The 144,179-nt window shown below is 36.3% G+C and overlaps 8 protein-coding genes and 1 non-coding gene across 15 annotated transcripts; 7 read left to right on the top strand and 2 right to left on the bottom strand.

Moving 5' to 3' along the window:
* Nucleotides 1–45,391: 45,391 nt before the first annotated feature.
* Nucleotides 45,392–49,908, top strand: penkb (proenkephalin b). Its single transcript, XM_066719964.1, has 3 exons — nt 45,392–45,641; nt 46,153–46,296; nt 48,680–49,908. Exons 2-3 carry the CDS (start codon nt 46,156–46,158, stop codon nt 49,307–49,309), a joined length of 771 nt encoding a protein of 256 aa, XP_066576061.1. The 5' UTR covers nt 45,392–45,641; nt 46,153–46,155; the 3' UTR covers nt 49,310–49,908.
* A 3,625-nt stretch (nt 49,909–53,533) lies between these two features.
* sdr16c5b (short chain dehydrogenase/reductase family 16C, member 5b) lies at nt 53,534–70,965 on the top strand. Of its 5 annotated transcripts, none has more exons than XM_066719929.1 (8): nt 53,536–53,924; nt 54,663–54,752; nt 54,964–55,302; nt 56,553–56,684; nt 59,773–59,872; nt 60,578–60,722; nt 62,460–62,585; nt 69,307–70,965. In XM_066719929.1, exons 3-8 carry the CDS (start codon nt 54,982–54,984, stop codon nt 69,398–69,400), a joined length of 918 nt encoding a protein of 305 aa, XP_066576026.1. In that variant the 5' UTR covers nt 53,536–53,924; nt 54,663–54,752; nt 54,964–54,981; the 3' UTR covers nt 69,401–70,965. The 5 variants fall into 5 exon arrangements, with proteins under 5 accessions (XP_066576053.1, XP_066576026.1, XP_066576044.1 ...); XM_066719947.1 differs by lacking the exon at nt 53,536–53,924 and adding an exon at nt 54,304–54,570; XM_066719956.1 differs by lacking the exon at nt 54,663–54,752 and having other exon boundaries at nt 53,534–53,924.
* A 6,910-nt stretch (nt 70,966–77,875) lies between these two features.
* On the bottom strand, nt 77,876–81,224 carry chchd7 (coiled-coil-helix-coiled-coil-helix domain containing 7). 2 transcript variants are annotated; one of them, XM_066719897.1, is made up of 4 exons: nt 81,120–81,224; nt 78,948–79,010; nt 78,689–78,787; nt 77,876–78,247 (listed from the first exon to the last, which is right to left on the bottom strand). In XM_066719897.1, exons 2-4 carry the CDS (start codon nt 78,999–79,001, stop codon nt 78,143–78,145), a joined length of 258 nt encoding a protein of 85 aa, XP_066575994.1. In that variant the 5' UTR covers nt 79,002–79,010; nt 81,120–81,224; the 3' UTR covers nt 77,876–78,142. The 2 variants fall into 2 exon arrangements, with proteins under 2 accessions (XP_066575994.1, XP_066576004.1); XM_066719907.1 differs by lacking the exon at nt 81,120–81,224 and adding an exon at nt 80,752–81,090.
* A 303-nt stretch (nt 81,225–81,527) lies between these two features.
* plag1 (pleiomorphic adenoma gene 1) lies at nt 81,528–94,958 on the top strand. 2 transcript variants are annotated; one of them, XM_066719877.1, is made up of 4 exons: nt 81,528–81,667; nt 88,824–88,921; nt 90,191–90,555; nt 91,171–94,958. In XM_066719877.1, the coding sequence occupies exons 3-4, from the start codon at nt 90,308–90,310 to the stop codon at nt 92,438–92,440; spliced, it is 1,518 nt and encodes a 505-aa protein (XP_066575974.1). In that variant the 5' UTR covers nt 81,528–81,667; nt 88,824–88,921; nt 90,191–90,307; the 3' UTR covers nt 92,441–94,958. The 2 variants fall into 2 exon arrangements, with proteins under 2 accessions (XP_066575974.1, XP_066575981.1); XM_066719884.1 differs by having other exon boundaries at nt 88,824–88,939.
* Nucleotides 94,959–103,019: 8,061 nt separating this feature from the next.
* Nucleotides 103,020–104,719, top strand: mos (v-mos Moloney murine sarcoma viral oncogene homolog). Its single transcript, XM_066719855.1, has one exon. The coding sequence runs from the start codon at nt 103,079–103,081 to the stop codon at nt 104,096–104,098; it is 1,020 nt and encodes a 339-aa protein (XP_066575952.1). The 5' UTR covers nt 103,020–103,078; the 3' UTR covers nt 104,099–104,719.
* Nucleotides 104,720–104,889: 170 nt separating this feature from the next.
* rps20 (ribosomal protein S20) lies at nt 104,890–106,964 on the top strand. Its single transcript, XM_066719865.1, has 4 exons — nt 104,890–105,047; nt 105,593–105,692; nt 106,003–106,076; nt 106,751–106,964. Exons 1-4 carry the CDS (start codon nt 105,045–105,047, stop codon nt 106,931–106,933), a joined length of 360 nt encoding a protein of 119 aa, XP_066575962.1. The 5' UTR covers nt 104,890–105,044; the 3' UTR covers nt 106,934–106,964.
* On the top strand, nt 105,866–105,931 carry LOC136713428 (small nucleolar RNA U54). The gene has a single exon (XR_010804954.1). It is a non-coding gene; the product is annotated as a small nucleolar RNA U54 (small nucleolar RNA).
* Nucleotides 106,965–108,202: 1,238 nt separating the features above from the next.
* On the top strand, nt 108,203–115,161 carry LOC136766412 (kinesin-like protein KIF20A). Its single transcript, XM_066719853.1, has 18 exons — nt 108,203–108,564; nt 108,901–108,996; nt 109,074–109,193; nt 109,336–109,474; nt 109,850–110,034; nt 110,198–110,309; nt 110,409–110,588; nt 110,833–110,944; nt 111,189–111,251; nt 111,343–111,489; nt 111,939–112,104; nt 112,288–112,473; nt 112,720–112,859; nt 113,256–113,421; nt 113,712–113,826; nt 114,043–114,113; nt 114,216–114,335; nt 114,826–115,161. The coding sequence occupies exons 1-18, from the start codon at nt 108,424–108,426 to the stop codon at nt 115,069–115,071; spliced, it is 2,505 nt and encodes an 834-aa protein (XP_066575950.1). The 5' UTR covers nt 108,203–108,423; the 3' UTR covers nt 115,072–115,161.
* Nucleotides 115,162–115,938: 777 nt separating this feature from the next.
* On the bottom strand, nt 115,939–143,976 carry lyn (LYN proto-oncogene, Src family tyrosine kinase). Its single transcript, XM_066719854.1, has 13 exons — nt 143,793–143,976; nt 134,207–134,343; nt 132,803–132,860; nt 132,601–132,706; nt 131,152–131,250; nt 130,889–130,992; nt 129,351–129,500; nt 127,893–128,045; nt 124,583–124,765; nt 122,821–122,897; nt 120,278–120,431; nt 119,537–119,668; nt 115,939–117,320 (listed from the first exon to the last, which is right to left on the bottom strand). Exons 2-13 carry the CDS (start codon nt 134,336–134,338, stop codon nt 117,118–117,120), a joined length of 1,551 nt encoding a protein of 516 aa, XP_066575951.1. The 5' UTR covers nt 134,339–134,343; nt 143,793–143,976; the 3' UTR covers nt 115,939–117,117.
* Between the last annotated feature and the right edge of the window lie 203 nt (nt 143,977–144,179).

Below are 144,179 nucleotides of genomic sequence, written 5' to 3'. Positions count from 1 at the left end.
AATAAGACTGACACCCGATGGGTGATATCAAATATGAGTGATAACTGAGGGCTGAACTGAGGGCACTTGCTATGCCTGAAAAGATAACCGACACCACTTTAAGACTGCTGTCTCAGAATTCGAATGGCAATTCAATGTATTCTCCTGTTGCTAGGACAGCTGTAACAGTAGGGATGGTGTGTGTTCTGCCTAGATAGATACGCTTAGGTTGCCTGCATATAATTCAAACTTTTGTCCTGTAATGTGTGTGAATGTAATTGTATTATTATGTTTCCACAAGCATTAGGATGTATAGAAGAACAGACTGACATTTAGTTACACAACAATGTGATTTCAAGTCAATATAAATAACCATGTTACATATTACATGTTTATGTGTAATCTGACAATCAAATCGTAATTTGATATCTGTTTACAATGAAAGCTGAATCTGTGTACTATTACACATGCATATTAGGTATTTTTCCATCAATTAACAATTTGCAACAATTATTGAAACACATATTTCAATATATTTATTGTTTTCAAGCAGGCTGTTGTTTCTAATTTAAAATAACACATATTCTACTTAATTTATTTAACAGTCTACCAACAAGGGATTATGACAGGCCAAGTTTGTGTAGCAATGTTCTACATTGGAGTTTTATTTGTGATGTTAAATAATTAGTTTCAAACAACGAGTTTGTAGCTTTCAGAGACAGTACCAAATGTAACATTGTTTTGATTAGAAAGCTTATTTGTCTGTTAGGTCTCAGACAAAATTAAAGCAAATGATTACTTGCTCCATTTCATTACAATTTGTCAAGAATATATCAGAATGGTTACACTGATGTATCAGATTTGTAAGATGTATATTGTAAAATGCATATATGTAAACCATTATCTCTATTACCATCAGTCACAATAAATAATGTATTCATTATTCAAACTATATAGATACATCACAAATGTTTGTATGGACCTATGAAGCCTTTGATTTTAAATTACAAACAAAGTAATGGCAATTCTTGAGAGAAAAGAGTGAATAGTTTGACTTAAATGCTCACTTTGCTCTTCAATTCCCTCAGCCTATAAAATACTGGTACACTCTTTATAAATAAGTACTATTGTATAATTGAAAAAGTGTTAACTTCCCTGGTAATTAAAGATTTAAAGACAAGGCTTAGTGATGCTTCTAGCTGAAGAAGCAGACCACTTTATTCAATCACTGATACTTGAGTATGAATTCTATGACTCTGAAGGCATTGACCTATTGAAGTTCTGTCTTATTGATGAATAGAAATTGAGAGATACCTTTGAGAATGAAAAACAATAAAACTCCTGTCTCATTACTAATCTGTATCTTTAAAATTACTCAAAAGAAATGTTCTGAGATAAAAAATAGAATTAGAAGGAAAATAAAACTAATCAAAATATTTAGTTATATATGTATTGATTTATTTTACTTTACTGAAGTGTGACCAATCAAACCAAAAAGGGTACAGTTGAAAATAAATAAATGCTTTTTGTTGTTGTTCCTTTAAGAACTGTTTTCAGAGATAAGGAAACAATTGAGATGGTTAATTGTTTTCCTATATACCTCTCTTTAATGATGGAATGATACAATATGAAAGAAATAGAAAGAAAGTAAATATATAATTATACAGAAACTATGTTTGACGTAAAAATTAATAGTCCCACGCCATCTGAAGTATTAGTATTTTAGCAATGTTTTCTTTTCAGAAAGAGCATAGAGTTTCATATATCTATTCACAATAACTTTTACTTTTTATGTTATATAAAAACCATCAAAGGGTATAATGAGGATAGTTAAAGTTATAAGTGAATGTCTGTAGGAAGCTATTAAAGAATACGGTGTGTTGTGTCATAGTACTTTATACTATAATATATAGGGTTTGAACACAAATCAAAGGGATTTCAAAATGGTACTGCAATTTTTGAAATGACAACAGATGATGAAGGACAACATTCAACGCAACTTTTTCATCAAAACATCTCTCTCAATCAGTCCTGTTATTTCAGAACACTAGGCAAGCAATACATAAGCTTTCACAAGCTTTGATGAAACCCTTTAATTACGGATATTTTATACAGCATTACTGTAAACAATGTTGGTAATGCATTGTTGGATGCCAAGGGTCTTTCCCACTGGACCTTACCTGTCTGGCTTTTTTAACCTTGCTGAAATGGGTTTTGGAAAAATCCATTTCATGTCATTTTTTCTAAATCTGTACTGCCAGTCTTTGAGGATGGCATAATAAAAACCTTCAAAAAACACAAACAGACCTAAACACACACACTCACACACACAGTGTTGTAGTCAAAAGTATTAATACCTTTCAGTTAAAACAACAATATTTGGAGATTTATTTATGGAATCAAGTTTATTGACCTCTATTGATTGGCAGTTAAAAGTTTACACACCTCCTGTCTTAACTCAGTTCAATCATAAGTATTTTCTTCTGGCTAAACATCCATGAAATGACAAATCATGCTTGATATTGATTGTTGAAATTGATGTATTTATTTACATAGAAACAATATTTACATTACTCTATTGGGAAATGCTTATATTTGTACACAATTACATGTTCAAATATATGATTTTAAATGTGTCTGTGTGAACTGTATTTTTATTGTATTCACTCTTTGCAACAATAATACATCAGCAGGTCATACAAAGAGCCGTAAGAGTATTATACTTAATATTCTTCCATTCTGGTTTACAGGACTAGAGACTTTACATAAAAGGCATGCTCTGATCTACTTTCGAGTTTTTCAGCATTGTTAATGATCTCATTATCAGTGTCTTTGATATACACATTTTGGCGCCTACACTCTGGTCTGAAAAATTAAACATTACATACAAAAAAAAAATCTGTTGAAGCTGAACCTGTGATTTGACAAGAACAATTGAAGGTTGTTAAAAATCTCATTATAAAATGTCTTCTTATTGTACTTATTATTAGAATTATATTTCTTGTAGCTCAGTGTAACTATGAACCACGGACTACTGCTAGTATTGTTTCAGATTAAGGTCTTTTCAAACCTTCATGGTGGAAAATTACCATGTTTGATTTAAAGCATATATACCAAATATTGCTTAAATCCCTATCCCTATCAATACAGTAAAACATATAAACATAAAATCATTCATTTTAATATGGATAATTATATTCCAGATATTTTCCATTTTTTGAATTGTGTACTTGCACAATCTCCTCTGTTGTTGGAAAGGGGAAAATAATAACTGTCTTCACTTTTTCCCGCAGCCGTGGACACAGCAACACTTCATGTTGTCTATAGAAATTATAATTATTATCAAGGAGTAAGGATGTGGAATAAAAATCACTAACACTCAGTTGACTCGAGTTGCCATAGGGAAGACAAATCCAGTGATTTTGTTGCTTTTCCGTTATCCAGCAAGTTATGACACAACAACATCCTGAAAAACTGAAGGAACATACATGCTGGCTTTTGGCATCTCCTATTATTATTATTATTATTACATTTTCAAGTTTTTAAAGTTGCTGATATGATTGATCTGGAAGAGTAGTATACATCTTACTTACTTACCATAATTGTTGGTTACTGTGTGTGCTTCCCTTTATCTTTGGTAATATCATTTAATGGCTTTACATTTTTACAAATTTGATGTTGTGTAATTGTCATTGCAGTTCTCATTACTGGTACAACATCTACATTTCATGAAAGTCACTAAGTAATAAGATTTTTTTAACCAGTGTTGCATTAACGGCATTTACCACATAACTGTTAATACGGAAAGTCTGGGGTTTGGACCTCCTCACTTGAAGCTTTAATTTAGTCCACTATATCTGGAAAATCTAGGGGGCAGCTGTGAGTATTTGAAGTTCTTTGCAATTCAAAATGAAGCCATATTTCATGTGTACTTAGGGCTGCCTGCTTTTGATGTTCACTGCTCCCTCTCTCTGCCTTAAAATATTTAATTAGAATTGTTAATTGCCAATCTACATAACTTTTTAATTAAATCCCATTATCTGATGGTGATAAAATTGACTCAAATATTTGTTCTCACTTAGCATTAATTAAAGCAAGGGGGTAGAAGGATGCAATCCCTAGTATTTGCTGCTTGTTTGAATAAAATACCAATATTCTGTCTGGAAATACCAGTTATTAAACATAGCAAATACAAAGTGTGAATATATATATATATAGGTTTAACGGAGCATATTCATTATGTGTACTTAATTACAATGGCATGTTACGACAACATCGCTGACCTAGTGTAATGAATGTATAATGTGCATTTTGTCTGGTCAGCACTAGAGATTTTAACAAATGCAGTATAAATAATCTTTGACTGCTTACAGAGGATATTATAATTATTTCCAATGCAATTAAAATGAAACTGTACTCCTTTTCCATACATTGTCAGAGGGCATACACAGTATGAGACCTATGAGTCATTTACTTGCCCACATAATAATTTATGAAATGGAAGAAGTCATCATTAAATAATTACAACTGACAACCATTAGCTTCTTATATCCAGAAATATCAATGGATTTGCCTCCAATCAATTTTACTTTTTAAGCAAAGAACAAATGACAAATGGAAGGAATGTATTGAATTATTGCATATTCTGAAATACATATAAGGTGGGAGGCCTCCCTATTTCTGGAGATGAAATGTCTGGAAAAGATGCTCAATCTGATTTTCTTATTGCTAAAATAGTCTAGAATGAGGTTTATAATGAAATTATAAAACATTTAGAAATCTAAGACATGTATCCAAAATATTGAACACAATAATAAAAAAGTTGCAGAATTCTAACATCAAAGATGAAAATAGAAATTAAAACAATTCAAGTGTGAGTTATTCCTGCATTCAAGAAAGAAAATGATAAGGCTTGCCAATTTTATTGCTAAAAAACGAAATATGAGGAACACTGGTGACAGAAACCAGGGCCGGCCCAACATACAAGTGGACTAGGTGGTCACCTAGGGCCCCAGAATATCAAAGGGCCCCTAAAATATGACAAATAAATAAGTTCCAACTGAGCGCTTTTGCACTACGCACAATATTCCGACTCCGGAGTAACTGATGTGGTACGAGCATCCCTAAAAACTTGAACTAGTGGCAGAGGGGGCAGGTGTGGCACAGATTACAGCAGTGTTGCTGAAGCGAGAGAGCTTGAGGCAGGGATGGCATATTTTAAAAGAGCATATCCGTCGCATACCAGAAAAGAGGACGAGAAGAAAAGAGGACGAGAAGGCGCAAGGTAGGGATATGTTACAGATGTTATTCATTATTTATTTCACCTCACCTGTTGTGTCAAGTGCTTGTGTGTGACCTCAATCCATGAAACAAGCTAGCTAGTATTATGGAACACAATTTCAATCAGAATCATTCATTAGCTTTGAAATCAACATAACATACCATGCAGGCAGATAACTAGCCAACCAAATGTTAAGAAGCAATGGCAAAATGAATGACCTGCTGACTAGTTCTAAATGCTGCTGCAATGTTGTAATTGGTAACTGATGCATTAAATGTTTGCAAAATGTAACAGAAAATATGTGATGCTCCACCACAAAATCAGTAGTAAATTGTAAATACCATATTCCAAATATGGAAAAAGTAGTGAAAAGGGTCTATATAATTGACTTGAGTTTTCGGATACTAAAACATCTTAACTTTCAATTTCAGTTTTAAAAGTTATCAAATATAATGTGTAAGCAAGGCTGTGCACAGACATTTTGGGGGGCAGGGGCTCAAGCAAAAAAAAGGGGCACCCTACACCTCTGGGGGGGCACTGACGGGAGTCACAGGGGAAAAGTACAGGGGCTCAAGCCCCCCCTGCGGTCTAACTGTGCATGTGCCTGTGTGTAAGTGCTATAAACTGGACATTTTTGAGTAGTACTTATTTTACATGGATTCTCTCGTAAAAAGACGTAAAGTTCAGTCACTTAAGTATAATCGTTGTATGTCAAGCCGGTGCTTAAAGCCCTGATGTTAGTATCAAAACAAAGCTCAGGCTGTCCTCTGTGACACATGGTGTCATTTCAAATCACCTGCTCAAGCAGACCAAACAGAAGGCATTTCATTGAGGTATACGACCACAGAGAAGTAGGGGTCAATCCCAATTACACAAGTAAATGGTGTTAAAATAACAAAAGCACCACCCATTTTCACAAGTAAACCCACAGTTTATGTGCAAATGCTACTGTCTGAGATAATCATATATATCCTGAAATGTCCACATTTTAAAAGTGCAAGATAACTGGTCCGTTTATTGTGTGTTTCAGTGTAAAGTACATAGCTGATGGACGTTTCATGGTTAATGGAAATGTGGAATGCTTTTGTTTCCTATTATCATTATTCTCTCTTTATTGTTGTGTGTCTGTTGTGTTCAGTACTGTACATAGTATTGTAATCCTAACTTTATAAAAACACTTCTATTCACGGCTTGCTGTTCCATCAGTGAAGGCACAAGACACTCCTTTGCCCTTTGCATGTCTGTGGGTAAACAGCAACTGTTCCCATGTAAATTAACTAAGACCATGTAAACCCGAGAGTGAGAGGGGCATTTCATATGTGACTGGAGCATAGTAGAGGTCAAAACACACGTCAGGGATATGTATGCTAAATTTCATGTAAATATGATGGATATAAATGTAAATTGCTAAGGAGTTTATGAAGAGAATGTCAACGGAAGTTTAACAGCGATTTTCTGTGTTTTGTAATTTCATAACTTTGTGATGAATTAACATATTTTAACAAATTATATATAAAGCAATAATCCAGCTTGATGAAGTAATAATCTTATTTGATGATGTGACTGGTTTTGTCGTGGAGGGTCACATCACTTTGATACCTAGCCTACTGCCAGTTGCCATCAAATGACTACAACAGTAGTTTGCCAGTTCTCAGCTAATGATTTTTGATAGTGTTAGTATTTTCAGTACTGAGTATTTTTGGTGTAGGTGTTTTTTACCTAAATTGTTTATTAGTTATTGCAGTTATTTCAATGTGCACTATTTATATATGTATTTATTACTAAATCTATTTCTTCAACATATACAGTGTATGTTAATGTCAAATGTTTGTGAATGCTTTTCGTTTTATCTAAAAAAAATCTCCATACAGATGGGCACCACTAATATGTTTTGCAGCCAGGTGGGGGGCCACACAATAAAATCTTGCCTATAGTCCCTAAAAGGCTGGGCTGGCCTTGACTGAAAACATTGACTGTAGATTTTTTGTCTTAACTAAAAGAAATGCAACATCTAAACTCTTGCTTTTGAATCTATTGAGCAACTCCTTTAAAGCAATACGCAGTAGAATAAGTAAAGTTCAAGGACATCATTCAGGTTGTATTTGACAAATTGGAACAAACTGATCCCTAAGTTAAGAAAATCTAAATGAAATGTGCAGAACAACAGGGTATTTGAAAAGATCAAATAGCTGGGGTGTTGAAGGGAGCATTGATTGAGTGCTGAGACAAACTCTTTTTTTCTAGAACTGTGGCAGCAAGATAATAGTGTAACAATCTATAAAGAGATGAATGCATAATAATGGACTTATTGCACAAGAAGAAATGTAAAAAAAAAAAATACTGTTTGCACATGACATGCTACACTTTATAAAAGGTTCCCATAACACCTTGATAATCTTAGTCTTAGTAATGAACAAGTATCACATGGACTAACACTAATAAATCACGTATGTCTGATTGTATCTGTTGAACAGTATGTAAAGGAGGGAGGGATATTTTTAACAATCTGCTTGAATAGGTTTCTGAACAAGCAGAGTGACTGAGCAGCTAGACTCCCCTACATTTCATTGACAGCATGGCTGGAGTGCTAGTTGCCGGGTGTGGTCTGATTGGCTGATCGACCAGCATGAGAATGCAATTGAATGTCAGGTTCTCATAGGTTGTATATTTAAGCTAATCCAGCACCTAGGGGAACACCTTCAGTCTTTGCAGACCCTTTGTGAAATCACATGGTGCCTGTGTAGTGAGACTAGCCAAAGTTGGAAAACTGAAACTGACTGAATTTATCATCTCTCAGGTGAAAGGTCTGTGCATTTGGCACAACATCATTAAAGCAATAGCAGATCATTAGCTGACAAAGAAAAGCATGTAGGCAACCACACACAACGATACGTTGCATATGCAACCATGGTTATCTGAGAAAAGAAGCACTGCCCAAGGAGGAGGGGTTTTCAGTGCGCATTGCTGGAACGTATGAAAGACTTTTGTCTATCAAAGCTGCCATTGGCCCTTGTGCCCGTCACTCAAACAGGACCCTTCCGCTTCCTGTTTGTATAAAAGCAAAGCCTAGTAATAGCAGCCTCCTGCTCTACTAGCAGGGCTAGGAGTGGGGCCAATACCAAGACCACACCATATAAGCACAGGGTGCAGTCTCGCACCCTGTGCTCAACATATAGCGGGGTAACCAGACTGGATAGCCACTGCTGGATAATTCAATGAAATAATAGAACTATATACACAGTGGGGGAACAAGAACCAACTCAAGTGCCTTCCCTGGACACAGACTGCTGGCAAAGGAACTATATACATAACGAGGCACAACGTGCCCTCGCTAACAACGGGAGCAGTCGTCCACGCTCAACTGTCTATTCCAATGAACTATATACACTGCGGGGTGCAGGAGCCAGCTCATTCACCACACGCAGGACACAGGAGCAAGTTACACACTGCCGACCAGCAGCTAGTGGCAACAGACGCTCTTCTGATGTCAATAAATTAACTGTATACACAGCAGGGCACAAGAGTAAACTCAAAGCCTCCCACTGAATACAGCAGCAGCGGCCCTCAGCACAGCTAACATAGCTAGGGCGAGGGCCACAGGCCTGCTGACAAAGGAGCTATGTAAAAACACATGCACTTCCGCCTACAGAATGGACTATATTCAAGTCACACTCTGGTAGGAAGGAGAAACAGTTCTGCGTTGCTTTTCCCAAGCATGCTCAACAGGGGCAGACAGGGATAGAGCAGGTTCAGAGCCAAACGATAGAAAGGCCAGGGCTAGAAAGGCCAGGAGCCAGTGCCTGATAGGCTTCTGAGGCTCAACTGAAGCCAACACTGGATTCCCAATAGAAGGAACCGGGCCCATCATGTCAAGCCTGTAGAACCAAATAAAGGTGTGCAGCGAGACCCAACTTGCAGCCACACAGATGTCTGCCAGTGGGGTGCCTTGAAAAAGGGCCCACAACGTGGCTACACCTTGAGTCGAGTGGGCCACCAGGTGTTCAGGCACCAGGGCTCCAGCCGACTCATAGGCCGTGGTAATGGTGTCCACAATCCAGTGCGAGAGGTGCTGCTTTGAAAGTGCCTGGCCCCGCGTCCGTGCTCCGTAGGACACAAACAATTGGTCCGAGCGCCGAATGTCCTTAGTGCGCTCCAAATAGCACCTGAGAGCTCACATCGGGCACAACAGGTGTAGCCTACTCTCCTCCTCCAGAGAGAAGAGAGGAGGATGAAAAGCCATCAACTCAATAGGCCTGTTGACAACACTTTCAGGAAGAACGCAGGATTAGGTCGAAGTGTAACCGTGGAACCATCTCCCGCAAAACAGACACATGCAGGGTGAACGGACAGGGCGTGTAACTCACTCACACATTTTGCCGATGTGATTGCAAACAAAAAACGCTGTTTTCAGGCCCAGAGCTGGAGCAGGCCTGGGTTGGGATGCCACAGTGTGCCCTGCACCTGAGACAGCAAGTCTGCCCGCAGGGGAAGCTGCCAAGGCTCTCCGACCAAGAAGGAAACCAGGTCCGCAAACCACAGTCTGTGGGGGTAACGAGGCTCTACCAGCAGAACTGTCACTTGTTCCTGCCTGATCCTGAATCACTGGAAGAAGAAGGAACGAGGGAATGCGTAGACAGTGCGGCCACGTGTGGGCTAGCGCATCAATCCCCAGGGTCCCTGACTGATCCCGAACAGAGAACCATAGGGGACAATGTGTGGACTCCGCCAAAGCAAAGAGGTCCACCTCTGCCCTGCCATAGCAGCTCCAAAGCTGAGGTCTGCCGCCGTGTTGGAGATGCCCGGGAGGTGGGCTGCTCTGATGGAGCGCAGCTGAGGCTGCGTCCATAGAAGCAGACAACGCACTAGCCGATATAGTGTGTGCGACCGGAGACCTCCCTGCCTGTTGATATAGGCAACCACCGCTGTGTTGTCTTTCTGCACTAAAACATGACTGCCCCGAAGGGCCAGCATGAAGTGACGGAGACCGAGTAGCACAGCTTGTAATTCCATCCAGGCCGTTGATATGGAGGGCCCTGACGGGCGACGTCCAACTGCCCCAGACTCCCTGTCTATTGCAGACAGCTCCCCAACCCTGCTTGTTGTCAAAACCACTCGGTGGCAGATTGGCCCCAAGGGCACACAGAGGGTTAAATTCGAAAGCCTCTGCCAACAATGGAGCGCCTTCCAGCATGCTGGAGTGACTGTCACTTGATGTGGTCTGTCGCGGCGCGAATGCATCCCATGGGACTCGAACCACCACTGCAGAGGCCTTAAATGAAGGAGGCCGAGGGGGAGGGTTTGGGACGCAGCCGCTAGAAGGCCCAGCAGCCTCTGGCAAAGGGACACCCTGATGCGGGCTCTCAACCGGAAAAGGGAGAGACACGTGTTTATGGAGGCAACTCTCTCTGGCACCATCGTGGACAGCATGCTGAGTTGGCAGAAGACAGCTCTTCTCTCTGTTGACCCAAAGGCCCAACTCAGAGAGGCGGTTGGGGATCAGGCTCATTTGGCTCTGAACCTGCTCCCTGGAGTTCGAACAGACTAGCCATTCATCAAGATAATTAAGGACACAGTGTTGGCCCCCTTGCGTTGCCAGGGGATCTGCGTGCATTTGGAGAAGGTGCGAGGACCTAGACAGGCCGAATGGGAGAACAGCGAACCTGAATGTGAAGCGGAGAAACTTCCTGTGCACCTGCACAATGGAAATGTGAAATTAGGCATCTTTCAAATCCACCAGCCTGATAGCCTGAGACATGGCGTGCAGAGTGAACATCTTGAAACGCATCACCTTGAGGTGGCGATTCAGGTACCTCAGATCCAAATGGGGTGGAAACTGCCATCTTTCTTGGGCACAAGAATACAATACAATCCCTCGTGCTGCCCCACAGGGGGCAGTTCGTGGATCGTGCGTTTCTCCAACAGAGCGGTGATTTCGATACAAAGCTCCACACTGCATCTGGTCCCTCGATCGCTTCCACACCACGCCTCTGAAGGGGGGTGGACGGGTCTGGAACTGTAGGGAGTAGCCAACTGTTATAATTTGGAGCACTCAGGAGTCCTGGGTGTGGCAGTGCCAATTGGAGAGTTGCTGGGGGGTGTATGGGTGGGCCAGAGGCTGCTGGAATGCTCCAGGGCCACAGCGTGGGATGTGGGGGTCCACTGCCCGTCCTCTTGCCTCTTGCGGTTCCTGGCGTTTGGCCTGGCTCTATCGCGTCAGGCTTGGGTAGGCGCCTGCCTGCCGGTGAGTCACTGGCGCAAGTCAGCAGGAGGGCGAGGCGGCTGCTACCTGAGGTTGGCCTTCTAGGCCCTGCAGGTTGTCTGCAGGCCTGGCCCAGAGGTGCTGCTTGGGGGTACACTCAGGCAAGCTGTAGCGACTGCTCTCTCTCCTGGAGGGAGAGTGCCAGCATGCCCTCCACGGACGGTCCAAATGTGAACCTGGGTAAGATGGGGTCATCCATCAGCCAGGTCCTGTCTGCATGCTACCACAATGGCTGCCGGGGAGCAGCCATTTACATGTGCCCCATGGTGCATGACCGTCACTAGGAGGTCTGCCACCACAATCAACTCCACAGTAGGTTGTGGGACAACTGAGGGCCTCACATCCAGGGCCTCCACCAGCTGGACGATGTAGAGGGCCAACAGGGACTCCGTATTGCGGAGGCGGGCCGCCTGGGATCCAGCTTAATATGCTTGGTGGAGCATCACCTCTGTCACCCTGCACTACCTATTAGGACAGGACAGGTCCCTTGGCATTGCAGAGAGGGAGGGCAAGGACACCAATGCCAAGATGGTGGAATTCACCTTGGGGAAGCACTGCCCAAGGGTTGCAAGATTGCGCGGGAGTTCAAGCTGCCGGCAAAAAGAGGAAGTCTTTGTGCAGATGTCACCTTTTATACAAACAGGAAGTGGAAGGGTCCTGTTTGAGTGACGGGCACAAGGGCCAATGGCAGCTTTGATAGACAAATGTCTTCGATACATTCCAGTGATGCACGCTGAAACCCCTCCCCCTTGGTGGCAGTGGTGTACTTTAGGAATCTGAAATAAGTGTCTGAACACTAACTTTTATATTCTAACTTATCACACATTATGTAATTCTTTAAAAACATCAATTAGGAATAGCTGAAATAAAGAGACTGATGGGGAGAAATCATTAAATACACAGGAGAAGACATGGGCCATTCATTTTAATTTAATATTCAATGAGAATCTCTTAGGATTGACTACCACCCAGATTAATTCCTGAATTAAATTAAACCAACAGGTAAATTAAGGGATTTTATCAGTGCATAATAAACCAACTGTAAATGATTAATGTATCAGCTGTTCCAACAATATGCTGTCTTTTGTAAGTGTTCAGATATATATTAAATTAAATCCAAAATGTCGCAACTTTTGGGAGCATGTTGTGTGGTGTCCTCATATGTCTGCTCAGCTGCTATCACTAACTCAGACTGATCTCAATGTCATTGGTTCCTGTATTTGTGAAAGGTCTTGAACTAAAATATTTGAGTATAAACTTGTACTGCTGAGCACAGCATACACATTATCTCTCATTTGACACCAAGTACCAATGAGAAACGTCTCTCAATGCCATGCACATGAAGTCATTCCACCAATTTCCACACTGCTGTAGCAGTAAAAGTAGAAATCAATTAATATCTCTAATGTTACCACAATATGTGTGGTTACCATGTTACCACAAAATTAAATGAGTGACTATAATAAAAGAAAGATTTCACATACTAATCTTAGAATACCTTATGGTATTTTAGATACCAATTTACAAGACCATCTGGGTGTGCAAACCTGCCAATAGTATGTTAAAGCTAGACTAAATGTTTTTCTAGTGCTAACTCTTAAAAATATTCAATATCCAATGAATTAGTGAGTTTGTCTATTTGACACACTTTCAACTATATTTGACATGTAGTTGTGTCCCTATGATACAGATAATACAAATACAATTTAATTTCCATACAAAACATGGGGTGTTATTTTATAGTCATCTTTATAGGCAATATATAGAAAATTATTCCAAAGTGATTAATTATTTGAATTATTTTGAATATATTTGAAGGTCATGAACATGATTCAGCTGTCAAAATGCAAACGTTTGGCTCTAGTAACTATGATTTAGCAGTAATGTTCTGGATAAAATATGTTTTCAGCTAAACTAAAATGTAAATTGCATTAATTCAGTAACCCCTCCCCCAAAGAATTATAGACTTTATAGAGAAAAGTAAAAAAATATAACAATAATGAAAACCAAAAAGATTCAACGATTTTAATATTCTCCATAACAAATCTTAACATTCTGTATCTGGTTCTGCCACTGTTTGCTTCTGCTACAGCAATGTAAAATCATGGTGTAACTGTGGTAACTTGCAGATATTACTATAATATAGCCATTTTGTATCCACTTCATATTGTTTGTTAGTTTACCAAAAATAATTGCTGGTTCAAGAGTCCTGTAATCACTGCATTTTATTTACTTGGATGTATTTCTTCATTAAATTAAGAAATAAGCAAAGGAAGATTGATACATAAAATAAGAGGATTAGGTTTCCATCCCACATCCAAATGGAAAATACAAAATATAATAAGATAAAAGAACAGGGCTGTTTTACATCTCCCACTCAGTTCAAATGGTGTGACATTCACCCAAGTTGTGTGTTTTATATGGTTCAGTTTAAAAGTTTAAAAGCAACATGTTATGTCAGTCTGTCTACTTTCTAGTTGTATGCCAGCATTGAACAACAGAAAACAAGAAGTTATATATTTGATCTTAAGAGAATGGGAATTTATCTTTATTAATGTAAATTGTTAGTGTTACACTTGAGTTCCAAGACACTGATCTGAAAAATCTAATTTTTCAGCACTCCAGCAGTTACAATTGTGTTAGATGCTTTGGTATATTAGTAGCTGATAAATCTCATACATTTCCAGCAGCTGTAATATATAGCCTAAGGAAATAATTTGAAATGGTCTTGGTATCTCCAGTACCCAAACAGTATTTTAAAAGTTGAAAAAGTCCACCCACAACCAGCTGAAATACGAATCTAACAAGTGTTATTTGTTCCAATATATTTTTATTCCTTTCTGTGCTTCTTTGTCTTTCTGTCTTTTTCTCTTATCCATGTAGGTTTCTGTAAATGTTAAGCAATAATGTTCTTTTGTATATTGTAGTTGTGCTTAGAATAGTTTACTCTCTTGTGAATGTATTTTTTATATAAACATCTCAAAATATAAAGTGAACTGTCGATTCAATTTTTGCAACTCAGTGTGGAGTTTTGTGTTAAGAGTTTTGAAAATAGCTCCAATGGTTTCCTAAACTTGATTGCAGCAACTTAAAAAATGTAATTGTACATTTTATACAACTCTTCTACTTTAATTGTATTATATTCATTCATTCATTATAGTATCCATTTGACATGAGGCAGTTCTATAAAACAGAACTGGTTGACTAATTGGAGTCCCTGTTACTCTTTTATCAAATTAAAATTATAAAAAGAAAGATAATGAAACTCAGTACTGCTTAGTTATTATGCTGTGCCCACATGATACTTAAAAACAGAAATATCTTTCATCAATCTATTTTGGAAAGATTTAAGCACCACTGAAAAAAGTGCATAGTGTCATTTTGTACCTTTAACAAATACACCCCAAATATCTAACAAGATTAATTATTAAATTGTTGATAGATTTAGAAGTCCAAAAAAATCACAAATCTTTAACTCTATAAATGTGTCAAGTAATCAATACATAAAAAGTAATTAGATATTTATCATTTGAAACAAACTGAACGGGGTCACACATCACTACATGGACACGCTGAACATTTTTTTTCCTTATCCAATTACCAGTCCACTGAAGTATCCTCACGGAGTTGCCAGTAGTCAATTACTTTCCTGGAAATCACTAAATCAATTATTTGTTTTCTTTTAGTGTTTAATCTTCTTGTGACAAATAACAGTTTAATTGCCACCTGCTGGGCTGAAAAGTACTAAGCTGCCTTTTCCTGTCCCTATTATGTTTCCACATAATTACAAGTTAAAGAAGTAAGGAAATTGTAGCCCTAGATAAATGCACTACTTACCAGTCAGTACATATTACCTAGTCTTATCTACTGCTATTTATTACCAATGTATGTATGTCTATTGCCTCATTCCATTAGTCTACCTCATTATATCATGTCATGCTTTGTAACAAATAAAAGAACACAGTATAGCACAAATGTAGCAGTGACCCTTTTTCCAATGATGTGTATCACAATGACACAAAGAGACATAAAAATAATACTTAAAAAACATTACTTTCAGACTGGTAGTCAAAAATATTAACAATATCAAAATTCAGTTTCAAGATGATAAATAAATACATACATACATAGATACAGTTAGGTCCATAAATATTTGGACGGTGACACAATTGTCATAATTTTGGCTCTGTATGCCACCACAATGGATTTGAAAGGAAACAATCAAGATGTGTTTTAAGTGTAGACTTTCATCTTTAATTTGAGGGTAGTTACATTCAAATTGGGTGAATGGTGTAGGAACTACACCCATTTTATATGTGGTCCCCCCAATTTTAGGGGCTCAAAAGTATTTGGACAAACTAACATAATCATGAATTAAATTGTGAGTTTCAATACTTGGTTGCAGATCCTTTGCAGTCAATGACTGCCTGAAGTCTGGAACCCACAGACATCACCAGATGCTGGGTTTCTTCCCTGGTGATGCTCTGCCAGGCCTGCACTGCAGCTGTCTTTAGTTCCTGCTTGTTCTTGGAGAGTTTTGCTTTCAGTTTCGACAAACCAATCAGAGAGATAGCAAAAATATTAGGTGTGGCCAAATCAACTATTTGTACATTCTTAAAAAGAAAGAACACACTGGTGAGCTCAGGAACACCAAAAGTCCCGGAAGACCACGGAAAACAACTGTGGTGGATGACAGAAGAATTCTATCCCTGTAGAAGAAAAACCCCTTCACAACAGTTGACTAGATCAAGAATCAAGATATCAGTAAAGTTAAGACTATTGATAGAACAAAAGGAAAACAAAAAATAAATCCAAAAGCAAGATTAATGTTGGGGCACCAGCACTCAGCCAGCTCCCTCAACAGCTCATCAAAATGTCTCTTTAAATGCAAATAACAAAACAAAACCTATAAACCTTATGTGCAAAATAAATACAAATAATATACTTGCCAAACAAAGAAATACATTGTGCCCCCCTCCCCTTAGGAACAGTATACTGATCAGCCACAACATTATGACCACGTGCCTAATATTGTGTAGGTCCCCCATTTTGCAGCCAAAACAGCCTTGACCCATCAAGGCATGGACTCCACTAGACCTCTGAAGGTGTGCTGTGGTATTTGGCACCAAGACGTTAGCAGCAGATCCTTTAAGTCCTGTAAGTTGCGAGGTGGGGCCTCCATGGATCAGACTTGTTTGTCCAGCACATCCCACAGATGCTCGATTGGATTTGGAGGCCAAGTCAATACCTTGAACTCGTGATTCATCAGACCAGGCCACCTTCTTCCATTGCTCCGTGGTCCAGTTGTGATGCTCATGTGCCCATTGTAGGTGCTTTCGGCAGTGGACAGGGGTCAGCATGGGCACCCTGACTGGTCTGTGGCTACGCAGCCCCATACGCAACAAACTGCGTACACTGTGTGTTCTGACACCTTTCTATCAGAACCAGCATTCACTTTTTCAGCAATTTGAGCTACAGTAGCTCGTCTGTTGGATGGGACCACACAGGCCAGCCTTCGCTCCCCACGTGCATCAATGAGCCTTGGCCACCCATGACCCTGTTGCCGGTTCACCGCTTTTCCTTCCTCGGACCACTTTTGATAGGTACTGACCACTGCAGACCGGGAACACCCCACAAGAGCTGCAGTTTTGGAGATGCTCTGACCCAGTCGTCTAGCCATCACAATTTGGCCCTTGTCAAAGTCGCTCAGATCCTTACGCTTGCCCATTTTTCCTGCTTCTTACACATCAACTTTGAGGACAAAATGTTAATTTGATGCCTAATATATCCCACCTACTGACAGGTGCCATGATAACGAGATTATCAGTGTTATTCACTTCACCTGTCAGTGGTCATAATGTTATGGCTGATCGGTGTATGGTAGGGGAAGAGCATAAAACCCCTAAGAAAGATGACCTCTGTAATGGCCTCATTGCCATTACAAACTATGGCTGTTCACATCCCCATACCAACAAACCCACAGATAAGTAGTAGTAATACTGTCACATCACACTTCCCCAGTTCACTGCCAGAGGTCGCTATCTCCAGAGTTTTAAACAGCCTTCCTGACATTCCATTCCTCTCATTGGTCCGGCTCTTCATCCACTGACAACTGCCCTCCTCTGATCCACCTGTATAAAACCCTTTGTTTTCCAAACCTATTGTGAAGTCTAATTTGTCCTTAGCAGCGTTTCTGAGCATTTACCATTGTTATAGATCTCCTGTGCTTCTGACTCTCGCTTCTGTTTTTGTACCTTTGCCTTTTGGAAATCCCTCTGACACTCTGGTAGCCTGATCATTTGACCTCCTGCTCATGACCCCGACAACACTTCTAGCCTTGTCCCTTCAACTCACTGTTCACTGGTTCATAGAACACAAAACTGTTCTTGTCCCGTCTCCTGTGCTCCACTACACAGCCCTGACAGAAGACTTCGCCAACAGATGGATCCAGCAGAGATCTCCTTTCTTCATAAGGCGTTGTCTGCCCAGGCGTGACCTGCTTGGAAGACACCAGTCTACACTACAGCAGATTCAGACCTCCCTTAATCAGACCTTGCAGAGGATCCCCCTGAGCTCACCTCTAGCACCTGCAGTCCCAGCGGTTGGTTCTCCAGCAGCAGAAGCACATCTGTTCTGTCTCACCATGCCAGAAAAATATGACCGCTCCCCTGAGAATTGCAAGGACTTTTTGTTGCAGTGTACTTTATATTTTGCACATCAGCCCTCTGCTTTCCCTGATGATGCTGCAAAGATCGCCTTTAAAATAATCCTGCTGACCGGTAGGGCACTCCAATGGGCTTCAGCTGTCTGGAACCAGCAGGGCATGATCACCCGTTCCCCAGAATCCTTCCTTGCCCACCTCAAAGATGTGTTCCATCACCCAGCAGAGGGAAGGGATCCTGGGGAGCAACTTCTCGCCTTAAGACAGGGTTCATCATCGGCAGCTGACTATGCACTCACATTCCGTACACTGGCTGCTAACAGTGAGTGGGGTGAGTGTGCTTTGCTCACTGTCTTCAGACAGGGACTTCAATCTGACCTGCAGTCTGAAGTGGCATGCCGTGATGCTGCCCTTGGCTTGGAGGAGCTTATTCAATTAGCTATCCATCTAGATCACCTCCTGAAGACGAGAGAGAAACCTCCTACCCCGGCCTTCCCACATCAGCATGCCAATTCCTTACAAGTGCCCAGATCTGCGCAACTTGGTTGCACACTTTTGACTCCGGAGGAAAGACGGAGAAGGCTACAACAGCGACTCTGCCTATACTGCGGCCAAGTGGGTCACTTCCGAAACATCTGTTCTATCCGCCCTGGCTCTCCCCAAGAGATCAATCAGCATCCAAGACACTGTCCACTTTTAACCCAGTCACAGAGTCTAATCAACGCCCAGGTCACGTGGAATAAGAAACATGTCTTTGAATTTGTATTATTGGACTCGGGGTGGGCAGGGAATGTTGTCAATTCAGCGCTGGTAGAACAACTCAAAATTTCTCTTGTCTCCTGCATTCCCTCCCTCCAAATCAAGGCCATAAACAATCAGCCCATAGGTTCAGGTCACATATCTCAGAGGACTGTCCCCATCCATTTGCTGATTGGTGCTCTCCACAATGAAGACCTTTCTCTCTTTGTCAGATATCATCCTGGGGCTCCCCTGGCTTACTTACCAAAACCCTACCATCTCCTGGAGGGACAGAGAAATAATTTCCTTGGGAAGTCACTGCTTCTCACACTGTCTTTCTTACCCTTGTCAAGCCACTCATATAGAAAGCCCTCTCCTTTCCAAGTCTCCTGAATTCCCTGCCAAATACACGGACCTGGCAGCAGTCTTCAGCAAGTCACAAGCATCTCGACTACTTCCACATCGTCCCTGGGACTGCGCTAATGACTTGCTACCAGGAACCTCTCCCCCTCGAGGATGCATCTACCCCTGTCCATTCCAGAGTCACAGGCCATGGAGGATTATGTAAAGCCCTGGATCTTGGAATAATACATCCCTCCACTTCTCCAGCTGCAGCTAGTTTCTTCTTTGTATCTAAGAAGGATGGAGGGCTCCGACCATGTATTGATTTCCGAGGGCTTAATGAACTTACTATCAAGTATTGCTATCCATTACCTTTAATACATGCGGCGCTGGAACAACTCTGAGGAGATCACTTTTTCACAAAGCTCGATTTCTGCAGTGCATATAATTTGATTAGGATAAGAGAAGGGGACGAGTGAAAGATGGCTTTTATTACAAGTAATAGCCACTATGAATACCTTGTAATGCCATTTGGATTTGTTAATGCCCCATCTGTCTTCCAAGCTTTTGTTAATGAAGTGCTGAGGAAATTTTTACATCGGTTTGTCATCATCTACATCGACAATATTCTAATCTACTCTTCTACTTTCTCTGATCACATTTCTTATGTCAGGCAGTTTCCTCCAGTGTCTGTTACAGAACAGGCTAAACGTGAAGGCAGATAAATGCGAATTCCACTAACAATGCATTGGTTTCCTGGAGTACATCGTCGATTCTGATGTAGAACATGTGGACCAGGACAAGGTAAAAGCCATTACTGATTGGTCTCAACCACAAACAGTAAAGGATTTACAATGCTTTCTTGGCTTCGCTAACTTTTACAGGCGCTTCATCCACAACTTTAGTTCAGTGGCCTCGCCCCTCACCTCACTTCTAAAGGCATCTGCTCGCACCCTTGCCTGGTCTTCTGCAGCTACGGACGCTTTTCTCCACCTCAAATCCTTATTTACCACAGCTCCTATCTTAAAACATCCTGATCCCTCTCTTCCTTTCATTGATGCATCAGAAACTGGAGTGGGCGCCGTCCTTTCTCAAAGACATGGTCAACCTCCTAAGCTCCACACATGTGTCTTCTTTTCTAATAAGCTTTCATCGGCAGAACGCAACTATGATATTGGAAATCGTGACCTTCTGGCCATTAAGTTGGCAATTGAAGAATGGTGACACTGGTTGGAGGGTTCAAAGCATCCATTTCTTGTTCTCACTGATCACAAGAACCTGGAGTACATCTGCAGGGCTAAGAGGCTAAATCCCCGTCAGGCGAGATGGGCACTGTTTTTTACCTGTTTCCTGTTCACTATAACCTATTGTCCAGGATCCAAAAACAGATGCCCCAAGTCCAATGGTTACACCACCATTTTTGTTGCAATAGACCGCTTCTCCAAAGCATGTAGTCTGATACCCTTGAATGGACTACCAACTGTTCTGCATGTCTTCTGTGTTTATGGCTTACCGGAGGATATAGTTTCAGACCGAGGTCCCCAATTTACCTCACATGTCTGGTCAGCCTTTCTGAAGTCCATATTAACATCAGCCTCACTTCCGGGTATCACCCTCAATCTAATGGGCAAACCAAATGTTTAAACCTGGAAATCAGCAGGTTCTTACGTTCCTATTGCAGCACCTGACTGGAGTCAGTACCTGCTGTGGGCAGAATATGCCCAAAACTCCCTAATACACTCTTCCACTGGCTTAACACCATTCCAGTGTGTGCTCAGATATCAACCTCCCCTGTTTCCTGGGACAGAAGACAGTTCTGACATTCCAGCTGTCAATGAATGGTACTGGCACAGTGATGAAGTCTGGCAGGCAGCCCATGTACATCTCCAAAGAGCTATACACCGCCAGAAAGCTCAAGCGGATCAACACCAGCGACCAGCCCCCCAGAACCAACCCAGGCAGGAAGTTTGGCTATCCACCAGGGATATCCATCTCCGTCTGCCATCTAAAAAGCTCTGTCCCCAGTTCATTGGACCCTTTAAGATCCTCCGTCAAGTTAATTCCATCTCCTATCACCTCCAATTGCCTCCACATTTTAGAATTTCTCTCACATTCCATGTCTCCCTCTTGAAACCAGTTCTGGTTGATCCCTCTCAGTCCACTAGTCCTCCTGTCAGTACATCTCCCAATCATCCTCCCTTGGAATTGGATGATGGCCTGGCTTATGCTGTTAGTTCACTGCTACGCTCACGACGCTACAAGGGTTGTCTTCAATATCTCGTCAACTGAGAGGGTTATGGCCCCGGAAGAACGCTCCTGGGTCCCGGGCTTGGATAGTCTGGATTCGACCCTCATCTCAGACTTCCACAGGGAACATTCAGAGGCTCCTGCTCCCAGACCCTGTGGGAGGCCTCACCATAGTGGGTCCCGGGCTTCAGGTGCCATCCAAAGGGAGGGGGGATTCAGTAATACTGTCACCTCACCCTTCCCCAGTTCGCTGCCAGAGGTCGCTATCTCCAGAGCTTTAAACAGCCATCCTGACATTCCATTCACCTCCACCATGTGCAACTGTTCCAGCATTCCCTGTCCCTCATTGGTCTGGCTCTTCATCCACTGACAACCACCCTCTTCTGATCCACTTATATAAACCCCTTTGTTTCCCAAACCTATTGTGAAGTCTTGTTTGTCCTTAGCAGACCACGCTTCTAGCCTTGTCCCTTCTACTCTGTTCATTGGTTCATAGAACACAAAACTGTTCCTGTCCTGTCTCCTGTGCTCCGCACTTGGATCCTGTACACCCCTGCCTAACCCTGCTACACAGCCCTGACAGTAGTGATGGGTAGTGATGGGCAGAACGAGGCTTTTCAAAACACTGAGGCTGCGTCCAAAACCACATACTAGTCTACTAAATAGTATGCCAAAAGAAGTATGCCACCATTAGTAGTACGTCCAAATACACAGTGTGAATATAATAGTATGCAAAATATACCCACATTTGAAACATTTGAGTCGAGGCTTTATGAAACACTCAAAACATTTAATCAACAGTGACATCTGTTGGCAGCCGCAGTGAAAGCAGCTATTGATAATCTTGGAAGTCCGTTCTTCTATTTCAAGTAGATTTCTGTGGTCAAGCAGTAATATGGTGTTCCTGCTATCAGGATGACATAATATCGAATCCAGGTTTTTGCTTATCAATATTTTGCCAGAAGTGTGCTTCATTGAATGATTTAGGACAATAAACAGAATGTAAAAATTAACACATTTTCTTCCAATATAGTTTCATACAAGGATGGAGATTTGGAGTTATTTAAAATAATCAGAATTTAGTTGATTTCAATGATACTACTCGGAATCAAACTCTAAGGCCAAAAATGTAAACAAAAGTCTTTGTAAAGTGTGATTTGATAAGTACACGTTTGAGAAAGAGGTTTCATATTGTTGGTTCAAATAACAGTGCAATTGGAAATGATGGAAATGAAATTGGTAACATCACTACAGGTAAGTATCTTCCCCCTTATAACCCTGAGTGCTGCTATACATTTAAGATAGGACATAACATTCAAATCTATTTGTGCGTTGGTTTACCTATTTTAATAAAGTTCATAATAGCACTCAAAACATTACAAGAATCACTGTTTTAAACAAAGGGATGGGCCTAGCTTCATCACGTGAAGATTTTAACCTGGCTAGTAAATAAGGATAATAAATCATCAGTAAACTAAACATCTATTATGTTTTTTAATCTCTTGTAAAAGTCTAAATGACTGAATAATACTGAGCCAACATGATCTGGCTTCCTGGAAAGTCTTATAAAAGTTTATAAAACGATTTAAACCACAGTATAATACAGAAAATGTATGTCAGTTGGGTACGAAAATATAAAAATGGCATTATCCATCTTTACAGAGTGTATGGTTCCCTTACTATTTGGGAACAAAGGCCAAAGTAGGTAAAGAGTACAGGTATTTGTGATGACAGTAAGACAATTCTGTGTTTTTCATTAGGCGTAAAGCCATAGTCATTGGATATTTAGTACACTATAGTACTGTGAGAGCAAGGTGAAGTGAAAAAATACAAAAAACAAGTTAGAAACCATAGCAAGCAACTTGAATGCATAATATAAGCATCAGTAAATCCTGGGAGAAGGAATAGCCATTCACAAAATTTACCATGACAAATTTTCATCTGGGAAAGGATAACTGGTAGTTATAGACACTGAAGTGGCAGAAAGATGGAAACAATTAAAGGGAAAGATAGGATGATCCTTTCCAAACTGGAACTCAGTTGACCATAAGAACATAATAAAGTTTACAAGCGAGAGGAGGCCATTTGACCCATTGTACTCGTTTGGTGTCCATTAATAACTAAGTGATCCAAGGATCCTATCCAGTCTATTTTTGAATGTTCCCAAATTTTCAGCTTCAACCACATCGCTGGGGAGTTTGTTCCAGATTGTGATGACTCTCTGTGTGAAGAAGTGTCTCCTGTTTTCTGTCTCGAATGCCTTGAAGCCCAATTTCCATTTGTGTCCCTGGGTCCGTGTGTTCCTGCTGATCTGGAAAAGCTCCTCTGGTTTGATTTGGTCGATGCCTTTCATGATTTTGAAGACTTGGATCAAGTCCCCAAGTAGTCTCCTCTGTTCCAGGGTGAAAAGGTTCAGTTCCCTCAGTCTCTCAGTAGGACATTCCCTTCAGACCTGGAATAAGTCTGGTTGCTCTCTTCTGAACTGGCTCTAGCATCTGGCATCTAGATCTGTACCTCCCATAGTGTAATTATTGTGGACATTTTTGTTACCTGCCAGTAATACCTTGCACTTGTCCACATTGAATTTCATCTCCAAGGTGTCGGCCCACAACTGAATATTATCTAAGTCCCTTTGAATAATCTGTGCTACCAAGATTGTATCTGCTGAGCCACCTATTTTAGTATCATCTGCAAATTTGACAAGTTTGCTCAGTATGCCAGAGTCCAGATTAATATAATTAATGAATATAGATCAGAAACAGCAAAGGCCCTAATACTGATCCCTGTGGAACTCCACTAACAACCTCACTCCAGTTAGAAGCAACTCCTCTAATCGACACCCTCTGTTTCCTATACATCAACCAGTTCATAATCCATCTACGTATTACCACTTATTAAATTGTACATCTCTATCAAAGTCAAAAGTAAAGAAACATATTTGAGAAGCTGTCATGATGAACAGAGATGTGGCATTGTTGAGACAAGGAAACCACTAAAATCACTGAAATGTACAGTGCTAGAAAGAGTTATGGAGACGTGTTGTGGACAAAGTAATCAATATTTGTTTTTTCAGTGCCAAGAGCAAGTAGACTGTTAATAGAAAACAGGCAAATTGCCATAAATAAATAAAAACCTTTTCTGTCCCAATCGTGAATAAATGTTTCTACAAATCAGTACCGTTATGATTCTTCCATTCTTGGTTGTATGTCAATAGCATTGAGGTGAGGTGACCTACTGTACATAATCTTGACCTTCTGTGCAGATTGCTAACCTCATGGTGAGGAGACAAGGATTTTTTTTGTAATGCTGTATTTTCAATCACAATAACATAACATAATGTTTGATGTTGTTTAAACATAAGACAATTACTTTTATGAATTAATTTCAATTTAAAAAGTAACCAAAGTGCTGATAAGAATGCATATATATCCAAAGACTTAGCCTGGGATCAAATCAAAACTTAGAATGTGGTTCGTGGTAATTTTTATTATTTGTCATTTTTTTCTTGCAGCAATTCCTTGTCATCAATAATGATAGGAAATTATATTCAAAGGACAAATATAACTTAATGGCATTTGTTTCGTTTTTTGTCTTTAGGTTGGTGCCTGTGATTTGCAAAAGCACATACACTTTGAAGTATTACATTAGTTGTTGTTTAAGATAAAAAGTTCAGACTGCACAGTTTACTTTAAAGTGCAAGTTCGCGGTGCAGTCTGATAGATTAAAGGAGACGTTTCTGCAAAGTACTAATTTCTAACTGTCAGTTGACCAAAAAAATATTTTCTTTGTAGACTCTAAGTACCTCTGTGCTCGATGAATTGTTTTCAATTTAATATAAAGGATAGCAATGTCTTCTCAAATCACAGGTTTTAAGGCAAAGAAGTGAAAATGACTGCCTTGGGCATTTACTTATTTATTGCAATTTAAGTCAATCAAGGTGAATTGAAAAATAAGACAACACTGCAGTTCACTTCTGGCTGACTAATACACAGCTGAAGGAAAGATGAACCTGAGATGGCACTGGATTGATTCTTATTCCATTTAAATTGTATTACCGTCATTAAATTATCACACCAGTTCCTTTCAACCAGAACAGTTTAAAAGCTTCTCACATATTACTGACCAGCAGTATAAAGCTAAAGTCTGAAAAGCTTTGTTTTATTCTGTTCATAACCTCAGGCAAAATGATTTGCATCCATGTGGTCATGTTCATCTTGTTAACATTTGTGAAAGCTTGATAAAAACGACATGTACCTTGTCACATCAAATAGTAACAAAATCTTACTAATTGTATTATGTGTTAATTGTTTTCTCCATATTTATTTATGCGAGCTCCCCGAGGATATAACTTTTGGACTTAACACTACAATTCCTCTGAATTAGTACCACAAGAAAATGTGTTTGTTTGTGTCTTATATCATGTAAATGCATAAAACTGCAATATCTGTAGCAGATCAGTTATTACATATTAAAATGTATATTCTGCACACATGGCTGCATAATTTTTGAAAACTTGTGTATATATATATATATATATATATATATATATATATATATATATATATATATATCAAAAATCTTTAGTATTAATTTCAAATTAAAATAAAATGAAATGTGTTTTTCCGTCATTTTAAAGTGCAGTATAAAGCAAGAGTACGAGTCAGGCATGTTGTTAGTGTACTGTTTCAGCCCCACTGTATTAGGTGTCAGTGCATTTGATGTGTGACAGGGAGAAAGTGTGATTTTATTCACCTTTACTCTGAGGAACCAGTACTGCACCAATGTAATCGGTGAAGCATTAATGCTGGTAAGCAGGGCAGACCTTGTTATAATGTAGAAACGTGCTTCCAACCTTTTTACTTCAAGGCTCCAGTGTCCCTACTTTAGAAAACACAGAGACAGCCAAGCATATTTACTGCATACGGGTATGTTGTAGGACCATGAGAGCAGTATTTAGTTAGAATTTGAGTATTGTGAATCATAAATGATAGTGTTGTTTCATTTATTTGTAGAATTGTGCCCACTGTGTATATACAAATTGAAAAGAGGTTGAATATTGACAGTAAACACACAGCAGGGGAGTAAGTGAAATGCTGTACTTTGGACAAAGTTACAGGCAAACAGCATTTGTATTACAGAAGTACCTATAACGATAGGTTGCCAATGCAACTAAAAAACTTGATGTCTGTCATGTGAGGTTTGTCCTCTTTTGCTGGGAGCTAGGACACCCATGCGACCTTGCAATCCTTGGGCAGTGGTTCCTTTTTCAGATAACCAGGGTTGCATTCGCAAACCCATCGCAACCCCAACGTCGGAAGCACTGCCCAAGAGGGAGGGGTTACTGTATAACAAAACCGTCGTAAGGGAGGAGGCAGCGAGCTGATAAGGGAGCCTGCCCCGAACTGACCACTACGGTAACACAACTCCAGACAGGAGCCACAGAGGCCCCTTGGGGGCACACCTGGGCTGCCCAGGAGCAAGGACTGCAGTCACGCTCTACCGGGAACTGTCTGCAATCAACATATAAAAAGCAGGGCTACAGGGGTAAACTCTTACGCCCTCTTAAGGCCGGCTGCTCTATAAGAGCATCTAGGAGCGAGGCCGTATATCTACATGATGTGGGCAATCAAGCAACTTGTGCGCCCTCCACACATTAACGTGGCAGTGGACCCCTGATCCTTCAGGAGCAGGTCCACAGACCCACTGAATAACACACAGCTGGCTAGTCCACTGAGTAGCCACAGCTGGACATAACAGTATAAACAGCGTGGCAGCTGTGAGGCTGCGTATATGGAGTTGGAGACGGAGGGGCTTTGGGAGAGACGGAGTTCCAGAGCCACCGAGTCCCTACCGTCACTCACCAGAGTGGGAGACCGGGGCTCCAGGCACGCAGTAGTGGTCGGTGCCCAGACAGACGGTTCAGAGGACCTCCCCACTCCAGATGGGCAAGGTACATCAGCCGCAAGCGGTACAATGGCGGGGGTGAGTGGAGCTCATCGCCGACTGCACACGCGTGTGAACCACAAAACGTGCAGCGGGGTCGCCAGTCAGTGTTTGCACCAGGAGCCACACAACAACTGAAACGCCGCTCCGACTTGAAAGATAACAGTAGTTGCATGAGTTATGATTTTAGTCGTAATGTTTAAAATTTTGAGGTAGAGCTCAGCACACAGTAAATAGCTGAAGCAATTTACATTATTGTAAAACTAACTATTGAATAAAAACTGGGGGTTGCTTGAGTGTGGGAAAAACAAGTAAGTATAAGTTTTAAGAAATCCACAATTAATTCTCACAGTTCTTGTGAAAGGCAAAATAAGTAGTACAGGTTGTATGCAGTGAACTTGTTCTGTGGCAGGGGGATGGCCAAGTTCTTCAGAGCACACAAGCTTTGTTCATTGTCATCAGCATTTCCTATTTGTGTGTTAGTAACCCATACTCCCTGCTGGAAACTTTTTTGACTTTTCTTATTCACATGCTACTTTTGGGAACTATTTTCTCTTTCAGATAACCATCTGCAATCTAAAGTTTTTCTCATTAAAAAAACACCCATTATCTACAGTTTAATAAGGGTTTCCTTGGTAAGAAGACCTTCAATCATAGCACTAGGCCAAATAATTTAATTAATTGTATAATCTTTATGAGACACCTCAGGATTGAAGTGTGACTGTACAAAACGGTACATAATGGTTCTGGAATGAAAACTGAAATCAATTAATAAAAATGGTAACAATTTTTGATAGATTACATTATTTATAGTTTAAGCAATACACACTTTTTCTCATAATACGTTTGCCAGCTGTCTGTATTTGGCTTATTTTAACAAGCATAATACCTCTCAATGATTTGTCAGGTTGTTCTGAATAAATTAAGTTAAACACTTTTCTGAAATTGAATGATTAAATATGACCTTCAATAAGTATCCCATAGCAACAATGCCTCTCGTGAATGTGTTTTGAAGAGGTGTACTTCAAATAATAGTATCAAAAACCCACCGATAAACCTAAAATGGCTTACATAAGCAAAATACTTTGCCACTTTTTTTGTGACCATTAAAAATCAAGTAGCAGAGGCAGCAGTTTTTTGTGTTTTATTATTTAAAAAATATATAACTCTTTGCTTGCATTCATGCTCAGGGTGGGAATTTTATGTGGTAGAGGTTAAAGCAAAAAGTAAAAAGCGTGATATTCCTTATACTTGTAATTTTGTTTTAGAGAGAGAAATTGGATTTGCAGGTGCATTAATAATAAGGGTTCATTTTGAGATTAGTATGTTAGTACAACATTAAATTCCAGGAAAGAATCGACTCCTTTTCTTGGTTTTGTTTTTTCAACCATGTTTTTCTCGAAACCACCTCCATAAAATCTTTCAGAAGATCTTTATTTTATAGTCTTTTATATATATATAAACTTTAAAGTTCTCTTACTAACATTTAAAGCTCTTAAGGGATGGCACCTCCCTACTTAAAAGATCTCCTTATTGAATACACTCCAGGTCGGCCATTGAGATCCCAGGAAGCTGGTTATATAGTGCTCCCTAAAATACACAAGAAAACCGCAGGTGGTAGAGCATTCAGTTAAAGGGCCCCTAAACTGTGGAACGATCTTCCAACCATTATAAGAGATGCCCCCTCTGTCTTAGCCTTTAAATCACGGCTGAAGACTCATCTGTTTAGTCTTTGTTTTTCTAGCCCATAGTGCCGCCGGTGTGCCATGGACATGCAATTGCACAACTGTCTTTGGAAATGTCCTGCACTGCATGACCAGTATCTGAGCACAACTGCCTTCTTGTCTTCCAGCAACAGCCTCCTCTGAGGCACCTCGTCCCCCCACCATGGAAGTCTAACTGGGCACAACCCTCCTCCAGAGGCACCTCACCACGGAGGGCCAACGGAGCATCCACACCCAAGGTCTGACGAGCCATCGCCACCCAAAGGCTGTTGATGGTCCAACCCCCCCACCCCCGATGGCCAGCGAGAGGCCTCCTCCAGAGGGAAGAGCACAGCCAGCAGCACCGATCAAGAACTTTCTGATCTCCTTGCTGCTGTAATAACTATACTGCCTGGAGGGGAGGCAACCATTAGGCCTAGGCCCTAAGCCGTGAACCCTGCCATCCATAGGAGTTTTTTTGTTTTTCTCTCCTCTGTGCCTAAATGGTTTATTTACTTAAATGTTCACTCACTTTATTCTAGATCACGTAAAATGTTTACAGGTCTATATTTATTTTACTTTATTGTATCTATGTGTTATTTTATTTTGCTGTACATTTGTTGTATGTTTACCAGTCTGTAAAGTGCTCTGTGGCTGCCCTGCGAAGGGCGCTACAAATAAAAATGGATTGATTGATTGATATATATATATATACACACACTAAAACAACAACAATACAACTGCATGTTTTTTGTTATGACTGTAGCAACAATGAGTTGCTACAAATAACTTCTTTGTGATTTAACCTGTAATTACTAATTTTGTAACATCAGATTATTTCTGTGATTATTTGTGACTAACAATCTGAAGCAGAAAATCTGTTTAAATCATTGGTTGTTTATATTAGGAATCAGGTTAATGGGAAAGAATGACCTTTTCATATAATATTAGCAATGGTACTAATGCAACACTATACCCAGACAGCCTTAGGTTCGCTTTATGTGATCATTTGTTTCTACTTCCTTTTAACTAATTACTGATGAGCAAACTTTCAGATTTGTATTTAAAGAAAAATAAATTGGAGTGTGATTCTCCTCCTGGTAACTGTTATGAAGCAATGACATACGTGTGAGCGTCATTACACTGCTTCTCTAAAGAATTTGCATATTTGCAAAATAAATACCCCAGTTCCAGTATATTACTAGTGACATTTTTCATCAGCATTATGCAGTAACCGATGCTTAAAGGTACATTTTGCGTATCTTGAGTTCGTGGTACTTTAATACTGCAATTATATGCACTTTTTATGTATAAACTTTGGCTATGCCTATTTATTACTCTACAAGCAAATGTGCTTCCCTTGATTAAGGGAAATGTTTTCCAACATAAAAAAAATGTGTTTTATGGAACACAACATTTACTATACATGAAAAGGTCACCTGTAATCATTCTTGATTATCTAATGATTCCTGCTTTTATTCCCTTCTGTCACCAGTGTCTTGTCCTATAAACTATTCTAATAAACCTGCAGCCCATCTGTTGTTTTTTAATATTGTAACTGCTACCACCACCTTTGGAAAACCGAGCGGTCTGGGGGTTTGTGGTTTGAGGGGGTGAAGCAGTGAGTGGGAGGCAAGGAGTTCATGTCTCATTTTATAAAATAAAGTGCACAGCAATTAATATACGATGTTAAACCTACAGTGGTGTATGTAAAAACAACAACAACAACAAAAACACTAGGTTCCCACTTAAACCCTCCCTTAAAACACCCAAATCAATTATACAATTACATATTTGAGGAAAAAAGGAAAACATGCATGAATCTAAAACAAAGTGAATTAAAAGAATACAATAATGTGATCAAAAACAATTATCCATTAAAACAGGAGACATAGCCACACAGCAATTAACATTTATTTAAAAGATTTAAAAGATACTGTGCACAATTAAATGTGAGAGCATCGCTCTACAATGCAGATTTTTGGGGTGGGCAAGAGTGTCTGGCAAGACTGAACCAGCAGACTGAACCTGTTGGTTTAGTATTGCCAGGCACTCTCATCCCTGTAATATTCATATCTAGTTATCTCTCTCTGGACTGGCCTCCAGACTCCCCACTCCAACTGACATATAAACACCTATAACCTGCATTATTAACCATGTCATAATTAAAACCAATTAAACGCAATTTAACATTATTTGGAATCATTATAACATTTTATCCTCCACTTTTCTTGTTGATTAGCTATGCCTCCTTTTCACTCCAATATTATTCTTTTCTTTTTTTGTTTAGAATCTATTATGTTAGAGAAGCATTTTTGTATTTAAAAGAAGAAACAAATCTGCTGATTCGGCCAATAATAAAAGCAGGGCCTTCCATTAAGATAATTATGAGTCTGGCTGATGGAACAACTTTGATCCTGTATAATTAAAAAAAAATTGCTTTAAAAGCTGTAGTTAAAAGTTTTCCTGCTCACAAAGAACTGAAACGTATGCCTTCTAACTATGTTGCAATACCACTTTTAAACTATCTAAAAATCTAATACTGTACAGCTCAGAAGGGAGGAGAGCCGCCCAGTCACTGCAGCTCCCTATGCACTCCATTAGATTTGGTTTTGGTGTTTTGGGAGAGGGGATCAGAATTTCCTTTCATTCATTTTTGGGTCTCTTCCATTGTACATGACTATTAAGAGGCCTGACTAATAGCTTTCACTTTCTATTTTAACAAAAGGTTATACTTGAAAGCAGATGCAACATCTTAGTGGTTGCTCTGACTCTGTCTCCAGTAAAACCTTATTAAACACAAGTGCTCATAGATATGATTCCAACCTGCTGCATTTTTCTGAGTTGAAATTTGTGATTTATAGATGGCTGGTCCAAATTACCCCATTAAAAAACAACTAAGGCCTTTGGAGGCATCACTGTATCTGCTCTGATGATTACGTATAATACTGATTGTACTTTTATAATACTCTCATGGTACCTTAGGGAGATAGCAACATCACAGTGCTTTCAAAATCATGACAGCATTTTTGTAAATGTATTTAAGGTTAGAATTGTCATAAGATATGTATTGTCAATTTCAATTTAATGCTAAATTAGAAAATGGCATTCATACGGAGGATAAAAAAAGACAACAAGATTGACTGTAGATTCTCTGCAAGTAACAATGTTTTCTTATAATATTTGGAAGTATATGTTTAAAGAGGTAGTATGAATTATATTTTGTATATCGGCAGAATGTATGTATTTCACAGAACCCATTGTTTATTATTTACACATTGTATGGACTCCAGTTGTTTCCCTTCAGTTGCAAATGATTGTGTTGTTCATGTTTCTCTAAAAAAGTCCTTGATATAAAATGGAAACATTAATTAAACACCATCATTATAACTGTGCTGTGTTCGTCTGTGAGTAAAGACAATGACAAACGCTACTCCAGTCTGTTAAGACTCGCCTCATCTGTCTTTATCGGGAGTGGTAGAGGAACAATCACAGGAGAATGGCTGATGCTAATTCCCCCTCTTCTCCTTTCTTTTGCTTTTAAAATGCTTTCTGTGGTGATTTGCCTCATATATCATGCCTAAAATAATTCTCAACAAACTGACACATCAGTATATTTGAATCCTCTTTTTAACTGAAGAAAAATAGTAATGGAATGAGAGATAATGAAACATAAATATGTATTACTTTTTTACACTTTGGCGTATTTAAACTGACACTGTCCCAAAATTACATGTAGTGTGTGATATTGAAGATGGTTTATTTGCTTTGAGTAAATTGAAGCAAGCCAGGGCTTTGAAGAGGGGAACTGTGGTAATGTGAATTCTTATGTGAGTGTAGTTTTAAATTTGTAATAGCACTCAAATAGATAAAGAAACTAAAAAACACAGTGCAATAAAAATGAATGTGTATACTTGCAATTACTAATTATCATATTAACTGCCATGTTCTGCTGTTAACCTAACTACTTTATGTCTTAGGAAGATAATTATTTCACTCATTTGAATGAGTTCCTGCAGTACGACCTTGCATGGCTGTGAGGTTGTATTGCTTGAGAATATGAAACATTTTGTTGTTCAAATGTAAGGCACAAAAGAGGAAATCAAAAAATCTTTATATATAAGTGCAGACTGGAGGTTGTAGGGTGAGGCTTGAATCAATGCAATCTCTAGTTTTAGTGGCCTCTTATTCCTCAATAGATTGAGCTCAGTCTCTTACTGGAGTGAACCTGTTCTTAATGAATGTAATGTTTCTAAAGTAGCACTCAGGCTTGTCTATCAAGGCATGTCAAATTAAAATTTACGACTCAGCAAATGAAACTCGGGAACTCAGGAACACAGGAACTCAGGAACCGAATATTTTTTTAGAAAGTTGTAATATAAAGAAGTATATGAAGTAGAAGTTTAATCTTGCTTTTATTTAGTAAGGTAACATTGTTTATAAAACAGCATATTAAGTAAAACTAACATAATGTATTTAACCATTACAACCATAAATAACAAAAAGTTATGAATATAGTATTATCAGATTTTGTATAAATAAAGTAATTTTAATTAATAAGAAATAAATAGAGACATATTCCTCAATAAAATACCATGAAACTGGACCACAATTCTTATATATCAATGCATTACATTTGAGATCAAAGCAAAGTTGATAGCAATGAAAGGGGAAGGATATTGGTGACTGAATATCTGGGTATGCTTCAAACACTTATTTTCCCCCTTTGAGACCATATAATTTGGAGGATGAAGAGGATTCAACACAGCAAGTACACAGCAAGACATTGTTATCATTAATTATCCCTTCCTTGCTATTCATTAGAGGTTATTTATCTATTTAGTATTCAATGTCCTATTGAGCTTTTAATGTAGTGCTGCATGTATTAAACTAAAGTGCTGTGTAATTAATATGTTTGTGGTATCTGTTGGAATGAAACTTAATATATAGTCTTAACTATTACTTTGCTTCATATCTAGTTTCCTGTTAAATCATTTTTAGTACCAGCAAATATTGTATGTATGTATATAAATATACACTCACCTAAAGGATTATTAGGAACAGCATACTAATACTGTGTTTGACCCCCTTTCGCCTTCAGAACTGCCTTAATTATACGTGGCATTGATTCAACAAGGTGCTGAAAGCATTCTTTAGAAATGTTGGCCCATATTGATAGGATAGCATCTTGCAGTTGATGGAGATTTGTGGGATGCACATCCAGGGCACGAAGCTCCCGTTCCACCACATCCCAAAGATGCTCTATTGGGTTGAGATCTGGTGACTGTGGGGGCCAGTTTAGTACAGTGAACTCATTGTCATGTTCAAGAAACCAATTTGAAATGATTCGACCTTTGTGACATGGTGCATTATCCTGCTGGAAGTAGCCATCAGAGGATGGTACATGGTGGTCATAAAGGGATGGACATGGTCAGAAACAATGCTCAGGTAGGCCGTGGCATTTAAACGATGCCCAATTGGCACTAAGGGGCCTAAAGTGTGCCAAGAAAACATCCCCCACACCATTACACCACCACCACCAGCCTGCACAGTGGTAACAAGGCATGATGGATCCATGTTCTCATTCTGTTTACGCCAAATTCTGACTCTACCATCTGAATGTCTCAACAGAAATCGAGACTCATCAGACCAGGCAACATTTTTCCAGTCTTCAGCTGTCCAATTTTGGTGAGCTTGTGCAAATTGTAGCCTCTTTTTCCTATTTGTAGTGGAGATGAGTGGTACCCGGTGGGGTCTTCTGCTGTTGTAGCCCATCCGCCTCAATGTTGTACGTGTTGTGGTTTCACAAATGCTTTGCTGCATACCTCGGTTGTAACGAGTGGTTATTTCAGTCAAAGTTGCTCTTCTGTCAGCTTGAATCAGTCGGCCCATTCTCCTCTGACCTCTAGCATCTACAAGGCATTTTCGCCCCCACAGGACTGCCGCATACTGGATGTTTTTCCCTTTTCACACCATTCTTTGTAAACCCTAGAAATGGTTGTGCGTGAAAATCCCAGTAACTGAGCAGATTGTGAAATACTCAGACCGGCCCGTCTGGCACCAACAACCATGCCACACTCAAAATTGCTTAAATCACCTTTCTTTCCCATTCAGACATTCAGTTTGGAGTTCAGGAGATTGTCTTGACCAGGACCACACCCCTAAATGCATTGAAGCAACTGCCATGTGATTGGTTGGTTAGATAATTGCATTAATGAGAAATTGAACAGGTGTTCCTAATAATCCTTTAGGTGAGTGTATATATATATATATATATATATATAGTCTTTATAGATGCTAAATATCATACACATTAACACTACAGACACACAAAGGCATAACAATGGAATATCTAGCCAATACACTTGCTATATATCTATATTGCGACCACATTACTGTTGACCCATCATAAAATAGGCAGTGAAGGTTAGGGGGAAACTAAGATTTAATTTCAAATCTAAACTTTGACCCACCCGCTAATAGCAAACTACAAACCTGTACATCATAGCGGTTATATTTATGATTAGAAGAAAGTGGCTTCTTACTAAAAATGAAGCTGCAACTGAATACAGTTCTGTAGTTTTCGATTAGCTGGTGGGTCAAAGTTTTGATTTAATCCCGGCCCAGGTTTTCCAGGCTCTCCTGAACACTAACAGGCTCTTTCTGTGTGTTCCCTGAGTGCTGCCGTGACACACTCTGTGAGTGATGAACATATATATATATATATATATATATATATATATATATATATATATATATATATATATATATGTTCAGTCAGTGTCATTTCAAGAAGCAAAGCCCTGGCAATGCTTTATTAGGTTTTCTGCAGAAAAGGCAATAGTAGTACTTGAGAGACTATCAAGATTCATATACTAATATGATTCATTATGGGTCAGGCAGTTCAAATAGCTGTGAAATGTGTAGGATTGTTTAGGGGGAGGGTCGGTTAAGCTACTTCAGAGATGTTATGAAATTTAATAGCAAAAAGAATGACACACTTTAAATGAAAGATCCATGTTTCACAAGCATTATCTCAACTTGGTCTTCACCAGTACAATGGCTGCAACTTGATAGAAAATGATGTTCATTTCATATCTGATCATGGGAAAATGTAATTTAAAGACAATACACTTGATATAAAGTACAGTTTATTGTACTTGAATGAGTACAATCTTATGTAATTCACTGTCACAGGACTATGAACTTTGTCTATAACAGTATTTTCTTCAACATGCTTTGGCTATTTTCTTCTGGTTTCACTTTAATGCATAACCTAAACCTGAGTCTGAACTGTGTCTTTGTCAAATATCAACAGTCTTGAATTTAGGGGCATCTGTTTTCTGTTATCTTCTGCCTAATTGTATTTTGTAGAAACGGATATCGGTAAATCATATGTTATTTACTTCTGGTCTGCATTTTATTTCTAAAGTAATCAAAGATAAATTCCTTATGTACTTACAATACTATTGTAACTACAGTGCAGAGTGAATGTTTTGCCTTCTGCACATGCCTCTTGTGGTACAGATGGTTCAACACAAACCGATACAAATGTCACACAAAGGGCATGGTGGGAAATGTGTACTATGCCACCTTATTTACTAATTGTTATAAAGCAGTACTCTGTGTTCATAGAATATGATGGATAAAATGTAAATAAAAATAAAAATAAAAAGGACAACTAAGAATTCGGTACCTACCTTACCCATATATTTGTTGAAAGATTAACTAAAATATAATTTTCACAGTTTGACTTAAACTTCAATGGTCGAGCATTACCTTCAGAACTCCTGTGAAAGATTACAGCAGGCAATTGCAGGATAAGCACTGGACTATGTAATCTTATTCAGTGTCCACCAAAGTATTCTGCTTGTACCAAAATAAAATACTTCTGATTTGATTTGTTTATATGAATGTAATTTCTAATTACAAGGAATATGTTATAAAATGCTTTTGAAATTATTTATGGCTAGCAGTGAGTCATGCATATTTACAAAAAGTCATTGAATAGGTAAGAGGCTGCAATTTATTTGCCTCAACATGCTGTGACTTTATTAAAACACTGATTAGTTTAAGATGAAATACAATGATGCATTTTAAGTAGTTTAACTAAATATGTATACTTTGAGATTAAACCATAGTGCAATAAAACAAAGATTACATCTTATATGCACAGCTATTTAACAGGATAACTGCTAAAAAATATATAAATGAAAATGGATTGTGCTACCTTAGAACTGTACATTTTGCTAGGGTGATGCATTACTGTATAAGATTGTGGACTACCCCTTTCTCTTATTATTTCAGAGAAGATATGAAATAACAAATTCTGTTTATGGAGAGGTTAGCAAAGCAGACTTTGCACAATACTCTACTACACAATACTGTATTGTTGCAAAAGTACAATTGCATACCTATATCTATAACATGGATAGAGAGTTTATTTCAGACCCTCAAAACCTTTTGTGTACAGACACGCCTCCTGTTTTCAATGCACCTAAAATGTAATTCAACTTTCAATTCATCCAGGTCCTTGTATCATTGTTGATCTTGATAAATCGCTTTTCAGAATATTGTTTGCTTGAATGAAGTCTCCACATCATTTTTCTTTGTCCCTTAATCTTCCTGAGTCTGGCATATGTCAGGACAGGATTTAATCTGGTTGTTCTTCTTTCTATAAGACCCGCACACACTCACCACAGCTCCAATACACAACCTGCCTCACAGGTTTTCAGAAAACCTGTGAGCATGGGCTAAATAAATACTTTTATTTATGCACTGGAGCATTTTCAAGACATTTTCTTAAATCATTAACTGATTAACTCTTGTATTTGCCGAGAACAAATTCATGATTTCTTTGTTTGTTTTTGCATATAATTTGTGTAATTGAGAAACGAAGTCCCAGGAAAACAAATGCCTGTATTGAATGTCTCTTGAGTAAATATTATTATGTCTAAGCACCTAAGCATAATTTAAAAAGAAAAGCGTGGTAATGATGCTTAATTTGATAATTAATAATTATTGTATTAGACAATTTAAATAATGTACATGTATTGTATGAATTGGTTTTAAGAGACTGCAATCTTCTACAAGAGATCGTCTGTCTTTGTGGGAGGGAAAACTTGTTGCTCATAGGTGGTGATTCTAGCATCACCCTGCACATATTGTAAGTAGGAGATATGTGCGCATGTCAGACCTGAAGCTGCTTAGGTCCATCTGCAATGTAAATGTTAATAAGAATTACACTACCTTTAGCAGGCACCAAGTGGTTGGTTAAAAAAAAAAAAAAGGGGAGTTAAGGGTTAATTAAATTAAGGGCAACACCCTTAATTAAGGTGAGGGACCTCCCACACAGGTAGTTAACTCGTGGGAAGAGGAATTGAACACAACATCCAAGCAAAGTCATGATCAAATTGTAGATTATTTATAATAAAAATGCAATTAAAATGTCTCCACACAGTGCAGGACATATTTGCAACAATTCTCTATTTGGTAAAACAGTGTGGTATAAAAGACTTCTTGTGGCTAACTGCACAGTTTGATCATCCTTTGTATACACAGCCGAATCAAAAAATTAATAACATATTGCACTCAAGTGATATAAAGCCACTTGAGGTCCGATCTCACAGTGTAAATGCAGAGTAGATGAGAAAAATGATGAACATAAACTCATAAAATCTCAGACTAGTTCATGTCAAAGCTGCTATTACAAAGTCTAATAATTTATTTAGGTGGTCTTCTAATTGTTGTTGTTTTTTGTGTGTGTGTGTTTTTCATTACCCATGTACTACTCCTTCTTTGAATACCTGCAAGGAACATTCTCAACATGTTTCTAAAGCTATTTGTGACACAGCATTTAAACAGAACAATTAACAATACCTAAAAAGCTAGATATTACATTGTTTCTGCAAGCTTATTAACATACTTATTAGTATTCTGCCTAGTCAATGAGTAATTAACTGTCAACAGGTTAATAAAATCACTGCTAAATGTACACTTATAAATCCAATGTTATGAGACAGAGTGACTTCAGGCATCTAGACCAGCATAAAGCGCTTACCACCAATTACATTTTTGAATCTCTATGAAAAATCGGACTATAAAAATGCATAACTTAAGTCAATTTAATCATGTATTGAAGTACAGGCATCAGAGTCATACAGGGTCACCTTTTACATGAAGCAACAACCTACCCAAAGCCAAATTAAACCATACAGTTTAATTATACTGTGAAATAACGACAGGGACAGAATTTTAACCTTTCATGTTAAATTAACTCAGTTTTAAGTATACTTATGTGTATAGCCACCCAGCTAAATAAAGCAACTGTTGTTTGTTGATATGCTTCATCATACCTACGTTCCCTGCATTAGCTTTCTCTCAGGCTGCTGCCAGCTATTTTTTATAGTCAACCAAATCTTACCAAGAACAGCCTCGGGATAAATTGAGATGATGAATGTTAAATGGCTGAGATGTGTGTAGTTTCAAATGAGCTGCATTTTAGTCCTGAAATGACACTGACTAGATTTCCAATTCAACTATGAATTATGGTTATTAATAAGGAAATAAAATGGTTCCACACACATAATTGTAAGACATATGCTAATCCATAAACAAACAAATGTTAAACCTTGCATGTCATTGAAGTTGTTTTGTCGCAATGAAAAGATTTCCTGATTAATGTTCATTTACATATTTAACATTAGTGTTAGCGTGATTTAATAATTAAAAATTAAAGTTAAAAGTTCTCTGATGTCAATTCAGTTCATTAACTTCTGATTAACTGGGATTCAGTTTCGTAATCCAAAGTTATACTCCCAAATATACTGACAGCTATGGATTCAGTAATTGACAAGCTATAGAAAAACAGTTAATCTTTTGGCTGTGTTAGATACACAATATTTTCAGTAAATTATGTACATGTTATACATCTTGTACATTTCTTATACAAACTTGAGAAGGAATAAATATATTTTATCAGAACAAAATGTATACAACAGCAATGGCTATTGAGGTATGTGAATGTGCTCAAATGTTACATTTCTTTATATAGTTTACATAAAAGAAAATATTACTCAATAGTCACATCATCAAATAAAATATTTAAATAGCAATTAAACATATGAATACAAACCTTTTAAAGATCACACTAAACTGAATTCTAATACTTAAAATGTAATGTTGAATCAAGAAATGATCAGAGACATTTAAAATGATAGTATGCGCTTCACAAGTGTTGAATAAGTGAATTATACTGTGACATTGGTAATTGAATGAATACAAGGCTGAGAAAATTGATTTTAAAAATAAAACACCACTCCACACGTGTTTAGAGAGCAGTGAAGATCATAATGACTTAAGACAGCAAAGACCACTCTGTGCTTATCTTACAGCATGACAGAATCATGAGCTGCCTTGACCCACGCCTTTGTGACAGTAATATATAGACCTTATTTGTTTAACTATCAGTGATCTAGCAAACCAATTCTGTAATAAATCATGTATGCTCACACGGTTGATTCTAAATTGTATCCTTTCAGTATAGATGTCTTTATCAGTGGCTCATCTGGATTTTAATCAGACTTTTATAAGCAGAATTAATGAGTTTATTATTAATATGCAATATTGAAGTGCGTATTTCTAACTTCATTTAGATGATGTCCTTTAAATCTGCGTTATTTTCCTTTGGAGGTGAGTCAACACAATTAAATTAACGTATGGAAAAAAATAGAATATATATATATATATATATATATATATATATATATATATATATATATATATATATTTATAAAAATGTAGGTCATTTTATCATTGCTTGTGAAAGGATTGTACAACAAAATCAATATTCTGATGGCTTAATGCCGCTGACTCACCTATTTTATATTTCAGCACTGAATATGAATGACAATTCCTTATTGTTTTTCATGGCCTTTGGAATAGTCTTCAGTACACAGATGGAAACTGTGTGTCTAAGCAATAGACAGAACATGAAGAGCCTTTGGGATACTATGGAGCAGAAGGAAAAATAATACAGTTCCAAAACCTCAATGTGACAATTTGGCAAAAAACTTTATTGACGTCCATGTTACAGTCTACTTTCCACACACTCTGCTGCTTGCCAGAAAACACAGAAAACATTCCCATCCTACCTTTCCCAGGAATTTCCCCAGACCTGCTGCCCATAGAACATAGTTGTATCACCCATACCTACTGCCTGAACTAGAGGCACCACTACAATATCAGTCATAAGAGCTATTCAGTTTAATGAATCACCTCTCAGGCACTCCTACTCAGGCATATATTATGGTATTACTTTTCTTTCTTTCTTCTACTTCTTCATCATCTTATTATTAGGATTATTAGGATGATTAATATGATGATGATTATATTATTATTATTATTATTATTATTATTATTATTATTATTATTATACTTCTTGGTCATTATGACATTTAGATGCTTAATGCATATTTAAAGACTAAATGGTGAGCTATCATATATATGTTTCTATGGCTAAAAACATATTACCAGTTACCCAGAATTGTATGAGAATTCGTTTTGTTTTAAATGGTTTTCTTTTGCAGGACATAACATAGTTTAAAGAGCTCGGCCGATCTATCCCAAATTCATATGTGAGACTAATATTTAAAACAACCTTAGGTTTTGAGGAGCGCTGTGGTCATCAACTTGTCAGATACACTAATATACTGTGAAATATTTACATATATATTATCTGAAGATCTGTTAATCTTATAATGTTCATTAAATACATTAAAATTCAATCCTGAATCTATGTCTGGGTATAAGCTGTCTGTTTTTAACAGCAAATAGTTCAGCAGCGAATACTAATTAAATATTTACGATGAAATAGATTGTATGTTAATGACATGTTCATATGAATTTATATCGACTACATTGATTCCATTCTGCTTTTTTACTCTACCTTGTGTAATTCCCTGTTGGGCCCTGAAGCACACAGCAAAATAGTCAATTGTAAATGAGTTGTATTGGAAAACAGTAGGAGTTCATGATTATTTTCATCATACCTGACAATGTTGTTGCAACAGGCCTATGTTTTCCCTGTTAGATCCATGAGTGCTCTGATCATCAGACTACAGCCGGATGGCACCAATCAGAGCTTCACCTTTAATGAGAAGTGAAATCTGTCTGGCGTGTAAGTGGTTCTGGAGGTGCCCTCGTTCAACTTCATCATTTGCTTCCAAAACAACAGAATTTCATACTATCCCCACGGACTATGGGAGAAATCCACAGCATATGTACAGAAAACATTTCCAATTGTACTGTCATATACCCCTTTATAAAGGATTTGCTATTTTTACTGTTTATATTTTCACACATCTACACCTTCTTATTGTTTTATACTATTTCAGCAATGAGGTTTTACATTTGGGTGGTTTGTAAAAAATATATATAAAAAAAATAAAAGGTTGTGGTTCTTGCCCTTTTATGATGTGTGAACTCATTTTTAGTCAATCTGGTTAATCTTTTGACTCCCAATGTAAAGTATTAAGACAAATCCAAGCTATATTTTAATGCAAAGCTTAGATACAAACATTAATTTATACATGGCTGTGGAAAGCTCTCATGAGAGTTGGTCAGGAGAACTGGTTCTAAGGCATATGGCAGTTACAGGCAGCTATCAATGATTGTGAGAGGTTGTGACTGCATGATGGCCTTGGATACGTTTCTGAGCAACATTTAATGTCTCTTTAAGAGCCTGGATATTAAAGAGTAATAGCATCGTGAGGATTAAAGCACCTCTCACAGATAACATTGGAAGCTCCCAGGCATCCAGTAAGCTATAAGTGTGAGCGACGCACGACGAGCTAAGGAAACGCTATCTGAATCAAGCTGAACCCAACCCCAACAGCAGTTGGAAAATTGCAACCTGCTTACTGAAAAATCACAGTCACAATCAGCTTTGATTATATTACACTCTATGTGGATTGGAGAGAGACAGACGGGTGAAACAGGCAGTTAAACAAGAGGATTACGTATTCACAAATTATAAACAAATAGACTGGCTTCATAGTCCAAGATGAAAATAATAACTTTCAAGATATAAATATTGGCTGTAGCAATAGTGCTGTTACCTTTACAGTTCCTAATTTCCTTTACACAGCTTTCTAACTCTACACACAACTGAACTCTTCTGGGCTGAACACATGTATGGCAATATTGTCCAGATTCAAACCACTTCTGTTTGGACTACATGGCTCAATCTATGAACTATGAGTTAAGGTTTTTACTACTTCAGCCACCTGTCAGACCCCTGTTTTCCTACATTTTTAAAATATTCAGTTTTTCCATATCTCTGTGCCTGCATATTTGATTAAGTGCCCACATAATTGACTCAAATATATATTCAAAGGCAGTTGCTCAAATTCAACTGAAGTACAGTACTCTTAGTACAGATTTGGAAATAAAGCCAAATACACATTTAAAAAGGATCAACAATGTTATTGTATAATATAATCAAAATAGTCCTGAACACAAGATTCTAAGAATTCCTGTCTGTGCCTAAATAATCATTAGATAGTTTTAACAGTTTCAGCTGATTTCATTTAAATAAAGCCTTAAGCATGTGCCATTATACTCAGAGATGTAATGCTGAAATGCAGCCTTTAAATGTCTTACATATGTTGTTTTTTTTTTGTTGTTTTTTTAATCCTGAATACCCTGCACTATGATCCTACAAACATACATACACAACTTCATCAATAATTCAATTGGTTGGCACGAAGGTTCCTCAGCCAGCATTGACGATACTTTGTTGTGCTTAAACTCCTCCGGCAAGTAATGGGTTAAGCATAGCCAATGCAGATATGAAAGCTGCATGACATTTTAATGTAAAAGTGCATTATACATTGATTGTTTCAAGGCCATGATTTCTATAAATTGCTAAAAAGTTCATTGATGTGAGTACTTTGTCCAAGTAGAGACTAGCACCCTTTATAGATTGAATCAATAACTTCTATATCAGCAGGGTATTTAAGTAGAAAATAAATGATTTTTATCAGCTGCAGCTGAGAATAAAGAAGTTTAAATGTATTGGATGACCGACTAATGCATGTTTATGAGGAAACTGCTTTTTTATTTATTTAGTGTTGTAAATGTGAGGGAATAGGCCGTGACATTTATTTCCACCGGTGATATTTGAATCCCAAAGATACCTGCATTTAGAGAAATGCATTTGTTCAGTTATTCGGGTCTGTTGCTTAGATTTAATATAGTGATTACCAGAGACACATACAACTAGAGTCCAATAATGCATGTTAATTTTGTCATTTGGAGATAATAAAAATTATCATCATCATCATCATCATTATTCTCCATTTATATAAAACAGCATCTGGTCTACCATCATGTTTCACTTCCCTTGAAAACAGGAAAGGCCCATTAGAACCTGCTACATGGTCGTTACAGACTGTGTGTGCTGGGGAAGTACTTCAAGCATAAAGTTATCTCTTTTTGACCATAGTGAAATATCGTCTGGAAACATGTACAAGTTATAAGTGTTTTCCTATGCTTTTACCTTTCTTGTTCAGTTTAAGTTTAACATGGTTCACGTTTTTAATCGTGTACCAGGTTCCTTGTACTTTCCTGTGGTTCTAACACAAAATATGCCTAAACCAGTACATACTACACCAGGCACCCGTGGAAAATAAAAAGAAAATAGTTTGGAACAGATATTTCTAGTTGTGTAGCACTGCATGCCTTGGAGATTAAGTGCTGACATGGAAATGATTCAAGCTTTCACACGTCGTGACCGAGAGGATCTATAGGTATTTCAACTGTTACCTACCAGGAGACTGAACTTAAACCAGAAAACGCTTCAGCTACTTTTGATCCAAAATGTGGGACATTAACCGTTTTCATTTCATGCGACTGATGGACATGCGTGTGTGTGCATTGTGTGTTTCTATTTTCATTCATGTGCCCTCCAAAAAAGCTAACAGTTTGTACCTGGATGAGGATCTTTGAATGACCATATTAACAAAGTCCTGATGTGCAGTGCAGTGCAGTGCGTCCCAAACATTTCAGATCTGCCTCAATCATTTCCAAATTGCACCCTAATCGCTAGTGCATTTCTCTGCGTCATTATACGTCAGATATATCTGTCAATCGATTGGGGATCTCTTGCATGCCCCCCCTTCCAGATCCGTATATAAGTAATTGCGACTCTATCCCACCCTCACTTGCAATCCAATAAATTCACCTGTACATAGACATCAGCCAGGTTGCAGGCGTGTTGCGTCTTTCAGGTGACAGCTCTCTCCCTATTCTTTATATAACGGGAGCTGTAAGACATAGTGGTATTTTAGTTTAACTGCAGGTCATTTATTTTTCTAGATTTGCTCCAGAGGGGTTGGCTCACTCCTGTATAAATATTTGGTGCAAGGCTTGGTCTGCATCATTGCAGCTTGAAACTTCAGAGGACTTTCCTATCCAGGGAGAAAAGACGTAAGCATCGATTGGTGTCTTTTGTGTTCCTTTTTTTTAAGTAACTGACTTGTTTATACCATTTCTAGTCAGGGTGCTACTTCTACTATTACTTGTTAGTAAACCTATTTTCTTGACATTAAAATGGGACGCAATTTATTTGGGATTGAATCAGATATCGTGCGTCCTTTTCAAGTAATAATAGAATGAAATAAGTTTTAATGTTGATATGTTTAATACTTTATACTTGAAGAGAAGCCCATAATGCATTTTACTGAACGGTGTCGTTTTTTATATACTTGATTGATTGAGTGACTGATTTTGCTTTGCTTTCAGTTCAAGAAAAAATAAATGCTGCGTTAAGTAAAGGTTCCGGACATGTCATTACTAGATCCAAACATTAAAGTACTAATTTCGATGCGGAAAACAGAAGTATCCTGTTTTATGAACACTTTTATGAAGCTCCAATTACGAACATCTAATAATACCTGCATTATTAATCTCTTGTTCATGCCCTGTCTCTGTTTTGCAGCCCATGGCGTTAGCTGTAAGATGCCCGTGTTGGCTGCTGGTCCTGAGCGCCTGTCTGATACTCACCGTGAGAGCCGACTGTGGCAAAGACTGTACCCACTGCACATACCATCCACAGGGTCGCCAGGCAGAAATCAACACTCTGGTAAGTACATCCTCAGAGTAAAACAAGTCATTGGTTGTAAAAGAGAGCATTAAGTGTACACCGCCAATACGTGAGTTATTAAAACCATTGCACATGAATATTTTGTAATAATAATGATAGTAAATAATAGTGTATATGGATTCACTCGTTGGTGTATTGGAAAGTAGGTAGCATATAAAGCTACTGGATTAAATAGATGTTGCATTTATTGTGTAAAAAGTTTTTTTATGTTTATTTAACACCTGAAAAAGAAAAAAAAAATGATGAAGCGTGTTGGATACAGTTTGAATATATAGGATTAAAGGGACTAGTGAAAAGACGTTTACCCTGAAAGACGGGTTTGATAGGAGATCTTCAGGACCTTGGGCAGCGACGCACCAAGCGCCGGTTACCCTTAAATTAAGTGCGGTCTTTCTTTAAATTAAGCAATTAAGAGGTAATGTCCTCGGTATATATTTACTTTACATCTGTTTGTTTTGACTAAAAATAAAATTTAAGTGTATGACGGAGAAAGCAACAATAACAAAATGCATTCATTTCTACTTTCTAAGTCGTTAAAATGTGACGATTCTTGTTGATGGAGTCGTAGTGCAGCTAGTATTTGTAGGAGGCAGCATTGTTACAGCAAATCGTATTGCTGATTGCTTTAGCTAAAGTGAAACTTCACCTTCATATCTGTAAATTACACGAGTTTAGGTTTCTTTCACTTTGCAGTTATGTTAATTTGTCATTCCGAAAATAACACATGAACACAGGTATCGCTGTAGATATATCTGATGCAACCTTAAACCATCCTCGATTGCAGTGTAGAGATGTCCTGCTTTGCTTCATCTGTACATTAGGAAGATTGCACATTGATGAGAACCAATCTCTAAGGACAAAAATTAGAAGGAATTAAAAACGAAAAACGAACTGTTTATGTGGTTTCAATACGTTTTCAAATACATCTTAATAAAGCATTGATAATAGATACGTAGCAAACAAACAATAATTCTCTAAAATACTATGTAAGTCGCCCTGGATAAGAGCGTCTGCTAAATGACAAATAATGTAATGTAATGTGTTATAAAGGCTATCTAAGCCGAAATACTTTTTAAAAAAATGGTTTGGAAAAGAGAGAGTATATTTAATATTTTCTACCACTAGAGAGCACTATGTATCTTCCGAAAGAGCGTCTTGAGCACAGTCAAGGGCATCAGCTCTTTAACTTTTACTATTTTGATTCCCTGTCCTTTGTACAAATGTTCTTTATTTCTTGTCTTGTTTTTGCTAGTATTGAAATATGAAATTTGGTTTGTGGAATTTGCATTCTGTTGGCTACCATCCATATAACTGTCAACGCCATCAATACCTGCACTCCAGGGTTTAGCAGATAAACATTAAATATAAAAAAGGACTCCCTTAACGTTAGCATTTATTGATTTTCTCAAATGAAAATGCTACATAAATATTGCATTGTAAATTTAGTACAAATGTTTCGTATCTGATGTATCTGAATCATTTGAGTTGAGTTGAGTTGATTGAGTGTGGCTCCATACTTGGATTCATTATGTAAAAAACAAATGCCCACGATGGTGTATTTTTTTTTTTTGAGATGTTGAATAATTAAATGTAAATATATATAGTTTATGTGTGTGTGTGTGTGTGTGTGTGTGTGTGTGTATGTGTGTGTATATATATTACTGTATGTCGTGTTTGTGCTCAGCCCCAGTCCTTCACATTTCCACCTCGGTGTTGTGCTGTAGGCATTTCTTGTTACTTGCTGTGTCTCATTAGTATTAGTAATGGCAAAATTGCCATTGTATAAATTTAAAGCTAACTGAACTAACTAATGCAGGAGAATGTCAACCACTTTTTACCATAATTACATGAAAAGTATTCTCCAGTAAAACATTTACATTGTGACATTAGGAAATGTTGAACTGGCATTCGATAACAGCACATTTATTTCTTATTACTGATATCTTACGAAGGGGACTCTGGGGGATCTAAAATAACATGTATCAAAAATGTACAGAGAGCACTTTGCTTATCTAAAACACTATATTCTACCAGAAGCATCATGTATTAAATTGGGTAATTTTATTTTGACACAGATTAATATGGAGCAATTGTGATGTACTGTATGTCATACATTTAGGGTGATAACACAACATTAACTTACATAAAGAGACAATTTATGCTTTCTAACAGTACTTGAAATAGTGCTTGACTCATTTTATTATATTATATATATGTATATATTACTAAAGAGGGGTTACTGTCATTTCTGTTTCATTTTCATATAATAACAACATATGTATTTTTAAAATTAGCAGAACCTACATTTAATGTGTACATACTTTAAATTAACTGAATTTATCATGGCGTTATTTTCTTTCAGACATGTACATTAGAATGTGAAGGGAAGCTGGCTTCTGCAAAATCCTGGGATCTGTGCAAAGAAATATTACAAGGAAAAAAGGGCGATATTTCATCAGAAGAAGATAACATTGCCATTGAAAGTGTCAATCAAGAGAATGATGGCCACCAACTTGCAAAGAAGTATGGTGGCTTTATGAAACGCTATGGTGGCTTCATGAAGAAAACAGCTGAACTCTACAATGTCGAACCAGAGGATGAAAACAATGGTAGAGAGATTCTAGCTAAGAGGTACGGAGGATTTATGAAGAAAGATGCAGAGAGTGGAGTAGACACAGTTAACCTTTTAAAGGAGATCCTGAATGCAGGTGGCAGTGACATGGAAAGCCATGGAGACCATGATGGCGAGATCATGAAAAGGTATGGAGGATTTATGAGGAGCATCAAGAGAAGCCTAGACCTTGAAGATGGGATAAAAGAGCTTCAGAAAAGATATGGTGGGTTCATGAGAAGGGTGGGCAGACCTGAATGGAAAGAAGACCAAAAAAGGTATGGTGGATTTCTCAAGCGATCCAGAGATGACACCGCTGAAAGTAACTCTGAAGATATGCAAGACATGGAAAAGAGATATGGAGGATTTATGGGATATTAGTTTCCAAATCAAAAGACACTCACATGAATCATATTTTGTTGTTCTACTGTCTTGCTTGCGATGTACAGTTTTTTACTGTCTAAGGTAAAGATTTGCAACTGTTTCCTCCTTCTCGTTCAATCTACACTGCAAACCACATTTATTTAAAATAGATATGTTTTTAATTTCTGTCTGATAAGAACAATGCAGTTTCCATTACATGTAACACCTACTGTGTTGTCCTTGACCTGGCACATGTTGTGTTTATGTTAGCAGACGCTTTTACCGTTCAGTTGTGTTTTCAACTTTACCTCTTTCTTGTCAATATTAGTGAAAATTGTGTACGAAAAGACTGCACAAAAGTCTGAGAAATTCCATTCCGTGGACTGTGTTAGTTTAAATTGTCATAAAATACATTTTCTCCTGAATAAACTACGTGTTTGCCAGGAGAGGGGTTGCAGTACGTTACTGAAACAGATTTGTTCATATTTCAGTGGTATGTAGTTCTTGAGGCTTAAACTGTATTTTGTTATATGCTCTATATTTTTTCATTTGAATCAAAGTTGTAACTCCTACTGCTTAGCTGTACAGATTATAATAAATTCATTTTAACTGCAGAACCTAATGTGTTTGTCATCAGTTACCATTCTAGGTGATTCCTTGTAACATACCATGCCTTTCAACACACAATAAACTGAGCTCTCATTATATTGGAAACACCTCCAGTTTTAAAGTATGATTTCATCTTAGTTTATGACTCAAAAACCTGCACAGTACAGTGTTCTGAAATCAGAAGCACATCATGTTCAGTGCAGTTGGCAGTAGAGAAATCTCTGGGATTATAAAAAGCTTTTGATGCTTTAGTTTGCTGAATCAAATATAATCTTCATATCTCCTGATATGATAATCCTGTAGCTTCAATTATCATTGTCTTAAAATTATATTTCTTACATTGTTTCTAATTATGTGATGTCCCTAAATCCAGTTTATTAATAAATAATAATAATAGATATTGCATAATCTCAATTTGTTGATAAATACATATAAAATATTATAAAATAAAAGGGACAACACTTCACAACAGTTCTCGTATATAGGGTTCTGCAAACTGTTTCTATAGCATTTATGAAAACTAGAACATGAAAGCATGACAAAAGGAAAATACAGTGTCTTTAAAGTAAATTATATAATTTATAGTATATAAGTTAATTGTGTTAATTTTGTTCTACCTAGTGATGAGGTCATACAAGTCTTTATAATCAATGATGGTGACAATAAATCAATACTATTCAAATTGATATGCGGTTTGTGGTTGAGTTGGTTTAAATATTTAGGGCATTTTTATTTTTTGTGTTTGTAATTTTATTCCTAGTTTCTGTTTTTCATAATTGCTTGCATCTGCCTGTATTGTTGTTTTTGTGTACACATTTTAATTACGTACACTAATGCATGAGCATATAGTCTATGAGACTATAATGCAATTGGATATGACAGTACATTTTGCACTCTGAATTTAAGTAAGTATTCCCAAGAGAAGATAAGTATTTTTATGTCTCTGGAAAAATGCTCAGCATCTGTTCTTATCAGGGATTCTAATCTGTTTTTAAATGTTAATCAGCCTATCAACTTAATGTAAATCTGAGAGACTTCATATGCCATTAGTTCCAACCCATAAACAACGGCCAATGCATAATGCTTACCATCTAATTATTATTAAGCAATGGAAGTAAAGAGGTTATATATATATATATATATATATATATATATATATATATATATATATATATATATATATATAGTTCAAATTAAGGGGTTATATTGAAAAGTTACATATTATACATAGAATCAGAATAAACGTCTAAAAAATGAAGATGATATTCACACATCTAATCAGCCAGCCAGAAAAGTGTATTTACTATTTCCTTTAATGTGGAGAGATTGAATATGAAATTTAAATGAAATGCAAGTTTTTATTTTATTGTCTTTACAAAATAGACCCTCCGGGATAACAAGGGGGTTCCAAGTAGCACAGAAAATAACCATCAAATAGGAATCAAGGCCTTTTTAAACATGCTAAACATTTTCACAGATTTTAAAAGATCTGCTAAACTTTTCCAATTATATGGGGCTTTGTTGATTGTAGACTTTTCATGATCAATCAATCTGTCTTAGACACTTCAATTGGTGTAGGTAACAGGTTTTTCTATGTGTTCATTGTGGTCTGCACTCCATCGTGAGCAAGATCGACTCATTTCCCTCATAGAATACCCTTCATTGTAATGGGTAACTATGGATACATAATCATTACTGTATCTCCTTCTCCAGAACCATGGTTACTCACCATACAGACTTAAACATGTAAAATATTCACAAAGATGAATACATTCAGACCATGATTTATTTATTCTTGGAATAATTAAATAACATTTTAAATCTGTAAAATAAAGCTATGGTGAAAACATTTTTTATTCAAAGAGAAACAAATTATAAAGAAATCCCATACTGACATTGTCTACAGTTTGAAAAGCCATTATCTTATTTATTTTACCATTTGGGGAAACATAAGAAAATATTATTCAATCCCAAAACTTAATTTTGGATGCAAAAGAAAATACATTTAAAAATCATTCTAGTGCAAAATGAACATGTAGTAGTCGTAGTGGTAGTAGTAGAAGTATTCTCTCATGACCTTAACTGAGTTTTGCAGTAGGTATAAATGTCTAATATGTGTTCATGGTTGTCATTGGATGCCAGTTTGAACATGGTTTCTGTGATAGAGAGAGAAAACATTTAATTTCAGAGCACTTTATTAACCACTTAGAAATTCAACACACCAGCTTTTAAACATAACAAGAAAGCATGCTCCTTTCCCAGGTGAGATACTTCAAGATGTGGGTAAGAGACATCTGCATATTCAAATATAATCAAAACACACTGTCAAGTATAAAGGAAGACATTGCATATGAAAATAAAGTTTTGAATAATATGAAAGAATAAAAAGATTGATTTTGTGATACAATAGCCCAGCCTCCTGCAAGTTAGATGCACCAGATGCCCTACAGTATTTCTTTATGTAACTAAAAGGACTAAAAGCTATACAACCGTTAACATTAGCAGTTCCTTTGTCTTGGGGCAGCAAGATTATGTGTGATGTTGTTTCACACGTTAAATAAGGCTAATTATGAGCTACATATATATGTATGTATGTATGAACAATTCCTGTAAATGGCAGGATGTAATTTCACCTCTTTCTTTTGTAAATCATTCATTATGTGGCATGCATGGGATACGTCTCGTTGGCCAGTAGGGGTCTCTTATACAGTCTACTCTGAATGCAATTTACTGTACATTGAAAGTAGCAAGTCGTTATTAACTGCACTAAGTCATGACGAAATGACTAAAATCCATCAAAACTTTTCAGTATTTTTAATTGTTCTGATTTTCTTATTACTCAAATTTAATTGACAGCCTTAGGAACCATATTAATGCCCAGTCATTACAAGTAAAAATAATTTTAAAAAGAGTTTGCATTTAAATCCTGTGTAATAACAGAAATATGAATAGCTACATTACATTTTAAACAAAGATCAAAGGTATGCTTAAATAACATGCCTATTGTTTTAATACTTAGTCTTGATTAGGTGTGAACTTTTGTTTGACAATGTGTTGTTTTTATATTCACAATGACTTCCTTCAGAAAGATACAATTCTGAATTTTCTGTAAAACGATCCTGCCTTTTGTATAGGCAGCTCGGTGGTTAATATTTCACTTTGAACCCTTTTAAAATGTCAAAACCCATTCTTAATATTAATAAACGTATTGCATTATATTTCATACATCACATTTATCTATGTCATGTAGCTTCATTCATAGAAGCAGCAACACCATGATACTCTAACCTCTAACTCCCATCAGTGAAAAAGTGCAGTGAGTTTATTAGGCAACTTGTCAGTGTGTTTCCAGATAAGGCTAGTTAGCCAGTTCCCTAATGTACTCCTATTTGCTTTCCTAATATAAAAACAAAGACAAGGAAACGCCTTATCTAAACAAAACTGCTTGCTTTCCATTTCCAATCGGTATATTGGGTAAAGCACTTTAGAGGTGTTTATTCTCAGTTAACTTTCAATTGATTTCATTGTCTCTTTCACTGCTTTCTCGAACGTGCAAAGCCTGCAAAGAAAACGTGTACAATTATTACTCGTCAGTCTTTGTACTGTGTTGTCTTTGCACCAGCTTACCTTTGGCAGACCCAGTGTCAGAGAGGGAGATACCTATTTATGAAGCTCATGTTTCATTTAATAAGATAGTCAGGACTGTAGAATGTGCTACTGGTTCGAATGCCAAACAAAATCGAACACTCAGCAACAATCGAAATAAGTAAAGCGTTGATTTCCCGTCTCCTTGGTAGTGACAATTAGTGTCAATTAAATTCAGCTTGAATTGAGCCTGCATTAACGTCAGTCGGAGAGATTGCTAAGTTACTGTCCAGTGCGTCCGCCTCCCCCGCTGAGCACAACAGACCAAAGACACACCCTTTGATGTTTCACTTCTGAAGAGGGCATTTAACACGAAATATAACAAAACTGCGAGGACTGCACCTAATGGATTAAGTCGCATTTCACGTTTGCGCTGGCGGTAAGGCATATTTATCCATGCATACAGAACACAGCGCAGTATGTTTACTTCAGCGACAGCATAATGGAATATAACTGTTTGATGCACAACACATTAAGAAAGGCAATGTGGTTAACACGATTAATACTTTCAATTGAACCGTTTAGTCTTTTAAATTAGAGCTATATGTAGGCCTACATCAAACGATTTTCGCTGGATATGTGCACTTACTTTACTAGTTCTTCCAAAATGTAACATTCCCTATAAATTATAAGTTTGCTAGTTCTGAATGGTGTTTTAAGCTTCTTATTTCAGTCTTTAGTTTGAAACGATTATGCCGTCGTATTACGATCACAGAGTTTTGTTATCATCAGTTAAATACTATAAACATGTTTATAATTATAGTTTTACAAATAAACATTGTGGTTAATTTAGACCAGCTCTTCCGGTATACCATCATGCTTTGCGAGAGACAGAATTCCGTGTTCTAGAAGCGTGTTTTCATAGGGTGCCTGCAATCGTATCTGATATGAAAGCCCTGACTTACTAGCAATTTCAATTTTAAACTGTGTGAAAGTTGAAGCGGGCTGTATCACACCGCACCCTGAACTTTTATACCCGTGTGCACCGTTAGGTACACGGGGAAAGGCTTAAGGGCGCACAGAAGGTACATATGAACTTTGGCTCGATCACGTTGATAGTGTTTATTTTGTTCATTGCAAAGGTCGAGCAAAAACCAAAATGTAATACTTTATGTAGGTTACGCAAACCATTTTCTGCTGGATATAAGGAGGAGTGACCACAGTAGGCTTGTCCCATTGTAACAGCAGCTCTTTGAAGTGTAGTTGGGTAAGTTTACACAATATCTATGTATTCATTAGAAATAACCTTAATAATAACACAGACTGCATTATGAGAAGATCAGATAGAAGTATGACTGATAAACTACAGTAAAAACTTTGTAATAGTAATCATTTGTAACGATAATATTATTTTTAGTGATTGATTTTCTCAAGCAAAGGTTGTGATTTTTTTTTTTCTGTCTTCCTCTGCCCTAAAGGTGTCGGTTGTCTCCACAATGAATTTCTTCCTGGAGACACTCCAGGTGTTGGTCCTGTCAATATATTACCTACTTGAATCTTTTGTACTGCTATTCATCCCGGTCAGGAGAAAGAATGTGACTGGAGAGATAGTGCTGATTACAGGGGCTGGCAGTGGCATTGGGAGGCTCATGGCAGTAGAGTTTGCCAAGCTGGGCTCCACGTTGGTACTGTGGGACATCAACCAGGAGGGTAGTAAGGAAACTGTCAGGCTAGTCAAGGAAAATGGAGCCTCCAGAGTCCATTCATACCTCTGTGACTGTAGTAATAAGGCTGAAGTCTACAGAGTTGCAGATCAGGTAAGATATCCCACCCCTCCATTTTGTGAATGTTTTTAATAGGGTTCTTACATGTGTGCACTCAGGATGTATGCATAACATATTGGTTGACTTAATGCCATACCTGTCTGATTTGTTCTACAGCAGTTGGATTTTTCTCCTAACATGTCATATTCTGCAATTACTTGCCATTAAAAAAACAACACTGACTGGCAAAGGAAAACTATTGTCACATCCTGTTTGAAATGCAAGACTTGTAGACTTTTATCTACAATAATCGCTTACCCCTGCATTTCTACATCCAGTTTGAAAGTATGAATTAACAATAATGAATGAACAATTATATATTTGCCTTTTTTGCCAGGACATTTTCCATCTCCAATACTATATATATTTTTACAGTTACAATTAACATTTGAAATGTCATAGCATTTTTAAAATATTATAAATATCCTTATAAATACAAATGTATCATTACTTTGTTAAAAAATTAGATGTGGCCTAGTATGGTTTTGGTAGTTCCTGAACTGCAGAAAGAATAATCTGTTTGTTTGAAATATGACTCTTCTGGCCCTAGCCTTAGGCTATACCATCGGCCATTATTTAACTGAAAGGCAAACATGTTGACAAAGCAGAAAGCAGGGTGGCAAAATAAAGTTTTATACAACAGATATAAATGTTTTGTACATAACCCGTGCATAAAGACATAGTTTGGATAGAAGGCTTCTGTTCAATTACAATGGTTAATTGAATAAGCAGAGAATCTTCCTGTACAGTGTAAGGTTTCAGAATGATTGAAGTACATTTCTTCAGTACCATGGACAGATAAGGCTAGAAAGGAAAAAATATATATTTTTCTGTTTTAAATCACGTATTTACATCATTGGTACTCATTGACACATTATTCACATTTTTAAGCCATTTGGTGCTCTTGTCTTGCAATAAAATAATAAATAAAAGGTTTATCCCACTCACTAATGGCAAATTGCAAACTTTCAATTGTGTAGAAGGAAGGTTCCTTTCTCTAATTACAGCCTAAATAGAAATAAATAACAATTATTTGAGTTAAAAATGTAGCCTTCAAAAACTGAAATTAAGATGTTCTAAAATCTAAACAAAAAATCTGAAAATGCAACAAAACTTAATTCATGTTCCCTTTTAATAAAGAGGTCATTCATCCAGCAACTGTTGAGATGAGTTCTACAACTGAGTGCATGTTTTATTCTTATGATCTCAGTGAGTCTTAGTGTTTACATTTTTGTTTTTTATAGGTCAAAAGGGAAGTTGGTGATGTTAGTATTCTTATTAACAATGCTGGAATTGTCACTGGCAAGAAATTCATTGAATCCCCAGATAACCTCTTAGAGAAGACTATGGAAGTCAATAGCATGGCTCACTTCTGGGTAAGTGACCCTACCTCTTACTTCTAGCAAGTAATAAAAAGCCTTCACCGTATAATGTATCTTTTGAACATATAATGTTAAATTTGTAATAACTTCCTTTAAGTCAATCCATTTATACAGATTTTTCATTGTTAATTTTATTTCAGAAAGATTTCAACATGCCCCCTTATTTCCTTTTTATTAGTCTAATAATTTACTGATTTTATCTAGCTGAGATACCAAATCATTAAAAAAATAGTACTATCATGATAGCATATTAATTTATTCATAAACCTCAAAGTAGTGTTTAATCAAAACAAGTGTTTAGTCAAGAAACCTTTGAAAAGCTTTGTAGTTTATTATTCTGATATTTTGTTTCTGATTACCCTTTTACAAAGCCAGAGTTCTTGATAAAAGTGGTATACATGTTCCTAGTTAGAGCACAACATATAATGACTAGTGATTGAAACTTAATTGAAAAAAGCTAAATGATTAGATAAACAAAATATTTAGATGACTGTTAAGATGTTAGTGGACTTGAATGGCAAATTTACTAGATGTATCGTTAAAGATTTTACTTTTGTGTAGATAATACCTTTTATTTAAGCAGTTGTCCTATGCGATCCTTTGTATACAGTGCCTATAGCAAGTCTACACCACCATGCAAAATGTTTTCACATTTTGTGTCAAGCATTTTAATGATTTGTTCCACTTCTACACACCATACTCCACACTCTTAAGGGGATAAAGGTTTTATTGTAAAAAAAAAAAAAAAAAGATATATGTATATAAATATGATATTTCAGTTTTGTATTTTTTTTTTAAATCTGGATAAGTCTCCACACCCCTGAGTTGGTGGAATCACCTTTGCCTGCAATTACAGCTTTGAGTCATAAGAACATAAGAAAGTTTACAAACGAGAGGGGGCCATTCGACCCATCGTGCTCGTTTGGTGTTCATTTAATAAAGTGATCCAAGGATCCTATCCAGACTATTTTTAAATGTTCCCAAACTTTCAGCTTCAACCACATCGTTGGGTAGTTTATTCCAGATTGTGATGACTCTGTGTGAAGAAGTGTCTCCTGTTTTCCGTTTTGAATGCCTTGAAGCCCAATTTCCATTTGTGTCCCCGGGTGCGTGTGTCCCTTCTGATCTGGTAAAGCTCCTCTGGTTTGATGTGGTCGATACCTTTCATGATTTTGAAGACTTGAATCAAGTCCCCACGTAGTCTCCTCTGTTCCAGGGTGAAAAGGTTCAGTTCCTCAGTCTCTCAGTAGGACATTCCCTTCAGACCTGGAATAAGTCTGGTTGCTCTCCTCTGAACTGCCTCTAGAGCAGCGATATCCTTCTTGAAGTGTGGAGCCCAGAACTGTCCACAGTATCCAGATGAGCTCTAACTAGTGCATTGTACAGTCTGAACATCACTGCCCTTGTTCTCAATTCTACACTTTTGACAATATACCCTAACATTCTGTTTGCCTTTTGTATTGCTTCCCCACATTGTTTGAATGGAGAAAGTGAGAAGTCCACATAGACTCCTAGGTCTGTCTCATGGGTTACTTCATCCAGATCTGTACCTCACATAGTGTAATTATAGTGGACATTTTTGTTACCTTGCACTTTGTCCACATTGAATTTCATTTGCCAGGTGTCGGCCCACAACTGAATATTATCTAAGTCCCTTTCAATAGCCTGTGCTGCCAAGATTGTATCTGCTGAGCCACCTATTTTAGTATAATCTGCAAATTTGACAAGTTTGCTAACTATCCCAGAGACCAGATCATTAATATAGATTAGAAAAAGCAAAGGCCTAATACTGATCCCTGTGGATCTCCACTAACAACCTCACTCCAGTTAGAAGCAACTCCTGTAATCGACACCCTCTGTTTCCTACACATCAACCAGTTCATAATCCATCTACTTACATTACCCTGAATGCCTACAGCTTCCAATTTGAGGATCAGTCTTTGGTGTGGAGTCTGTTGGTATTGGTCTCTACCAACTTTGCACACCTAGATTTGGCAATATTTGATCATTCTTCTTTTCAAAACTGTCAAATTCCTTGGTGAGTGTTGATGGACAGTAATCAGAATTGATTGGATTTAGATCAGGGCTCTGACTGGGACATTTACCTTTTTGTTCCTCAGCCACTCCAGTGTATCTTTGGCTGGGTTTTAGCATTTTTACAGAGGGCAGCAGGTTTTCCTCAAGGACTTTTCTATACATTGCTTCATTCATTTTCCTATTTATCCTGACACGTGCCCCAGTCCCTGCTGATTAGAAACATCCCTGTAACAATGTTGCCTCCACCCTACTACACAGTAGGGATGGTGTTCCATTTGAGTTTCCTCAGACCACAAAACGTTTTGCCACATGGCTACAGAATCTCCTGAGTGTTACAAGTGGGCTTTCTTGAGTAATGGCTTCATTCCTGCCACCCTACCATACAGGCCAGATTTGTATAGTGCATGGGACAATGTCTTGACCATAAAAGCCTGTGATGTGCCTTTTAACAACTTTGTCCCTGTGTTCTTTTGAAATCTCCTTGGTGCTCATGGTTGAGTCTTTCCTTAGCAGAGGGAACCTACAGGAACTGCTGGATTTAGCCTTAAATCATGTGAATCACTACAATTTAACACAGGTAGTGGCCACTTAAGTTGGTGTGTGATTTTGAAGGCGATTGGTTATACTTAGACTGATTTAGTATTGCTATTACAAGGGTGGTGGACGCTTTTCCAATCAAGCTATTTCAATTTTTATTTTAAATTTAAAATATTTTCACATTAATGTTGTGGGGTAGGATGTGTAGATACAGTTAACAACAATTCCAGTCAATAATGCACCACAAGGTGAAAAGGGGGGGTGTAGACTTTCTTTAGGTACTGTATTTGTACCTTTCCAAATGCATACATTTTAGATCACATTACGTGAAACACTATTTTCAACATTTATTAGTTTGGTTCGTTTTTCAGAACATGTTTGTTATGGGCATTTGTTGAAAACCAGAGCTGTCCAATACGTGTTTCTCACTAACTTATTTACGCTACTTTTGCATTGGTGTAACACTGTTTTTTTGTTTGTTTTGTTGTTTTTAAAAACTTTTTTCAAGACTTACAAAGCATTCCTGCCAGCAATGATTGCTAGCAACCATGGACATCTTGTCAGTATTGCCAGTTCTGCTGGGCTGATTGGTGTAAATGGACTAGCAGGTAAGATTGTTAATCCTATTATGATTATCAAGAAAGAATTATAACTATTAAAAAGATAAGATTAATTTCTGTGTAATAAGTCATAATTAAATTACTGCCTTGTAACTATGAACCCCAAGGATAAAAATGTAAACATTGTGAAATGGTCGTTTGACTTCCACTGTACCTTTGTAATTAATACTCCTGACCACAGGAACATACTGAGTCTCCTTTCCTGACTGGGTCATCAGATGGGTATTTATTTTGAAGTTAAGCGTAGGGGGTTGTGTTGATAATTGAGTGAGGGTATAGATTGTGGAACTTTGTTTGGGTAGTTCTAATTTAATGTATTTATAATATGTATGTGTGTGCATATTAATAGTATATACAAATCATAATTTAATTGCTTTATATTTTCAGTATAGTTTTAACTAGTTGGTTTAGCTTTTCTTGAAAGCATGCTTTTCATTTAGGACTTTACTGAAAGGTAATGTAATTACTTTAGGTTGATTGAAAATGTAATAAAAGCAAACCTAAAATCCCAAATAGCTGGAGACCTTGATATTTTAATAGATTATTCTCAATTTTGAAAAGGTGACATTTAAGGATTTAAAGTGATTTCTCAATCACATAAGGGTCTGCCACTGCCCGAATGCCTTAATGAACTTTCAAGGACAATCCTGTTCCCATTCATATGTATTCTCATTAACATTCTTTTTTGTATAGATTATTGTGCCAGTAAATTTGCAGCTATTGGTTTTGCCGAGTCTGTGGCTCTGGAATTGTTGTCTACTGGGAAAGATGGGATAAAAACTACAATTGTTTGTCCATATTTCATAAACACTGGAATGTTTGATGGATGCTGTACAAAGTAAGTAAACTGAATAACATAATAATAATTTAAAAGATCTGTTTAACAAAATGTCACACTGCTGTCCTGCTCTTCATGCATGCTATTTCAAATATCTTTACTTACTGAAATAGGCTGTGATTTGGGCTGGGCGATGTATCATGTTTTTGCAATGTTTTATTTTGGGCGAAATGCAAAATACTTATCGCTAGTATTGAGTTTTTGTAAACTCAATAAGTATGTATAGCTGCAGACCTGGAAACCATGGAATGTGGGAGGAGTAACTCATTTGTTATGCAGCCAATCAATTTGCAGGAAATTGATTCATTTCTATGAATTTTGATGCTGTAGGCTATGTATAGTATGCAACATTTTTGTTGTGTACAAATAAATACATGATCAATTTGTCTGTTATAGAAATTCCACACTGTATGGAATAGTAAAGCGTTTTACAGTATTTTGACAAGAGTATTCTCTTTATTCATCTTAATATGAATTACTTATTAATTAAATGCATCATCTGTGAGCTGCTGTTAAATGTAAAAGCAATGGAAGTGAATGAACGAAATAATAAAGTTACCCAGTTTTAATTTAAATGTTTGAATTACACACTAAAAACAGAAGCGAATGCGGATATATATATATATTACACCCACACTCGCACAGTTTCCTGCAGTGCTGTTCAAGCTAAGCGGCTTGCATTGCCAAACGTGTGTGATCAAAAATACACTTTAAAGCACAAGCACACGTCCCGCCCTGCTCTCAACGCCGAGCTAAACCTGATCTGCAGGCACCCCCGACAATATGCGACCGTACCCCCCACCCCCGCTAATTTAGATGGATATCATTTGTATAAAATTAAAGCAGTGTAAACAAATGCAGAATGTTTCTTTTTATTAAGATGGTGAAGTGGTACAACCCAGTTTTTTTTATTATAAACATAACTATTTTGTATTAACACATTATGCAGTGCTGTACCGGTAAGCAGAATTTCAAATCGAAAGGCGACCATCGGAGAAGAAAAGTACCTGTCTAGTTAGAACAGATGTTAAATGTGCCAATATAAATCCAGATGTGGTATATCTACATTTATCTGTACCATTTTACAGTGCATGTATTGCGTGATTACTATTACTTGTACACACTGATTAAACTACCCAATTCATGGTCATATTAAGTAGAGGTATCTGGCACAGGAGAACTAAGATGAGGAATGCTTTGTTCTCACGGTAGGAAATTGTGTGTTCTGTGCAGTTTCTCTACAGACAAAGGTATCTACACTCTTGGTCCTGGAAGCACATCTGAGTCATTGAGTCTGATGTCATGGACAAGCCCTGAATATTGAAACAAACCTCATATTTGTATCAGATCTATTTTGCAACGTGATGTTAAAGGTGGAGAGCACCTCATATCACAATCACCTTTGCTAATCAGAGCACTAGTATCAGTAATGTAATCTTCACCAAAATCACATTTCATTTGCATATGTATACATTTTTAAAATTTAATTCAGAATTTGAAAAAGTATACAAAGATATATAATTTTAAATATTCTAAAATAGATTACACTGATCTGTGATTATACTTGGAGTTTTACGGAGAAATTGTCATACAACCATTAAAGAGCACAATGCTGGCCGTCACACTTGTTTTCCCCCAGAGATGGCACTCACACTGCTGACTTTGTAACTTGTTATACAATATTTTAAAATTGTCATAAAATAGGCCTAATATTTGTGTTGTGTTTCTCTTTAACAGGTGGCCCCGTATGCTTCCTATTTTGGAGCCAAATTATGTTGCAAGAAAGATTGTGGATGCAATTCTGAAGAATCAGGTCCTTCTATTGATGCCAAGAAGCTTGTACCTTTTAATGGCTTTGAAGAAGTAAGTGTTTGGGTTTTTGCAATTCTAAAGTAGAACGACCGATAATCCCATCAGATACACGTTTGCGGTCTGTAACATGTTGTCTGTGAATTACAGTAATGCAGCAGTCTGTAAAACATATGAAAGTGTTTCACTGGTTATCCTACAGGCTGTTAACCAAAATGTAGTAGTGTAAACCATGAGAGCAATTACCAAACAATTAAGCATGTTGAATAGTGTATGAAGTCACACTCAGACATACCAGTCTATAGTCAATGCATTTAAAAAAGCTCTGCTACAGATGTATTTTGTATAATCCCTATCTATTGGTGTCTGTGGAGGCTGAATGGTATGTTTTGAACTAGGATTATGTCTAATGTATTAGCTGTGTAGTTTTTTTGCGTCAGTCAGGTAAGTGTCGAAGTTCTCAACTATACATCATGACATTTTATTTTGTGACACAATGACAGTTTTTACTGTGTGGTGTTCTATGAGAATGAATTGCATCTGAGGTATTGATGGGTATTGTGCTTAAAAACAAAACAAGAATTGTTGCCTTCTCTAAAGGAGGATTGATGTGGTCTGACTGGATCCCATTAAAACAACTCAGGTGGTTTCATAAATGTTAGTTCTCCTACAGTTTTAGGCAGTCTAATGTGTCACAATTCTACAGATGATATATTGAGATCACTCAAATAGACAAAGAAAAGCTTCCTAACTCATAAGACGTCAACTGCCTTTTTCATGCTCATGCTTTACATTGATCAGCGGAAATAAAAGCACATACGGTTTGCTCTTTGTGTCTTAGGGTGTTTTCACACTTGGTTCATTTCAGCCATTTTAAGTTAACTATTTTCTTGCGTATATGAACGCTCCAAACGAACTCGGACCCCTCTAAAGCAAACCGAACTCAGACCACCATCAAGCGGTTGATCGCTTAAGCTGTGCATTGTGACCACAAATCATTCCAGGTTCGAATACTTTCACAATGGCTTTTCCAATAACTTTCCTGGCCCTCATAGCTTAAAATACATAGTTCATGTGACACAACTACACTGTCTGGGGTGCTCAGAATAAAAAGAAAAAGTAATCGTTAAGCTTTATTAAGCTTTCTCCTTTATTTAAATAATGGGATATGGTGCAAAATATTCATATGAGTAAAACAATTACACATACAAGCTTATTTTAGTGTATTTTTTAGTTTTCACTATTTTTAAATCTTTTCATTACCTGTTGAAATTATAGCCTACATCAAAAACAGAAATTCATTATAAGTGCAATATACAAAGAATGATGTATATTGTTAATAACCAAAATATTGGTCCACAGCTAAAGTGGACCAGAAAGCGATCTGGGTCGTCTTTCAAGGCTAGGGACAGTGTGAATGCAAAGAGAACTGGGTTATTTTTCTCTTGGTCCACTTTTTGGTCCAGTTAAAGAGGACTGAGTTCTTTTAAAGAGGACTATATAAACTCTAGCCATTTGTTGTTGACTGTCTAAAAGCAGCAATCTAAACAACAGCTGGCTTTTTAGTTGCCCAAAAACAGGCCTAACATTCCTCTTGTGTAAGGTTTTTGTTGGCTTGGGCATTACTTTTTAATATACACTGTTTTTATATCTGCTTTTCTGTGCCTGTGATTTGTATGCTCAACAGACAACACCTCTATTTAAGGATACTGATGCTGTGTGCTATATGAGATGGGTACCGATGTGCATCTAATATTCTAATTACGCTCTCCAGCAATATCTTCAATATCACTGTGGAGGCAGACTTGACTCGAGACAGTATTGATTGGTTTAAACCTTGACTTTTATGCTTGGCCACCCTTCTGGAGCCATTTCATATAAGTGAGGATGAGCTAATAAAATGATACTTTGTTTGTAAGCGATAATTAAATTAATGAAATGCTTCATAAACTTTATTAAAGGTTAATTTAATTCTACAATGATGAATGGATTGTATTTAGCTAGGGGTAGTTACTGAATAAGCGTATTACACTTATTTTAAATCTGAGAGATTTAATTAAAATGTAAGTCTGCCAGGAGTTGTAAGGAATAAAGTGGTATTACTTTATCGCTTACCGTAACCTCCAGTTAATTGTGTTGTTCTCAGTTCCATTCACTGGAAGTTTGGAGTCCTCCTGGGAAGATACTTCGGTGTTTTTGAAAGCCCAGATCAGTATGAAAGTCATTGCAAGCGTCACTGAACTGGGTCTTTAGTGTGGGAATGGGCCTGAACTTCGAGTGACATTTAACAACTTGTGTGCTTCATTTTCACTGGCTAATAGACCAAAACTGTAATTTATAGAGTGGAAAATCTTGTTACAACCTCAATTTCATTTTTTTTTTTTTTTTTTAATTCGGATTTGTTTACACCCAGCACCTGTGATATCAGCTCTATTTAAAATAAATGACACAGTTATGTTGTTGTTTAAAACACATTTGTTCCAGTTTTTTGTTTTGTATATAAATATGTAAAAATTGAAGGTGTGGTACATTTTATATCTATAAAGTTTGACTGCACACATTTTTTCAGGCTAGATGTAAACATAAGGCACTTGATGTATCCCACACTATCCACTTAATGTGTAAATACAGTGGATTGAATGTGCTGTAAAAAGAAAAGCCTATAATGTTTTGTTGCTGTACAATATTAAATTCTCATTTTGCATGATTTCTAACTTAATGCATTTTTTTGTATTATTAATATTTTGGTTCTGGGTGGTGATGAACTTAGCCCATTTAATTTATCTTAAGATGTGAATACGCTGGTTTTTGATCAGCTTTAAGGGAGGCTTGAGATGGTCATATACTTCATCTTTATAGGGGTGGTGGCTGTGGTGCTTTCTGCCTCTATACCACTTAGTAAGCATTGCAACTTTGAAGTGTTAGGTATGGCATCAATTCAACCTCTCATGGAAGATTTACATTTTCTCATACAATTTTTAATTACAAAAGGTGCTAACAAAAGGGTGCTTCAATGCCAAGGTTTGTGTACAAAACCTTCAACAACAGCCCTATTAAGCTTACTGTGTAAAAGCTTGTTATCTTTTAAGCTTGATATTTTCATATATATTGTGGCGTTTTCCACACAACAGACACACAAACGCACTGCACCCCCTCATAGAACACAAAAATCCCACATCACTACAAATGTATTTTTTATTTAGTTAGTTAGAAAATGGCACATAGCAGAATCTCAGTGAAAACTAAACTCTCCTCAGGTGTGTTCATGGCTCTCTATGGATAACACGCTTATTTTCCAGAGTTTGACAGTTGCTGCCTCTGGGTCTTCGTGTACTACAGCAAGATGTGGTGTTGAAGCCTTTCAGCACATTGATTCATGCAGCACACATTGAACCCCCATCTATGTACTACACTTTGTAAACCACACAGTCATGCTAAATACACTCAGCTACACTCCCCCAAAGGCATACACAAGAGCCCACACACTTGCCCAGTTGCAGTCTCTAACTCTGCAATTAACATAAAATGTGTCTCCTTATCAAGCAAAGACAGGAAAAAAGCTTAGATTTTTTTTTTTAATGTCACCCACACTAAAATCATGCAAAGTAGTGTATTTTTTCAGGTTAGTCTCACCTGATGCATGACAAACTGTTAAAGCCATGTTAACATACAGCTGCAATCCTATGAGAGAAGAACAACACAAATCTTTATTAGGCTTGAGAGTTATATAGACTCAGAAGTGTTTAGATGTAGCTGTTGTAAAAACAGTATTATCATATAGGAAGTTTGTCTAACAAAGATGCAGAAATTATGACCCTGGCTTTATAACTGCTCAGTTAGACTCCCTGACCCTCAGTTAAGCTGGTTTTAGCTTGCATACAATTGTTTAATCAAAATTACTACAATTTGCAATGCACAAAATTTTACCTCAGATCTGAAATTGCCTACACTTTGTTCTAGTTAAGCAGAACTGGATTTCACGTTGCCTTTTCCAGGTATGAGGCCCTTCATTTTCTCTGGCCTTCTTATCGTCAGGAATTGCTGATATCTTTCTGTTCTTAACCACACCTTGACATCAGATAAATGCCAACTCATTTTACTTAATAGAAATAGTCACATTTTAGGGGGTTTAGGTGCTCTTTTCTAACTGTCAGTGTTAGAAAGATTTTGAAATTGGGTTCTTTAAATCTAACTGAAGATCTATCCGTTCAGATTGGACAATTTGGAAAATGAATTATCAGTAGCGGTTTCAATCTTGCAAGAAGTTGCAAGAGGAGTGTTTTATAAGAGCAAATATGATTTTGTTGTTATTTTAAATAAATAACAGCTGTTACCTGGTATCATTCTTAACATAATTGGAAATCCAGTAAGTAGATTTACAGTAAACTCTTAAGTGTGCAGTTGTTCATTCCATTTCAATTTGTGATGTATTCCTCATATTTAATTTAGAATGTTTTGGGGTGGCATTTATTATTTTTAAAGCATTTCTTGACAGCTTAAAAGGATGAGTAAAATATTTATTGTAATTTTTTTTATAGGATTTTATGTAATCATAATCTGGCTAGTTATTTTCAATGCAGTCCTTTTTTTTCTTGTTATCATGGTTTATCTTCCTGCTGTTTTTATCGTATACCTCAAAGATTACAATTTCTCAAATCCTGCTATAAAATGAAACCCAAGGATGATCATTAAACCCAAAGTACATTTAAGTTATGTTGTATCTGCACATAACATAATGGAAATGGGTAAAAGGTATAGGGTAGTTTTAAAGGTCTGCATGTACAATGTATGAGTGTTAATTTTAAGAGGTGAAATTAATACAAATCAGTGTATAACATTATACAGTAATGTTATTATTAGTTCAAAACCATAATACATGGAACATTGCATCAAATTGCCTTCAATCTTTATGGAAGGGTATCATAAAGTGTGTCTAAAGTCGATTAAACTGTTGATTTCTGTGTACTTTGGTAAAACAGCATTTTGTGCTTTTACAAATTTGGGGCAAAGTACAGTACACTATTTAAGGAACAGTATATAAAGAATGGAGAAAAACTTGTGCTCAAACCCAGTTTTTAATCTATTTAAACATAAATCAGGAAATCTAGCTTTTTGTCCTTCCATTATCTTATCAGGCCTTAATTAATGGAGAATTGGTCTCCTGAAATGGAAAAAAGCTAAATATACAGAGATCTCATCAGTTTTCTGTAACTCGAACTTTCCAGCCTTGATAACTCTGTTGAATGACTTGCATATGAGTTCAACAATTTTTCATCTAATGTAAATAGTATGAAGCTTCTGTGTTCTTCAAATACACAGTAGTTAGATTTGTGTTGACTGATTCTTTAAAATTTAATTCATACCATTGTTTAATAAAGAACATGAAATCAATGTTATAAAAATTGTTCTGTCTTTGAACCAAAATGGGTATGCATTTTGGTAGTTCAGAGCAGAGAGATGTACTGAACCAAGACATACTCAATGGAAATTGAAAGACTGTGAAGGTTAGAATTCATCTCTGTACATTTGAAATAATATAAAATTAAAGTATCCAGGTGTCATTGTGTTTTATTACATAAAATGCAGGACTTTGGTAATTTCTTCTTCAATTTCCTTTGCAATTTCTTGAAATGTATAGGCTGGCATTAGCCTTGGTTCTTTTTGCCTACTACCTACAATTCATGTGATTTTTGAACTCCTCATTCTAGTAATTCCAGTGTTAAAGCTCAACATTAAAGTATAGGAAGTAATATGTGTCTCTTGTATTTTTTCCCAACTTGTACATTTTTATATATTTTAAAACCATGAAAAGTACACCAATTGGTAAATGACATACAGCTGGTTAATACAGTATTATTTTGAGGTAAGTGGTCACATTGTGGTCCATACAGATGCTGAAGATGTCATAAATGTAAATGTGTTCATAGAACCATCATTCTGACAAAAACTCTTGTCTTACCTCATTGGGTAAATAAGGTTTTGTGAAAACCTAAATATAGGCACAGAAAGAGGAGTAGAAAAGTAATTATCCAGCTAATCACTGTAAGAGAGAGTACCTTACTGTATCATGCTTGAAATGTTGGTAATTCAAAGCTTTTTGTATGTGACAACCCATACAAAAAATACAGTAAAAGGGATATGTACAAAATACTTTAAAGCGAGGTTAAGATATGAAGGCGAGGTAGTGAGGTAATTAAGGCTATAGACATTTCGCCAGGAGTATCCCATATCTATCAATAAGATACAAGGTGTGTCACTTTGACCAAGGTACTTCTGATCCATGCTTTGGTTCAGGCAGGCAGAAGCCCTATTGCAAGTCTCTTTGCTGCTGCCGTTAGTGGTGCATAGTTCACCCAAGCCTCTGTGAGTCACTATGGATGAAAACAATAACTTGGTGATTATTATTAAACCCAGTGGCATTTTATTGAATCTTAATTACAAATAGAATTACATTCCACACTCCTGGATTAATGTTGTAATGGAAGTTTAATATTATAATTAGTGGGTATGAATAATGCCCAGGTACAAATTCAGGCCTACACTGGCAGCTGAACACTCACAAATTATGTTCACTCTTTCTAAAGCAGATGTTTTTCCAGTATGCTTCATATCAGTGTTTGAATATGATCTGTTTCTCCCTCTTTGATTTACATTTGTTAAAATGGATACTGTACTTCATTGTAGTATGGGATCTGGAGTTGTCATGACAGTTGTTACTCTCATCTCAAATGCTGCTTTGGCAATGATGTTTACTGGTCTTTGTTTGTTTTCACAGCATTATACCTGTAAAGCTTGGGGTGCTCCTGGGCCTGTATCTTGGTGCTTTTAACTTCATGGATCAATTCATGGGTCGTACAAAGAAGGATTAACAATCAAGAATTCATCACAACTTGTGCTTGGACAGTTTTATTCACATATGACTGCAACACTCTATGAGAGTGGATCGGATCCCAGGTTTTAGAATTTAAATTACTCATAAAATAGATTTGTATTAATTCTGTACATTAGAATAGTTTCATTGCCTTTTATATTGAGAACAGAACTTGACTTTTTTTTTAACCTACGTATGTAACTTCATGTACACAACTGTGTAGTAGTTATATAGTTAAGATGTTGATTAAGGAGAACACAGTCCATATGTCCCTCCTTACCTTCACCTGACCAAGAATTTCTATGTATGATTAAGTGTTAAATACATCACAGTTCCATGTTACCTTACATTTTCCAATACAAGGAATATATAAAAAAATAACATTTTGAAGGCAAGTAAAGCAAATTAACTTATGAAATAGCACTTCCCTATAGAGAAGTTTGTTATAGGCTCATGCCTTAGCATTTTAAATTTTGATTTGTGAAATATATATTTCTAGACTTATTTTAATAGCTATTTAATTCATGTCTGTGAAGCCACCCCATAGGGATTTGACAAATGTAATTTACCAGTGTAGGTAATATAACTAAAGTAATAATTTTACATACATGAGCTATGGGCAGGTTTATGTGTTATGAATTAATAATAATAATAATAACCTCAGCAACAGAAGGTGAAGATAATTTACTTTTGGTTTGGTATTTGTGTATGCTGTGGCTCCTCAGTTAGTGGAGTAAATAATATTTTTTTTAATGTCATTTTCAAACTAATTTACTAAATTCATCCAATGTGTAGGATGTCTGACAGATTATATCTACATCTGACCACTTGATATTATTTAATTGTAATGTTTCTTTATTTCAATCTTTATTTACTGCTTGACAGAAGAATTTTGGTTATGTAAGACTTATTTGCTCATGAATTGGTGCATTATTTCATGTTTCAAGTTAAGCTGAAGTCTGCAACATTTCAATTTTATGTAGCCTAATCTACTTGGTATTGTATCAGATGTATAGAATGTGTACATTCTTGTAAGTGAAGTGAGCATCATAAAATAACTATGCCCACCAAAATTCAGAATTTCAAAAGTTGTATTACTTACATCGTACTTATTTCACTGTATTGCATTGTAGTGTGATCTAAACTTGACAGTTGCCTGTTGTTTATTGTAAATTACTGTTGTTTACTGTAAAGCATGTGTGACAGGTGTGAATGGTACTGCATCACTGTCCTTTACAATGTACAACCTCAATGAATATACATTCGACAATTGTAATATTATGAATAATTTTCCAGTCTGGATTATAACCACTAAGAACTATTACATCTTGAACTATATTGCTATATGCTATATTGTGTGAAACATCTTGGGGAGGCAGTGGATCGATACATCCAAGAGGACTACTGTTGACATTGTTTTAGCACTTTACAACAGCATTTTAGAGATTAGGAGTACATTTTACTAATTGCATTAAACTACATTTTGCCCACTTCTGTAGTTTTTTTTTCTATTATTTTATACTTGTCTCTTGATTGTCTCTCATTAAAGCTGTTGTATCTTTGCGTTCTGTTGCACAATCCTGTATGATCTTGCCATATCCACGCAATTACAATGTTTTTATATAATCTAAGATGACCTTCAACCAAAACCATTTCAAAAATCAATTAAAAAATCAATTGTTATTTCAAAATGGTTTAAATAAAATGTATCACTGAGCACTTAGAGCACCTAATAAGTACCCCTAATGACACATGCTTTGGAATTATTCAATTTATATGGAGGTCCTTAGCATAAGTTTTATGAGCTGAAAAACAAGAGAGGAGCCTGTTTGTGAATGTTAAGTGCTCAGCATAGACACTTGGGGATTGACTATAGCAGTACAGTCATGTTGTAAGCAGAAGTAGACCGAGCCTTGAGGATTGACCAGTTCGCTGAGTTCTTCAGTTTACAGAAAAGGTTGTGGGATCATCATCCTTATCACATGAAATAAGGTACCAACAAAAAGTTGCTTGAAGTATATTAAAATGTGTATTTATGTTCAATCTTATAAAAACTCTTCCTCTTTTACTAGATCTATACCACTTATTTGACATGTTGCTGACAATATTGCATCTGCCCCGAAACTCTTTATATGCCCAGTGCTTTTCAGGACTCGTTTTGGTCATCGACAGCATTTCCACAGCTCTCTACTTATTTCAATATCTAAGCTGTTAATACCAAATTAAAGCAGCAGTCCTCCCAATACTGATTTGTGAAGTACTTCACTGTGAGATCTTCAGCGCTGTCTGCAGAAAATGACCAGGTTGTTGTGCTCATTTGGCCCAAGCAAGACCAGATGGAGGGCAATCACTTCATCAGGGACATTGTAATGCACTGCTGCTCTCGTTAATTAATGTTGCAGAACAAATACTAATTTTGTATTAAACAAAATATAAGTAGATCACAAAAACACATTTTACATTTGTAATAGGAAAAATTATCTATAAAAAGTCAGATTTGGTATCTGATGTCTTTAAAGGATAAAAATAGTTATATACTGGTAGATTTTATCTGTGTGATAAATTGATATACTTTTCTGGTGAAATTAACTTGGACATGAATGATTTCTTAATTTGTAAAGTTTTGGTCTGTCATCAGAATTTAAAAAACATGTCTTAGAAGAAAGTAAGAGTTTGATCTTTATTTTGAATGGACTCAGGAGTCCAATTAATGTTGTGTTTGAGGAGATGGACCTTTTGGAACTCAGTAGATTGTGTGTTGCATCTGGGTGAATAAATATTATCACTGACATCTGCTGTTGGCACCCCAGTCAGTTCAATTAAGATACCAATCAGGGGACCTTGTTTGAGGCAGAAAATTAAAGATACAGCAACTAAAATGTGTATAAAAAGATGTGCTTGCAGATGTTCATTACAGAATGTTATACTGCTATTGTCTTCTTCATCTTTACACCCATTATCGGCATCTGATTTTATAATTGTGCATGTGAAAATATGTAGAATACTGTTCTCTTGCAAGACCTTTATTATTATTATTATTAGTATTATTATTTATTATTATTATTACAGACATCGGCTGTATCCCAAAGTGCTCCTTTACTCCCTCCGTTACTTTCCCTTGTGCACCCTTTCCTGAGACTGAACACAAGAGTACATGTCTACAATGCTGACATCTCAGAAATCCCTGCATTCAAGGCAGGAACAAATGGGAAAATAGGCAGACATGCAAATTGTAGATATTGTTATAGATTATTTAACAAGCAAATTATTTTTAAAATGTTCTAAAATATTATGTATGTGTATATACAGTACTGTGCAAAAGTTTTAGGCAGGTATGAAACAATGCTGTAAAGTAAGAATGCTTTCAAAAATAGACATGTTAATAGATTATATTTATCAATTAACTAAATGCAAAGTGAGTGAACAGAAGACATATTTGGTGTGACCACCCTTTGCCTTCAAAACAGCATCAGTTCTGCTAGGTCCACTTGCACACAGTCAGGGATTTTGTAGGCATATAGTCAGGTGTATGATTAAACAATTATACCAAACAGGTGCTAATGATCATCAATTCATTATGTAGGTTGAAACACAATAATTAACTACTGAAACAGAAACAGCTGTGTAGGAGGAATAAAACTGGGTGAGGAACAGCCGAACTCAGCTAACAAGGTGAGGTTGGTGAAGACAGTTTACTGTCAAAAGTCATACACCATGGCAAGACTGAGCACAGCAACAAGACACAAGGTAGTTATACTGCATCAGCAAGGTCTCTCCCAGGCAGACATTTCAAGGCAGACAGGGGTTTCCAGATGTGCTGTCCAAGCTCTTTTAAAGAAGCACAAAGAAACGGGCAACGTTGAGGACCGTAGATGCAGTGGTCGGCCAAGGAAACTTACTGCAGCAGATGAAAGACACATCATGCTTACTTCCCTTCGCAATTGGAAGATGTCCAGCAGTGCCATCAGCTCAGAATTGACAGAAAACAGTGGGACCCTGGTACACCCATCTACTGTCCGGAGAAGTCTGGTCAGAAGTGGCCTTCATGGAACACTTGCAACCAAAAAGACTCAACTATTCATGCAAACGCAGGAACTGGGGAGCAGAAAAATGGCAGCAGGTGCTCTGGACTGATGAGTCAAAATGTGAAATATTTGTCTGTAACAGAAGGCAGTTTGTTTGCCTAAGGGCTGGAGAGCGGTACATGAATGAGGCAACAGTGAAGCATGGTGGAGGTTCCTTCCAAGTTTGGGGATTTGGTCACAATCTCCTCAATGCTGAGATGCACAGGCAGATACTTACCCATCATGCAATACCATCAGGGAGGCATCTGACTGGCCTCAAATTTATTCTGCAGCATGACAACGACCCCAAACATACAGCGACAGTAATTAAGAACAATCTTCAGTGTAAAGAAGATGTCCCTTTATATGTAAAATAAGATGTTAAAGCTAGAAAAATAAAACAATCACTGAACTTCAGTGGCTCAGTATTGTTATGACATCATACTTTTTTTAAATAGATGTCTTTTTAGCACGCTACAGGTTTTATGATTTTAGTTTTTTTTTTTTTTAGGCCTGGATAAGCACTCGGTAGGAGACAATGATCCAACTCATTTACAGAATGCACAATGCAACTTTTAGATAACTTTTGTTGACACATCTCATTGACTCTGAGAATAATAACACTTAGAACTCAGGATATTAAAGATACACATGTATTGGTGATATGATTATAATGCTGTGTTTTCTGTAGTAAGTCTGGCAGAGAGGAAAGTGTGGGTAGAGTGGCCTCTGCTGGAGATAAACATAAGGTCTGTCACTTTTATGAAGTCATTAGCAGCAAAGCAGGGGACTAGATGTTTCTTCCTACTGCTTGAATTCTGCTCCATGTACATTGTATTAAAACTCACAAATGATCTGGGTTACAGTGTGCATACAGAGACTTTAAATAAGAAAATACTCTCAAGTTTGGAACAATGTGTATGATTTGAATATTTCCCATACCTGCTGGACTAGGGTTTAATCTCAGCCTATGTCTGACAGTCTATACTTCTGTTCTTGTTGGCTGGTTTATATAGATTATAAATCAGGATTTAATGTAATATCTGTTGGCAGTGTTACAGAATGGTTGTTTACTAACATTTAAATGAATGTGGCAGTTTCACACAGGCAAAATAATAACCTCTTGGGGCTGATGTCTCAGTTTGGTCTAAGGTGTTCAAGACTAGGAAGAACGGGACACTTCCTGCACACAATATCTTTTCAGATTGATGACTCTTTAATGGCCAGGACATTTCCTTGTACTGCCTATTGTCTTTTAAAATGACTTTTAAAAATGAATTTTAACTGTTTTTAAAGATTTAGTTGTTTTTAAAACACTAGTTGTTTGGTTTTTTTTTTTTGGTTTAGTTTTGTTCTATTTATTTGTCAAATACGTTGACCGTTTTGGATTAATTTTAAATGCATTGGACCGTTTTTGTTTGTTTTTTATTTTTACCATTTTAATTGTTTCTTTATTTTGTCTGGTGCATTTTCAGTTATTTTCAATGTATTTGACTTTTATGTTGGTAGCAGTTTGCTTTAATCACGTTTGTTTTGTTGTTTTGTGCACTTGTTTATTTGAAGTTTAGTATTTTGTTTTTGTTAAATCACAAAGATTTTAAAAATTTTAAGTGATTTTAAGAATTGATTTTTAAAAATTTTAATCACAAGTATTAAAATGTGTATGAATGTTTTTATTGTAATGTAAAATACTTTTAACAATAAAACAGTATCTGTACTGCCTATCTGATAGTAATGCTAATGAACATTCTATTGTAACCATTGGGTAAATGTGGTACTGTGTAGTCTTGCTTTTTGTGCCAATGATAAAAAATTAAATAAAGAAAACTATGTATTTCAGTAATTCTTGCATTCCCCTGAGAGGTCCAATTTCCATATTCTACATTTATAAAACAAAAATAAAATAAAACAGCCCAAGTTGAGAATGATCTGCATGATGCAAAATAGAGACAGCATTCTCCAAATACATGGAGCATTATCATTGTTTAACAATTAATAATGCTGCAGGAAAATAAATATAACTTTTTAGTGGTGTTCAATTAAAGTGGTTGTGTCAAAAGAAAGTACACAAAAAGTAAACTTACTGTGTAACTGGATTCTGGCATTTTCATTCAAATTAGCCACTCAGTCTTTCAAAACGCATTTGATTGAATGTTTTGCATTCTGAAGCATGTTATGAAGCTGAACGAACTACTCCCACTCCTGATAACAACCTGTCTAATCATAACAATGTCTATGGCTGCATTCAAATTAAAAATTCTATTATGTAGATGAAACTTGACAGATGATGATTACTCAGTGGTTTACATGACAGCTGAGTAGGTGTGGAGCTTAAGTGTTTTTTGCATCATTATAAACAACACTACTTAACAGTAAAATATAATAGAACATATACATATTCTTTAGTATATTATATTAAGTATATATTCATATTGAATTATCATTATATTTCATGCACTGAGTCAGCTGCATAGTCAGGCACTTGGATAGAATAGCCACTCCCACTACCCGAGCACTAGATATTGAACTTGAATTAGTTATGGAGAAAGACTGTAAGAAACTGGGGCTGTGGTAAAGTGTTCTTATATTGTTGAATAACCACCTAGCCCAGTTGATACAGTTATTAGTAGTGTGTGTCAATGACCTATAAATAAGGTATCTTAATGTTTTAAATGTATACCTTATATGATAGGGATGTTTGTTTTGTTAACATATATTTAAAAATAAATACATTTAATATATATTTATATTATAACTTTTTCATATTCATATTTATATATCTTGTGCAGGAGGGTAGCATGTTCTGTCTTTGACTGCTCTGTTGCATTAATGAAGACAGAATTTTAATTAAATGTTTGAAGGAAAGTCGACAGCCGAAGCTCTCAATTAATAATGGTGCTACCCCCATGAAATATAAAAACATATTTATAAGCACAATAAAACCATAGAGAGGATATTGATACCTTAGAGATTGTCCAGATAGGAGAAACATTACTTATTATAAAATGCATAATTTATAATAAGATTATTATTATTATTATCAGTTATTTAATAATAACTGCTTGTAATACTTTTAATCAGGTATATTTAATATTGCAGATGTTTTTAATGTAAAGTCTTACAAGCAAATGGCACCATCTACTGTTAAAAAATATTATCATCTATACACACTCTCTGGGTCCCCTCATCACATCCCATGGATTCTTCCTACCACTTCTACGCAGATGATACCCAGATCATCCTGTCTTTTCCCTCTTCTGACCCTCTCATCCCCTCTCACATCTCTTCCTGTCTGTCTGCTCTGTCCTCCTGGATGCACTCACATTACTTCAAACTCAACCTCTCTCAATCTGATCTCCTCTTCTTTCCCTCCTCCTCCTCACATTCTACTCATCTCTCCATCTCAGTTCCCATGGAATCTACCACACTCTCACCCTAGGAGTCACCGTTGATCCTGCTCTGTGCCACTGTCAGCACATCCCCACGCTGACACACACCTGCTCCTTAGTTTTGGAATGACCTTCACACTGAGGTCAAGACAGCAGACTCAGAGTCCCTGACTGAGTGATTACTGGAGACACATCTGTTCAAACTGTACTTTTACTATAGCTGCTTATTCTGCAGAGCTGTTCAGCACTCTTGTTGTCATTTTGCTCTTAATAGAACTATGCTTCCTTACGTTCCTGCTTACTTATACATTGTTATACCTTCCGATTGTTTTACTGTGATTTCTCCCATGCCTATGACTTCACTGCATTATGTCCGTTACCTCTTTGAACTATGATGTATGCTTTATATTTTCTAGTAATTGTACTTCTGCACTTTTGTAATTCTTAAATGATTATCAATGATTATCCCTACTTTCATCCTTCGGTACGGATTACCAGAAAAGTAGTTCATACTGTGTGGGTATATATAAAAAAAAAAAAGCATTTTAACAAACAATATAAACAAATATTTATAAAAGAAAAACTGCATACGTTTTTACTTCTAAAATGTTGGGAGCTTCATGGTTTGATTACTGCTTGTGTACTGATGTGACTACATAAAACCATATGCACTTGTTTTTAGACTTCCATGATTACCATTTTATCAGAAAACAAATGTAAGTATTTGACTACACTGGTATATAAAAGATGCAGATGCTTCTTGTGCCCTTTAAACATGTGATTAACATCTAATTCTGGTGGTATATTAAGCAATATAATGTAATTAGTTTTATTCTGCATCATATGACATCTGAAAAGTACCTCTGTGATCAGCCAAATAATGCTGTACTGTAAAGTGAAATTGATTAGTACCAAAACCATTAGTCCTTTAGCAGTGAGAAACATAAGGAGAGAAGCGATTCCAAAATAACTAAAATATAAAATAGATTAACAGCTCTGATGAATAAACATTCACATTCATAATTATAAAACCTCTTTATTTAAGTGATATTACATCATTGCTTAAATTCCTTTACAGACATTATCTATTGCATTCTTATAATGCACAATTTGCATCCTAGCCACAATTCAGATAATACCAATATACAATGAGTTCCATATTCCTAAGAAACCTCGAACTGCCACAACAAGGCATTCATATTGATTTGGATTCTCAATTCTGTCACTGAGAGTGCAATTTCTTCACAGAATTCAATACCAAAACTATAATTATAGGATGTTACAATTTTAGTATGGTTTCCCTCCTATTGCTTGTAAAATTGTCTGTCTCTCTTCAGCAACAGGCATCTCAGGTTTAATACCATCTCGTCTTCTCTGGATCATTATTTTGTGCTGTGAAACAGGTGAGCATTTTTGAGTTATAACAAAATGAAAATTATGACTGTGGTAGTCTACTCATGACTAGCTGGCAGACTCACATTAGTTTAAATGAACTTTATTAACCTGCAACAACCCCTAAATGAAACCTAATTTAAATTATATACAACGTTGTATATGCCGTAAAATGCACATGGAATGTAAAATCAATTTGGGAGTCAAACTCTGTAATGCAATCCAACAGGAAAACATGTAATATGCCTGATATTACACACCATTTCTTCATTGTAGCAGTAATATGAAAACTGACTTAATTATCATAATTTCTAATAAATGTAAACTGTCAGAAATGTAGAGAGTAGGCTATATAATTATTAGTTAATTAATACAAGTTTAACAGTATAGTAGTATAATAGTATAACATATATAAAAACAAAGCATATTGCAAATACTTACCCAAAATGATCTGCAGTTTTTGTATCGTTGGAAGTATGATGAGCACATGGCTTTATCGTAGTTATTTGCATCTAAACATTTTCTAGAACCATCAGTTTCCTTTGGTAAAACAAAAAATATATATAATAATCACAAATTTGTATTGACAGCTATATATATATATATATATATATATATATATATATTTATATTTATATCACTTTCAAAAGCATCAAATTTGATTTACTGATGATAACTATTCACAGAATACCCAGTTTACCTCTAAACAAGGATTAATATCTTGGTCTCTAAGTTTCCGTGCTTTTGAAGACATCCTCTGAACCTGAAAAAACAATGAATCAACTTTAAAGCAGATGAATCATTAATTCCTAACAGTCAATTAAATAAGAATTAATAAAATGTGTATTATTTGTAAGCAGGAAAAATGGTAATGTTAAATGAGGCTTATCTACCATACTCAACACTGTTAAGGGGAAAAAGGGTTTTATTGTCCAAACAATTATATATTAAAACTACAAAACTGAAATATAATCAATATTAAGTGTCCATCCTTGGTGGAAGCGCCTTTTTCATTTTAGTTTCATAAGACCACAAAATGTTTTGCTTGGGAAGGAGAATGTCTTCAAAACGTGTCAAAAGTTGGAAGAGCTGTCAATTCTTGTACAGAAACACATGACGCAGGCTCAGGCACTGCAAAGGACTTGGTATGACAGTGTCACGTCAGTGGACATTCAGTTTTGGACAGCAAGTGTTGCTCGTATTACCAACTTCAGAAAGTAATTTACTGACCAAATATAAAGTTATGGCTAAAAAGAGTCCAGTCAATTATGTAATTTATTCTAGAAACAATGCTGTTCCATCCATCAAATTTGGTCCTGCATGATGTGACTAGATATCATTCAGGGATAACTGACAAGTTTCTAGTTCATACTGTTAAACTGATGTTTCAGAGTTCATACCATCTCTATTAAAGTAAAACAAGGATTGGCTTCAGTCACTTTAAAATCTGAAATTTCTTGTAATTCTTTAGCAAGTCCAAAATAAATGATGTACAGATACACAGCTTCTACTTGAGACAAACCACAATTCAGCAGCCAAGTATTTTGAAATGATCAACTAAGAAGCACCGACTGACAAGTTGTTCACTGTGGTATTGCGTTTAATATTGTATCAGTATAAAACCCAATAAGTGTCTTATAACCATTCTGTTTTCATAGCAGTTTAAAATGTGAATCACCAATGCATTTTTAAAAGGGGTCTCCTTATGCACAGGCTGAGGACGGTGCCAGTATTACATGATTGTTCCCGAAGATCCACAATCCTGTAGGCTAGGGGTGGCTAACCCTGTCCCTGGAGAGATGCAATCCTACAGGTTTTCCAGGTCTCTCTAAATCACCAATCATTGGATACCTTGAACTCAAGTACATTTTGCCTAATCAAGCCCCACAACTGGTTCAATTAAGCAGTTAATGATCTGGACAGAACAAAAACCTGTAGACCCTGCGGCTCTCCAGGACCAGGGTTAGCCACCACTGCTGTAGGTCATTAGAGTCCCTCTTTATATCACCAACTTAACTCCAAATGACTTAGCCTTACATTATTATTCGTGCACGATATTTTCCCCACAGCTTTCTGCACTGGATTAGCCTATTAGTTTATGAAAACAATGACTTAACACAATACAATAGAGATATAGAACTGGGCATTATACTGTACTACATAACACTATAATAACCATTCTGATTTTGCACAAGATGTTTATATTCCAGTCATTAAAACAGACATGAAGAGAAGGGGAGATCTGAAACGCAACACTTGGTTAACAGTGGCCATTTCAAATCCTAACTTTTTTAATAGTTGAAAACAATGAAGAGCAAACAGTTCTATTCAAGGGGACAGTGAGTAAGCATTATTAAGCAATGACATAAAGAGAGGGGAAATTAGTGAAGACCATGTGGGTCACCAGGAAGTCATGTAAAGCGACAATGGTTATGTAATAGGGGTTGCATATATATGTCACACTGTGGATAAGAGAAACCAAACAGTTGTTACTGTTCCCTTACTGATGCATGACCTTCAGTCCGGTAACCCACTGTGCCGGTGCATCCTCTTCTTTAGCGACGTCATAATAATACTTTTAAACGCATTCAGACAAAATCAGCTCAAATCAATCCCATCGATAATCTGAAGACGTCCACTGTATTTTAAAACCCGGATCGTTTAAGAAGACAATATAGTAGCGGAGTCCATTCATGCACTCAGGCAACTCAGGTTTGGTTGACAGCAAAATCGCAACGCTGGGAAACCGTGCAAACACAACTCACACATATCAGCACGAAGAGAACAATCATTTGCACTACACTTCGCTAAACAGCAATGGGTTATCTACTTCCCATGATCGTTTCCTTTCCGTATCTGCAGTAATACTCACGTTCAAACCAGTCTCAGGACGTCATTTACCAACACAGCACACTCCAACTTCCAGCTCGCTGTGCCCTGTTGTGTATTGACAGGCCCTCCCACCAACCGCATTTGCGAGAAGCCGAAGACTGACAGCCATTAGTGTGAGCGACAGAGTCTTTAACCAATAGGAGCAGCCAGATTTCCAGTTTAGCCCGCCTTTCCCCGCCTACCAACGCAGACAAATTATTTTGGATTGACAATCCTGCTGGCCAGTTAAAAACTTCAACCCGTGGAGAAGTGGCCAATCACTCGCAATTAAACCCGAGACATCTGAGAGTGACAGGCCACTCGGCGAATCGGAATGGAGAACTAGCTGGAGCAGGGAGTGGGCGTGGCCAAAAGCCCAAGCTTGGCTGAGCCGCAGCGCATACACAATGGCTGCTGGAAAGAGGGGAAAGCAAACAATTTTCAGGCCCGCCGCGTCCAGCAAAAAATATGAGAAAAAAATTATTAAAAATTCGGAAAATAGTTCAAAGTCAAGAAAAAGACCGTAGAAAGGATGTTAAGGCTCCCGCGGTGAGTTTGACGCAAATTTAGTAAATTGTTACCTCCTTCTTGAATTAAAATATCTGGGTTATTTAAATTATGGGAGAGGGGTGAGCAAGGGGAAAAAAAAAGTTTGTGTTAATCAGCCCCCTGTTTGGGACCTCAGAGAAAGGCAAAGGAAGACCTAAAAAAAGAATAAAAAATTGCAGAAATTATGTAATTATTTGGTGTCATGTCAGGTTACACACAAATATAAATCAAGCATCAGGGGAGCATAGTGGAGTAGTGAAAACTTGCGAAAAGTTTGGGAAAGTTATTTAAAAACAATAGTTTTCCTTAATATAATCACAACAGTGCCTGGAAGACATCCGACGGGGAGTGCAAACAAAATTATTGGGAAAAAATATTTAAAAATGCATGTTGCGTGCATAGTATCCCAATTTTGACATGTATGTGTGCAGGAAAAAAACGTGTATGCAGTACACTTATCGATGGAAACAAGTTGGTATTTTCTTAATTTTTGGCAAGGAATTGGGTTTATGCACTTTAATTTTAATAAAGTGGTTACTTGTATTTATATGGATTATTGTGCTCCAAAGTTGCAAATGTGTCATATTTGAAGACAAGCAGCCCTGCCATCACTATGTTAAAACAGTAAGAACGAATAAGAGGAGAAGTTGCTTGTCAATATCATAAACAACCAAAATGGAGGGAGAACTGAAGGGAAACTAATTAGGCTAAACATTTGCCTTCAGATGTGTAGATCTTAATTGTTTTTCTGTCATAAGGTATCTCCAGGAGCTCACTAAGAGCCACAAAATATAGCACTGTGTTAGTTAGTGTCTTTTTCCCTCTCCAATAGGCAACTTCATCCCAAGTCTATTCTTTTATGATTTTTTGATCAACAAAGACGCGAAAATAAATAAAAGGTGTTTTAAATATACTGCTTTGTTTTTTGCATGGACTAAAATAGAAAGGTTGTTACCTAAGAGTGGTCCAGTTGTTTGTGTTCTGGTGTTAAACCTGCACATTTGGATTTTATTTTCCCCCCATTTATTAGATTGCTTTGATTCATTTGTAGTTGCAGAATATAGTTAGGATAGTTCAGTTCAGGGGGAAAAGACGAGTTATCTATGTGTAATGTACATGGATGTAGTAGATTGTCATATTTAAAGGTTATTTATGTGTAGATGGAATTGCTATGCATTGCATGACACGATGCTCCTGGCTGCATGCTCTTTATGCATGCTTTCCACCACCAATGTATGCATATGTATTATTTCTGCTTGACTTGGTGTTTGCTGTTTGCTGTGCATTTGGTTTTCTGTGGCATGCCAGGAGTATTTTTCTATATGGTTTTGTTTTCAATACTTTTAATAAGTGCTGCTGATGTTGGTTTCACGTGGGAACAAGCAGTGTTTCGCATCTTAAAGAGACAGCAACATTTTTTGTGTTACAGTTTTACTAGTCAGTCATCTCACTTGTGCATTGTCAAGGCTGTAGGTGTGCAGGTTGCATACAGATGGAACAGACTTGAAGGTTTTTCTTGAAGGATTTTCAAGGTATACTTTTTAGGCAGATACTTCACAGTCTTGCAATTGTAGAGGACGTTTGAAGCTCTTTTAAGGGAGTATTCAGAAGGGACCTCTATCAGAAATTTCATAGGCCTGTGTTTTAATTCTAAAGTGTGTTTTTTCCAAACTCTCTGGGTATTACATGTATATACATGCTATGTCATCACTCTCAGTATGTCTGAACTTAATTCATGTATAGATATTTTATTTAATGTAAGATATTTTCAGAAGTTGAAACGTTAACATAGCTTAGTATAAAAACTAATCTGTATAATATTGTCTTTGATTTGTAATCAGTATAGCTTTTCTTTTGAATATATTGGAATTATTTTATCATTTTAAATAAGTGTCTGATTGAAAATGCCTCCAGACAATATAATGTTATGGTTACTGCATTCACATTTTTGTTATACTGCAAAGTTAAATTTATGATTTATTTAGAGTGCTATAACTGTCATTTACATACACATGATTTAATATGACTTTGTTTAATTAGATGTAATTTGTTTCAGTATTCTGTAGTTCATCCTGATTTTTTAATGTCAGTAATACATCATTCATTGTATAACACATTAGTGTGAGCATTGGAGAAAAGATCAACTGTATACTGGGTAATTTAGTACTTTTTTTTTTTTACTATTTTGTTCTGTTTGTCTTTGTGTGATGTTAATATTACCTTGATCTAGGAATGATTTTATGAGATATGTATAGAAGATCTTTTTTAACACTGTATGGGAAATAAAAGTTGTTCTTCAAGACTGTGAATAAATATTTGGAAATAGACCTAAAGAAAAATTGTACTTTTATTATGATGATTATTATTAGTAGTATAAACAAATGTTTGCAAATGGTTTTTACTCATGCAACAGTATATGGCTTTTATGTTAAATAATTGCATAATAAAAATAAATAATTAAATAACCAATTAAAAAAATAAGGAATATCAAACTATGTTGACTGCAACATAAATTTATGTTTTGGTCAATTTATTTCTCATAATTTATTTGAGAATTACTACAGTTTATCTTTCCTAATTATTAACAAAGTTCATAATCATGTTCTGTTGACAAAGACTTAGTAACTCAACGAAATGTGTTTGATTATACATGTGTATAAATATACACACGCACATTACTCTTTTGACTTTTAGGTCTAATTACTTATTAAACTTATTACTTTAAATTATTATTTTTTATTATAAATTAGTAGCCTACATGAATGTCTAAGCTCATGATGATGATGACTATTTAGATGTTTTAATTGAAACATTTATTCAAAACGTTTATGCATTTTTTGTATTTCTTAGCAATGAAATTAAACACTATAAAACATACATTTGTTTGACAGTAATTAATCATTTAAAACTGAAATCACTTCAAATGTATGTAAATCTCTCTTAACAGTTGAATATGATCATTGGTTAAATTGTGTAAGATCTTTTTCTTCATTGTCATCAATCTGTTTTATACAGTGTACATTTTTGATGTAGTTAATATTAATATGTTTTAGACTGTCTTTTTGTTGAGGTTTAAATTCTGTATTGCCAGTATAAAGTACACATTCTGTGAGTAAAACAATTGAGTATTGAGTAAAGATGAGTGACAACTAATTTTAACTGTAGTTAATAGAATTATTTAAATTAACACAGGTCTTCACTGGGCTAATTTTGAGCTGCAGACTCTGGTGACTAAATACATATGTAGTCAGCTACTATACATTTGTAAAGACAACTCTGATTTTAGACATTGACAGCCCTACCATTTCATTTTGTGATCTCCTGATCTGGAGCTGTTTTTCTTTCTTGTATTTGAATTTTCAATGTAAAGTTTAAATTTGAAGTAACTGGGTTGTATTGTGAGTAATAAGGAACACAAAACAACTGTTTTATTTTTAATTGTTTTACATTTTTCCCTGGACCATTCCTTGTAATAATTTAAAACTAAGCATTTTACCTTATTTTGTTAACTAATAATCTAGGATCTTGAGTGTTCTTAAAAGAACCAAATTCTGTTTTTCATTTGAAATATTTTTCTATTATTGTTTTGTTCTGTATGGAATCATCAGTGTTTTTATGAAGAGGGAATATTTCATTTGAACATGTCTAGAAACTTGTTTAGCAAATTTGAAGTGTTAGTTAAATCCATCTCTTGTGATCTTGGAATTCTAGGCAAGATTTTATGTAACAATATAACAATATTTCAGCACCTTTCTGTTGAACTTGTATGCTCTTCCAAATTGTCTAATATACAGCAAAAGGCATGGATTTCATTATCCGGTGGTGAAAAGTTAGTTTTCTCCAATGAAGTAACCAATGAGCTTCTCTCTCCTCGGTCACATTGTATGAAATTTGGCTTGTGTAGAGAGAAACTTTTTTTTTTTTTCCTTTCCATTTGTTGTCAGAAAAATATGAAATTATTATTACCACTTCACTTCTTAACTTTATTGGAGCACTTATTTGTTGTGCCATTATACATTCATGGTTTCCAGCCACAAAACATTTTCCATAAAATTAGCTTATGTGAGTATTATGAACATTCTTCCATTTGGATGACAAAACAGTTTCTGCTGAGGTGGGTGGTTCAAAAGCTTGGTTAGAATGAAGTGTCACATCATCTGACATATTTTGGATAGACTGGTGTAATTGCAATATTGGAAAGCAATCCACGAAAGGCATTGGCATCTGTCAAATATCACTCCAGAGATGACTACAGTAGAAGCTGTTTTTGTTCAACAGATCATACTGTACTGTAGTCAGTTCATATTTGTATGATGCTTATTTATATTGATAAGAGCTGGTTAAAATGGATCTTAGAGAATTACTGTAACCAAGGTTGGTTTTAGTGGGTGCCAGGCTTTTTAGGAATGAGGTGAATATTCCTATCACTGTCTTTTTATTAGTACCTTATCACTTCAAAACTATAAATAATTCTACTCCACTTATTGGAACTTTCATAGAATAAATGCATAAATCACAAAATACATATTTACATGCACATATACATACATACTTATATAACCTAAAAAAATGTTTGTTTTTGCTACTTAAACTAAGCAAGAATGCTAAGATTGAATATCCTGAACAGTTTTTAGATATTGACAACATTATAATTTGAAATTGTAGACTAAAGCATTAAAACCATCAGTGTTCTTTATGCATCAGTTGTTCTGGATAATTGATTGCTAAAAGTTGCAGTTTGTTTATAATTTTGCTTCACTTTATGGATTAATCACTTGTATTACAATTATTATTGTCTTAATAGCTTTTGTTATTTAATGTGGTTTTCATATTAAGAAACATTATATTTGCACTTTGATTAAACTAAGTTTCACACTCATTTTTAATTGGTTCTAAATGATATAAAGATTCATATTTTAATTTATTAAAATACCTAACTAAATAATTAAATTACTGTACAGAAACAAAACAAATCAAGAGTTTTTGAAGAATTAAGTGCTTAACATGTCTAGTGTGTTCTGCTGCTGTTAATATTCTACTCTAAATAATAATTGTATTGTGTTAATATTTTGGCAAGTTTAAAGAGGTCTTCCTTTGCTTCAGAGTAATATTTTATATTGAATAATAAAATCACTCTTGATTTTTCATTTTAAAAAGTGTAAAATATCATTACAAATATATTTAGCTGTTCAAATGGTATTTGGAATTCTGTCTTCATTTTTATTAACTTCAGTTTTATTAACTGTTTTTGACTATCAATTAACAGTTTAGTGTATTCAGACAAAATTCTAAAATGTATGTTTAACATTAAGCTGTTCCTGACATTTTATTCTATAGAAGCATTATTTTTATATAGATTTTTTTTTTTTAAGGTAGAGAAGTGAGACCATGATCTTTAACTTTTTTTTTATTAAAACATTAAATTGTACTATTCTTGAGGCTAATATTCTGCAGTTTAAGTTTTATAACTAATATAATATTGCTAAGCATTTTCACTGATTTTTTTACTGCATTATTAACCCTACTAAAATCTGTAGAAAATAAGGAATAAACTATACCTTTACCAATTATTTTACAGTTTACAATTAAATACATAAAGCTGTTTTTTTGTTTTTTGTTTTTGGACCATTATGCATTATCCAAGTAGTGTAGTATTGCCTAAAGATTTTTACAACTGTTTTTTTCTGAAAGGAAAATCAGATGTTTGACAGTTCAACTGTGTTGATTATTCTGAAGTTCAAGTAATAGTAAATTGATCATGTAAAGTGTACTGTTTAATTTGGATAGCGTTCACCTATACATCACTGTCATATCTAGTGGAAACAATCTTTTGACAACATTTGAAGTTTATATATTGGTTTTCATGAGGAGTTAAGTTTTATATTCATTATATGATCAGAATATATGCTGTTTTTTTCTTCTGTAAATTTTGGAAATAGGACTAATAAAAAAATCATAACAATTACTATGCAAGTATAAGAGTTCAAAAGTGCTCAAAACAATGTTACATCTGCTGGTATGATCACAAAGTAATTGTCAGTATGTGCAACAGGATTTAAGCTTAATGTCTCTGTCTACTCTCTCTCATACACACACACACACACACACACACACACACACACACATACACATATAAACTGTTGTAGCTTGGTGATGTTCATGCTTTGAGCCAACATATTCCAGTGTTTGAGCATTAGTAATGTATTCTTATGTTCAAATTATAATGAAGCAATTTTTTGAAAGGGGAGGATTTCATGCAAGGTATTTCATTCTGGAATGCAACACTTAGAAATCAGAATCTTCATATGTGTGGTATATAATAATTGGATATGCGGTCTTTGTCCTGTTAGGTTAAGGGAATGGATCTGTGAGTGTCGTTTCTCCTTTTTCAATAAGAAGGACCTGATCAAGTAGACTTTTGCTAACCTCTAACGTATTGTTAAGATCCAAATACAAAAGATTTTAATGCCTGCAGCAGCATAGTTCATGTATGATGTGGAGCTGCAGATTTTTCTCATTTCTAGAATGAGGGATCCACAAACATTTAAATCAAATCAGCATAGACTAAAACAGGCTGAACTGTAAAGGAATGTTGCACTGCAAGTACACTTAACTTTATAAAAAAAATTAAAAAAATGTAATATTAGGGTGGGGATCAACACAAAAAAATCGTACAAAGAATTGAATATATTCTGCTAATGCCATAAACTTTGTGTGTATTTAAATTATAACAGATTGAGGCATTTTGACAAGTGCTGTATAGTTTTAAATCAAAGAGAAAACGCATACACCAATGCATTTAATTAATTTAATTTAAACAATTTTATACATTGAATTCACCGCCTCCCTCCAGGAATGTATGATTGTATGCTTTTCAGATGAGTACTAATACAGGCTACGTCATGGCTGAATGAGTGCAGAAAATGGCATTGAATCAATCATTTATTTTGCTTCAATGTTTTTTTGTATATAATACTAATTAGTAACAAAGAAATCATTGATGAAAGACCTGTTTTGTGGGGGTAACTTGCCTGTTAACTTTTTGACTTGTAAGACACAGTCATGATGGAACTGCAAACAAATGTTTTGTAGGAATCTAATCAAACTTTACCAAGGTATTAATATTGTATTTGTTTTTGTTTTCATTTTTTTATAGATTTCCAAACATGGGAAGTATTACTTTCTGGTCACCATCAAGGATTTTTAGATGAACTGGTTAACGGATCAAAGAAGCATTCATTGTTCTACCATCAGGTGTGGCTCAAACAAATGGTACTACAGATACAGTTTTGGTTGATCATTTCAATTGAGCTAAACATTATGAGCAACTGTTTTTATCCTCAGTGATTAGTTGGATTTTTCAACAGCTATTTCAATTAAATATGTCTGTCTTTAAAATTGAACTTTATTTTTTTTTATATACCAATACCCATAAACATGGGATTTTTAATAGCTGATAGGTTACATTTCAAATTATTTGACCACAAATTCAAACATTGAGCAGAGCAAACACTCAAACAATAACACTATGTAACTGAATTTTTGTTCCTGGGTAGTAAGTGTTATTTCCTAATTGCTTATGCCTCAAAAGTATAGAAAATGGCTGCTATTCCCCACAACTTTGCTTTTGTGACCAGGACAATAATATTTTGAAATGTACCTATTTCCAATGAGAAAACGGGCGAATTTGTGTCTTTTCGTTCACATAAAGTCAGAAAAAAACAACACATGAATCCAAATTAACATGTATTTATATTAAAGTAATACAAAAAATCCAAATACAGTATAATCATAAATCTAAAAAACTACTCACTTCTAAATCTTTTGTAGTCATTTTTGTATTACTTTAATATAAATACATGTTAATTTGGATTCATGTGTTGTTTTTTTCTGACTTTATGTGAACGAAAAGACACCGATTCGCCCGTTTTCTCATTGGAAATAGGTACATTTCAAAATTTCACTGTTCTGGTCACAAAAGCAAAGTTTGTGGGGAATAATAGCCATTTTCTATACTTTTGAGGCATAAGCAATTAGGAAATAACACTTACTACCCGGAACAAAAAAAAAATTGTTACACGGTGTAATGTAATCAAATAAAGTTAACATAAAATAACAATTTACAATTCAGGGTCATTTCTGGTGTGGGGGATGAAAGAAGAAAACTGCGAGATGCAGGTTCTTCTAATGTAAAAACCAGCAGTATTTGCAATGGTGAGGGGTTAACTGAAAAACTATCCAAAAGATTAAACTCCTTTCAAAGTAGCTGTAACACGATCACAGCATCTGCATGTAAAATCTTTCATAAACACTTTGCTCTAAGCCAGCTGTGTCCAATGTGGAAAAACATCACAGAGTAGGAACAGTTGCATTAAAAGTGACCAACTCAGTTTGGGAGCGATGACTCAAAAATCAGCACTGATTCAGCACAATTATTTAAACCATTTCATTTCTTATATGTTTATTCTCCTTTAATTAGCATTTAAAGATGTATTCTTCTGTCTCTTTTTTTTTCTCCTCCAGGCCCCCAGTCTTCACCGTATTGACCACATGAAACTGGAGAGTTTTCCCAAACCAAAACCATTAAGAATAGTTGGGCATAGTAATATTGTCCAACGTAAAGGCCTGCCTTAGGCTGCAATGGCCACGGTAATACCTGGGGATTTAGCAGATGTTAAGGATACCCAGAAGGTCCCTTCTGCCACAGGGAAACGTAAGAGAGGTGAAAGCAAACCCAGGAAAAACTTTCCGTGCCAGCTGTGTGATAAGGCCTTTAACAGTGTTGAGAAATTGAAGGTGCATTCTTACTCTCACACAGGAGAAAGACCATACCAGTGCTCTCACCAAGACTGCACCAAGGCCTTTGTTTCTAAGTACAAGCTGCTAAGGTACTGCATTCCCTTTGAAGCTCAACTACAATAATTCAAGTTTGATAAGCATATATACCACAATCTAGCCCTATAAATATGATAGTCTCATAAAATGTGATGAGTAGGTTACCTTTTGTTTAAGTTGATCGATAGGATGCTATGAATTGTGAATCTCTGAAGTACGTGATTGCTCAGCCTGCATAAAAGTACCATTTAATCATCTAGTAGTTGACTTTAAGTATAATTGCTTAATGTATGCCATTAATGGATTAATTAATTGATTGTGTATAGAACAGGGCATGGAATTTGATTAATTTTAAGCTGTAGGAACATTTGGGATTTGTTTTGCCTTTTAGACAGTTTAAAGGCACAACTACTCTCAAATTATTTACATTGTTTATGCTAACACATGGGATGTTGATTAAGTAAGCCCTTACATTGGTACTTTAAATTGATTCTAGCTAAAGCTGGTGTGTACTGTTTTCATTAGCAATTTTAATTTTAAGCAGACTGATTTATAATAGGCATGGCTATCTATTCTGAAGTAAATCCACATTGCATATATTTTTTAATTAACAATAAATGAATAATTGCTCAATGATAACTGCTTACAGAATATATCTGTGTTTAAAGGCATATGGCTACTCATTCTCCTGAGAAAACCCACAAGTGTAATTATTGTGAGAAAATGTTTCACCGCAAGGATCACCTAAAGAATCACCTTCATACTCATGATCCAAACAAAGAGGCATTTAAGTGTGAAGAATGTGGCAAGAATTACAATACAAAACTTGGCTTCAAGCGTCATTTAGCCTTACATGCTGCAAACAATGGCGACCTCACCTGCAAGGTCTGTTTGCAAACGTTTGGAAGCACAGGGGTGTTACTGGAGCATTTGAAGACCCACGCCAGTAAATCTTCAGGTGGGACCAAAGAAAAGAAGCACCAGTGTGAACACTGTGACCGACGCTTTTATACCCGTAAGGACGTTCGTAGGCACATGGTGGTACACACTGGGAGGAAGGACTTTCTCTGTCAGTACTGTGCGCAGAGATTTGGCCGGAAGGACCACCTAACCCGCCACATGAAGAAGAGCCACACACAAGAACTGCTTAAGGTAAAAACGGAACCAATGGACCTCTTAGATCCCTTCTCCTGTAACCTGAGTGTGCCGATCAAAGACGAACTCCATTCAATGATGTCAATATCTTCCAGTGAACTTGCCTCCAAGCCATTTGCCAACACTTTGCAGCTAAACATCTACAACACTCAGATCCAGTCCATGCAGAGCAGTGGACCTCAACACCAAATGGTTTCCACAACCTTACCCTTAGGAATGACATGCCCTCTTGACATGGAATCTGCTGTCCACCCTTCCCATCAGTTTTCTTTAAAATACCAGCTCGGTTCTACCTCATATGCTCATTCTATGCCGGAAAAAGAACAGCCATTAAAGGGAGAAATTGAGAGTTATTTAATGGAATTACAAGGCAATATGCCATCTTCATCACAGGATACTCAAGGCTCGGCTTCAAAATTAGACTTGGAGCCCCAGGTAGGGGCACTGGATGAACCACCTAGTGATGTTTCCCTAACAAAAATGTCTGGCTCTGCCCCTGTCAGTGAATCTCTTAATTCCTCTTCCTTAGACTTCTCTCAACTCTTTAACTTCCTGCCTTTAAATGGGCCTCCATATAACCAGTCTATTTCATTAGGAGGCCTGGGAATCAATTACACCCAGGAGGAAGCTCTGGCTCTGTCCCAGTTGCCCTCACAAGCCCAGGAGTCTCAAGATCCTGGGAGTGGTGTAGGAATCGGCCCTCTCCATGGGCTGTCTTCATCCTTTACATCCAATTTAAGCACAACTACCACCCTGCCTCGATTTCATCAAGCTTTTCAGTGATAGAATTGGGCTCCTTGCCAGATAAAAAGCTAATTTATCCGCCAAACAGTTTTGAGAAATGTTATATATTTTTAAAGCCAGTAACACATTTTTAAATATATCTGTACATAAAATCTCCTTTGATAGAAATATGGTCTGGCTTTCGGTACAACTCATGAATGCTGTTCTACATTATCCTAACATATTTAGACTTTAAAATGTCACCTAAACACCATTTTAAAGGCTGTAATTCTGAGAAGCCACCACTACCATTTTCTTAAGAGGGAGACATTTGTAAGGTAAATTACATTGTTTTTATTTTGTTTTGTTTGTTGTTGGGGTTTCTTTTGTGTGTGGGGGGGGGAGGAGTTGTTTTTTTATTTTTATTTTGTTAGTATTTTGGGATTTGGAGAGGTTTCCTATAAAACTACCCATTAGGAATGTGATTGCAGTGAGAACATTGATAAATTTATGAATTCATTTAAAACTGATCAATTAATCTAAACCCTCATCTCCATCAGCTTCCTTGCTTTGCAGTAGCTTTGTGCTGTAGAAAATTAGTTTAATATATATATATATGTTTTACTGTTATCTGATATAGCACTTTGAATTTTAGTGTGGTCTAAATGCACTTCACGCTTCACAGTTTTAAAGATTAAATCCTGAGAAGTTCAGTGATATTTTAAAATAGCTTTAGCCAGTTTTGTGCCCTGTGTGTAACAATTTTACTTGGTAAGCCTCTTCAAAACCAAAACAAACAAAAATTGTGTCTGTAAGATAACCAAGTAGAGTGTTCCTCATTGTTTCCAATTTGTTATTATATATGATGCTGCTCAGTTTCCTCTCAAACACTTAACTTTAAAAAAGTATATATGATAGTTTAGTAGAAATAATGTGATTGCTATACTTATTTTAATGTATGTATACAGAGATAAAATATTAGTTAATAGACACCCAGTTTTTAAGTACAAAATGACTGGGGTTTTGGTGTCCTCCTTTTGCCATACACATGGCAACCATGACTTGCATGCTTCATACATTTGTAAGAGGGGTTCCCAGTGAAGAATAACTCATGTTATGATGAGGTTGTTTTTGAGGACAGGAATGGGTATTTTAGGCAACCAGATGGTCACAGACGGTGGTCTGTGAAACAACTACCTTCCACCTAATACAGTAAAATCCTTCCAGAAGGTTTCATACCTGTCCATGCTAGTCCACAGCAAAGAGATCAGTGTGTTGTGGAAAACAGTGACCCTGCTCTCACTGACTCCACTCTAACTGAAACTGCAACACTACAAAGATTAAAACAAAGTCTGGGCATTAACTTTCCTCCCCTGGCCTGGTCACTAGGTTGAACTACTATAATTTCCAAAATTTGATGTCTACTGACTATTGTCTTGTCTCTGTGCATATATGTGTGTGTAAATGTATATGGAGAGAGAGAGAGAGAATTGTTTTTTGTTAGGAATATACAGATACAAAAGCTAATCCCACTATGAACATTTGGGAGAATGTGCAGAAAGATGCAAAACTGTGGTTTGGCCTACCTGCAGTCACGTAGTGTGTGTTTGTGTATGCATGTGCTTTTGTGATTGGTTAATGTATAGGTGGTGTCATCACACAATATTTCATATCATAGAAACTTGTATCAGAGTAATTACATATTCACATACTGTTAATGTTTTCTGTGTTTGAGATTTGATATTCCACAAGTCCTTAAATTCCCTGAAACATCCCATAATATTCATTCAAATAAGTAAATGAATATATAATATCAGTTATTGCAGGGATCTCAGATTGACAAAAGCATTTTCCTACATGTAATACAAGTTTTGCCTTTCTGTAATAAGGCTTATATGCCTTTAAATGATGACTCTAAAGTTAATTAAGCAGTATCTATGCATATAGCAGCAGAAACTGCAAAAGAACAAAACCATGTGTAATTGATGTGAGAGAGAAAAGCTTAAAAGAAAAATGTATCTGAATAGCTGGACTGCTAACAGCCCTAATACATCTACCAATGCATATATCAGTGATGATACTGCCTATATAATAATCTTAATCATGCCTATAGGATATAGCAGTGCTGAGAATTAGTTTTATGAGTTTAAACTATCCTTGATACTATATTATCATATCTGTAGCCAAGGTGTAACTAACACCTCACCCAAAAGAAAAATAATAACAAATCAGGTTTTGATGGCAGAAAGGTGGAGAAATATGTTTGATCTGAGTCAGAGATAAAATGGCTTGGTTTTTAAAAATATGCCTCTTTTAAAGTGAATAGAAGGGCCATGATAGGACGTTGGACAATCTTAGTTAACATAGGAAGCAAGCTCTTGAATAGGACATATTGCTATCCAAGGAAATAATTCAAAATTCACCTGAAAAGTAAAGGGAATGTAATAACTTAAAATAGTGGACATAATGGAAGAATTACATTTTAGAAAGTATATTTGTAGATGTTTAATACAGCTGTATCTCTATTTTCATATGATTTTTAATTCCTCATGTGTGTGTGTATGTGTGTGTGTGTATATATATATATATATATATATATATATATATATATATATATATATATATATATATATATATATATATATATATATTCCCTAAATATTAGTTGAACTAAAGCATTTTCTGAAATAAATCCTTTGGTTTCAAAAGTTAGTATGCTACTATTTTGAGAAACAAATTGACATTCCAGTGCGAGAGACTGCAAGTAAAGAATGTAGTAAATAGTAGATTCTGCCATCTAACTGTTTTAATTGGAAGTATCGTGAATTTGACTGGTTAATTAAATTGCTTCCTTCTGAATCATTGGTATTTTAATTGATAAAACCCATTTTAAGCTTGTAAAGTTTGAACAGCACTGTGTGTGTTTGGAAGTTGTTGTGGTTGATTGAATGAAATAACCAGGTTTCTGCTGACATTTTTATAATGTATATAAAGTACATAGTGTACAAGAAACAATGGTAAAAGAGTATAAAATCAGAAAACATAGTGATAAGTAATTGTAATGAATGCAATCATGTAACACTATAGTCATCTTAAACTACGTATAATGCCCTTTTGAGACCACATTTGGTACTTTTCAAGTTGTAATGCATTATTTACCCCATTGAGTTCATTATTTTGTTTCATTTTAATGCCATTTGCCAGTGTCTTCACTACATATAAAGGGAGAAGGGTTTGCAGATAATCTGCAAAGAAGGACCTCACACACAACTCTGAACCTCATTCACTTTTAGTGCAGTGGCACCGGTCTAAACAATCAGTCTGTGCCTTTAGCTTTTTATCAAATTCAGGAAGTTGGCAAAGGCAAGGTTTTGCTTGTTTGTTTTGGTTTTTATTTTTATTTTTCTCTTTTAGGATTGACCATATACAGTGAATTTATTTTTTTATGTTGAACAGATTGCAACCATAATTTATCATATATATACATTTACGTGTGTGTTTGTGTGTGTGTGTGTATTTGAAAGCAGGCTTTTTGATGTTATTACTTTAAATAATTTGGCTCTAGTAAAATTGGACTGGAAAATTACTTTAGGCCATATTTTCAAATGTAATACAGATACAGGCAGTGTTTGCCATGGTAAATTTCATTTTTTTTTGTAAAACTAAATACCATTGATTGAAGCCTTGAAGTGCCTGGTTTTGAGAGGGAAAGTCACATTTGTAGTATGTGCATATGTGTAAGAATAAACAAAGACATGCAGATGCACGTATCCCTGCACACATGCTGTGAGCTGGGCCATTATTTAGAAAAAGACAAAATGTATATGAAACATTTCACTAAGGGAGAAATATAATCCACATTTGTATCCTTAAGGCTGTGTATTCTAGGTGCTGTCTATGTCAATCATCTTTACAAGCTAATTACAATTTATTTTCATGCAGTATTGGATGGCAACAAAGCCTGTAGTATCACTATCATATCACCATTATCCATGTGGATTTCTAAAACCATGCACCATCCAGTCATTACTGATAATCTAGTCAATCAAAACACTATCCTCCCCCTGGAGTCAGTATACAATAATTGAGCCCATCATGCTCTGTACAGCGCATATACAACTGTTGCATTCCTTTTCGTCCCTTTTAGAAATAATATCCCGATTTAATTGTTATTTTAATACCCTGCGTATGTAAATTAGTGTGTTTTTACTTTTTATGCACACACGTACATATATACATATATATAATGAGCCACATCTAGTTTTAGAAAGATGAATGAATGTTTTACTCAATGTTTTTTCAGTTGTTTGAAAATGGGTTTTAAATGTGCTATAAGTGTATCTAGAGTATGTGGTTTTACAAAAATGCTTGGTAAGCCTCTATATACGGCATATTTAAATTATAGCACTTTCTGATATCACATGCCTTTAGGAGTTAAATCTCTCATTGGCATTTTTTTTAAAATAAAAAATATATATAAACATGTTATGTGCCATTAGAATTGTTGTATTTAGCTCTTTAGAATGTTAACAGTTGTATATAAAATGCTAAAAAAGGTTTTTTTTTTTTTTTTTTTTTTTTACAGGTACAGTTTTTACAGTGTTTTTACTATCAAAGTGTCATTTTGCTTTACTTGCACAAAACTTCTGTGTCTCTCACTTGGGGCTTTACAAATGTATGCAGAAGGTTTTAATCACAATAACTTTTTACTCCTGTAAAGCCATTTAAAGATGAAAAACAATTGTAGGGTTGCTATTATACTTATTTAAGCATTTCCTGCTTTGTACATTCATTGATTCATTTGTAACCTGCAGGATTTATTTCAACAAACACATTTGCCAAAACCAGGAATAAGTGACATTCAATCACATTTTTTAAATATTAAAGCCTATTTTTTAATGTGGTGTTGCATATCTGAATATGTTTTGTCCTGAAGTTTCAAATCTGAGTTTACTTGGAAGTACCAAAGTTTGGTAAAAATACAGTTTCCAGTGGCATTGCTCCACTTAATCTTGTTTTGGCGAACCATGTTTTTTTCCTGTTGTTCTAACTAGGAATAGACATTCCATATGCTACATTAAAATCAGTGTTTTACTCTTTTCAGGAAATTGTTAATTACTTCACAGTACCGGGACAGTTCTATAAATATAGACTTTGTCATATGTGTTGAAAACACCTTCTCAACCTTCTTTACATTTTCAGAGAATTCCTCAATCAAATAATATATGAACAACATATATTGAATAATATCACCCTACTTTCTGCAGTATATTTGTATTGAATGATCTAGGTTCTTTGTTTCAATATATAATACATCATACATTTTAGAAGGAAGTGGCTTTTTGAAGTCCTGGGAGCCTCTTGTGAGATGCACAGACCTTTAGCAATTCATGTAAACTTTCAGTATGAACGTCAGTGGTACAAGTGAACCATATTGAATGTGTATCTAAGAAACACTCCTGCAATATTTTGGTATTGGATCAAGCTGCTAATGTATACTTCAAAATGCTCCTTGTGGTGCTACAGACCTCTATTTCTCATTCAGAACGTTTTTATTATTATTTTTACAAAGTATCAAATTAAGCTGAATGGACAGAGATTGTGCTTAGTTGTATTGTATATTTTTGTACTGTGACTTCTGTAGTATTTTATGGACTTATCTGTAATATCGCAATGTATTCATGTGCACTTCAATGGAAGTATGTGCATACCCCTCAATATGCTGGGTGTCTATAAGTGGATTCCCTGCTGAATGGCGTTTTCGGGAGGGAATGAGTTGGGATTATTGTGCTGAAGAACTCCTTAAAGGTTATTGAATGGAAATGTCAAGAAGATGCAGAAGAGCACCCTCTCTGGGGCTTGAAAGAACTGAGAGAGAAATGGAGGAGTTGATTTGTTAAGAGGGGAACTGCATTCCAGCTGCGATTTTGTTCATCACATTTCAGTAATGCCATCCTGTGATAATGAACTTGTGTTGCTAATCATGTATATTGTACTTAAAAATGTATTTTACAAACTACTGTTGTATTTGTACAAATATAGACAAAAGAATTCATATATATTTGTGTATAAGCTGTGTAAAATAGAAATTACATTATAACGCTGCAGCTTTTCATCAACGGCCTAACATTTACATCATCCAAAGACAGATTATTTATTGTCTGGTGAATAACATGTTTTTGTTGTTTTTTTATAGTACTTTGCTGCTATTAAACAATAGAGCTGCAGATTTTTACAGCCTACAGCGTTCTCACTGTATATACAGTATATGAAATGTTTAAATAAATATACAAGAAGGATTTAGTGAATGTGTAGAAGTGAAATCTTACTATTTCAAAAACAAAACAAAACCGCTGTGTGTGTATGTGTGCGTGTACGTGTGTGTGTGTGTGTACACATATGTAAGTGCATACGGTGTCATTTCTTTATTCCGTTATACAGGATAAGGAAAAAGGATGGCTAAACCATTGATTTAGGAGAGCGTTAGCAATGAATCTGATCCTGTTTTTAAAGATTTGTTAGTAATCTTTGGTTTTACTTTTTAATGGGTTTTTTTCCAAACTTTAACAGAAAAGTGGATAATTTTATTTGTATAAAGCACAGCTGATATCAGACTGTAAAAATTAAATGTTTTTTGCATTTGTAGGATAGAAAAAGGTTGTTAGTACTGATGTTCCTTTTCACTGCTTTCATATTCTACTCATTACAGAACTAATCTTTCAAGACCCTGAAAACTGATAGAGATCATTGTCTTTACAGTACATGTATTCTATCCAGCAAGTTAAAGGAAATTGATTTATTGGGGGGGACACTGTAAGCTGCAACTAAAATTCAGTTTCTATTGAAGGTAATCACACATTATCAACCTGCAAAAATTGTCATAAGTGTATTACAGCAGTAACTGATACTAAGTGTTTTATTTCTTGTGCAATAAAGATGGCAGTGGAGATTGTTAAACTAAAAACATTTGATAATTGAAATTTTAAATATATACAGATGGGTATCTATAGATATGTTATCATCAAGTGTTAAATATGTGCTTGTTGACAAAAACATACAGATCAGTAAATGTATTGTGTATCTATTAAATGTCACTCATGCCCATGGGTTTCACATTGTTAAAGTAGTCAGGTTTACCTATATTTAAGGAAAGCATTAATACACAAAATAAAGGAATAAATAAATCAACATGCCAATTTGTATATAGCATGCATGTATAGTGTATAAGATAGTATTAAAACAAAATTCAGAAGATTGTACCTCTTCTCGTCTACAGTTGAAATATTAAAACTATATAAAACAATCAGAATGTAATTACATATCGCCTCAAATACAACTCATATCAGACATACTCGTTTAAAAACAACTGAAATACGTTACATTTGTGATTCAAAATTTAAATGAATCAAACTTTTATATAGCTTCTTAAATTATACTTTTGTATTCTAATGATTCTAATTTATGATTGATTCATGACTCCAAATTTGCACAATGGAAGACAAAAGCATGTTATAAAAAGTTTTAAATCAAAGTGGAAAAACAAATTAAAAGATCAACTACACGGTAATCTGGTGAATTTGTTTTCACATTCCCGAAGTAATTTCAGAACTGTACAAGAACAATGGTATTACTCCTATTATACAATAATTTAATTTATACTTACAGCCCAAAATCTTACATATGACAGTGCTTTGCTTTATTTGATATGATAAGAGGTAAGATAACAAGTTGCAGCTATTCATAAAAAAAATAAAAATAAATCCCAGAGTTTAATACTTGATAAATAATGAGATTTAAAAATTGACATAATGTTTAGGATCCATGCTGATTAAGTGTGAAGGCAGTAGAAACCCATAATTTGATGATAACCACAAACCAAGAGGGTTAGGATGTGTAAGGGGTGATTCTTTCCAAGTGTGATTATGTGAAGTTCAAGGGCTTCAGAAATTAACAGTGAAATTGCAGCCCCCCCCACCAAAACATACACACACTGCATAAAATATTCTTTATTCAAAATGTTTTTTATTTTTTTATTTATTTATTCAGATTCATTCTCTTGAAGCCTACATATTACCTGCTTTGACAAACTTTTGAATCACACAATCTTACATACTTTTGCCAGTGGGAAGGTTACCAAGAAATGTAATATGCAGTTTTAAAGTGCATGAAATAAATGTTTAAATACATTTAGATGTTATCATTCCATCAAACTAAAAGCCACAGCCAAGAGAGTCTGTCCTGACGAGTGAGAACCCATCAAAACAAAACATCTGTCATTTAAAATGTATACAATGGTTTTGCACCGTTTCCAGAGCCTAGTCTTCTGGTGTTCATTCCCCCTGAGCAGGTGTGCTAATCAGACCCTTCAATTGAACTATTTACTTCATGAGACCTTTTTAAAACAAATTGCTGATCTTAATTGGGTTTGCCATTAAAAATGCATATAGAGCTGGTTTCACATACTCAGATTAGCACTAGTCTTGGACTACCCAGCGTTATTTTAGGTAGAGTAGTGCAAGACTAGTGCTAATCAAGGTCTCTGAAGGCAGCTGATCGTGCTGGTTTTCAGACCTCCGTTCATTCAGGAGGAGGCTGTACTTAATGAAGGAGTGTCTGATGCAATATTAACTCCACCTGAGTCTAGATCACTAATTGGTAACTTGTTAAGAATTGTTTACACAGGTTTAAGCAACATATTGGAAAACATGTCAGAATTATTTTTGGATAGAAGTGTACTATATTTTGTAGAAGAGGTTTTTGCAATGTATTGAAAAATATTGTATGTGTTGATCAGATCAATTAAACAATAGAAGTTAAATTAGGACTTTCTACAAAATACTCCTGCAAAAATTATTATGGTATGTATTTGTTACATATTCATAATCATTGACATTAACAGTCTATGGAGATGCAATTAATGTTTACACACCCTATGCCTTAAGTGGAATATGTACATTTCTTATGGCCAAAGCAGTGCTCAATCTTTTCAGAGGAGGTATCTGTATAAATAAGTAGATAATACGTATTCTTATGTTTAATACTTATGTTTAAACAATACTTATTCAAATAAATGAATCACTGAATATATCAAACTAAAACTATCAGCTATTAATATTACTAATATTAATCATATATAAATTGTTATTATGGAAATGTTTTTTGTAACAAAGTCTGAATTTGGAGGTTTTGCATTTCATTGCAGCTGCTTCTGTTTATACGAGTTAGAGGATTATATATTTCCAAAACGTCTGGGTTGTTGCTAATGCTTTTAGGTTTTGTCATGTGGTTTTGTAAAATACTTTCATTTTACCACTAACACACAAAAGCGTGCCTCAAATAAATCATAGGATTTTAAAGTTAATTTAATTGGCATACAGTACACCAGAGAAGTTTGTATTTTTTTATCACAGTAAAAAATTAAGGTGTCTGTTATACAAAACATTAAACATGATACCAAGAGAAATGCACATCTAATAGTTTAAAACATGCAATGTGCTTTCAGCAATACCAATACAAAAGTATGTAAAGTCCTGGGGTGTAGTTAACAAAGTAGTCATCTGGTAAAAAATAATTAATCCACAAGAACATTAGTCATTTATTTGTGTTAGTCGGTTATAAATACCATGAATTAGACATCTGATATTCAGTCCTTACTTCTACTAACACCGAAGTGCTGAGATGACAGTGGACATAATATTTCAGAGGGTGAAACAAATTAACAGTTTTTGTGTGTGTGACAAATATGCCTAATTATCCTAAGACTCCACTGTTTGTTGGGGAAAGCATTGTCCTTGGATGAAGGTTACCAAGCAGAAGCACATAGATCTGACCCACAACAGAGGTAGGGGTGGATCTGTTTTATGGAGGTAGGATTAGACCAACAGATACTGAGATATACAACAAATTCCATTGTGAGAGACATTAGCAGGTGTATATTGCCACCAATTTACCTCTGACCTGATGGCTGAGCTGCGTGTCTGGATCAGGGGATCTAGTTACAAAGTAGAGTAGTGGATCAGACCATACTCTTCATCCCAAGGATTGTATTGAATGCCTCATTGTGTGTCTTAGTTGTAGCAGAGAGCCAAAGGCAGAAAACACTGACAAAGGATCCGACCGTCATCTGCCTGGTGTAGCCTATGCATGGGCAGCAGTGACTGGAGGAGGGATGGCAGCAGTGAATGACCCGGTGTGATCGGGTTTCTCTTTTCGCGCAGACTTCGCAATTTGAGCAGTGTTGCAGGTGTCAAAAAGTGATCAATTCACATTTTAACAAGGGTGTGTGTTTTTGCATGCCTCACCTAGTCTGTGCATTCAAATCTGTTTGAAGTGTGGTCTCTGTAAACAACCAAAGTGTTTATTAAACCAAATAACGCGATGTGTGACATAATAATAAAGCCCCGACTTGGTAGTGCAAAACAATGTGATGTTTTCTGTTTTACAATATACTTTGCAATAATAACAACACTAAGAATAAAAAACACACACTAGGCAACCTCCTAATTAAGATTTGTTTTTCAATTACAAATAATGGATTGCAAGTGTGCTGATACATGTGAGGCAGCACTGTGTTGCAGGAGGTGGAGACCGAGCCTCTTCCGATTGGCGGAATAGCAGCGCCCTTTAATTGAGCTCCGCCAGGTGCTGAGCCGAGCCAGTGCCACATACTGGTTTTGCTTTGCTTTGGTCTAAACAGCGATGCCTTCTCCGATACCAGTCACTCGCTTGTTGCCGAGAGAGTTTTACCCATCTGTGAACCTGGGGCCGTGCAGCAGCCCGCTGGAGAGGCCCGGCAAGGACTGGGCTGTGCCGGCGCAAGGCTTCAAGCCCCGCAGCGTGCTGAAGCTCTGGTCCTGCGTCATCAACTGGCCGGAGCTGCAGCTGCTCCAGCCCATCGGCTCGGGCGGGTTCGGCTCGGTCTACAAGGGCTCGTACTATGGGAAGACGGTGGCGGTGAAGAAGGTTAAGAAATGCACCAAGAACAAGCTGGCTTCAAAACACAGCTTCTGGTCCGAGCTCAACGCGGCGCATTTAAAGCACGACAACATCGTCCGGGTCGTGGCGGCGACCACCTGCATCCCCGACAACCTGGAGAACCGGGACAACATCGGCACCATCATCATGGAGTACACGGGCACCACCACCTTGCAGCAGCTCATTTATGGCAGCTCGGAGCCTCTGGACATGGAGACCCGTGTCAAGTACTGCAAGGACATCGCCCAGGGTTTGCATTTCCTCCACTCGCACTGCATCGCGCATCTGGACCTGAAGCCGGCCAACGTGCTGCTCGCCGGGGGAGACGTGTGCAAGATCGCCGACTTCGGCTGCTCCCAGAAACTGGAAAGATGCAAAGGCGTGAGGTCAGCCAGTCATCGCGGTTGTCACCTGGGCGGCACATACACCCACAGGGCACCCGAGCTGCTCAGAGGGGAGACTGCAACCTTGAAGGCGGACATTTACTCCTTTGCCATCACCTTTTGGCAGCTGATCACCGGGGAGCAGCCGTACAGCGGCGATCGGCAGCCTGTGCTGTATGCCGTGGTCGCGTATGATCTGCGCCCTGCGGTGACGGGGCGGGTGTTTAATGGGTCTCCTGTGGGACACACTTGCAAGGCTGTGCTGTGCATGTGCTGGCACAAAAACCCAGGCGAGAGGCCCAGTGCCAAGGAGCTAATAGGTCAAATCGAAATCGTGCAGGACACATTAAAGACTAAATAAAATGCAATCAGTTGGCATCTTCTTTAACTGTGGGCAGTGGGGATTTGGGGATTTTAGTCATTTTTATGTATTGCTTTTTGTTAATCCTGTTTTAGAAGATAATAATTTAGATGAAATGTGTTTAAATAAATTCATGTATTTTTTTTTATTATTGTGCATTTTTTATTAGGGTTTTTTCTTGGGTTTTGCCTAATTTCTGGTCTCGCCACAGCATGAATCATTCCAAAGTGTAAGTGGTAACTGTTTCAAATAATTCATTACTAGGCAATAGTAGCGCTGCTGGTGGTTTGTCACAATCTCTCCAGTTTGTTTTTCCCAGTACAGAATAGACCCATGAGTCGCTTGTAACCATTACACTTTCCAACAGATGGCGCTAGAGAAGCATCCCCACAGAATAGTGTTTGCTGATCATTGGGGGGATGAAACATATATTTTAAAATACGATAAATTAGATATTGTATTATTCCTTTCATTGTTTTATGGGGGTAACTAAACGTATGTATATGCATCATGCTATCAGTATTTGAACTATAAAATGGGCTTCCTGCATCAGAGTAGAACAACACTGGAAAACCTGGTAGTATCGCAGTAGTGTTTACCTTTTAAAATGATCATTCATTATCACTATGTGTGACATGTTTTGGTCACATAAATTACATGGTTTGAATAAGAATCCAGATTTCCAATCATTACAACGATCACATTCAGATGTGGTTTGAACTCTGGGATGAGAGACTGTCATACGTCACTGCGATCTAATTGGTTCAATTTGCTTAGGGTCAGAGGTCGCACAGGACCCGTATGTTCCATATAAAAGGCATCGCGGGCCGCAGTTCCGTCCTTTCAACCAGCTCCAGTGACGAGAGTTACAGCATTTTGCTTCCTGGCTCACCGCTGTTCGCCTGAATTTTTGTTACACGAATAAGTCGGTCAGGAACATTGAAACATGGTAAGCTTGCTTGCGTTTGGGTGTCTAATTGTCCTGTCTAAAGACCCGTGTGGTGTGGTTTCTGTTTCCGTGCGGAGATGTGACCGAGGCCTGCGTCAATACACGTGTTGAGTGCAGCCGCTGCCCGCCTCAGGACAGTCCCTGTGCTGCAGGAGAGGATCGGATGAATTCGCTCTTAAATGTATGTAGAGGGTGAAAATCGGTGCAAGCGATTGGAAGAGGAAAACGTATTTATATCGGATTTAGAGAAGGTTAAGTGTGTATTAAGTAATGTTAGCTACACTGCGAACAGAAATGGCATGTATGATTGTAATAATCGAGACATCTAGTACTATATATATATATTAGTGTGTATGTATGTATATATAATGTATACATACAGGATTTGTTTTATCCCTGATGCAGAAATACTTTACCGAACACAAGTTGTATTTAATCCGCCAGTATGGAGTCATCTCGCACCTCCCAAGGCATAACTTTAAATAAGTGAAAATCAGGCTGGTTTGTGTGCGCTTCTTCATCCGGCTTCATGTTCCGTTTTGCAGGCATTTAAGGACACCGGCAAGGCCCCTGTGGATGCTGAGGTTGCCATCCATCGCATCAGGATCACTCTGACCAGCCGCAATGTCAAGTCTCTGGAGAAGGGTAAGCCAAGTGGCCATGCCTGCTTTAAATGTCGTTTGAGGAAAGCAAATCTACAATTAGTTGATCAGGTTATAAGGAGCACATTTTGTTACCTGAGTAGTCTAAAATAAGCCCTTGTCCTGCATAGTTAAATGTGTAGTTCTGTTAAATGGTAGGTGTAGAAATTCAGGTTCTGGCTATGAGGATGACCCTTAAGAATGATAAACAATGATTCATTCATACGCTATTCTGAGCCATACTGCTTCATTTTTCTCCTTGAAATTCAAATCACTTGTGCACAAGTCCACTTATTTGTTCCTCCCCTCACTAGTGTGTGCTGACCTCATCCGTGGTGCCAAGGAGAAGAACCTGAAGGTCAAGGGGCCGGTGCGGATGCCAACCAAGGTGAGTTTGCCAAGTGCCTTTTGCATTGTGTGTTGGGGAAACACTGAAATGATTGGGCTGCCTCCAATGGGTTTCGTTTTTAACTTGACGTTGATCAGACACCCTGAACGTGTATCCTTTGTATTATTGGAAACCTGGACGATACACTTGTACTCCTATTCTCTTATTCGTTGATGTTTGTATTACTACTTCACACCACAAAACTGACCTTGACTCTTCTATTTCTGTCCATTTCTGTTTAATCAGCCCCAGTCTTCTGACACTAGTTCTAAATAGGCTGATAACTGTCCTGCATATGCAGCTGTGGATTATATTTGTCATTCTAACTGTCCCAGCAAAGGTAGTTTTGACGAGACCCCTCAAGGCACATGGACAGAAAAGATGCCAGGAAGTGCATTTCGGGGGCTCGGGATTAGTGCTTCATGTAGTTCTAAAACAATTTGAGAAACAGGAAATGGAAACCATACCTGCTGCATAAACGAAACCTACATCAAAGTTATTTGTGGTCCCTTACCCTAATGTTTATTATACCTAATGTCAAGTTTCATTAGTATCTTTACGGCTTTAGACAGTTCAGCCACTTCTGAGTATTTTAATTTGGTATGCTCTTAATATCCAAAAATCCCTCGTTAGGATTCTGGTGAATGACTGACTCTTGTGTTTCCCGGCTTTAGACTCTGCGCATCACAACCAGGAAGACTCCTTGCGGTGAGGGATCCAAGACCTGGGATCGCTTCCAGATGCGCATCCACAAGCGCCTGATCGATCTGCACAGCCCCTCCGAGATCGTCAAGCAGATCACTTCCATCAGCATCGAGCCTGGTGTGGAGGTGGAGGTCACCATCGCAGACGCATAAATGCAACTAATAAAAGTTTGAAAAGAGAAAAGTGCTTGTGCTTTATTTTTTTTCAACCCCCCCCCCAATCCCATACTTCCAAGCTGTGCTCTAGGGTTGTTAAATAGGAAATTTATCCAGGGTGACATACATTCAAAAACTTTCATTGCAAACCTAAGACTACAGTGTCCGATCCACCAATGCAATACATTACGCAACTTGCAAGAAAAGAGGCATCTTAAGACTGCAGCAAATGAGTAGAAGGATCATCCCATATTTAAGTTGTGAGCAAAACATAGAATAACATTGATATAATGCAGAGTAAGCAGTGTTGCTAAGCTTGTTGTATCCCTGTTTATATTGAGTGTTCATGCACAATGTATTATAAGCTGGTGGCTTCATAGGTAAATAGTGATCTGGTAATTTGGCTCCTGCATCCATTAAGCACTTGTATAGTGTAAAATGAATATTGTGTTTTAATAGAAATTAAGCCATTAATGTTACAAGTAACTGCTTTGGTATGAAAGATTGAGCCCTTTGTGAGATTATATATACCATATACATAACCACACAGGTGAATTTATAATTATGGTGTATTTCTCACTTTTTGTCTGTATCCAGAGAACTACAATGCAGTCACTAAACCTAGGTTTTGGTTTAAATTGCTAACACCACCTGTACAAATTTATATTGCAATGTAACAGTCATGATTCTAGATACTTACATAGATTTCAATTATAAAACCGTGCATCAGAGAAAAGAGCAAATGAAAACATGTATTTCAAATAATTAAATAGGAGTTATCTTTTGTTAACTCTATGAAGTAAGTTTGCATTCACCAATTGACCAGGAAAGCGATTATAGGTGTGTACAGTGGAAAAATGACTTTTAATGTAGAAATCTAATGTGATTACCAGTCACAAGTCTATAGATTAGCAAAAACACATGAACCTAACAATTTTGTCTTGTGAGCTTTAAATCTATAAGGATAATGCATAAGAATAATAAATATCAAATAATAAGCTTTTTTTTATTGTTTTCACCGTTGATTGCTGCATTAGTCTTTATTTTATTTCTCTTGTTCTTTGCCATAACACACCCTACGAAATAATCTGAGGGATACAGCTAGGACTGAAGTCTCAGTGTCGTAATGAGTGAATCTGGCCAAGCGAAGGGTTAATGTGAATATCACACATCCAGCCTGGCAATCCGCGCACCTGCCTTCAATTGACATCAAGCGGCTCTGACTGCGCAGATGTGCGCTGTGGCTCATTTATTCAGCAGCAGCAGCAGCAGTGTGAGGACAGCAGAGGACATTGCTACTATAGTACACAAAGGTATTGTTTAATGCGACTCCAGCTGACTTCTGTAAACTGGTAACATTTTATCAATCGATATCCATAACCTGTATGACATAATAAGTGAAAAACAAGCGATGAGATCCTGTTTAAATAAGCGACAACCTAAACCCATTGCCAGCTGATCGCAGTCGTCGTGTGGGGGTGGTAGAGATGTCCACTGATGAGAGCTGCATGCTGGCGGATGTGGACGCCATGGAGTCCACGCCGTGCGAGCTTCATGTGGAGCACCTTCACAAAGGCGCCCTGTCTGAGCTGTCCGCAATATCGGCAACCCCCGCAACCCCCGCCCAGGTACACCACTGCGGCAAGTGCTTGTATTGCATGAACCACAGCGATTTAACAACGCTTCTGTTGCCTGCATTGTTCATGACCTCCACCTTCAGTTGCTTTCCCAAGTCTTCTCTCGGACTGGTCTTAAAAATCTAGTTGGAGAGTCAATTATTAGTGTTAATATGGCTGATCCAGTCCTTCAAGACCTACAGTTTTTTTTTTTTCCAGAAATGTGCACACTTATTTGGGTAGTCAAGTGACTGCAATGACCTGATTCTGTGCTGGTACTCAAGCTTGGGTTGCACCTGCGGTTTCTCTCGGAGTGATTTGTGCTATACGTTCATTCCCTGTGTTTAGGTTGACCCAGTTGGTAAGACTGAAGAGCAGCAGCTAAAGGTCTACCTAAGAGTGAGACCGTTTTCCAAGGAAGAGATCTCGAATAATGAGGATCAGGTAACAAGAAGTCTGAGAGGCAGTAAATGTTCATGTTTGATGCACTGTATGAGCACGTAGGCTTTCTGTTTCTGCAGGGTTGTGTCGTTTTGGAAAGTGCTGAAGTAGCAGTGCTGCAGGCCCCTAAGGAATCCTTAACGATGAAGAACAGCGAGAAGGGGATTGGACAGGCCATGCATAAGTTTTCCTTTTCTCAGGTGCTTTATGTTCTTATTTTGTATGGATCGTTTGCTGACTGTACCAAAAATATAGATGGAAAAACAGTATCTTGGTTTGTGCAGTTTGGAGACTTCACTGTTCCATTTTGAAAATGGCTTGCATTTTATTTTATTTACCTAGATCTTTGGACCTGAAACAACACAGACAAACTTCTTTGAAAGTACAGTGAGAAGTCTTGTGTTTAATTACTTAGCAGGACAGAATGCTTTGGTTTTTACCTATGGAGTGACCAATGCAGGAAAAACCCACACAATCCAAGGTATATAACAAATTAAAAAGTGTGTGTGTGTGTGTGTGTGTGTGTGTGTGTGTGTGTGTGTGTGTGTGTGTGTGTGTGTGTGTGTGTGTGTGTGTGTGTGTGTGTGTGTGTGTGTGTGTGTGTGTGTGTGTGTGTGTGTGTACTCTTGTTTCTTGGAGTGGCCTCAAAGCAGGACTTCTAAACATCAAAAGCAATATCTTTAGATCTTTAAAATGTCCAAGTTCTACTTCAAAAGTTCAATGGCTTTCTGTAATTGTAAGGTTTGTGCCTGGTGTTGGTAACCTCTGTAGTCTTTCGAAGTGAGTCAAAGCTCCACAGCTTTCATACATCCGACTACTGCATTGTAGCAGTGAAGTTCACATTTCTTATCCACAGGATCTGTTCAAGACCCTGGCATTTTACCCCGAGCTCTTGATTTGATCTTTAATCATATAAAAGGGAAGCAATATGAACAAATGGATCTGAAGCCTTATCTCGGCAGTGATGTCCAGTATCTAGATTCTGAGCAAGTTCAGATGGAGAAATCCACAAAAGCTGCGGTGTTTGCATTACTCAAAGAGGTCAGTATCTTGCTTTAATACATTCTGTATCATAATGAGCATATTGGATATAAGCCTTATTGGTTAAAAAGAATCTAGTTGAACAGTTCCTCATTCTGCAGTGTATCACTAAATGCTGTTTGTTTCTGCAAACAACTTGTGAATCTTCTGGGTGTTTGTTTAGGAAAATGACCCATCTCTGAAAGCCGGTGGAAGCGCAACTGCTATGAAAAGCATGTCGAAATCTCCATCTACAGCGAGTTTGTCCTTTTCTTCAGTATCCTATGATCAGTCCGGTACTATTGATTTTAGTTTTTGCGGCCTGGATAATGCATTCATATGTTCCCCATATGGTTTCTGGAAACACTCAACTGATTTGTTCCCCTTATCAACAGGTCTGTTTGACTCGACTGATTCAGAGCAGGATACTTCAAAGTTCTCGGTGTGGGTCTGCTTCTTTGAAATTTATAACGAATGTGTATATGATTTGCTTGATCTGATTCCTACCTCTAAAGGCAAGAAACGTAATGCCTTGAGAGTCTGTGAAGACACTTCTGGGAATTCCTATGTGAGAGGCAAGTCTCTTGGCATTAATTTGGAACAATTTATTTTTGAACCATTGAAAACAAGTATAAGGATGTAGTAATGTAGTGTGAAATGGATGAATGTGTGGTCAGTATTGATCGGATCCTGGTACTGTGTGCTGTTTCGTGAATGTGAACATATGATGTGTATAGCTGTAAAACCGACACTTTCCATTGTGGTTTTGAGTACAATTATTTGTTATGGCTCTCATTTTTAATCTGATCTTTTCTCCAGGTTTAAAGTGGATTTATGTCCAGAACACTGAAGAAGCTTGTAAAATTTTGAAAATTGGAAATAAAAACCGAAGTGCGGCCTCTACAAAGATGAACCAGTCATCAAGCAGAAGGTATGGGCTTGTCCGTAAAGGTGTAGATCTTTTGCAATTGCTCATTACAATTGCATGTTCCCTCTAATTTCCTTCATGTAACTGTTACTCCAATCATCATTAGTTTTTTTTTTTTTTTTTTTTTTTCCCTTTTCTTTTCTTAATATATATTCCTATCCCTTACAGGCAAAGAATCACTGGCCACAGCGATGCCATTATTCTGTCTATATCCTTTAATCGCAACTTGTGCACTTTCCTTTCACAGCCACAGCATATTTACCATTAAACTTCTGAGAATTCAAGGCACTGAAGTTCAGAAGATATCCGAGTAAGTTTGTGGTGACTTATGTTTTGCTTGATTTTACTGAGGCTTTTTGAGTGTTTAATTTTCATAAAGGTGTTTATTTTGGGGGTTTTAGACTCTCACTTTGTGACTTGGCGGGCTCTGAGAGATGCAACAAAACCAAGACATTTGGAGAGCGCTTGAAAGAAGCTGGAAACATCAATAATTCACTGCTTATTCTGGGAAAATGCATTTCTGCACTGCGTCAAAACCAGAATGTAAAGTAAGGGATTTTATTACAAATGTCTAAAGTGTGTAAATAAATCCCGCTAATACTGTAATGGTTTCACTCCAGGTTGAATCGGATGGATACTATGCTGTAATGGTTTCAATTAAAATCTATAGGTCCGTTAACCTGTTTTGAGCAGCTGACGAGTTTCTGAAGCTGTTGCAGATGTTCTAGTGCAAGTGCAGTAGATTGCCTTACATTCTTAAATTTTTATGTTAGACTTGAAATCTTCAATTATCCTTTAATAGGTTTTTGTTTTTCAGCAAGTATGGTCATAAAACGCTCCCTTAATTATTGTTTTGAATAGTCCAGAGTCCTAGACCAGTTAAGTTTGTCAATTCATATTCTACAAACGTACTTTCTGTAATTTTCTTTCATAGAACCAAGAACAGTTTTGTCAATTCATATTCTACAAACGTACTTTCTGTAATTTTCTTTCATAGAACCAAGAACAGTTATGTCCCTTTTCGTGAGAGCAAACTGACCAGGCTGTTTCAGTCTATCTTCTGTGGGAAGGGCAGAGCATGCATGATTGTCAACATAAACCAGTGTGCTTCCACCTATGACGAAACTCTCCACGTGATGAAATTCTCTGCTGTAGCCAAGCAGGTTGGTAGCACTCGACCTTACTGTTAAGACCCTTATTTCTTCCTTTCCTATTTGACTCTCTGAGCTGAACTCTTCTCTTCACTTAATCCATGTCTCTGTATAAGAAAAGCATTTGAAGATGTATTGCATGGGTTTTTTTATATGGGGGAGAACCAAGTAACATTTTGTGCCTGTCCATTTCAGGTGGTGCAGATAATAACCCCCAAAACCTTGGAAAGTATAGCTCCTAGACTGGTGGGAAGGGATGGAAAACCTCTCGTGAAGAACGGGGTCATTGACAATGAGGCCCTGGAAAGTTACCTGTCGGAGGAAGAATTGCTTGATGAAGATGATGATGATGAAGCTGACATGTCAATCTTGCCTCAGGAGGTATTTAAAATAAAATGGTGGTGATGTGCATATTCTGTAACCTTTACCAACCTGAGTATCTCCTTGCTCTTGTTCATTTCGTATCGCTGTTGACTAAAAATAGCTTCTGCTTAGACTTCTAAACTGAAAAGGAGAATGGCATAGTGGAGTCCTTAATCCTTTATGGTGTGGCACTCTGCAGAAGCACCTGCAAAATGGTAGAACATTCCTCTTAAATTGCTTGCTTTATTTTAACTTGGTATAAAGGAGCTCCTAAATATTATCGAGAGCCTCAAAGAGAAGTTGCTTGTGGAACGTCGTAGAAATCTGGTTCAAGAGATCGAGATTCGTAAAGAGATGGGCGATGCGATGCTGCAGCAGCTCATGGAGAGCGAGGAGACCAGGAGGTGAGCCTTCTCTTCCAAGATGGTGAAATGTGATGCCTGAAGTGGGGTTCTACTACCCAAGTCTCTCTTGAGTTTGACTTCCAAACCATAGGTTTGCTAGTATTTAACCCTTTCAAATGCATTTTATATAAGCCTTTCAGTATTAAAAAATCGGGTACATCCCAATAACGAGGTCATAATCTGACATTTTATTAAATACATGTTCAATTAATTGATTTAAATTTGCATTGGTTTCTTGTTTAAAATGTCATGTTGGTGTAACACACTTGGAAAAAATTGGTGTTTTCCTTTGAGGGTGCTTGCATATTAATATTGCCTGACCAGTTAAACTGGGGACCAATATCACACTCTTTACAGAAAAGCAAGTGCTCACTGTCCCTGTGCATGCTCTACCAGCAGGCAGATTGAAGAATTAAAAGACAGCTATGAGGAGAAGCTGGAGAACACCTTTGACATGTACAAGGATGCCATCAAGGAGCACGCTTATCAATGTGCCCTGGAAAGAGTCGAGGATGAATATGTGCCAGTGGAAGAGTTTCTTGAAGAGCAAAAGCATGTTGAGGTAACTTTGATCCTTATTGTTCAGTAAATATCTTTTCACTCCATGCCCATTTTATATTGGATCATTATTGCTTGAGGACTAAGTTGAAAATCATAAATGACCTTTGTGACAAAAAAAAACAACAAAAAAACATAACTATATAAATGAGGGTAAGTCTGTCATTTCAACATTTTGAATGCATGTTCTGCTAAGACCCGAGTTCCGAACTTACAGGATAATGTAGGATTTAATGTCTAATTTTATTACCAGATCACTGGTTCTAGTGCAATGTATTCCCAAACATTGTTTAGGAGCTGCAGAAGAAACTTGCAGAAACGGCACATAGGCTAAAAGCTTTCCAGGATCCGTTGGCTCCGCAGACCATGGAGAGCTCCACTCGGTGTTCCCCAGAGACGGACATCGCGGGTATGCAAGATCAACTGAAGAAATGTTTCAAATCCTGTGCTGAGGATGTGGTTCCGCTTAAGGGAGGTGTATGATTTTAAGGTGTACTCATCGCATTTCTAGTAACGAGACGATTCCCTTTTTAAATGCAGTGTGCTCTGAGGTGTGAGCTAAAAACTCTAATTGTCCTAGGAAAGTTTTGGATATAGTCTTTTCTCAATTTTTAACTTTCTATAGTGCTCAATGAAAACCAAGCCCTTTCCGAGGCCAATTCCTTATCTGAACGGCTCCATGAACAGAAAGACGAGGTACGGCAAAGTGGTGTATGATTTGTGGGGGTTAAGCACAGCTGGTTAGTGTTGACCACTTTGAACTCTGTACAAGTGTTAATTGAGATTCCTTTGTATTAGATCATCAAATCCTTGAAGAAAAAGATTGATGAAATGAATGAAACCCTCCAGGAAGCCGGAGAGAGCTTTAGGGAAAAGGAAGCTGAAATCAAGGACTTTCTAGAGCGAATTCTCCAACAGGTGTGTGTTCTGTACTTCATTTGAATCCTTAAGACATGCATTTGTTTCTGGTGATCTAAGGTGATGCATATATCTAGAGCAGCTATATTGTAACATTGTCAACTCTAATACTCACTCATTTTCAATTTTCCTGTGTTTTGAGGACCTGTTATAGTCTGGATACTACATTTCTAAATAATTGAAGGTCAAGACCTGAGGCAGCATGAGTGTTGGTGCAAGACCTGCATTCAAAATTGTTGGACCTCGAAGAAGCAAAATCAAACTGACAATGAGTAGCTAAATACTTTTTGTATGTGTGTAATTATATATAACTTTAGTTCTAGCAAATATTATAATAACTAGAATAATGCTAAACAAACTCACTCCTATTGCATGCCATCTAGGCTTCTGTTCAGGGGAAAAGCTTTTTGGTCCCGCTTGTTTCGAATACTCTGATACCCTAAATGATTGACCTTTTAAAGAACACTGACTTCTACAATTGTATCCATAGGACCAGGCAATTGAAAGACTCCAGAGCAGCAATTCAGAGCTAGAGATTGTGGTGTCGCAGCTTAGAGAAGACCTTCAACGGCTAAATCAGCTTTCAAAAGAAGTCTCTGAGCAGCCTCGACCCAAGAGAGGCCTGCTTGCCAACATCAAGGCCTCCGTTAGTTCCCCTGTAAAGCTGCCTCTCAGCCGGACTTTGAAGAAGTCTGTCAAAAGCACGCCCAGATCCACCCAGAAGATGGCCTTGTAAAATGAAACTGCCATTTGTCATTTATTGTTGTACAAATCTTTTTTTTTTTTTTAATATATATACACATTAAAGTTGATTTAAATTATAAAATTGTCTTTTACATGTTAAATTCTGTACACAAAATGCTTTGAGGCCTCCATGAAATCCAGGAGCACTGCTTTGATCCGGTTTAGAAAAGCAATCCGTTTTTGTATTATCTCATGATTAATGGTTCATCGCCACAACCGTACAGTGTATTTTAGAAATGGTTGTTCTTGTTTAGTATCGTTGCATGTATACATTAGGATCATACAGTATGGTATGCTGGAAATGGACATTAGAGGGTGCTATAGCTAAAACAAATATAATTAATACAATGTTCACTTAAAGGCGAACGCCACCAAAAATCCATCTGGTCTTAGGTTAGTCTATAAGTAGAAACTCATTCTGTGGAGTGAGTTTTTCATTTCCAGCTCATTCTATGTACCATAAGTCAGAGATTGAAAGGTTTCTGGTACATAGAATGAGCTGGAAATGAAAAACTCACTCCACAGAATGAGTTTCTACTTATAGACTAACCTGAGACAAGATGGATTTTTGGTGGCGTTCGCCTTTAAGACTTTGATATGCTTTCCTTTACAAACTATCTTATGCAAATGTATAACTGAGCTAAATTTAAGGTATTGCTAGTTTATTTTGTAATTGTTGAGGTTGGTCACACACCAGTTTTTCATTGTGGAAACTGCTTTTCCTGATTTTAAAAAGCTATTAAAGGATGGATGGATGGATGTAGGCCTACATCCAGTGTGAATATGTATTGCATTTAATCATATTCTGCAAAACTAATTATACAGCATCATTCTACTTAAATATTTTTCTTGACCAATCTACACAAAAGTAAGTACAATTTATTTTAGTACAAATGTGGAATGTACAATGGTTCAAAAAATATAAAATAACTGCAGATTATGTTGACTTTCTCAAGTACATGAAACAACTGCCTCTCTGTAGTAGTTAGAAGTGCATGTGTGCAGTGTAAGGCAATTCTGTTCACAGCAGTGTTAGCAGAAGTAATATATCCAGTGTTTGTCTTGAATGCATTTCCAGAGCACCTCGGCACTGGATGAAAAAGGCAAACTAACCGTTTCATCAGAGAGAAACTTGCCAGTGCTTTGAATTTTATGATTTATAAAACAAAAAACCTATAAACAAAAATCAGACCTATGAGTACTTGGGCCTAGAAGAAAGCATTTGGCAGAACTTGGCATTATTGGTTTTTACTACCCATTGCCTTTGTATGTTAATGAACAATCGAAGCACAGGCCTGAGTTGTGTCAACACCTATAGTATCTTGTTTAAAGCTAACAAGACTGACAGATAGGATATACATTTCAATTGTACAAATAATCTCATAACAAAAGCCTGCCGTTTGATTACTTGTTAGGCATGCTACAGCAGAGGCCAGCAACTTAAGCTCAGGGTCTTGAGGTTTTTATGAAGGACTTCACTGGACCCATTAATTGCTTAATTAGTTGATGTTTACACATTTTCTATATCCCTCCCTCCATACTGGCTGTTGGATTTTGCATAAAACCCTGCCAAACAGACTTTCACCCATGGTTGCAGAACTCCACCCTTTGTCATCATCTTGATTTGTATGAATAAAAATGTGCTTTACTTCATTTAGTAACTTTTTTTCTTTAGTCGGTAGGCATATTTTGCAATCCTTGTATCACAATCAGTTGATTATTCCCTGTTCTGGTTTTTAAGTCTGTTGTAGGGAAGCACTATTTCCTTGAAACACAGTGGAGGGCCACTACTTTTGTCTTGCCAGTCATGTAATTACAGAGAAAAAAAAGTGGAAGTACTTTTTAGGTTACCTTGGAACTTCAATTTGAAGTAGGAAAATAGTCTCCTGAAGAAAAAAAAGTATTGCTTAAAATAAGCAGCTGGTTGACTTGGTAAGACTGTCACTTTAAATCAGACGTTTTGCTAAAATTCTCCATCACAGTAGCCAAACCAATATAATATATCAGAAAAGGCACAGTACAGTGAAGCAGACTCCTCCTAAGGCTGCTGTTGATACTGCCCTTCAGTCGCAGTGTAGAAGTCATCCAGCACACTCTGCATGTAGTCAAAGGTTGGCCTGTCTTCTGGTTTGTTCTTCCAGCAGGAAGACATGATCTCATAGAGTTCTTTTGGACAGTTTTCGGGACTTGGCATCCGATAACCACGCTGGACTGAAGCCATGACATCACTGTTGCTCATTCCTGTGGGTATAAAATCCATGTTTTCAAATTCCCATTTGTGTACATGGATACAAATATTGAACAAAATGTTTTTATAAACATGATCAGTCAACATGCTCCATCAAATTTGATAAATTTGAAATAAAACTTTTAGCCACTAGGTGGCAATCAAAGACAATTTAATGCCCATTTTCTCTGGCAAAATAATGATCTGTATATTTGTAGTGCACCATACAAAGAAGCCATGCATATTTATCATATTTCTCCCTTTTTCTTTTACATAAAATTGAGATGCATGACTATGTGAACAAGGAACAAACACCTTTCCCTTTCAGTTATGCGGTGAACCTATATGACTTTTAAGGAGTAGCTTACATATTTACTTACTGCATGCATTGTCTTATGATTTCTGACTGCTAGCTTCTGCTTCGATATTATTGCAGAAAGATGTAGCATACACTGAATGTTGAATGAGAGGAAGCGTGAAGGGGAAGTATATCAGCAGCACACATTGCTTATTCAGTGGGCTGTTCACACAGCCATGTTTACTTCCTTCTTTTACACACTCTTGGAATTTGTCTTTAAGGACAATCCTTATCAATACCTTCATTAGCTGGATCAGCTACAATAGTTAGCATTGTAAACAAAAACAGTGACAAAACTACAGATCATACTACATGTACCAAGGATAAATATATGATGCCAAAGTCCAAATTGTATGAACTTCTATTTCCTGCCTCCTGATGATATACTGTTAAGATTATAGCTGTTGATTAGTTTAATATTCTTATATCTTACATTTACTCACTGTAACATTTTTTAGTTTGTAGTTTCCCCATCTAATATTATGTATAGTGTTTGTTAAGCCACATACATTGTCTTGGACAAATGGTTCTGCTAAATAAGAACCGGTTACGAACAATAATAATCATCATCATTACAACAATTCTTGTGCAAGTCATCAACCTTTGTTTTGCTCAAGCATTTAATACCTAAAACAGATTTAATTGCCTGTTTATGTGACAGTGTTTCAGTCACTTTATATAGTTAGAAAATATACTTTGTGTAAACCATTAAACTGAGGGAAACTGTCTGTGCTCGTTACAGACACATGCAGTTGCCTGAGCAACAGTCTTCTAACAGACTGGGATACTGCGACGCTGACGGTGCGTTTCGCCAGGACGGCTGCTTTTGAGAGGTGGATTACCAGGGAAACAGGCTGATGGCCTAAAGTTGGCATCTTTACAACAACCAGTATAATGATTATGTAATGTTTCCTGGATCTACAAATCAAAACAAATTACTTTTTTGAAAAGACTGCATTTCCCCCTTATGTTTAGTGGATCTTAGAATTGTGTGTGTGTATATATATAAATTAAAAAGAGTCATTGACCATTTTGAAAATTAAAAAAAAAAAAAGTTGTGATAAGGACATCAATATGGTGATTAAACCTAGAAGAAGTCTAACCTATAAATCATAACATTCAATAGCATAAATATGGGTGTTTAATCGAGTTCCCAGGAGAAAGAAAATACACTTACATTCTGATTGAACTTTTCAAGGAAAGGGATATTTAAGGGGGAGAAGAATGAACTATTACATTAACAAACCTGCTCCTAAAAATTATAAGATTAAGCATTCCCCCGCCCCCAGTAATTATTGTATTAAATCCTAGCAATCAAATTAAAACAATATGTGCATGAACACAGTTATATAGTTATATATGCATATAAAAGTATAATTCCAGTATTAAGTATAAAGATCATGGAAGCTTTTAATTGTCACAAATGAAGGGTTAAATTTCAATTTCGACGACTGTCCTTTCGAGAGCTGTTGGTGGCACTGTGTTCATGCGACTGCGTGTCATTTCGATGTTCATTATACAGCGGAAGCACAGAAAAAAGGAAGCTGCTCAACTGAGAGGCAGCCGTCTCTCTTCTGTCCACAGTGCAGCTGCAGCCTATTCTTGAACATTGAGTGTAAACATGGGTGGGATCACACTGACTAACCCGAGAGCCACAATATAATAGATAATTCCTGTTTGTTTAATATTATTACTCTTTAATAAATACTTTAATAATAACAGTAAAGAATGAATTAGACCAGGACAGGCAGGATTGTTTCTCAAGATAACATGGATTTTATAAATTGACTTTGAATTTTAAAAACATATTATATCAATATTAATTTGTATCAGAGGCAGTAGTTGTGGGGATTAGGCTTGTTGATGTCTTACCTGGATAGGGAATTTTTCCATATGTAATGATTTCATACAGGAGGATTCCAAAGGACCACATGTCTGATTTGATAGTGAATGATCCATAGTTAATGGCCTCAGGTGCGGTCCACTTGATTGGGAACTTGGCACCTGTAAAAAAAAAAAAAAATCACAAGACAAGAATGTCACAAGACTGATATTCACCCATATTCAAAGAAAATATGACTTTCTGAAATTGAATGCATAGTGAATATTCTAATAATCTGAAGCTTTTTTGTTGATTGAAGTCCTTTGCAACACACAGCTGCACAAGCACTGAGCTCGTGCTAATCATTTGCATAAACATCTGTTTTTTTTTTTTCTCAACTTGTTGAAAATTTCAGTTGTGTTCAGACACGGGGGGGGAAGTGAACCTCTGGTAAAAAAAATTTTTTAAAAATGAATGTCTGAATGTGTGAAAAACCTAATTTCCCTCAGTACATTCATTTTGTTTCACTCTGGGTATTTTTATTTATTTATTTATTACCAGGGCAAATGAAAACTTCCAGATACTGATGGGAGAAGAAAACAAAACAAATATGAATTACACAATGTGTTTTGATCAACACAATTTGATATACTCACAGAATTATATTTACATATATAGATTTTTGTAAGTGTGATTTACTTGAAATTTTGTAACAAATACATAATAATATTATTATTATTAATAATAATAATAATGTGTAAAATCCATATCCCTATAGAATACAAACTTACCTTCTCTGGCTGTGTACTGGTCATCCTCAATTACTCTGGCTAAGCCAAAATCAGCTATCTTGCACATCAGGCTTTCAGAAACAAGCACATTTGCAGCTCTCAGATCTCGATGGATATAGTTCTTTTTTTCAATGTATGCCATCCCTTCTGAAATCTGTAAATGAACCATATTTAAATAAATCATATTTATGTGAAAGCACTTTGTCCTTAAATTGTAGTCATACATAAGTCCTTAAGTTTTAATTAGAAAAAGCTTAACCTGTGACCTCAACATTCATATACACCGGCTTCACCTGAAATAGATGACTTTCAGCAAAACTAGATGACCTTGGCAATGCATTTATTTTGTATTATTATTATTATTATTATTATTATTATTATTATTAATTATTGAATACTGCTGTTCCTACCTAAAAGTTTCATAAGCACGATCATCTAAGCATCTATTCTATACATATTGTACACTGCCAAGAGCAAAACATGGGGGAGTATGTAAAGATCTGTGGTTGTTTTGACTGTGTACAGTCATTATTGGATTGTTAAGCATCATGCAATACAAAGGGCAAACTGTGTAAATCTGGTCTTTGAATATGATAATGGTCCTTATTATGAAAGATATCATTTGTATTTGAATAAACAAAAAAACAAAAACGAGGATCAACAGGTGTTGAAATTATCGTGCTGATCGTCCTAGTCACTCAACCTTGATGATATGTTACGGACCTATTTGCACTAAAAGTTTAACAACCTCAGTTTCTTTTGTGAGAGTTTTTTAAACGTATTTCTTTTTTTTGGAATGACAGGATAATTCTAACTTATATATAACTAATATAACCAAACAGTAATATTGAAAATATATTATTTAACTGCCAGAAGCTGTAGTGATGAAATTCAGTTTTATGGTTTTCATTCTGGCCTGTGTATTGTATATTTAATGCTCATTCCTCTAAGAAACCATCACTGTCGAGGAAATTCACAGCATTCTTGCACAAATGCAGAATTAGTTAATAACTGTATATACATTTTCACTCTGTATGTAACCGATAAGCCTGAGCAAATTACTACAAATAGAAGGCCTTTGTACAGACCGTTTTCCCTTTTATTTATATTAAAGTAATATGTATACGTATAATTAAGAAGGCACTGAAACATTATCTTCCAGTGGATGACCAGTTTTAAAGTTAAATTATGAATGGATATTGTTATCACAAATTCTAACCTACAGTAGGCATTATTTATTTTCACAGTACAGATCAATGAAGCATGGAGGCCTGTTGATGTGTATATGTCTGGCAAGTTTTTATTCACTTATGTTTTTCAAATGTTATTTTGTTTACTGAAGTGCATTATTTGCCTTTTTGGAAACCACAGAGGGATTTAGACAATTAGGAATTTGTCAACAAAAATGGAGGTTGCAAGAGCAATGTCAGCGTTTCCAGCAAGTTCTCCCGAGTTGTGACACAGACAGACTGATCTCTCCACAGCATTGTTGTGTTAATGTCATTAAAATTTAATAGCATGAGAATTATTTAATTGAATACGACTGATGTGCAAGGATTTACGAGCCGCGTAGTGAATGAATATAACGTGTTTTAGACCTCTATTATGTTCATACACAATTTTGACACATGAAGAAAAAAAAAAAAATGCTTTTTGAATTGACATTCAAACTGATCTCAAGCAGACCACCACAGTTCAGGATAACTGACACCTGTAGCACTTTACATCATAATTAATTTAAGAAAGTTTAGAAAAATGGTTAACTTAAGGTTAAGGCAATTAACTAATTAAATTAGGTAGGTGAATTTAAAAAAGGCCCAGTTCTGCTTTAAAAAACTGAACCCTAAAGTGAATACCAAAGTGTCTCAGCACAGATAACCTAAATACTTTAGCACAGCAGTGCTGTGTGTGTAAATAGAAAATGAAAGACTGCAGTGAATCAAAGTAGTTATTATTGAGACTGCTAGAGATTGTAAAAGCTATGTGAAACATTTTACAATACACGGTCATATGAAAATATGTATTGATCAAAATTAAATGATAAACAAGTTATGTCTTTAGTGCAATGGGTGACTATCTTCTAAACATAGTTAGCAGGGGGACTCTAATAGAGGCCTAAAGTCAGCCAGCAGTATTAACACTCATAACGGCATAAACAAGGGGTATAACATGGTGAAGTAACATTACTGACTTCATAGGTTTTACAGTGAATTTATAAGCTCAGAAGCTCCTTTATAAGCTCTATTCCCCTAGAACACATTAACCTCAAATGTACTTTTCAGATGTGGCTATAACACTTAAATTACAATGAAATGTAATACTATTCTTGTGTACATGGTCTAACAAGCCTAGTCATATAGCAACTAGAAATGCAGTTGTGCAAGCTGATGTTCCTCTTTTTGGCTTACCAATGGAAAAACTGACATCACCATTTTTTTGGTTTATTTTACTGTAAAACGATGATACTAAAACAGAACTTCATTTGAATGTGCAATATTACATTGGATATGTCAGTTAAGAAACTGTAACATGCATTTTCTTACCTGAGCAGAAAAATCTATAAGTTTTGGTAACTGTACTTTATTACCAGCTTCACTTTTCAAGAAGTCTAATAAGCTACCTGGAAGAGACAGAAAAGGAAGCATGTAAAACCCCAAGGTAACACCAAATATAAAGAGAAATCAAATGTCACAATCAATGGCAAAATAGCTATCCAATTATAACAGGACAGTTTGAAAAATAAAATCAAGACTTGTGTTTATTCCACTTAAACATTTGTTCCGATAGCATGTCATGTCTTTTAAGTATATATCAGATACCTGTGGTTCTACAATACAGCTACACAATAGTCTCCAGGTTTATTCATACCATTACTAAAATATAATATAAGGTGATTTAGCATGTATGAAAAGGTGTACAGACATCATTAAAAGAGTGAACATTATAAAAAGACAATGTGCTTCAACAGATCAGAGATGGACTAAATAAGCTATGGAATCGAGCCAGTAGACAATAAATGACCAATAATAAGACAAGATAGAAGTTTGGAGGACGAGATTAGAAACAGCCTGATGTAATCATACTGTACATTACCTGTATATGTAACACTTTTTTCGGTTTGTGTTTGTGGGAAAATGATAAAATACTTTAAAAAATGTATATAGGTGTGTACCAAAAACAGGCTACTAAGCCACATCTTTAGATGCATTTGTAGATAATTTATTAATTTTACGGGCATATTACCCAATAATGCCAGTTACATGATCAAGGCATAGCTATAACAATCTTCAAGGTTTAGCACCAAAATTCTGAACATTTGACTTGTAATGCCCACATAATAACCCTTGCCAGCATATCTGGGCAGTCATTTTCCAAAAGCAGACAAGCTGGTTGCAATCGTAAAAAATATGTATACATTGTCCAAGCAGAAAACTATGTCTTAAAGACCACCTGACAGAAGCAATCCAACAAGAAGTCTGTACTCATAAAGTTGTCACCTGAACCATGCATAACACGATGGGGTGCTTGGTATTTTGCTACTGAATATCATTCTAAATACAGATCTCTTCTTATGCAGGCTTTGTGGAAAAGGAAAATGCGCATTTCACCAAACACTGTGGTGTTAGAGGACCTTTAGATATTGCTTACAGGATGAGATTAAAAATAGTTTGGATTGAAGCTGAAGAATTAGTTCCCAATTTAACATGAAACGCTAAAATATATAAGTCAGTTGTTACCAATTCTGTAAATGCTGAAAGATAGAAGCGATTCTTTTTATGGCCAAGTTTTTACAGAACAACATCACTGTATGAAAGAAGGCACGGTTAACCAACAGACGATTCTTAAGTGTATTAAATGTCATTAAAGTGACATTTTATATAAATTGTTCTTGAATCAGTGCCATTTTTTAGTTTTTACTTAAAAAATTTTGTTCCTACTAGTAAATGTAAACACTTAAATTAATGTACACATTCTAAGAAACAATAAGACCCATTAGTAATAAACAGATGTGTGTCCTTTTACATAAATCTGCTGAATCTGCATGCCAATTCGCCTTAATACAATTACTTATTAAGATGATGGAAGGAATTGGGAGATTATTATTAAGTAAGTGGCTTAATTAAGCAGACTAGATGACCACCTTATGCTTGGAGGAATAAAGTGCAGCCTTAGAAAGCGGGTCGCATAAAACGCAGGGCCCTAGTTACAATTAGTCAGAAAAAAAATTAAGAAATGTCAAACATTGCAAACATGTCAATATCTCATTAACACATGATAGTAAAATGATATAGAGTCTATACTTACCATTGGCCATGAATTCAGTTATGATAAAAATTGGCTCTATTTTGGTGACTACAGCATAGAGTCTGACCAGTCTGTCATGCTGAAGGGTTTTCATCAGGTTGGCTTCTTCAAGGAAAGCTTCCACAGACATCGTTCCAGGCTTCAAGGTTTTCACTGCTACTTTGGTGGTGTTGTTGTAATAGGCTACAGGAGAAAAGAAAACTCGATTTAGAAAAGTGGCCAGAATAACAACAGCATCATGATGTCAAACAATGTATATAAATGAGAACCGATTAGAATATTTTTGAGCTAATCGAATTGTGATTATCTTCATTTGGAAAAGAATATAAAAATGTCAGCATAAAATAATGAAAAAACATAAAAACAAATAAGCAACACAATATAGCTAGGGACACTAAGGGCTACGTCTTATTTACATAAGGCATTTAACAGTGAAAAGCAAAAAAAAACATAGCAGGAACTGTAATGAAGGAATTAAATAAGTGTAAAGAAAAGTGAGAGAGAATGTAAGAAAGAGAGCACTGATTGATTTGTACTTTCCTTTGAATTTCAAATGAACCAAAGCGACATTTCGCATGCTTTTATTAGAAAGAGGTCTTGTTACACGCCTCCGTGTGTGACACATTGATGGAAAGAAGCAGATTTTAAAGAACAATAAACAATATTGGTAGAAAGACAGCAGATTACTCCAACGACTCCGGGAATAACCTTCAGAGAGGTGAGGCAGCTAATTTACACCCTCATCGGGACTGATGTCCCAAACATGATCACAGAGTGGGCCTAATTGATTTAAATAACCAGGGATCTTTAATTATAAAAGGTTTTTATGGCATGAGTCAACAAACTGGGAACTAGACATTTTCGAAAAACATTATCAATAATAAATCAGAACATCACCATCTTTCACTGCATGTCCCATAGGCAAAATATACTAACAAAAAGAACTAGGGATCAATTTCAAGTTTATTATTTAAAAACATATTTCTAAAATTTGAGTCAAGAAAGAAGTGTGCAGCAGTGGTGAGGGCTCTGGACTCTGAAGCAGAGGGTTGTGGGTTCAATGCCAGGTAGAGTGTTGCTGCTGTTTAACCCTTAAGCAATGTACTTAACCTTGATGGCTCCAGTAAAATCACAGCTGTGTAAATGTAAAAAAAAAATAAACTAATATATTGTAAGTCATGGATAAGTGTGTCTGCTGAGAAATATATTAATAACTTTAACCTGTTAATAATTTGAACAAGGTGACACTGACACTAAGGCTAGACTAGACTAGTAAAAAGTACAAAGCTGCAAATGGCTTCACAGTAACACAGATAAGCAGATCATTATTACTTTATGCAAAACCGTACTTAAAATTTAAAAAAAAAAGTTATAATAAAAAATGCAGGACATCCAGGAGAGCAAGAACGACGTCACCTACGCGGTTTATTTAATTTCCAGATATGTAACTGCCATTTATATTTTTCAAAGCTAAATTCATAGCTAAAAAGCTTTGCAAAATAAAATCAAAACTATTGAAAACATCTGTCCAACCAGGAATCACATTCTGTTGAAGTTAAGTGCTAGGAGTGTTTTATTCAGCATAAAAACAAAATCAAAAACTAGCAAATCAAATGTTAGGATGGCCTAGGAAAGAAAAAAAAAAGTTTGCAAATATTACAAACATGCAAAAGTGGTCAGTCTACAAAAATGTATTAATTCCAGTAATAAATTATTAAATTCCAAATATACAGGTTCTTTAATAATCATAATAAATAAAAGTAAATAAAACCAAATATCAAATAATTTAGAACATAATTGTGATGCAGTAGGAAGTAGACTTCATATTTAGAATTGCAAGTAGAAACTTTATTAAGGCCTTGTGAGACACACAGGAATGTTATTATGTACATCTCTTGTTTGTGGAGAAAAAGCCTTTGCAAAAGAGTAAGAAAGGAAACACGCTGTGCTGTAACACGGTCCACCAGTTTCCTCATCGTGTAACAGAGGAAAGCATTTTACTTTAAATTAACATCAAGAAGGCCAAATAAACAAGAGGAAACATCTTGAACTCAGAAACCCCAAAGCATTTGTATAATTTGCAGAGTTAGTTACTTCCTGGAATTCATGGTCAACATGGGCAATTGTAGTACTTGAATAATAATGACATCAATTCAAATTGTACACTGTTGTGTATGTCGATGGAGGGTGGGTGGGTACATTTGATCTCTCAGATTTTCCCATAACACAGAATTTGACTAAAATCTATCTGTAACCCTATCATATCAACCTGGTACATGACATGATAATTTACTAGGATTCAAAGGCAGAAGAGCTACACAAACAATGATCCACTGTGGCTCAATAGTCTTAATGAGGTTTACGCTAAATGTTAGACATAAAAACTTACTTCCAGTGAGTGAACTGATGCCTTAACAGATTTACAAAGTATGATATTTTTAATTTGGTTTCCCAATTATGAAATTACCTTCCCAGACCTATTATGTAAAGGAGCATTTATCCATTCAAAACCAAAACTTGAGGCGAAAATAGGTGAATTTTGATTCAAAGTTTTCTCACTGAAACCGAGACACCACAAGGTGTTACACATAATCGTCTATGCCCATTGTTATCAATTTACACTTCCAAATTGGGACAGTAGAAAGTTAAATTTTATCCAAGATTATAACTGATTTAAAAACATTATTACAGTAACCTTTTCTCCTGTCTTGACCTTTGCCATCTCCCAAATCTATCTATATCTAAATAAAGCACTTTTATTTGGTTAACCGTTTGCCTGCCTTAGGAGATTTACTCCCACATTACTTCTCCTCTAGTCCTGCCATACTGTTTTTCTCCAATCACCCTTCCCTCCTTCTCGCTCAATGAGTCATTTCATAATGCTTTCCGTTTTGCCCCTCCGTAAGTCATATCTTCACTGGGACAAAGGGCAAACCTTATGGCAACGACAGTTACTCTTTTTTGTTTATTTAGTATTGCCCAGTATTGTATGGTTAGGATAAGAAGATGAGAGTAGTTTTAATTTATAATCAATTAAACCCTGCCCGTGGATATCTAAAGCCTAAACTTCCCTACACCATTTTTGTTTTTTTTACAGTACTTACTTAATGAGCTAGATAAATGAATACCTATCCACATATTCAAATATACAGTAGGAGTGTTGGAGACATAGCAGCACTCAGTGCACAACAATACAAGAAAAGTTTGCAGATTGTCTGACACTTTATATTATATCAGTGATAATACACCATTACTATATACAAAAATATCTTCAGTTAAGAAGTAAAAAAGGTACAAATGGCTCACTCACCCATCCAGACTTCCCCAAACTGCCCTGCTCCCAGTTTCTTCACCATCTTGATAGACTCTTTGGAGATCTCCCAAGCATCTTTGTCCCATGGCTTCTGTGCTTTGGGTTTCGCACATGGTTTATCTAACTTTCTACAGAGACCGTCTGCTTGTTCTGAAACAAATACAATAGTTTCCACACATATCAGTATAACATTGTTATAATCACAATCTTATTTACTAAAAACAAATACAAAATAGGAATAATAACAAATATATAATACAACAAAACTAAATGTACTATATTAATGTTAATCAATTCATACACATTTTGGAATTGGGAACAGCATAAAGTTATAAGAATTGAATAATGTATGATGTTATCTGGGGCACAGCACAAATGTATAAACCAACAGGAACAAAAAAAGCTTTGAAGCACTGTGAAGTGGAAAGAAATCATCAAATGTCAATATTTCTTTTAAATGCTGCATGGTTGTGGGTTTGTGTCTGGTGTCAAGGTCAAAAGCAACACACAGTATTGCAGTCTAACAAATAGTTCTAAAATGATTAATAAATGATGTTGATGTGAAACCATTAACTCCTCATATATGCATCTTACTCCTTGATATTCTAATATGTACTGTAATACTATGAAGAAGTTAAATAAACAATAACATGTGGTTGGATCAAAAACATGGACATCACAACTTTTTGTAAAGGTTTAAAACAAATGCATGCAAATAAACATGTTTGTATAGAAAAAGCACAAAAAACAACAGATAAAAAAAGCTGAAATATAAAATTATATAAATCTAAGGGGTTGAAGGTCCTACACATACATGTCTTTATAAAAAATATAATTGTGGACCAAAGCAACGTGTGTATTTGCACAAGCCTGGTGCTAGGTTTCACTCAGCCCTTTTTTACCCATCTTCAGCGTTGCAAGCAAAAGTAATTTTGTCTGTAGACTACACACACACACACACACACACACACACACGAGAATCATCTCCAAGCAGAAGGAGACCACGCAGAGACGTACCTCTAAGTTAAGAAGTTTAGAAAGAGTTCTAGTTACATATTGCCAAAGACCACGTAAAGAAGCACATTCTCAAAACATACAAAGATAGGTGCATACTGACCCTAGGTTGTACCTGTGGCAAAGACTATGAGTGGAAACATTTACCACTATAATTAACATTTATTAATATGATTGCAGTGCACAATTCACACACAAGCTGGACAATCTTATTTTAATCTTCAGTGTTGCAGTAATCATGTGAAATAACTTGGGTAGAACCAAGTCTCCGTCATGTTGGATTGTCATAGAACTCACAAATGTTATTTTACTGTTCTGCTACCAATGGATCCATATTGAATTATTCTGGGTACCATTTTACTACAAAAAAAGATGGATTCACAGAGCTAACTGTTTTGGCGAAACGTTTCTTTAATGAATTCCACACTGTAGGGTACTTACTCTGGTAATGCTTTATCATTATAGTGATGTCATTGAAAGTAATTTTGGGAGAGATGTAATAACCGCCATTGTCCAGTGACCGTATCTTGTAATGCTTAACAGCATCGGCGCCCTGAGCATCGACATCTCTGACTGATAGGGAGTAACTGCCTAGAAAATAATAAGATCTAGATTAGTCTTGGATTTGAATTACTGGAAGACCATTCCATCTGCATACATCTTTATACGTGCTCCAAAAAATTGGAGCTGCCTGGCCAAACATATGCATAAACAAAAAACAAACAGAAGCCCCCTGCTCTCGTTCACCATGGCAAAACCACATCCACAACCCCCCGCCTCCGCTCAACCATATGGCATCACCCCCAACAGTGCATATAACATTATTTGCATGTTGAGTTGACCCCCCACCACCTCCTAATAAAAAAAAAAAAAATGGAAACCTTTTTCATTCTGTGCATCCTGTTTGAAGAAATTATGATTTTTTGTTTGGTTTGCATAGCACCACTGATGAAAGTCAATGGTCGCAAAACGCTGACACTCAAAAACTGGCAAACAGTTTAACAGTTTAACTTGTCATAAAGTCTTACAATATTATAAATAGTAAATTAATAGTGCGATAAATTTACAGGTAATCATAAGAAATGAGTTTCCACATCCTTCCTTATTGAGGGACTACTTTCGGTTCTGCCTGCGCTCTCTGTGGTTTCATTCACGCACAGCTCACAGCTGATGAAATGCGTAGGTCGGAGAAATAATTCCAACAGAAAAATTACTTTTGATTTTGTATAGGCTTGTATAGAATACTTAAATGTACAAATGTGCTCCACACAGCTTTTAAGTATTTAAAAAGCCTATTAGCGGTTTCTTAACAGTCAGCGTTTTGCAACCATTGACTTACAATTGCGTTAAGCTAAAAAAAGAAAAAGATTTCCACGGATTCATTTGACTCTTGGAGAGTAACAAATCAGGCTAAAAGTAGCCCTTTAAGAACTGTTTTTCACATTGCTGGACAGTAAAAGTTTTATGATCATGGCCCTATGTGCCTGAGATACAGTAACAAAATTTAAGGTTAGTGATTTCCAATGTTGCATGTTTCATAACATGGGATTGGGAGCTTATATCATGATCCCAAAAAATAGTCTGTTTTGCCACTTTTAACCAATGACCAACTTTTCTATAAAACCAATATAGGGAGTATAAAAAGGTTTGGGGCAAGAATTGAAGGGCTAGACCAAATCAAAAGTTTGAGAATTGAAAAGTAAAAATCTGTACCCTATCTGCGTTTAATTTATTATTAAAATCCACTTTATACTATGTATAAATCAAAACATGATAGGGTACAACTTCATAATATGTGATTCTTGGGCGGGTCAAAGTTATGATTTGCTCTAGCCCAAAGACTGACTGCTTCTAGTCCCTGAATATTCAAATTATGTGAAGATAAAAGTATTGCAATAGGATGAAATCCAAAGATAAATTGCACTGTTAAATTAAATTAATATCTGTGAGCCTGGGCTCATTTTCTTCAGTACCCTTACCTTTCGAAGTCTCACTCTCTCGAATGAGGAAAGATCCTACTTTATTCGCCGGTGCTAGAAGTTGTCTTTCTGCATCTTTCCGTGTAATATCTTTGAAGAACCATCTGCAGAATACAGAAATCAAGTTACCCTTTGTAAAAATCTTAAGAACGACGACATATGCACACTAAAATAAGAGAACTCCAACTGGTGCAATTTTTCTTTCTGCGTAACTTTAATTTATGGTGAAGCGGACATAATATTAGACATAGAAGAACACTCACTCCTCTGTTTCCATTGTGTTGACTTGTGCAACATAGTTAGAGGGAATAAATCCTTCCTTCCTGGTTGTTAGAGACTTTGCTTTCCACCACTCACCATGCCTGAAAGAAAAAAAACAAAATCCCATGAAGCATACAATAGCACTAACTAACTAACAACAACTACCCTACATCGTACAAAGACTAAATATGACACCCTGCAGTAAAATAGTAGGACAAATATTTTCCCACCATCAGAGGCACGGGTTAGATAGCATTTTGGATTGTTCAATTGTCAATGTGTCAAGCCCCACTATTACGCCAAGCCGAGGATTTTTACAGTTGCAACTGCTAACCACCAGAGTCTACTGGCACCCAAGGATTGCACCCAGATGTTGCAGGAGAAAGAATGACTGAGGATTGCCTAGCCGACTTCTACCAACCTTTAACCTGTGGTGCATGGTAAAAGCATAGCTTCAAGTTCAAGACTGAATCTTGGCTGAGGGACTTCTAATTAATCAGTTTCCCAACTAGGGGGACCCTGTCAAGCAACTATCATAGCGTTATTATTTGAATATGTTACAGATCATTACAATAATGTACAATCTTCAGAAAATCTAAACTTTTAACTTGAAATTAGCATAATAAAATGTCACTCCCTCCTCCGTTTTACAGCATTGATAGCTTGTTAAAGTGTCTACAACATGTTTTAAAGAGCAGTAAATTATGTTTTGCCTGGCAAAGAATAACATTATCAATCCAAGGAGTTTACGGAGTCAGTGTCTACATAATTGCTTTAATCCAAGATGTTTTACCTGCAGTGTATTACTTCATAGATCAAAAAAGGTCTACTTGCGGAGGTCAAACATTAATGCTAAGTTTTGACAGACGTACAAAGCAAGCAACTGTCTCTGAATTTGAATTATGTACAGAAGGTGTAGGATGAAAAGGTAGTTAAGGGGTTTAAACTAATTTATACCCACAGGGATAAAAACAAAACAAATTGTATTGTATCAGATCATTTTACACAATATTGGAATCCAACTTGATTAGAGTACATACAACATGTTTTCATGTCACTGTAGGTAATGTACATATGAATATTTAAATTGTCCAAGACAAAAACTGTTATATGTAATGCTTACATAATGTCATTTATGGAGTAAATTTACATTTTATTAGATTCTTGTCATTAAAATATCTTAATAAAAGATTCAGGTAGAACTGAAATGTAACAAATAAAAAGCTTTCGTAAAAACACATTATCCTTCTGCTTTAGTAAATTAAACCTATGTTGATTAAGTCAATGCAAAATAAAATAACCTATTTAAAGGAAAGTGAAAGTATTTCTTGCAATGCGGTCTAAATTAACTTCAGTATGTAGCCTGCAGGACTGTTAGTGACATAAATTGAATGATCTTCTGAGAAGTACAAGGAGATTTCAAATGGCAACAAACAATTTAAATGACTTACTCCTCAAGAACTTTAAGCTTTTCTCCTTTCTTGAATCCCAGATCATCTGCATGTATAGCTTCATATGGGTACAATGCAACCACAATCTTCCCAGTATCCTGTTGTTCTGTTTAAGAAAACCAGGGTATTTTATTATTTGTTTTATTAATCCTGCATTGCACTGTATGATGAAATGTGCAGTATAGATGAGTGACAGTTTTACCTTCCAGCTTTTGGAACACTTGCCCTGGCAGGAGGCGACTATCTGGAGCTGACGAATTCTACAATATAATATTTTACAATATAATACAATACCACACCATATTGAGTACAGTCATTGGTCATTTGATCACACAATATTACCTTTCGAAGTACATGGTTTCCGGGTTGGAGAATGTTACCTTTCACTAAATGGCTTCCAGGTTGAAAGATATTTCCTGTTAAGTTCCAGTTGTAATGGATAGTAGTTACTGTGACTTTCTGACAATTAATATGAAACTTATGTGTGCTGATTTTTCAAATTGTATATACTTATACTCAAAAAGCCTGTTTTCATATTGGTAATCACAAAGTGTAATCATATCTGCTTTTGCCATGTCCGTTTAATATTCATATATAGAGCTCTTTTCAGTCTGTGTTTTAGGTTTAGGAGCAAAAAACGAAATCTACCCTATATTATGGGTTGGAAGCTTACAATATCAAATGCTGAAAATAAAAGGTATTTTAGATCATAAAACAAGAACCATAATAGAACATTTTAAACATTTTGCAAATTTTAAGTACTAATATATGTGGAATAAGACTCATTCAGCAGAAAATACACTTCATAACACAGGACAGGAATTAAACCTTACAATGGTTTGTATTTTGACATGTTCTATGTATAGGAGGTTAATCAACAGGAATTCCTATAACTAATATGAGCACAAACTCTCATAAGACTGTTTCCATGGTTACCAGCTAAATTCTGCTTAGCCTTGGAAGAATTTCATGCCCACATTATAGTGTTTTATGACAAGAACACAGGAAACCAAAATATTTTCCCTTTTCTCACAGTCCAATTTGTTTGACATTTGTTTTATAAACACCTAGTACTTTTTGCTGTCCTAAAGCTTACAATCAGAAATTTTGTATTAAAATGAATTATGATACACATATACACACGCATTTAATTGCTTCAGGTTTAAAGTTGATATCACTAATTATTCTGCACACATTACATAGATCATCTTACTAATATTTACTTTTAAATCTTTAAGCTTAGCTGGATTTAATGTTCTATTGCTTGGGAATACAGTTACTACACAGTAAAGAAAGAATACATACATACAAATAGAAAAGTATACATGTATGCATGGTTTGCATAATTTCAAAATATACCTAAACATCCATGACCACACATGCAAAAATAATTAACAGATCAGAAAAGGTGTTAATGAATCAATGATTAATCCGTTATTTATTTCACAACATATGATTAGGAAGTGGAGAATCCTAAAGGAAACATTCGCAGTTCACGTAATTTAACTTCTCACACCTCACACATCTGTTTAAGGTTAAAGTCATATTGTTACCTAAGTGTTTGGTGTGGAGAATAATTCTCTCCCCAGCACAACTCACTACTTACTATAGCATGATGTTTATTGGACGTTGGATCTCTCACATATATAGTTCGGTCAGTACGTACTGGTTGGGGTTTCTTCACATCAAGCGCACCTCCATTCTGCCCATCTGTCAGTTTGGATTTTTTACATCCCATATTTTCTATCAAAAACAGAAATCAAAACAATGAAATATTAAACAACAGTCTTGCAATTAATCAATCAATCAAAGGTTGCCACAGAGTGGATTCTTTCAAGAATGCTACACGTTTTAAACAGTATTTAAAAAATAAAACCTTTGTATTTTACATACAAAAAGTGTATTTTTTTTTGTAAATAGGCCACATACATATGGCTTAAAAACAGATACAAACCAAAACATTCCTATAAAACATCTCTTTCTGTATTAGTATTAAGATCGTGCAAGTGTTCTTTTGGTTTATCATGTTCAATTTTAAGTCAGCACTTTTCATTGTGAAAGGGACTAGAGACTAGACCTATTCCAAAATGTGTCAATCCAGTTGACACACTGACTCTTTCATTCACTAAATGTAAAAGAAACAAGCCTGTTTTATCTTTTTTCACACAGCTACTGATGTGCAAACATTTTAGTACTACATACTTTTGCTTAATGACAGGCTTTAAATCTAGTGTGAGATTAATCAAATTTTTTCAGAGAAAAAGAAAAACAGGAAGAAGCTACTTTAGAAGGAGATTATTGCATTGAAACATGAAGAGGCACAACATGCTGTATCAGGAAGTTTGCCACAGAAAATGCATTCTGCACCCGTCCTTCATTTCAATAAGGCTTATTTCTGTATATGCACAAGGGTCACAAACCTCATAAACAATTGCTCTGCAGCTTTAAAATTTGAACTTGTGGATTAGACCTACTTCACAAATTTATTAATCATGACCAGGATATACCGAGACCATTCAACTTTCTCAGTCTGACTGGGTATATAATTTTGCAAACATTATTTAAGGGCTATTAATGATTAACAGAATAACCGATTAACTTTACTGCTCAAACCAGGAACAACCGGCAATATTCCCGTATAATGGCAGGTTCACGTTTCAAATCTTTTTTTCCCACTTAACTAATTTGTTTCTGGATTTTCATGATTTTAAAGGATATAACAATGAGGTTCAGAACGTTTTGTTTCATATGGAATAAAAGATTTCCCAAAGGGTTTCTCTCATCTCATACATTATCTGGTTATGTGAACAGAAAGAAGTGCAGTGGTAAATAAGTAATGTTGCAACACAGTAACCTTTGTAGTCCAATAGAAATAGTATTAACATGACCATCTTGGAAACTGGATGTCAATTTGTTAATAAAGGTATATTCATATATACACTTGTACAGTTGTTGAAAGTATGTGTGCCCTTCACTTGAAAATGTAATGCAGTGATTCATTTAGTTACGTAAACTATAATAATTTCTCAATTAAATATTTTTAAAGTTTGTGGACCACTGATTCAGCCGTGAGGAAACTGTAAAGGGTGTGTCTAAACTTCAATAATCAATAGAGTGGCAAAGTCTACATTTTGCAAAGTGTGAAAGATTTTTATGCATCAGTACTGACAACACCCATCCAAGAGCTTTTGACATTTACATTCACAAGAATACCACTGAAAGAAAAGTCTCCCAACACATTACAGCATTAACAGTTCATTTTGCTCTAAAACAGACAAGACCTGATTACAGTGTTTCACTAAATCAATAAAATACTAGAGAAAGCTCAGCTCCGGAATGATAAACCTAATGGAATCTTAGGAAACAGCCGGAGACAATCAAGTTGAAATCTTTCAAGGCATTTAGTTTAGTGCCAGTAATGGCTAGTGAATATAAACAAACAGCTTACTATTGTGATTTAAATACGCAATTTCTATCCACAGTAATACATTAGAGAGACAACACCAATCCACTGAAATTGTTAAAAAGATGACTAAAACCCAAAAGGCTGAACCCATATATTGGACTGTCACTCTGGGACTTCAAGACATCTATTCAGTGGAGAGGCTATTATGTTGTACTGGAGAAAATGAAACAAAACCGTTATTAATCTTTTTTTAATAGCCATCATCATCATCACAGGATTCATAACAAGCAGGACACAACTAATGCATAAGAGTGTGATGTACTGAAATTGAAAGTGCTTGTCTACATCATGACAACCGCTTCTTTTCATTTTGGGCTCATTGCCAGGGGATCTACTAAAGGCCACACAAACAACTATTTTAAATGCTCTTTTTAAAACCCACCGAACACACCCTGGACTTTAATCAACTCTTGTTTTAAACACATACAAACAGTTCTTTTACAGAGGTTTTTCAACAGGATATGGTCATTTTACTAACCTTTTTGTCTGTCTTTAACCAGTGAAAACTACTGTGTAAACCGCAACCAGACCAGTTTCTGCTCAGTGAAGATAAGGCCTTTTAACGTATTGTTTTGTTTCTAATTCGGTTTCATCCATATACATCATCATTTTAATTATTTGGATTTTCACTGTGTTAAGAGGTGTCCTCAGACCAATGAACTCAACAAACATTCAATCAAGTCTACAAATATTTAATTCAATGAATATTGATGAAAGCTTTCATGAGATGATTATATCAAAGGTCACATAATCAACAATGTAAAATAGTTTTTTAATTTAATGTTGGAAGTAAAGGAGAGCAGTGAGGATCAAAATTCTTTTAAATGCAAATTAAATACTAAAGGTTTTGTAGAAAAATAATAGTTTAGGGACTTATGTAAATTACCATGCGTCTTGTTTTAATTGGCGGTCTACAGCCTACTTGTAACTATTCTGGATCATGCACAAGGGCTACAGTTCTGGCACACTGGCAGGCTAGGTGCACTAAAGACATATTCATTATTTATTTCATGTTCAAGTCAAACCAAACTCAAAGAATAACTAAACAATGAGCACCGACCAGGAAGTAAATGCACGTGCTCTCACATATCAATCAGAAACAGAGCTGTGTTGTTAGCAACAAACAAACAAGAAAATGACAGAGCAATAATTTATAATACAACTTAATGGCATTTTCTTTCTTGTTCTAAAAATTCTCAGAAAAAACAAATATTTATCTATTTTATTTTGATTAGGAAAATTTCACGGACCAAATCGGGACTATTATTCAAATCAAGAAGCTACAGTTTTACAGTCCGTGATCAGGGGGACTTTTGCTTTCATGGGTTTAGTTTACACTGCAGAATAGGTTTTTTCTACTCAGTACAAGTTTCTTAAGCCAATTAAAGAGTCACCTGGGTCATTATTGTGTTTCCATGGTGAGGGTATGCTTTCCCCAGGAACACACACACTTTAATGTGAGGGGAAGCAGATGAAAGTCAAGATGTGGAAAGCCGAGTTCAATATGGAAAACATTAAGTCAAGCAATGTGTACAACCAAACCGTTATATCTGTATCTGAAGTCCTTTCAACTGTGTTTTCCATGTACAGAAAACAAATACAAGTTGAAATCTATCGACAAAAGCTTTGGTTGTCATGCAGTAGCATGTTGGATAAAGAAACGAGGCAAACAACATTACTGTAATGTGTGAGTGTCTTGTCTAGCATGGTTGCCTTAACCGTGTTTCACTCAAAATTCGGGGGGCGATGCATTGTGGTGTAAATGTTTGATTAAAGCTTATTATCCAGGTCTGCATTGAGAAGAGTGAATGTTATGCTTCTGAGGACTGAAACTGGTGTCTTCAATTCAATAACAAAATGAGTTGGGCATTCTACAGTAAGGTGATAGGTCCAGTTTCCATGCATTCACAGTGCAGTTTAAATTATTATTCAAATTCAGCTGCTGAATTATCTTCAAAACAGAAAGACTATCAGTACACAGACATGTAATATTAAGAGGTGACCAAACAATTAACCTGTGATGGTGAGTGAGTTGCTGCTTTAATCCCAGTCTCTCTGAACTGACTAAGGCACAGTTATAAAAGCAGGCTCACCGGTCACTGCATAGGCTCAACTTCCACGCACAATAATCATGCTATCCACTTTCGTATCCTATATTGTACCATTTGAAAGTAATGACACTACAAAGTGATCAAATAAATTACTAGACTCTTGAAATAACCATCATGTGACAATAAAACATCGGAGACAAAGCTAGGCCCAGTAAAATTTGAAACAAACATTTAGTTTTCCCCATGTATATCTACCTACATATGCATTTATAATCCCTTTGCTTTCAAAAATGACAAATGAGTAAAATAAATGTAGAGGAAATAACCTTGGTTTAGAAGCTGTAATTTATCTAGGCAGGGTAAATCCCGGTGCAGATATTATCAGTGTTTGACCAAATATTTTTCTTCCCCAAGGAAGCTTACCACTAGGGTATTATTTCCTCAAACATTGATATTTGAGGAAATGTTCAGTAGTTTTGCTTTCAAGACAGTTTCTCTTTGCGAAACACCACACACAGTTCCCTGCCTCTGACTGACAGGGATTTAGACTAGATGGTGATACACCTCTTCCCATAACAAAAGGTCATTGTCAATCATTGATCAAAAATTACGGAGTAGCTAAGTCACACAGACGACGACAACAACAATAACAACTAGGCCTAATAATAATAATAATAATAATAGCAGCATTAGAAGTACAAACATTTTATGAACAAAAAGGAATACATGCTAGACAATTTATTTATAAGTGATATTTAATCAAAGTCTTAGTGACTCCATATCTTGAATGATTTAAGCCTAGGTATCGTCATTTGTATCCATTTCATAATTAATGTTACTCTGAGAAACTACATAGAGCAACACTACTGAGAGATGTCAATTTTTCCATGTCTGCTCTTGCCTGCATTTTCCAAGTGTTAGCGAGGAAATGACGTAAATTATTAATATGCATGATTCTCACTAGTTTTCCAGACATACTTATTTGCATATTTATAAATAATTAAACGTTGTTCCTTGGAACGATATTTTGCAGAACAACAAAGACGAAACTAATGATACTGTTTTTGGGTGAGGTGTGGTTAAAATAATGATTAACATAATCTGTGCTATTCTAGAGGAAGTGATTTTGAATATATCACAGAGGAATCTGGTCGACCTAATTAATAATTCACTCCAGTGTGTGAAGATACTTGCAGAGGCCCTTACAAGGCTCCTTGAAGATCAATACTGATTTATTTTATAACAAAATGGTCTGAATTAAGTCACACATCTTGTATTTTATGAGTTCACATTTCTGTTTTGATTATTATTATTATACATTTTGACACCATCACCACCGGATGTAAACAAACTGTTGTGTATTGAGAAAAGCTGACAAACCCAAGACACATGAGTTTAATCCAAACCTAACAATTAACACCTAAAGCCAGCTACTTATTAAATATCTTATTCCATTGATTTAAATGTTTCAGCCTTAGACTGTGAAAACTTATATTCCAACTCAAAAAGACTTTACACAACATTAATTAATTAGATAAAGTTCAGGTAATGTATCCAATGCAATGTTTTTAATAAAATACCAACATTTTCCGTTTTTCTCACCTACTCGTTTAATTTAGCCAGATCACTCAGCCTTTGTGTGCTAAAATGCTACAAGAGGACACATTTGTAGGTCTTCATGCCTCCCATTTTAGCATGAGGGTGATAGCAGTGATCTGAGTTGTTTATTATTGTCTGTTCCAAATTGGGAGAATATATAAAAAAGGGGAATTTATCCAAATAAAACTGGATATTAAAATTACCCTTCTACAATGATACGTATCTTCTCAGAAGGCACAAACATTTCTGAGAAAGCACTGCTTCTTCTTTTTATTTAAGTTCAGCTAGCTCATTGTGAAGGCAAAACACACACACACACACACACAAAACATGGCCATTGCCAAATTAAACTTTATATTGACTCTTCAATTCTTATAAACATATGACTTAACACAAAAAAAAGATATTTGTTAAGAATCTCTCGTTACAAGAGACTTGTGGCTATGAACATTTGGCTTGAAATGTTTAGTACTGCATAATATCAGTGATAGAAATCATAGGCAACATTTTCTGAGGTTATTTTTATTAAAACAACACAACTTAGGCCTAGACCAAATGAAAAGTAAAGAAACAACCACTGTAATGTTTGAATGTTGCTTTTTATATGTTAGATGATTATCCTTCCTATATTTTGAAAACACACTGTGAACAAAAAACTGCATTAATGAGGTCAACTGAAGAAGCTTCATTTAAGATGTTCAAGATCATAATAGGTTTGATAAAGCCAAAGAGAAAGAATATGACCACAAATAATTATTTTATAGAACCACTAATTTAAGCTATTACCTGCAAACTGTTGTTTTTAAAGGCTTAAGTCTGGAAGATGAATAAATAAAACAAATGTTCATGGCAAGTAACATGTTCCTCATCTTTTCAGCATTTCCATTTTCAGTCTTTACAGCTCCTCCTATCTGCATGGAGTAACATTATGATAAAAAAAAGCATGAAAAGGACAGTGACATTGACCACTCAACTCAACCTTCCAGAAGTGAGGCTTGTTCAAATATATGTTTTATTGCCATTACTGCAATGTGTGATTTCTGCTCTTGGTCAAGCAATAGATTTCGCCAGCAAAAGACCTATAGTCAGGAGAAACCCAGTTTTACAACTGAGAATGTCATAGCATTTCAAAACAAAACCATTCCAGAAACTGATGAAAACTGACGCATCTGGCCCTTACATTGTGAAATAGAGCTGCTGAGACATCTCTCTATCTTTAGATGAGGGCCAGGAAGCTGGTAGGGAGCTATGGCCTGATTATGGTGAAGAGCCTTCTGCAACTGATGCATTATACTTCCTCTTGTGACCAAGGCTCTGTTAGACAGAGCTATGACACGTCAAAGGGAAGACTGCGGAGTCCGATAGAGAAGGGCGTAGTTACAGAGAGAACGCCATAAGTATTTTCGCTGTTAAAATGGCAATTAGGCTATAGCGAAAGTCCACCTAAATGCTAACCTCATTAACCCCTTTCCTCTCTTTTACAGCCAGTCACTTCTTTTTCAGGATTATATATAACTGTACTTAATAATCTTTGAGGAAATTCTCAGGACAGCAATTTTATTTACTTTTATTTGAATGTGAGTGAAGCACCAGTGACAAACCAGCTGATGTCGAATGTTTAGCTGTTTAGCTGTGTATCCAGGATATGAATGCCTTTGTAACTTATAGACCTCAATTTTTACACACCGATTCTGTGCTCTACAGTTCAACAGAAGAGGCTCATCCTATAGTTTTCAATTCCTCTGTATAGGCAGTGCAGGGATTTTCATACTGGTCCTTTTCTGCATGGAATGAGGGAGACCAAAATCTCTTCTCTTCTTCACTGGCAGCTCAACGTAGTTTGTAAATATTGATCAGAAACTTGTGCAGGTTGTAAAAGGATATCAGAAGTATTTTTAAAAATGAAACTAAAAAAGACAGACAACTTAAAAAAAAATGGTTTAGTTAATGATTGCATGAAAGTAAACTTTTAAAAAGTGCAATCTCCCCAGTAACACGTTGCATTCACGGTTCAGAGTAAGGGACTTGGATTTCATCTTCTCATCTTTTCTCTTTAAATATACAAACATAAACAGAGAATTCTGCTAGTACAACAAAATATGAAGAGGGTGACAGATAAGGCCAGCAAACAATTTCAAAACTTAGGCTTGATCAATAGCAGTGTACTTAAGATAATTATCAGGTTACAACAAGCTAAGATATCACCTTTATGCGGCAACTGCATGACGGTAATACATTGAACTATAAATTGCCATCTATGTTGTTTTTGCACCAGCAGAAAACCTCCAGCCTTCACTGATGTTAACACCTCTGTGTTACACATTGGTTTAGGTGTCCATAACACCCATATTAAAGGCCTTTCTAGTTATTCTGCCCTTTTTTTTTTTTTTTTTTAATCTCGGCAAAATTTTCGAGCAGCAGCTCTCTCCTCTATATGCTTTTTGAACGTGTGCCTAATGATGGCATACAGTGGGTTCCTGTCCTGCACAAAGGATACAGTGGAAAATACACCATGGGAGAGGTGCAGACAGAGGGAGTGTCAAGAAGTATTGAAATAGAGCATAGAACAGGAAGAGAGCAGTGAGAAAGTGATGATGATTTCCGAAAATAAAGAAGATTGGTAAAAGACAGGGGAGGGGAAAGGAAAACAAGTGTAGAAAGCAGAAGCAGAAATGATAGACGAGTTAAAGAACTCACTCAATAATACACGTAAAAGAAATGTCTAGGGCTCAGGAGTCGGCCTAGACAAGGCCGTGATCATTAATAAGTGATTATTATTATTATTACAGAATATTGGTTTTGAATCGGAATCTTAGGGAGGAAGAGGTTAAGGAAAATGGGAAGGGAAATCCAGACAGCAGTTTAGTTTGAAAAACTAAAAGGTCTCTGTCATAGCAACTTTTGAAATAAGTAATAAGGTTTTGTTGTTTAGAGACTGATGCACAAACGCCCTTTCAGTCTTAAGGGTATCCATGCGTTTATGGAAAACATTAACTTCTCTTGCAGTTTCCCCTCAAAGAATACCCATCCTTGAGAAGGGTAATTTTCCTGCATCCTCATCACATTTGATCTCCTTCCCTAAAGTCATGTACTCAATTTCATTGAACTACTGTATAGTGCCTTGCATCATATCACAAGCAAGGCTACTTGGAAATCCCAGGTTTTTCAAGGGTATGAAAAGGACATATAGAAACACCAAAGGTACTGTTGTAAAGGAGCTCTCTCTCCATAGCATGTAGGCAATGCATTTTTAGATTTACAATCAAGTAAATCAAATAAATAAATCTCTGACAGGTAGAGAGTAATGCACACATTGTTTGAAAGAATAACTAGATTGTATTCAGGACTGACATCTGAAAACATTTTAATCAAACGCTTATCAACTTTTCACTAGGATCATATCCATTTGTGATACAGACACATATATAGTACATAGTTAGAGAGATACATAGAGGAATGGAGAAATAAATACATGTGTGTATATCAGACACTGCACGTTTCTCAGACCAGTTAAAACACAGAGACAGAGACAGAGAGATAGAGAGAGACAGCTGAACAAGAGCCAGACTAATATCACTGAAACAGCAAAGTACTGGTCTATAAACTGACATACAGCCCAACAGCTGTCGATGCCTGTTCACTTGCCTATGCACACTAGATTGGTTTATTTGGGCTCTGGTTGACAAGCCTTTATTAAGGATCTTTAAAGGTAATTCAACATACAGCATCACAAAGTCAACTACACAGTGAGAGCCACAATGATGTCATCAAATCAATATTAAACCTAATATTATTTGGACCAACACAAGAACACCAACGAGTCGTGCCTTGTTAGACCTCCCTGGACCATTTCTAAATAACACCGCAGTGTCTGTGACCACAGGATATCACTGCAATAACACAAACCCTAACAGACGTACGAGGTATCGGTTGCAATCAAACTACCGTCCAACTGGCATAACCGTTTCAGAGTCGAGGGCAACGTCCATTACCTCCAGGCTCATTCCGCCTCGACACGGTAAATGCGCTGGATGCTGCCGATACCAACAAGGAAACGAATCCCCGAGTTTACTTACATTTCTGGTATAACTTGAATTGTTAGGACATCCAAATCGTCGCAGTGAATTAACTTTCCTGGCGTGTATTCATTGATTTCCCTAGCAAACTGAAGAGGTCCAGCGCAGTTTCGTCGTCGGCTGTGACATCCAGCCCGCAGAATGAGGAACTGGCCCGCCGCTCTGGCTGGGAGTTTTCTCTGAGACTTCCTGGTGCGCCGCTCGCTGCGCTTATCACTGCATTTGCATAAGGACACAGTGCGCTTTATTAACAAAGTTCAGCCTCTGGGGGCCTGAGTTTTACCCCCAGGCACTAGAGGAATCACACAAACCGCCAACTGCTATACAAGGATAAATATAAAAGACAGACATGCAAACCTGCACCAGTGCTCCTGTTAGCTTATCCAT

The sequence above is a fragment of the Amia ocellicauda genome, chromosome 2, assembly GCF_036373705.1.
Source record: "Amia ocellicauda isolate fAmiCal2 chromosome 2, fAmiCal2.hap1, whole genome shotgun sequence".
NCBI classification, from domain to species: Eukaryota; Metazoa; Chordata; class Actinopteri; order Amiiformes; family Amiidae; genus Amia; species Amia ocellicauda.
Note: the sequence above shows the minus strand (reverse complement) of the source record. Positions and strands in the feature narration are given on the sequence as shown.

Bases quoted from the DNA above. Each gene is read 5' to 3' on its own strand.
- penkb (XM_066719964.1), top strand. From the start codon at position 46,156: ATGGCGTTAGCTGTAAGATGCCCGTGTTGGCTGCTGGTCCTGAGCGCC. The intron at 46,297-48,679 runs GTAAGTACATCC...ATTTTCTTTCAG, and splicing joins AGGCAGAAATCAACACTCTG to ACATGTACATTAGAATGTGA.
- sdr16c5b (XM_066719956.1), top strand. From the start codon at position 54,982: ATGAATTTCTTCCTGGAGACACTCCAGGTGTTGGTCCTGTCAATATAT. The intron at 55,303-56,552 runs GTAAGATATCCC...TGTTTTTTATAG, and splicing joins TCTACAGAGTTGCAGATCAG to GTCAAAAGGGAAGTTGGTGA. The intron at 59,873-60,577 runs GTAAGATTGTTA...TTTTTTGTATAG, and splicing joins TGGTGTAAATGGACTAGCAG to ATTATTGTGCCAGTAAATTT.
- chchd7 (XM_066719897.1), bottom strand. From the start codon at position 79,001: ATGTCTTCAAAAGCACGGAAACTTAGAGACCAAGATATTAATCCTTGT. The intron at 78,788-78,947 runs GTAAACTGGGTA...GTTTTACCAAAG, and splicing joins ATATTAATCCTTGTTTAGAG to GAAACTGATGGTTCTAGAAA. The intron at 78,248-78,688 runs GTAAGTATTTGC...CCTGTTTCACAG, and splicing joins AAAACTGCAGATCATTTTGG to CACAAAATAATGATCCAGAG.
- plag1 (XM_066719877.1), top strand. From the start codon at position 90,308: ATGGCCACGGTAATACCTGGGGATTTAGCAGATGTTAAGGATACCCAG. The intron at 90,556-91,170 runs GTACTGCATTCC...CTGTGTTTAAAG, and splicing joins TCTAAGTACAAGCTGCTAAG to GCATATGGCTACTCATTCTC.
- mos (XM_066719855.1), top strand. From the start codon at position 103,079: ATGCCTTCTCCGATACCAGTCACTCGCTTGTTGCCGAGAGAGTTTTAC.
- rps20 (XM_066719865.1), top strand. The intron at 105,693-106,002 runs GTAAGCCAAGTG...TCCCCTCACTAG, and splicing joins TGTCAAGTCTCTGGAGAAGG to TGTGTGCTGACCTCATCCGT. The intron at 106,077-106,750 runs GTGAGTTTGCCA...TCCCGGCTTTAG, and splicing joins CGGTGCGGATGCCAACCAAG to ACTCTGCGCATCACAACCAG.
- LOC136766412 (XM_066719853.1), top strand. From the start codon at position 108,424: ATGTCCACTGATGAGAGCTGCATGCTGGCGGATGTGGACGCCATGGAG. The intron at 110,035-110,197 runs GTCAGTATCTTG...GTGTTTGTTTAG, and splicing joins TGTTTGCATTACTCAAAGAG to GAAAATGACCCATCTCTGAA. The intron at 112,105-112,287 runs GTTGGTAGCACT...TGTCCATTTCAG, and splicing joins TCTCTGCTGTAGCCAAGCAG to GTGGTGCAGATAATAACCCC.
- lyn (XM_066719854.1), bottom strand. From the start codon at position 134,338: ATGGGATGTAAAAAATCCAAACTGACAGATGGGCAGAATGGAGGTGCG. The intron at 130,993-131,151 runs GTGAGTGTTCTT...TGTATTCTGCAG, and splicing joins AACACAATGGAAACAGAGGA to ATGGTTCTTCAAAGATATTA. The intron at 128,046-129,350 runs GTAAGTACCCTA...TATTTGTTTCAG, and splicing joins AATGATAAAGCATTACCAGA to AACAAGCAGACGGTCTCTGT.